This window comes from Carassius auratus, chromosome 20 (genome assembly GCF_003368295.1).
Source record: "Carassius auratus strain Wakin chromosome 20, ASM336829v1, whole genome shotgun sequence".
Taxonomy (NCBI): domain Eukaryota; kingdom Metazoa; phylum Chordata; class Actinopteri; order Cypriniformes; family Cyprinidae; genus Carassius; species Carassius auratus.
Window position 1 is genome coordinate 9,339,045 of NC_039262.1, and position 144,179 is coordinate 9,483,223.

The 144,179-nt window shown below is 35.3% G+C and overlaps 8 protein-coding genes and 1 long non-coding RNA gene across 9 annotated transcripts in view; 8 read left to right on the forward strand and 1 right to left on the reverse strand.

The window, feature by feature from the left end:
• The first annotated feature begins 11,733 nt into the window (after positions 1 to 11,733).
• On the forward strand, positions 11,734 to 13,255 carry LOC113037911 (putative uncharacterized protein DDB_G0282133). The gene is made up of 3 exons (XM_026195232.1): positions 11,734 to 11,821; positions 11,924 to 11,956; positions 12,601 to 13,255. Exons 2-3 carry the CDS (start codon positions 11,937 to 11,939, stop codon positions 13,253 to 13,255), a joined length of 675 nt encoding a protein of 224 aa, XP_026051017.1. The 5' UTR covers positions 11,734 to 11,821; positions 11,924 to 11,936.
• Positions 13,256 to 13,624: 369 nt separating this feature from the next.
• Positions 13,625 to 19,953, forward strand: LOC113120820 (adhesion G protein-coupled receptor F5-like). The gene is made up of 14 exons (XM_026290890.1): positions 13,625 to 13,644; positions 13,846 to 13,949; positions 14,073 to 14,140; positions 14,263 to 14,399; positions 14,494 to 14,685; positions 15,518 to 15,715; positions 15,803 to 15,946; positions 16,216 to 16,403; positions 16,495 to 16,665; positions 16,928 to 18,244; positions 18,397 to 18,438; positions 19,115 to 19,174; positions 19,258 to 19,315; positions 19,492 to 19,953. The coding sequence occupies exons 2-14, from the start codon at positions 13,854 to 13,856 to the stop codon at positions 19,578 to 19,580; spliced, it is 2,760 nt and encodes a 919-aa protein (XP_026146675.1). The 5' UTR covers positions 13,625 to 13,644; positions 13,846 to 13,853; the 3' UTR covers positions 19,581 to 19,953.
• Positions 19,954 to 23,523: 3,570 nt separating this feature from the next.
• LOC113037912 (fibrillin-1-like) lies at positions 23,524 to 34,542 on the forward strand. The gene is made up of 19 exons (XM_026195233.1): positions 23,524 to 23,571; positions 24,143 to 24,245; positions 24,599 to 24,702; positions 24,990 to 25,038; positions 25,206 to 25,355; positions 25,453 to 25,617; positions 28,200 to 28,349; positions 28,436 to 28,609; positions 28,727 to 28,747; positions 28,876 to 29,019; positions 29,113 to 29,277; positions 29,881 to 30,027; positions 30,951 to 31,109; positions 31,685 to 31,831; positions 32,913 to 33,059; positions 33,336 to 33,482; positions 33,697 to 33,849; positions 33,964 to 34,119; positions 34,421 to 34,542. Exons 2-19 carry the CDS (start codon positions 24,233 to 24,235, stop codon positions 34,540 to 34,542), a joined length of 2,313 nt encoding a protein of 770 aa, XP_026051018.1. The 5' UTR covers positions 23,524 to 23,571; positions 24,143 to 24,232.
• On the forward strand, positions 34,489 to 83,820 carry adgrf6 (adhesion G protein-coupled receptor F6). Its single transcript, XM_026290886.1, has 88 exons — positions 34,489 to 34,568; positions 34,670 to 34,828; positions 34,972 to 35,118; positions 35,395 to 35,541; positions 35,848 to 35,994; positions 36,294 to 36,446; positions 36,560 to 36,715; positions 37,014 to 37,160; positions 37,262 to 37,420; positions 37,564 to 37,710; positions 40,589 to 40,735; positions 40,909 to 41,055; positions 41,356 to 41,508; positions 41,622 to 41,777; positions 42,065 to 42,211; positions 42,313 to 42,471; positions 42,615 to 42,761; positions 43,043 to 43,189; positions 43,496 to 43,642; positions 43,942 to 44,094; positions 44,208 to 44,363; positions 44,652 to 44,798; positions 44,900 to 45,058; positions 45,202 to 45,348; positions 45,630 to 45,776; positions 46,084 to 46,230; positions 46,530 to 46,682; positions 46,796 to 46,951; positions 47,300 to 47,446; positions 47,548 to 47,706; positions 47,850 to 47,996; positions 48,244 to 48,390; positions 48,698 to 48,844; positions 49,144 to 49,296; positions 49,410 to 49,565; positions 49,914 to 50,060; positions 50,163 to 50,321; positions 54,185 to 54,331; positions 54,443 to 54,589; positions 54,906 to 55,052; positions 56,068 to 56,220; positions 56,334 to 56,489; positions 56,821 to 56,967; positions 57,069 to 57,227; positions 57,637 to 57,783; positions 58,309 to 58,455; positions 58,685 to 58,831; positions 59,005 to 59,151; positions 59,560 to 59,706; positions 59,839 to 59,985; positions 61,710 to 61,856; positions 62,264 to 62,410; positions 62,568 to 62,714; positions 63,227 to 63,373; positions 63,546 to 63,689; positions 63,787 to 63,933; positions 64,138 to 64,284; positions 64,486 to 64,632; positions 64,744 to 64,890; positions 65,148 to 65,294; positions 65,483 to 65,629; positions 65,766 to 65,912; positions 66,102 to 66,248; positions 66,453 to 66,599; positions 66,771 to 66,917; positions 67,352 to 67,498; positions 67,929 to 68,075; positions 68,255 to 68,401; positions 68,634 to 68,780; positions 68,969 to 69,115; positions 69,326 to 69,472; positions 69,661 to 69,807; positions 70,214 to 70,360; positions 73,689 to 73,835; positions 74,705 to 75,673; positions 77,851 to 77,951; positions 78,206 to 78,270; positions 78,375 to 78,520; positions 78,732 to 78,923; positions 79,909 to 80,109; positions 80,246 to 80,386; positions 80,531 to 80,706; positions 80,800 to 80,970; positions 81,114 to 82,478; positions 82,749 to 82,790; positions 82,914 to 82,976; positions 83,104 to 83,167; positions 83,273 to 83,820. Exons 1-88 carry the CDS (start codon positions 34,559 to 34,561, stop codon positions 83,353 to 83,355), a joined length of 14,691 nt encoding a protein of 4,896 aa, XP_026146671.1. The 5' UTR covers positions 34,489 to 34,558; the 3' UTR covers positions 83,356 to 83,820.
• Positions 83,821 to 95,397: 11,577 nt separating this feature from the next.
• Positions 95,398 to 100,313, forward strand: LOC113120839 (uncharacterized). Its single transcript, XR_003294657.1, has 3 exons — positions 95,398 to 95,506; positions 96,490 to 96,538; positions 100,214 to 100,313. It is a non-coding gene; the product is annotated as an uncharacterized LOC113120839 (long non-coding RNA).
• Positions 100,314 to 100,630: 317 nt separating this feature from the next.
• On the forward strand, positions 100,631 to 111,431 carry LOC113037914 (adhesion G protein-coupled receptor F5-like). The gene is given in 13 exon segments (XM_026195234.1): positions 100,631 to 100,686; positions 100,789 to 100,934; positions 101,134 to 101,325; positions 107,834 to 108,034; positions 108,172 to 108,312; positions 108,468 to 108,643; positions 108,737 to 108,907; positions 109,052 to 110,327; positions 110,330 to 110,415; positions 110,580 to 110,621; positions 110,750 to 110,812; positions 110,914 to 110,968; positions 111,139 to 111,431. Coding segments are annotated over 13 exon segments (2,691 nt in total). The 3' UTR covers positions 111,225 to 111,431.
• A 3,788-nt stretch (positions 111,432 to 115,219) lies between these two features.
• On the forward strand, positions 115,220 to 125,902 carry LOC113120818 (adhesion G-protein coupled receptor F1-like). The gene is made up of 18 exons (XM_026290889.1): positions 115,220 to 115,305; positions 115,755 to 115,815; positions 116,110 to 116,122; positions 116,250 to 116,390; positions 120,172 to 120,327; positions 120,426 to 120,475; positions 121,203 to 121,261; positions 121,417 to 121,553; positions 121,666 to 121,884; positions 121,976 to 122,206; positions 122,639 to 122,785; positions 122,914 to 123,113; positions 123,212 to 123,391; positions 123,603 to 124,919; positions 125,133 to 125,174; positions 125,262 to 125,294; positions 125,415 to 125,484; positions 125,840 to 125,902. Exons 1-17 carry the CDS (start codon positions 115,292 to 115,294, stop codon positions 125,454 to 125,456), a joined length of 3,042 nt encoding a protein of 1,013 aa, XP_026146674.1. The 5' UTR covers positions 115,220 to 115,291; the 3' UTR covers positions 125,457 to 125,484; positions 125,840 to 125,902.
• A 2,203-nt stretch (positions 125,903 to 128,105) lies between these two features.
• pla2g7 (phospholipase A2, group VII (platelet-activating factor acetylhydrolase, plasma)) lies at positions 128,106 to 133,325 on the forward strand. Its single transcript, XM_026290906.1, has 11 exons — positions 128,106 to 128,387; positions 128,851 to 128,996; positions 129,081 to 129,231; positions 129,378 to 129,471; positions 129,567 to 129,635; positions 130,472 to 130,643; positions 130,789 to 130,902; positions 131,001 to 131,092; positions 131,516 to 131,686; positions 131,767 to 131,915; positions 132,468 to 133,325. The coding sequence occupies exons 2-11, from the start codon at positions 128,895 to 128,897 to the stop codon at positions 132,566 to 132,568; spliced, it is 1,215 nt and encodes a 404-aa protein (XP_026146691.1). The 5' UTR covers positions 128,106 to 128,387; positions 128,851 to 128,894; the 3' UTR covers positions 132,569 to 133,325.
• Positions 133,326 to 133,426: 101 nt separating this feature from the next.
• The window catches only part of LOC113120816 (tudor domain-containing protein 6), a 14,944-nt gene continuing 4,191 nt past the window's right edge, over positions 133,427 to 144,179 (reverse strand). Inside the window, exons 2-16 of the mRNA XM_026290887.1 lie at positions 138,846 to 144,179; positions 138,625 to 138,749; positions 138,466 to 138,546; positions 138,365 to 138,395; positions 138,133 to 138,182; positions 137,988 to 138,042; positions 137,766 to 137,818; positions 137,618 to 137,666; positions 137,239 to 137,294; positions 137,093 to 137,156; positions 136,922 to 136,992; positions 136,783 to 136,831; positions 136,624 to 136,691; positions 136,476 to 136,533; positions 133,427 to 134,000 (exon numbers count right to left, since the gene is read on the reverse strand). The exon at positions 138,846 to 144,179 is cut by the window's right edge and continues 99 nt beyond it. Coding sequence (XP_026146672.1) covers positions 133,819 to 134,000; positions 136,476 to 136,533; positions 136,624 to 136,691; positions 136,783 to 136,831; positions 136,922 to 136,992; positions 137,093 to 137,156; positions 137,239 to 137,294; positions 137,618 to 137,666; positions 137,766 to 137,818; positions 137,988 to 138,042; positions 138,133 to 138,182; positions 138,365 to 138,395; positions 138,466 to 138,546; positions 138,625 to 138,749; positions 138,846 to 144,179 — 6,326 coding nt within the window. The 3' untranslated portion in view covers positions 133,427 to 133,818. The remainder of the gene's footprint in view (positions 134,001 to 136,475; positions 136,534 to 136,623; positions 136,692 to 136,782; positions 136,832 to 136,921; positions 136,993 to 137,092; positions 137,157 to 137,238; positions 137,295 to 137,617; positions 137,667 to 137,765; positions 137,819 to 137,987; positions 138,043 to 138,132; positions 138,183 to 138,364; positions 138,396 to 138,465; positions 138,547 to 138,624; positions 138,750 to 138,845) is intronic.

The window sequence follows — 144,179 nt, forward strand, 5'->3', positions numbered from 1 at the left end:
GGCTATTTAATAATCTTTTGAAACTTGGCAAACTAGCTCTTGACTTGTAGTAATGAAGATGAACGCTGAAAAATTTATAAATCTTAATTAATAAAATGTTTAATAATAAGTTAAAAATAAATGTATACCTGTGCGATATTACTGTACCCATACTGGACCAGCAGTTTGGATGCAGAAAATGGAAGGATGTATGATTTAGCTACAGACGCCATCTTCTGGTGAGATGCGGTAATTCATTCCGCACGAAACTCACTGTGCAGCACTATGAATATTCTCTAGCTCAGTGGTTCTCAAACCTATCCTGGAGGACCACTAGCCCTGCACATTTTGTATGACAAGGGGTCCTCCAGGACGGTTTTGAGAACCACTGCTATAGCCGTTGATTGTACATCAGTTGTACACAAGGACTTACTGTAATTAGCTGGATCAGGTGCGCTTAATTAGAGTCGAGTCTTCAAGAGATTTCCACCCCTGGTCTACAGCAGGAGTGTCAAAAAAATCGAATTTCGAATATTCGTTAAAAAAAAAATAAGATAGCTGCGCTATTTTGTTGCTTTGAAGAAACGTGCATAATATTTTACTCTATGCGCCCTCTTGTGGTCTCAAGAGAGAAGCCAAAAGTTTTTTTTCCAATAACTGAAATTATACATTTTAAATTCCAATATAATTCGAATTTGAATAATATTTAAGTAGAAAATTCCAATTTAGATTTTCAGTCATTTTGAAAGCCCTAGTCTATAGCCACTTGCCTGTCCTTTAGACAAATCTTAGCTACTATCATCAGCTACAGAAACCACGTGACAGACACAAAAATTGGCACTGACTCTGTTTCATTGTGTCATTCATAGACACGTACTGTAGGCTATGTAATTCTGGAAGCTTTGGAATGCTGACACAGTAGTTTATCTGCACATCAAAAGCCGCTCCTTGCATAAGATTTCACATAGCGTGAATGAAGCGTTTTCCTGATTCCACTGGAACTTGGTCTGATTCTATTTTGTGTTTTACTGCATTAATGTATTTATGTATGTCCAGTGTCAGCCATCATTTATTAATGTGTATTTAGTTAACAACTATTGGGAGTTAATAAATAATATGTTAGAGAACCCAATAATAATGAAAAAAAAAATGATTAAGGCCATATATAGCACTTCTAAAGTAGGCCTATGGTTCTTTATAGAACTGTATAAATATGGTTAGTGTAGCACCAAGAAGGGCTCTTCTGCTACACACCTGAACCAGCTAATCCACCCTATGCTGTGTTTAATTGCCTCATATACCCTCATTCACTATTCCCTTCATTAATCCATTAATAAAGTCTACTTGAAGGAGTGAATGAAAACAAGTGAGCGAATCTGGAAACGGAAGGGCTGCTGTTTTTGCATATAGTTTGTGCTTGCTGTTTAATGATCATTTGAAACTTAGCAAACTAGCGCTGGTAGTAATGAAGAAATTTAAATTGAACTCTATCATGGAGACTAGCATAGATAAACGTTAATTAAACTTTAATAATCAAATATGATTATATTCTGTGCCCATAATGGGCAAGCTGTTTGGAAATGGATTCAGTTGCAGGCGTCATCTTCTGGCAAGATGCGGGAATTGATTCAGAATGAACTTAACAGTGCATTATAGGCATTCTCTAGCCGTTCAGTGTACTGTCCATTGGGGACCGTTCTTCTGGTTTCTTACTTGTGCATCCTCGTTTCGTTTCCTCGCGTCTAGCTCCACCCCCTAGGATGAGAGGGAAGGCACAGGAAAGGAGGAAGCATGAGAAGCATCCTGGTGTACAATTGTTATTGCAGTGCATTGTGGGATTGATGAGTGATAACGGCCACTATAGTTTTAGACAACACCACAGATGGCTGTCCACAATAGTGCAGTATGATAGGCTATAGGGTACGATTTCAGACACAGCCTCTAGAACTTCTAAGCAGTTGTGTTGGCAATGATTGGAGCTAGGATCTGCAAGACAGTTTGGCCCTCCAGGGGAAGGATTGGACACCTTTCATTTAGAACCATTTAGAACCATGCTTACTCCCTGCTGCATGCTCCAACTCATCCAAATACTAACCAACACACCTGCATTTCATCAATCTGCTCATCAGGACTCTCAGAAGCACTGCGCTCTCCCACAGTCAGGGTCTGGCCATGTTTAAAGATTCAAAGACTCTTGGTGTAATTTATCTGTTTTGTTAGACTACTGTCTCAAGTGTGTAGTCTGGTTTCTCCTGAGGAATTACTTTATTTTACAGTATCTCCAGTATACGATCTGTGAAATCTGTTACTTACCTGCTACTTCTGCGAAAGAACAAAACTTACCACTATCCTGTTACACATGTAACCAAGACATTTGTTATTGTTGATTACCACACAATTGTTTTTTGTCATAATTTGTGGTTTTCATGTGGTGTTCTTACTGTACAAATAATTCATTGTACGTCTTAATTTTTATCTTTGTCCATGAGCTGCACTCATTTTTGAGTGACATAAAAACAGCAAAATATCAGTCAATTTAGTAGCAAATTTTCAACATTAAGAGTAAGTCATTTTTTCTACTCATCTCATGACATATTTTTTGTTTTTTAAGGCACATTTGTCCCCTATCACATAGAAGGAGTAAGCCTATGACCATGATGATGACTGATAGGTGCAAGCCTTGTTGCTGATATGTTGCATGTCCTTTACATTCTTATTTTAATATCTGAAAAAGGCATTTTTTATGTATTTCCCACATGCTTTTTTTTTTCCAAAAAAAAAAGTAAATAAAAATTGGGCTCAAGCTCACAAGTGTGTCCGTTTTTTTTCCCCAAGATATTTTAATTGTTATTCCTAATTACGATGGTTATAAGATACATATTATTACACATAATATAGCTGATATGCTACCCTAAATATATTAATGTAATAAACAGGAAAATAAATAGCTTATAAAAATACCTGCCTGGAGTATCAGATTCTTGAACCTTCACTTTCAACCTTAACAAACCCGAGAAAGAAAGAAAAAAAAACATGCACAGAGGAATATAATCAGTCGAGAACTAAATCACTTGCCCGTTTTCTTCAGTTGTCACTTCTCTTTCTCGTGTTACATTTAAAGTCATCCTCTTATCAAAACACACAAATTTTACAAAGAAACAAACACTCTTACATGCTAAATCCACCCTGCTCAAAACTGCAAGGAATGCATTTATAAAGACACGGAAACCGGCTTATTTCTTTGCATCTTCATCAGACCTTTCAGACATGCACTTCAGCTTGGCCTCAGTGCCAGGCACGAGTCAAATGAGTACATAAAAGGTACAGCAGCAAAAAGAGCTTCAGCAGAACAACACTGAACTGAAGTGTGATGAGATGTTGTTAGGCTGTATGTCTGTAAAACAAACTTTCCTGACCTGTCAACCATCTTACTGTGCTGACAGCTCACACTCCTTGTGTCACTCCTTTGTGTCATAAATAAGCGCACAAGAAACTATGAGCATACAACGTAGTTTTGTCATCAGTTAAGCCATGAAACTACCAAAAATGTGAAAAGCTGCACACTGCATGCATGTATGCATTACATTTCAGAACGTCTCTCAAATGTATTTACTAAAATATATTCTGCAATTCCAGATCACAATATAAGGCGCAAGCTGATATGTATTTTTTCATTAATGTGAAAAGTACAAATGAAAATGAAACCATTTAAAAGCACAAAATAACTCATTTTACATTCTGGTATTTATTTGTTGTTGACTTCCAGCCTTTCTCACATTCTTATCACTATCTGCATGTCTCATCCATGAGTATGCAATGTTGTAGAACAAGCTTTTGGGGGTTTTGAGAACCAGAACCATGCTGACTGAGCAATAAAGCTATAGTGAGCCCCTTTATTTAAATACCTGGAGGTGAGGAATAACACAAAAACACACTCAGTATTACTTGATATAATAATTCACAAATATCTCAATTACAATTAAATAGAAATGAATTGTATGCAGTTGTGTTTTAGTCAATAAAATAGTCTAGTACTTAGTCTAGTATAGTCAAAGACATTTTTATATTGAAATAATTAAGATATGATTAACTGGTTGCTGGCCCCTCCCTCACCACCCCATTTGAAAACATCCTGGCTCCGCCACTGTACTCTCACTCTAAACTTAGCCTAATGTGAATTTGCTAAGGCGAGAGTGACCTACCTTGGTAAATTAGTTGGCCAGGGCCAAGTGAGCCCTGTGCAAGCGAAGGTAGACACTATTGTAGAGTTTCAAAGTCCAAGTAACAAGCAGGAGTTATGCTGTTTTCTGGGGATGTTTGAATACTGTGGGTTTTATAAGAATTTTGATACTGTTGTCACACCCTTGACTGATATTCTTAAAGCAGAAGTTTGTTTGGAATGTTGAGTGTAAAGCTGCATTTAATTCTGCTAAAAATCTGTTATGTCATGCTCCTGTGTTGTCTGCTCCAAATTCTGATGTGCCTTTTAAACTATAGGTGGATGCTAGTGGGGTGGCGGGACAATAGTGCTAGAGGACAACATGGCAATTGAACACCCAGTATGCTTCTTTTCAAAGAAATTCACCAGGTGCCAAATAAACTACAATTTTGAGGTCTACTTGTGTAACGGTAATATGGCCGCTATTAATATATATAGTGACCACAACCATTTCTCTCTCGCATGACAAACCAGAGATTAATGATATGGTCTCTGATTCTACAAGAGTTTATTCTTGATATAAAGTATAAAAAAGGAGTGGACAATGTAGTAGCAGATGCTTTGTTTTATTACAAACTAAGATTTTTTGCAAGTTCATAGTTTGTAACTATGGGTGGGGGTTTTAGATCTAGAGAGGCAGTCCTTATTGTTATGATTTATCAGAAAAGCTGTGTTTTCTTTGATGTGTGTTTGTGCTTTTTCTGTTTCTTCCTGGGTTTCCCCTTTGGCTCCTCCTACTCAGTCTGTCTGGCAGGTAGCTGATGGTCCCCAGCTGCAGCTGCTCACCAGTTAAGAGTGAGCCAGCGTAAAAGCAGAGCAGTAAATACCAAAGTTTGAGGAAATGTTCCCTCAAGTGTTTTCTTTAGAGAGCTGTCTTTGTCCTGCCCAGCCTGCTGCTGCAGTAGTTTATGAACTTCTTGTTGCATTTAACTGCTTAATATCTAACTCTGGTATCATATTATTTTGCTTAGTTTGTTGTGAGTGTCTCTAATATTTATTTTTGCAGTGGGGAGCTCATACTACCCCTTCCCTTCATCAGTCTGGTGGTCTATCTTTTTGGGTTATTGTTGCTTCTGTGAACATCAAGCTTATGATTGTTTGGTTTATTTGTTTTATTTGGAAGTTTAAGGGAGGTGGGTAACATTTTTGTTGAATCCGGTTTTCTCCTGTTTTGAGGCCAGGGAGGGAGTTGGGGTCCGCTTCTACCCCTTGATTCAGACTTACCCATTTATTTAAATTCCCTCACACCCAATTGTTTATTTTTTCACCAGACATTTTTCATGACAAAATAATCAGTTCACAATGTTGTTATAATTACAACATACCACACACACAAACTGGTGACATGAGCTTTGTTTCACATTTGAGGGAGGGCTGTTAAGATCTATTAGCATACAACATACAGTACTTATAGAATTGATAGTTATTATATGTGGAGCCAACACTTAAACGAATAGGGAGGCATGATACTGGACTGTGTGAGGGTTGTCAGGAAGAGGTGTCAGTAGAGCGTGTAGTCTTGAGATGCAATAGGTATGGAGCACAGAGAGAGATGATGAGGACTGATAAGTGAGTAAGGGGTTTAGGATATCACATTAAAAGTATTATTGAGCACATAGCACAGGGCACAGAACAATTTTTTTTAAGAGTTACTGTTTTTATATATAGGAAATGAAGAGTAAAAGGAATAGTGAGGAAGGTTAAAGTATTTATTATTATTATAATTATTATTATTATTATAAAGCAGGGCAGGGATGAGGTGTGTGTGTGTCAGGATGAAGGTGGGAGAACAGGTGATTTAGTCTGTAAACCTATTTTCTGATCCACACTCCGGAGCAGAAGGTGGCGGTAATTCACCAATTCGCTGGATGCCAACTGCAGGAAACATATAAGAAGAAGAAGAAGTAGATGAGGAGCCCAGGACACTTCATCTACTGTTCAATTTAGAAAATTTTGTCTATTTTGTCTTCTTTTGCTCAACTGGAAAGGAAATTTCCAAAATACACATTAAGGTGTTTGTTTTAAGCCTACTACCCTCGTCTGTTTGTTTTGTAGATTTCTTCTAAATTAACCAATACAAATACACATATGTCAACATAATATTTCAGGGGAAAAGACTCTTGATCTAAGTCATTAAATTCACTTTAAATCATTTTTGAGGACAATTTCAATTTCATTACTGCTGGAATAAAATACAAAGATAACAGAACAGATTAAATTGTTATTTTGGCTTCTAAATTAGGAAATGTTCCTTTTTCAGAAATTTGGTCACCTATTCAGAGAATCATGAATATTTGTTTACAAAACAAACTGCCAATTTAAAATACACTTAACCTTTTCTTTTTTCTTTTCTTTTTTGGCAAACCTTCTTGCTCATTTGGGTTGGGCACACATACTTTCCTTGGGGATTTTACTGTAGTGTTTGATGTGTTGTTATGCCAGTCAGTGCAGGCCTGCTTATTTTTGCTCTGCTATCTGGGAAATCCATTTCTTATAATTTTAGGTATTTAAGTTGATTTTAGGACCTTATACCATTTCCCCTTTGTACAGACTGTATAGTCTTTATTTAAGCACCTCACTACTTGAATTAATGCTACTTATATTTGATGATATATTCACAGTTTCCCAGAAAAGCCTGTTGCATTTTAAAACATAGATGCTACTTGGTGTCAGAAGAATATCTGTCAAGCTTTTTTCAGTCCACTGTTATAGAATAATTTTCTATTTTCTTGATATTTCACTGTATGAAAAAGACAATAAATGCTATGCTATTGTGGTCTGCTCTGCATCTGTTAAAATAACAGAGAGCACTGTTCAATTTCTATTAATGATTCAGTTAATGATGGAACATCTTTATTAAATAATATAGACGTAAATGAATTACATTAATAATTAACGTGTAATATTGCTGCTCACACAAACTTTATTGTTATTCATGGTTATTCATGGTCTGTTGATAGCAATTTATTAATGGCTTATGTAATTTGTTATACTTATTGCATTTATAGAGCGAATCTTTAAACTAGTTGGCAGTTGACAGAAGACAACACCTTAATTCGATATACAAAATTATATAATATGTGTGTTAGATATAAATAGTTTTCAGTGAGCTTACGGTAATATGATGAATCATAGGAAACAAATTTTAAACACTCCCATTCCGATTTTGAATAAAAGTTTTTAGGTGTGTTCATACGGTTATGCAATGACAATAATAATCACATGTTGTTATTATTATACTCTGCCCATTAAAGTAGTGCATTTTATAAATATATACAAATGTATAAAATGTATACATTTTTAGCAATTTATATATAAAATGTAATAATATATGATTTGATAATGTGATCCACAGTGTTTCTGATCAAATGCAGCCCTTTTGTCTGTTCACACAAGAGAACATAATAGAGGGAACCAGACTTGTCTAGCAGGTGATCCAAACACAATTGGTGACCTGGATAAAGACAAATCTATTCCAGTAAACTTTAAGAGGTGAATCATTTGACATAGAAACTAAATCTCAGATCATAAAGCTCAGCATCTCTTAACAGTTGTTTCCAGAGACACGGTAAGAGTGTTTATTCCTTTAAATGTGTAACTTCTGTAAACTGCCTTTCTGAGGTATGTACCTTGACTTTGAAATGTGCCATTAAAACATTTATAATAATAATTATATATATATATATATATATATATATATATATATATATATATATATATATATATATATATATATATATATATATATATATATATATATATATATATATATATATATATATATATATATATATATATATATATATATATCCTTATTTTTTTAATACATTTATACATTTAATTATATCATTGTTCTCTGATTCTATATGACTTTGCAATTTTACAGAAGTACTGTGTCTGGATGAATCATATAATTGCCTTTTGCAATCATATAATTGCCTTTTGTTTTGAAGAAATAGATTGAAGTTATTTTGACTGACAGGCATCAGTGAGAAACATGGCCGATCAAGGTATAATAAGCTACAAATAAGCTTTTTTTTTTTTTTTTTTTGGTTTACTGTATCTTCTATCTGACTTTTTTACACCTGTTACCGTACCCTTGTCCTTCAAGTTAACTGTCAAAATATCTACTTACATGGAGGGTGTTTGTCAGAATACTAGTGATAGAAAACTAAAAATATCAGTACTCCTAAAAAGTACTGATTAGTGAACCATTTATCTCTAATCAATAAAGTTAATGCAGATGTTTATGTAAACATACAATGTACAGATGTTACATGGGACCGAATGTTTTGACATTTTAATAAGAATGTTATGCCAACATACTTTTTTCTATCATTTCCAACAGCTATGGCAGTGGGGTAGATAAATGGGTATTGATTATGGTTATCTTAATGTTAATTAGAGCTTTTACCTAAATTACCTGCCAGTAACAGGCAAACTTGGAGATGTCCACATTGAAGCATTTCATGCAATGGACAAAGACAGCCAGTCCAAATTTTTTGCACCATTAGTCACACGCCAAAAAGTTTTCCTGGTTGTTGGCTGTAGATTCAAGTTTAGATATTTGCATTCATGCAGCACTTATGTATACATATGTATTTTCTTTTCTGCGACCCTTAATTTCTGGACAAAATGTTAATGAATTGTTATGATTTGTTTTCCTACTAATAGTATTTCCCCCTGATGTTTCATTTCTCAATTCCTAAGATACAGGACAAATATTAAAGTACTTGATGTTAATCATCATGGCTGTCCTGCTGACCCGTGGATGTGGAATGAGGAATGTATTTGCGAATGCGCATTCTGATTTCCCAGAAACAAGTATCGAGGTACAGGTAGGAGAACTACTATAGGAACAAATACAGGAATTAATACAATTCATCCGATATGAAAAACAACAGATTTCTGTCATTATCCGAACTGTCAATAAGAAATTATGAATTAAATGTTTTGTACACATTAAAAGCACATTTTAAATATTTAACATAAAGATTATAGTAATAAAACATCACAATAAGAGGTTGCATAGTTAACTAATATGATACAATTTTATATGTAAAATAAATGTGTATTTGTGTTAATTAATTCCAGTTTAGCAACACAGATGGGCAACTGCATCATAGAAGACCAAGAAGCACAGGTACTGAATGTGTCACAGTTTGTCGTCTACTCATACACATTATTCTATTAAAGAGGTCATTATGATGCTTTTTTTAAGATAATTATTTTGTGTATTTGGTGTAACAGAATATGTAGACATGCTTCAATGTTCAAAAAACACATTCTTTTTCAAATACTGTCCATTATTGTAAGTCCTCTTTCAAACGTTTTCTACAAAGTCCCTCCTTCCAAGAAGTGCTGTCTGGTCTGATTGGCCAACTGACCCAGAGCCTTATTACTGGCCGATCACTTGTTGGAAATGTAATGCCTCTTTCCATAATCGCGAGCGTCATCTTTCAAAATAAATGTAAAAACAGTTGATAATGTCCTTAGTTTTACCATCAGTTCCACCCAAAAGGTTAACAGAGTGAAGGAACAGAAAGTGATGAAGCTCCTATGTGTTTGCTCTCTCTCTCTCACACACACACACACACACATTCGCGTGGGCAAAACTCAGCATTTGAAAATTCAATAGCAAATATTTAAACTAATAACAAAACATACAGTAGTTGATTCAGAAGCACCAGATTGTGTTAGCAAAGTCAGAATTACCTAATCTCTAAGGTTCATGAAAGGGTCATCCATAAAATGCGTTGCTGTTCTGTTGTAAGTAATCTTAAAGATTCCTAAACACATCTACTTTTGGAAGGCCAAATAAAGTGCTTTTGCTTTCACCTCGATACACACCGCATCTGCCTGACATGGCTGCTTCAACGCTAACTGCGGTTACTGAAACATTTGGGCGGCATTACGCACATATTTCCACATAGTGATGTAGACGTGTGGGGGCGTGTTTAAACGAGGCATTTTAGGGGGGCGTGGCAGAGTCTAAACTTTGATAAAGAACATCTTTGGATTTGAGACTTTAGTCTTTGCAACTTTACAGATCTTCTTCATGCAACAAGAGCTTGTAGCACTACAAAGAAAAAGGAAAACTTGAAATTGCATCATATGACCCCTTTAAAAGAGTGTTGTTATTCATATTAAGAAGATACATTTACATAACATACTTTTACATTTTTGGTGGAAGGATTTTGTCTGTCAGTGGTTTTATTTTGCACTTTACTATCTGTCTGCATAATTATTAAAGTCACATTAATTTTCCTGTATGTATAGATCTATTTGAATACTTTACGGTTGTGGAAATGAATGTATCCCAAGCTGTGGTGATTGAACAGATCAAAACATCATTGGCCTTTATTATGTTGCCTTTTCAAATGGACAACAGCACTGAAATTACTTCTGCAAACATTACAACAGGTGAACCTGTTAAACTGGTAGTTAAAAGCCATTTATGTCATTCTTTCAGCTTAGTTTTCATATATAAGGTTGTGTAAACATTCTATTGTTAACCAGTGTGCTATATTTATGTCAGTGTGTCAACCAAATGAGTCGGAATACCAGTGCGTTTGTGAAGATGGTTATGCATGGTCATACAACAACTGCCAGACATATGAGGCCTGTGGATACATAAAGTTTGGCTCATGTGGATGTATCAATGGTGTTCCCAGTGATGGAGAGATGTGTGTGCTGGAGAGTGGTAAGAAAGATGACCAAACAAGCCAACACCAAATGCACTCAAAAACATGTAAAAGTGTTTGTAGTGTTAAAAGTAATATATTGTTAAAATACTACAGTAAAAAAAAAAAGTTAAATGGATAACTGTAAGTTACCATAAAGTATACAGTAAATTACTGTACAGTATACAGTAAATTTAACAGGTAATTTTATAATCACTTTTTAATATAAAATTATTTTGCATATTTAGAGTGAAAATCTATATTATATTTAACAGCCTTATACTTAAATAAAAACATATTAAACATAATTTGAACATCATTTAATATAAAAATGTATAAAACCTTATATAAACTGACAAATATAGTGAACAATATAGGCTGCTATTTCTTGATGTTTACTTGTTGTTGTTAATATAATGAATTATATAAATTTATATATTGTGGTAGAAAGACATTGTAATTAAACAAAATACAATTGATAACACTGCGTTTACAGTGATTGTAAGCTTGTTGGTGCTGTTCCCAGAATTGCCCTTCACAGACATCTTGTCTGAAATTGAGTTGGAATCCACAAGCATCTCTGTGATCGATGAGATGAGGCGGTATCTGCAGACCATCACCTTTCCACTTCAATTAGATGAGGTGGTTGAAGTTTTAGATGTGAACATCACAACAGGTGAAGAATATCACACTGCCTTCTGAACACAAATACAGTAATGTTAATCTGATAAATATGAGCTTACATTTGCGCTGTATCCTTTCTTAGTCTGCAATTTCAATGACAGTGGAGACAATTGTGTATGTGAGGACCAGTATTTCTGGCCATGTGATAAATGCAAAGAATATGGGAGCTGTGACGGCATCACTAACAACACATGCAGCTGCATCAATGATATTCCAAGTGACAGACAGTTCTGTCAAACAGTCAGCGAGATAACAAGTAAAATCATTTTATACATTTTTTTTTTGTTTATAATCACATAAAAGACCTAAAAGACTGCATACAAATAGTTTTTAATCTATGCTCATCTTTTTTTTCCAGGTAATAACATAACATGTGCAGAACCAGCAACAGGTACATAAACACATCTAACTTAAAAGGATATTTCACCCAAAAATGAATAATCAGTTATCATTTACTCACCCTCAAGTCATTACAATCCTGTATGAATTTCTGTCTTATGTAGGACATAAAGGAAGATATTATGAAGAATGTTGGTAACCAAACCTTCTTGGTTTTCACAGATTTCCACTGCATGGACCAAAAATAAATAAATAAAACATTTATCTGAATATGTCTTATGATCCACAGAATGTCATACAAGTTTGGAATGACATTTGCATAAGTAAATGATAATAGATTTCTTAAAAAATAAAAAATAAAAAGTATAGTTTTTTTGGTAAACTATAATTTTGAATCCTGAAGTCCACATCATCAACAGCAATTTCATAAACTAGTTATTGGTTTGTCAAAATATTGTACTAAAGAAAACATTGTATAATTCTACCTATTGCTTGTGTTTTAGATCATTGTTTCATGAAAGACAAACTGTGTTTGTTGGGTAACAAACTTTGCTAGTGTTATGAAAGAATGACTTGATTTGACATGTGTGAAGTGTTTGATAGTATCTTTATGAAGATTTTATAGGATTTAAAGAGTTTACAGTCACAGAAAGATATGCTGCATTTCTAACACCGTCATGTAATTTTTTCCAACAGTACCACCACCAACACAATCAGTATCAACAGAATCACTTTCAACACCATCAATTACTCCACCAGCAACAGAATCACAATCAACAGCAACTCAATCAATGTCTACACCATCAACAGAATCACCATCATCAGCAATACCATCAACATCAACAGCATCACCATCAATGGTAACATCATCAACAGAATCACCATCATCAGCAATACCATCAACATCAACAGCAGCGCCATCAATGGTAACATCATCAACAGAATCACCATCATCAGCAATACCATCAACATCAACAGCAGCGCCATCAATGGTAACATCATCAACAGAATCACCATCATCAGCAATACCATCAACATCAACAGCAGCGCCATCACCATCAACAGCAGCACCATCATCAGCAATGGTAACATCATCAACAGCAGCGCCATCACCATCAACAGAATCACCATCATCAGCAATGCCATCGCCATCAACAGAATCACCATCATCATCAACAGCAGCACCATCACCATCAATGGTAACATCATCAACAGAATCACCATCATCAGCAATGAAATCTACACCAACAACACCACCAAACTCAACACAATCAAAATATACACCATCATCACCATCAAACTCAAAACCAACAACATCAATACAACCATCAACAACAAGAACAATTATTGAAAATATAGGTATGCCCAGTGAAAAAATAATCGGAGATGAATCATGTGATGATGGTTAAGATTATTATTAGTATAGAGAGCTCTTGCTTAATTCTTGTGTTCTTGCTGCTGGTGTCCATACAGTCGGTAACAATCTGTATTTTGATACTGAGTGAGTTAGTTTATTTTAGATTTTTGGCTTCTAAAAATAAATAAATAGATTCATGAAATAACTGAATGAATAACTGAATGACAAATATAGATCCATAAACTGTTTGTTTTTTAACTTTTCAATTTATTTTTTATTCAATAATAATAATAATAATAAAAATGAAATTGATATTTTGGTTTTACTAATTGTTTTTGTATGGTAATATTCAACAGTCTCCGCGACCACAGCTGCAGATAAAGGTAAGTTTTGTAAAACTAAATTTTAAATATTGCACAAAATATTTCATGTCTAAATTACTGCAAAATGATCTTGGTATTGCATTTTGGGGGGGGGGGGGGGGGGTCATTTCACCTACCTCCAGCAACTAGGTAGTATAAGTATTGAGGATTGTTATTTAAACCTGTTTTTACAATAGACAAAAATGTTCACTCATTTTACAGTTATTGTAATGTCAATGAAAATATCTGATCAGCCATTTGACTTCAGTCTTACCAACCGTACTGGCAAGATCTACAAAGATTTATCTGGACAAATTGAGTCAGCAGTGAGTATTAAATGTTTCATATTTTAAAGAAATATTTTATTTGTTGATTTATGATTATATTGTTTAAATACATCAAAATTTATATTCTATAACATTTTCAAGTACTCATTTTACTTTTTACAGATTGACACAAGTTATTCTAATAAATTAACTGGCTACAGTGTTGGTTCTGCTAAAGTAACTGGTTTCAGGTATGATTTACAAATTTTTTTTTTTTTTTTTGGCAAAACTTTTCTATTTATTCACACTTTTTCAAACCAATATAATGTTTATACAGAGTCTTCACACTGATGTGGTTTGTGTTTCACTCTAGGCCTGGTAGTGTTATAGCAGACTACACAATAAATGCAACATCCAACACACTTGAATTTGAAGCAGCAAACACACAGGTTTTGGAATCTCTAAGAAGCCAAGGATTATCTTTAGCTAATGATGCTTTTACTCTGAGTGGTAAGGGTACTCAGTGCCTAATCAAATGATCAAATTTATTTATCATTTTTTGTTCACTGTTGGGTTATTTGAGCTGTATGGTTTTTATTTACAGATCAAAGGGCCCTGACAACAGATCAGTTATATCCTCTGCAAAAGGTGGATCTGAAATGTGAACAGCCAGGCTTTTTAAATGGACAAATAAAATGGATAGTGAAAAATGATACTGCACTAGACAACACAAGATACTTAGTTTCAAATGACAACAGAACTCTCACTGTAATAAATGCTACTGAAAATGACAGCGGTGAGTGAGTTTATTTTATTTTTTTATTGCCTACTATATTTAAATGTTTAGTGTATCAGTATTGGTATCCTATAGCATACAATATGCACTCTTAAGTTCTAAACAGTCTCATCTTAGGCTTCTCTGGTTTGTAACAATACTGGTCTTGTCATATGTTGTCACCTCTAGTATAGTTTTAGACTTAACAACAACAACATGTTGTGCCATTTGGATACTTTTATCTTTGAATGTCTATTTCCAGTGAAGTATCTGCCCAATACTCCATGATGCCTTCAAATCCATAAATAATAAACAATTAATCATTTAAGATATTATGGGAGGCAGCTATAATAATTTTTAAATGATTGGCTTGCTGGTCTGTTAGGTAATGCTGTCCCATAGCGTAAAGACTTTTTTGATGTAGATGGAGGAATTTGTTTGCAAAATGCATTTCCATCTCCCCTTATTTGCATTAACACTTTTTCACACTAGTCAAAAACCACGTCAAGTGAGCATAAAAACTTCTTTGCAAATTGTTTTTTTTTTTTTTTTTTAATTTTTGTGTAGTTGAGCTCCAGGAATTCAATAGTGAGCTAGAGGTGTAAAAGAGGTGAACCATGAACCATATATGGCATGGTGATGCACCAATCAACCAATGAAAATTAACCTACAACTGTATTATTATACACTGTATTAATATTATTTTGAGAGCAAATATATATATACACAAATAGTAAGTATGAATCTTAATATAAATGTTCCTTAAATTTAAAGTAATGGGTTTGTTTTATAAAATGACAAAAAAAAAAACTTAGACTTTTCTTTTTTTTTTTTTTTTTCCCTCCACATGCAGGTCGATACTCATGCATCATACAAGGCAATGTACCGTATGTTCAATGGCAAAACATTGCTATTAAAAAACGGCCCATTATTAATGTGGGTGAAAAGGACCACTATTTTCTCTGTGATGGCAGCATTTTCCAACTGAAATGTTCTGTTGATGTTGGCTACAATATTGAATGGGTCCAGGGTGAAAAAGTATTAGTGTCAGGTTCGACATATTTTTTTCTGTTCTAGAGTTTATATATATATATATATAAATGTTTTTCATACATTTCTTTTGTTTTACCCCAATCAGGAAATGACAGTATCACATACAACCATAGAATGCAAAATGGAAATTGTTCACAGGAAATCTTTACATGTCGTCTCAGGGATCTGCCACAACTACTGATCTATGGATATAGCCAGAGCAGCGTTACAGTTAGGATAATCACAGCACGTATGCCTTCAGTTTCTTATTCTTTTCCACATCAAAGTGCTTTTATCCAACTCTTGTGCAGTTAGATACTCTCTAATTTGTTTTGTTAATTTTAGTAGACAGTAAAAAAAATGTAAAAAAAAAAAATGTTGGTTTTGAATGAGGTATATGAATTGTGATTGTTATTGAATAGTATTATATTGAATGGATTTATGGATATGAATTTGTTTTTAAATCTATTTTCAAAAAATGATATTTTGAGAGAAATCTAATTTCCTTATTTTAATCAGCTGCTTCGTCAGATGATTTGTGTCAAAATGGTGAACTTGGAGCTGGCACAACAAATGATGTGAGGACAGGAGTCTGTGGAATTGGCCTGAAAGGCACCATAACTTACAAATGTGAATCAGGTTTATGGAAACAAATAGAGGACAACTGTGTAGTAGAAGTTATCAACAAACTTACAAGTAAAGTCGAGGTAATCTATTGATCATGTATATACTTAACAATCGCCTGTGCATTTTAAATGTTTCTAATACCTTCTAACATTTTTGTACTTTGCAATTTAGTCCTTGCTTGTGGAGGAGATTCCAGTGTTTCTGGCTAACCTCAGTGTTGCCACACAACAGCAAAATATTAATATAACCCAGTCTGCTGCTACTGTCCAAGCAATTGTGGATATACTCTCTAAAATCGCTGATTTGTCACAATCAGTTGTTATCAATAAACCAGTAATGGAGGTATGTATTTTAACTTTAAATGGAATTTAACAAGGTGTTATCTTTTTCACAAGTTGTATTGGAATCTGTGACTTGTAACTTGGAGTAATTTTCGCTGTAAGGTATCTGTACTTTTACTCAACAGCCAACAACAGCCATTCTCTCTATTTTCATTATTTACATCTGCTGATTGTAGCATAGTGTAATACTGTATATTATAGTGTAGTATATTCCACATTTTGTGGGACAAATTTCATATTATTTTTTTTTTTTCAACTTTCAGGATTTCCTAAAAACAGTGGATATAATTGTATCAGATAATGCCAATGATACATGGAGCAAACTGATCAAAAACAACACCAGCATTAAACTTCTGCACGCTATTGAGGATATAAGTGACCGTCTCACAGATGATTTTAATATTTCTGAAATATCCATTCAGCTAACAAGAAAAACAGTTAATAATTCCTTCACTTTAAAATCAAGCCTGCCGAACTCAACTACGGAGATTGTGATACCACAGGTTCCTCAGATGACTAGCATAACCATCATAATCTTCACGACTCTTGACAATGTCTTACCTACACATGGTGGTAATGACAGCAGGGATGTGAAAATCAATGGAGATGTGGTTGTTGTTAAGGTTAATAAGATGATTAACAACATTTCTTTTACATTTGACATTACTGATCAGTCTTTGGGAAATCCTCAGTGTGTCTTTTGGAATTTCACTCTCAACAATTGGGATTCCAATGGATGTGAAGTAAAGTGGAACAACAATGGCAACATTGCATGTGAATGCGACCACACAACCTCTTTTTCAATCCTAATGTCACCGTTTTCCATTGATAACCCAGCCTTAGCCTATATAACTTACATTGGTGTAGCTATTTCGCTGGCCAGCTTGATTATATGCCTGATTATTGAGACTATTGTGTGGAAGTCAGTGACAAGAAACGACACATCCTACATGCGACATGTCTCCATAGTCAACATTGCCGTGTCTCTGCTGATAGCAAACGTCTGTTTTATCATTGGAGCCGCAGTCGCAGAAAGTGAGCAGCCAACTTCAGTTGGTCGATGCAGTCCAGTGGTTTTCTTCATGCACTTCTTTTACCTGGCTCTTTTCTTCTGGATGTTAATGTCAGCGCTGTTGCTCTTTTACCGTACCGTCATGGTCTTGTCTCAAATGTCAAGGGCTAAAATGATGGCCATTGCCTTCATAGTTGGTTATGGTGCACCTTTGCTCATAGCGGCCATTACGGTTGCATCAACAGCTGGACCTCAAAATTATGTTTCCAAAAGTAATGCATGCTGGCTGAACTGGTATGAATCAAATGCCCTGCTGGCATTTGTGGTTCCAGCTCTCACTATTGTAGCCATAAACCTTTTGGTTTTGATTGTGGTTCTGTGCAAGATGTTGAGGAGAGGAGTTGGTGCCACAACTCAACCAGATGAGAAACATGCCCTGGTGGTCATTGCCAGATGTGTGGCCATTTTGACTCCTATCTTTGGTCTTACATGGGGATTTGGAATTGGAACCATGGTGTCACAGAAATTAGGCATTCATGTGGTGTTTGCACTCCTCAATTCTCTGCAGGTATTAATAATTTCAATTTTATAGCAAGATAATTGTATTTTATTATTGCAATTTAATTTATATGACATATACATTTTAATGCTGTACATTGATTCATTCTAAATGTCCATGGTCTTACGTATTTCATGTATTTGTAACACTTTCTTTATTAGGGATTCTTTATTTTGGTGTTTGGAACACTTTTAGACAGCAAGGTATGAGTTTACTTCACTTGCTTTGTAAAGAGCTTAAGTAATGCATTTAATGTTGTATTTAACCTAAAGAGCCTGCATTATAGACAAACTGTATTAATGTATATTTCATTAGCCATAAATATTCACATTTGACGTTTATTTAAACTGTTTTTTATTCTGCATTGCTTACCTTACCTTAGACCTTAATTGATATGTTCAAGTCTGTTTGATTAGGGTTGAAGCAGATCTCCAAAAGCAAAATGACCAAAGCTGGCCACCCCTGACCAAAGAAACATCTCCCCTGCAAATATTTCATCAGCTATTTACACTGAAAGCTATGTTCATGTGCATTCAAGTTTAAAATATGACATTTCTTACATGACTTGAACTTGAACCACAGTGGTAATTAAGAGACTTAAAATTGTCTCATAGCTGCAGATTTCCAAGTTGGGTCCTTTCAGTGAGAATACATGTCAGACACAATGGGTGTAGCGAGAAGGAGTAACTAGCAGGAAAGTTTCTAGATACGGGCAGAAGTATCATATAAAGCATTGCCAAGGACGACTGAATATTAGAAAATATCTGACCGCTGGGTGGCAAGATTGAAAAATCTGAATCAACTGTTGTGTATAATAGACAGACATTTAAGAGACTGTAAACAAATTTCTATAAGTTAACTAGAGATTTTTAATTGCAGGTTCGTGAGTCACTACCAGGAAAGATGTTGCTACAGAAACTCACTTCTAATCGTACCAATGTAAATGGCATTTTATAACATAACATAAATGTTTACTATACTTTGGCTCTTTGTGATGTACTTTGACTCATATCTCCATGCAGAACACCAGTGCAGGGACATCATCCACATCTGGATTGCCTTTCCTGCGGTGGCGGAGGAGTACGTAAATAACTTCAATAATAAGTAGTAAAAACTACAAAAAAAATGAATATATTATATTATTCTCAATATGAATATAGTTATTATTCAAAAGCTATATCTATAATTTGGTTAAACATTTGTTAAATTAAAACAGTAGACAGTTCTGTCAGTAATATACATTTAACTCTTTGCAGAGGTGTACAATGTGTCAGAAGCCAACCCTTCCTCGGCACTTCCATCTTCAGACAGCTCCAGTGGCTCATATGCTGTTTTGAACGACTAAAAGACACCCACAAAGTGTTTTCCCCAATGCAGTTTATTTGTTATTTTTTTGAGGAAATGTTTCTTCTCTCTCAGACATTAAGGTACAAAACTGTCACTGGGGCAGTACCCTTTCAAAATGTACTAAAATGTATTTTTAAAGTAGTAATGTATCACGTGGGTAAATAAGAATGGCCAAAATATGTCTCTCTTAGCTTTTGTACCTTAGGCTACCACAGCTTTGTACATTTTGTTTTTTGAGAGTGTTTACTGATAGGATTAGGCTAAAAATAAGGCTACTTGTTTTATTGTGTAGCCTTTATATGTTGTGAATGCAGGGTGTGGACTTTGTATTTGTATGCCTACTTTTCCAGTAATACAACTCATGAAGTGTTTTCTGTTTCACTTTTGTTTTATGTCAGACATTTACATAAGTTTTTTTTCCCCTTGTCTTTATTCTAAATGTTTCCAAAATTTCTAAATGTTACTGCATCACCAATAATTAAATACCAAATTATATTACATTTACTCAAGTACCGTATTTTCCGGACTATAAGTCGCACTTTTTTCATAGTTTGGCTGGTCCTGCGACTTATAGGCAGGTGCGACTTATTTATCAAAATTAATTTGACATGAACCAAGAGAAAACATTACCGTGTGCAGCCGCCAGAGGGCGCTCTAGGCTGCTCAGTGCTCCAAGAGGACCAACACTGAGCAGCATAGCATTGTAAAATAACCTCATTCAAAAATTAATGACTGTACAGATTTAAAATATTTGTCAAATGTTCAGCCGAGTAACTACAGGGAAAAAAGTACAGGATGTAAAATCACAGGTGTTGTGAATGAGTATTTAGTTGTTGGATCAGGATATCATATCATACGTTCACTGTTACGTAGCTCTGAGTGGACAGAAAGGGGGCAGCTACACCCTCATGTCATGCCATTCTGATTCATTTTCCTTTAGAGGTAGTTTGGGCTTAAATGTGTTGTTGATTAAGAAGAAAAAACTGTGGAACACACAGGTCTCATAAAGCTAATGCTGACGACTGCCTGCGAGTCTTCTTTTATAATGGCCTGCATCGAAGAACAGTTGAAATGCTGAACAAAGCAGAGTAGGCTTGAATTCACAGCAGACAGGGTTTCACAGAGCTGCCGCTAGAGATAAATCAGATCAGGTTTCCTTTCCAGTGTTATTTGAATATCTTTTGTCAAAAGTTGGCATTGTCATAACACTTAACGAAATACATTTTCTGTATTGTTGACTGATAGCTGTCTCCAATATAATATAATGTATCTTGCAAGTTTAGCTTACGAATTGTGTTCCGTTTTGTTTGGCTTTGTAAAGTGTTTGCTTGTGAGTTGGGTGTAATCCAAATTGTGTGCTGTTATCTGATCAGATTTGTTATTATTTAACATCATCTGTGTAATATATGAATATAACAATTGTGCATCCTAACCATAGGTAACATGCAAAATCCATGCCAGTTTAAACCAAAACCAACACACAAAAAACATCATTAAAAAAAAAATTGTAGTATTTTTATCTAGGTAAAATAGTTTTGAAATAAGAATGCTGTCAGTCAGTAGATTTTTCATTGTTACCGCTTACAGATAGCACAGATAGTTTATCTCTCCAAGGCTTCATCCCTGATAAAACACACCATAAGAATTTAATAAAGTCTACAGGATTAATTTACTTTTTGATGTGTAGACCTCATCCTCCTCTGACTTTAGTTTGACCCTCTCAGCACAGAGACAATGTTCCCGGGTCCTAGATTGTTAAGACATACCCGTATTGTTCTGACTATAAGTCGCACCTGAGTATAAGTTGCATCAGTCCAAAAATACGTCATGACGAGGAAAAAAAACATATAAGTCGCAGGACCAGCAAAACTATGAAAAAAGTGTGACTTATAGTCCGGAAAATACGGGAAATGATGTTTTCACTGAGAAAAAATAAATAAATCTGATGAATCCTGCATTACAACTCTTAAATGCTCCCTTTCACAGAGATTGTTAGGAGTGTACATAGAATTATGCAATGACGCTAATGATAGTAACTTAGCAAACTGCATTACAGACCAGAAGGCCTGCCCCAGACACGCACTGTTTACTCTTCTCCCATCTGCGAAACGTCATAGGAGTCTTTGCTGTCAAGCCAGCACTCAGGAACAGTTTCTTTCCCACAGCGTTCAGCCTGCTAAACTCTTAATTTAAACTCTAAACACTTTATACTCTCCCCATCTAATACTATTTACAATAAAGCTGAATCTAATCAATACGTTTTATAGGTGCAGGAGACTTTCTTTCCTTTTGTTTATTTGTTTCATTTTAAATCCCTTCACCAATCCTTCCTTCTACTCAGTCTACTTAAAATGATTACATGAAAATGCTAATGAAAGTGAACTAACAGGTATCTCAGGTATCATTTGAAACATCTCCATGCTACTGGTACAATGATCTCAGTATCACAAAAGTAGAGACCATTGTACCACCTAAGAGTTAAGAGATATTTAGCTTACTGTAATGGGAGTGCCCTTTCCCAGGGTTTCCCATGTAAAGAACCTACTGTTCCCGCTGAGGTGTAAACTACCCCCGGTCTGGGACTTGGATTAATGCAAATTCCAATTGTTGTACATGCCTCCACTCGGGGGATGTTTTATTTTGGTTTTGGTCAGCAAAAGGGTCGGGGCCAGAATGAGTAGCCAGAATGAGCCTGTGTTCACACACTTCATTCTATGTATTTTTCTAAAGGTAAGGTATGTATCTTACTCTTAGACTCATTTTTGAGAATTTGATGTCTTGTATTGATTTGATATCTTTGAACTGGCTATGTAATTGGCATGATACATATTTACTGATAATAATGTAAATGTAGTTTGATTTTATTCTTTTTTACTCTGTACTTATTAACTCCAGTAGATTACGCTGTATCCTTGTTACTGCATTTCCTGCGTCAGGTTAGTAACAGACTAAAATTCAGTTGAGATGGAGCATAGGGTACACCAATGGTATCTTTAGAGATCCGGCTAACACTTGGTATTAGTTCAAGTGTACTTAGATTGTAAGGGCTTGTAGGATATTTCCGTTTAGGTCAGCTGGATGTAGTTCGACCAACCTAAATAGGATGAGCCTAACCTCTGTTTATCGTAGTATTACTCTAGCTAAGTGTACATGGGAAACCATGGCATGACCATACCAAAACTTCTATCAGGGAAAGTGATGTTGGTCGGCTTATATCTATAGTAGTGGTCATGATCTCTGACTAAAAATAATGTTGCTTTATTCAAGTGTGTATTTACTCAAACCTATGTGGGTTAATTAAATACTTTTAAAATAAACAAGCATAGGAGCGGCGGTCTAAAGTAGTAGCCAATTACCTCTGTCTAATAACCAAGACTGACGAGAATGTGACCCGCAAGATATGCTTAGGGCAAAAGCAATATCTTTGAGCAACATGAACACACCCAAATGAGTATGAGCGAGTACAATAATTTTAAAGAATAAATAGAATAATCAAATGTCAGAATAGTAATGATTAGATACATACAAACAACCAATTTGCCTTTAAACCCAAATGCAAGGTCATAATAAAATGGTGTCAGATTAGAATTGACTTTAAATTAAAGAGCTTTGCGCACTGAAAAGTCTGGACACGTAAGAAACCTGCGGTCAGCACTGGATACCTCCGTTAGGCCAAGTGCGCAGACCTTACATATGTAATTTACTTTTTATAATGAAGCCCACAATGCCTTAAACTGTTTCTTTTGAAATGCTGCCAGAGAATTCTGCTCTGTTGTGTTCACTCAATAGAACAAGGAAGTAATAGAGAGAAATCAAACTTGTCTAGCAGGTGACCCACGCAGGCACATTATTGTGGTGACCTGCACAAAGGCATGCTAATTCCAGGAAGATTTTGTAGGCGGATCATTTGACAAAAAAAAAAAAAAAAAAAAAAAAAAAATCAGACCCTGAGGAACAAGTTCGGCATCAAGGTTGTTTCCAGAAGCAAGGTAAGACTGACAAATCAGCCTGTTTATTCTTTAAAACATAAAACTGCTGTAAACTGCCTATCCGGATTACATTTATTGAAGGAGATGCTTACCTTATTATTGAAATGTGCTGTTCAGTGCTGAATGTTTTAAAGTTGTATGTGCTTGAAAACGACAAGAGCTTGACCTAAATTCAGGTGAGCGATTGCAGTTGACTGGAGTGCAACCTATAATTATTTATGCTTGCAGTTTCTGTCATTGTCATTTATTATTAAATAATCCTCAGTAAACTGTCTGATTGGTTACAATGGTCTTCCATAAAAGATTCAGCCCTTATGTAAATATCTGCTGTAAAAACAATAGACACTTTGTTTAAACATATAGTGCTTCAGATGTTTTAAGGTGTTGTATTTTGTGAGTCAGTGGAAAATAGATTTTTATGAATTTCTGCTAATTTATGACAAACACCTTGAAAGTATGATTATTTTGAGGAGAGGTCATTACAAAAGACTTTAAACATCTTAAATCAAAATGTAATCTTGTTGATCAATTGAACTCTGATATGCATATGACAGAATTTCCAATTTTACAGATGTAAAGTGTCTGGATGAGCCATATAAATGCCTTTTGTTTTGAAGAAATAGATTGAAGTGATTTTCACGGACGTACATCAGTGAGAAACATGGCCGGTCAAGGTATAATAAACAAATTATCTTTAATTCAATATAAATACTTTTGTCCCAAAAATTCTATAATGCAAGACACTGTACTTATTCATCTCAAAACACTTGAGTCTTGAAATGGTTTTAGTTATTATATAATGACAAATATTTGGTGGCTTGATTTACAACATCTTACTGAAATGGATCACATTTGGTTTTCTTGTCCTTCAAAAATGGTCACTGTCAGTTTAGTTGTTGTTGTTTTTTGCATTGAATAAGACAGAATTCCTTTTCCAAGACCTATAATTTCCAGATTAAGTGCTATTAATGTTTAATTTTATTTGTTCATATCATGTCTGTTTAAACTTTCATTTTCTCAAATACAGGACAAATATTAAAGTACTGCATAGGAATTGTTATGGCTGTCCTGCTGACCCATGAATGTGTTGTGGAAACACTTGATTTACCAGAAACAAGTATAGATTTAGAGGTAGGTAAAGGTTTATTTACATTGTAGGAACAGAAAAACAAACGATGAAAAACAAGATTCCTGTCTTTTTAGATGAACTTTCCACTGATATATTAATTTCAGTAAGAATTAAATATTTTGTATCCATTGAAAGCACATTTAAAATGTTCATCATTAGATTTATAGAAATATAACACAAATTTATGGTATGGAACCATGAATAGATTAACAACCCACATGATTAATGTTTATATGTAAATACATTTGTTTGTGTGTGTGTGTGTGTGTGTGTGTATTTTTAATTTCAGTTAAGCTACATAGATGGGCAACTGCGTCACAGAATACCAAGAAGCGCAGGTCTGATTCACAGTTACACACTTTCCTAATAAAAGTTTAATGTTATGGATATATAAATAAAGATTAATTAATATAATATTCTTTATTGTTTTTTTTTTCTTTCTGATTTTGTCTGTCAAAAGTTCAATCAGTTAAGTCTGCTTAAAATCTCATCCTTTTCCCCAAAGATTCGGAGCTGTTGGAGTTCATTGTGGTTATTGAGGTGAATGCATCTCAAGCTGTGGTGATTGAACAGATCAGAGCGTCGTTGGCCTCCATCACGTTTCCTCTTCAACTGGACAACAGCACTGAAGTTACTGCTGCAAACATTACAACAGGTGAGCCTGTTGAACTGGTGTTCAGAATTCAAATATGTCATTCTTACTTGTTAATTTTCTTAAATGTTGTGTCAATATTGTGTTGTGTTTACAAAAGTGTGCCAACCAAATGAGTCTGAATACCAGTGCGTTTGTGAAGATGGATATGCATGGTCATACAACAACTGCCAGACATATGTGCCCTGTGGTGACATCCGTTTTGGCTCATGTGGATGTATCAATGGTGTTCCCAGTGATGGAGAGATGTGTGTGCTGGAGAGTGGTAAGAAAGATGACCAAACAAGGCAACACCAAATGCACACACACACACACAAAAAAACTTTGTAGAAAAGTTTGTAATGATTGAAAAAGTTTAAAAAGCTGCAGTAGGGTCTATAAATAAATACATACCCTAATTAAATAAATACACTTTAATTTGTTAACTGTAAGTTACCTTATACTCATAGCTAAAGTAAAAAGTATATTTATTTGCAGTTATAAAATGGTTAGTTCAGGTCCTTGATTCTGATTGGTCAACAAAATGTTGTATGCTTGATACAGCACAACTATGTTTCACCCAAAGGTTCATCATTGCAACACTATTAGCAACCATCCTTCGCAACATAAACAATCAATACAGGGTTAAAACTATTCCATTTATTACGTATTTCAGCAAAATTCACTGTTTAATATTTAATGAATTAGACTGAAAAAAAACCTGCATACTGGATTATTGAAAATGCACATTCATTCTCTGCCAGTAGGAGGTGTTTTTGGAACGTCAGAAATACTGTATAGTGGTTTCTCTGTAATGAGAAAAGAGTGAAAAAATATAGCCTATATTGATGAAGAAAAAAACACTAAGTAACCAGCATAAGCCTACATTTAATTTTAGTCATTTTAACTTCGGGCTGTCTATCAATTAAAATATATAATCGCAATTTATCGCATGATTATCATGAGTAAACTTGTGAATAATCGCAATTTAATCACAGATCTTTATCTGTTCTAAATGTACCTTAAATTAATACTTTGCCCCCCCCCCCCCCTTTTCACAGACAAGCTTTAAGCTAGTTCAAGACTAAAATGCATGTTTGAGCTGTCTCAACTGAAACTATCTTGCTCTGACATCTCTTAAAATATGTCAGTGTCATTGTTCTGGGTCAAGATACACACCTTTAACATTTTTTGTAAAAATTGTTTAAATATCTTAATTTAATGAAGGCCTAGACCTGGCTTAAAATAAGAACCGTTTGTGAAACCAGGCCTTCAAGTTTTTAAACTAATCAACATGGACAAATGTGGAAGCTTTATTTAATACATTTTAATTAGTAGTGAAACCATAATAGCATGAAGGGTAGACGTTTCATAGGTCATAGATGTTTTTCAAAGAACTTGTTCATGTCTCTTAGACACATAAAAATGTGGACTTGCCTATAAGGTGACATGTCCGGTTCACTTAGTTTTGTTGTGGCCATGACATAATAACTTATGAGAACGTGATATTACAAGATCATTTTATCGGGGTAAATACATCCTTATCATGCCGTGACCTCGCAAGAACTTATGTTGAGGGACGAGTTTAATGCATAAACAAACCTGCGTGACCATAGCAACCCAGGATTGTCAGAGATGGATTCATTAATATTTTATTTTAATTAAGAAATTATAATATTATTTATTATAGAAATTCTCACATTATTTTATTATTATATTAACCATAGGCATTGGCTACTGGGCTGTATTGCATGCGAAAGTCAGCATTCAAAGGAAGTTTACCATGAATCGATGTTACATAAAGTGCATAATATTAAATATGCTTACAATAAAACACATTTTTCCATCCTACAGTCTTTTAAGTCCATTAACTGATCACCTTTTTCCAGTAATATTGTTATATTATTATAATTATCATTAGCCTATTATTATTGGTTATATTTTAATATTAATTTATGTAATTTTTCCCCCTTAATTTCAATCTATTTACTTAATGTTCTGATTACTTTTGTAAATAATTGCCTGCTTGACATACAAATCAAGCTTTGATTATGCTGACTGGATTTTTTGCTGGAATGCAGTTTAAATTTAACATATATTATAATTTCATTTTATTTTAATGTAATAATAATAATAATAATAATAATATACAAATATTAAATTAAATACTTAAATGTTAATAAAAATGTCTATCTAATCTATTTTTGTTAATCCCAGGTTGCTTTGGTCATGCGCAGGTTTGGTTACGCATTAAACCAGTCGCCAAGAGAAAAATATGTAATTCCCTCAACTTAGCATCTAGACATGATATTACGTTCACACAAGTTAATATGACATTCCTTCAAATTATTATCTCGTGGCCACAGCATATTATCATGTTCCCACTAGTTATTATGTTGTGGCCATGACAAAACTAAGTGAACCAGACATGTCACCCTATGGGCACCGTACAAAAAGCACACAATGAATGCTGATTTTCTATGAATGAAGCCAGTCTCATAAAATATACAAATGAGCGCAGGCGCTCTTACAGAAAAAGATGAATACTAAAATATAAATGGGCATCAAAATTCCTCTCATAATGTCTTTAAATGTTGGCAGTTAAATCCTAGCAACAACAGTCACCAGTTTTGCACAGCAAAGTTTTTTATTATTCGCATATATTTTAACATCTGACTGACATACTAATGAGCAGTGTTTGTGATACGCATGCTTACCTTAGTTCTCATGTATTTACACATTATTGTTAGCATAATTAATTATAAACATATTTATTGTGACAAAAAATGCAGTATTGTAAATGTACACTCTAATATCAAATGCAATGAAAATACCAAGCTGATGATGTGCTTGTTGATTCTGTCCCAGAACTGCCCTTCACAGACTTCTTGTTTGAAATTGAGTTGGAATCCACAAGCATCTCTGTGATCGATGAGATGAGGCGATTTCTGCAGAATATCAACCTTCCACTTCAATTAGATGAGGTGGTTGAAGTTTTAGATGTGGACATCACGACAGGTGAAGAATGACCACCTTCTGAACACAAATACATTAGTGCTGATCTGATAAATATGAGCTTACATTTGTGCTGTATCCTTTCTTAGTCTGCAATTTCAATGACAGTGGATACAAGTGTGTATGTGAGGACCAGTATCTCTGGCCATGTGAAAAATGCAAAGAATATGGGAGCTGTGACGGCATCACTAACAACACATGCAGCTGCATCAATGATATTCCAAGTGACAGACAGTTCTGTCAAACAGTCAGCGAGATAACAAGTAAAACATTTTCATATTTCCTGTTTTTAATCATACAGAAGATCTCTCAGTCAGTGACTATAACATGAACTGATTTGTTCTAATAAATTCTCTTCCTTTTCCTGGAATTTAACACAGACTGCGGGCAACAACCATCAGGTAGATAAAACAACTTACTTCAATCTCAGTGTCAAGACCACTACATTATTTCCTGCATTAAAAAAAGAAAGAAAAGAAAAAAGCAGTGAATATTCCTAACTCTTTTCATCTTTCCACATTGACTCCAGTTCCTGTCGAATATCTAACTGAAATTCAGATAGATGCAGAGAATCCTGCAATCATTGATCTGTTGAGGCAACGTCTGATGTTTTTCAGTTTGCCCTACACAATCAGTGACAGCACTAACATTACAGAAATCAACATAACTACTGGTATGATCTCAGGCTCTGCGTTGTAATGTTGTACTTTATACCTGATAAATACTACCATGAACAGTTTATGATTTTGTTGATTCTGTTTTTCAGTGTGTTCTCTGAATGAAACTCAGTATCAGTGTAAGTGTGAGGGTCTGTTTGTTTGGCCGAATGACACGTGTCACTCATACGAGGCCTGTGATGTCATCACTGATGGTTCATGTACATGTATCAATGCTCTTCCAATCGACGGACAGTTCTGCCAGTTAAAAGAAGGTAAGTGATAACATTCATAAATATAAAAAATAACAACTTCATTAAATCATTAAATCCAATAAATTATTTATATTTCATATTTGATATGTAGCACCCCAGTGCTCTATGCAAATACAAATCCATGCAAATTAATTTTTTAAGTTCTTAGCTTTCTTTTTGAAAGCTCATTGGTTGTAATGAGCACTGAGCAATTAGGCATAGCAACCGGCCAAAACAAATATGAAAATTAATTTCAAACCATTTAGATTGCAGAACTTTAATGAAAACTACAATTAGTTATCTTTTTATTATAACTTAAATAGTCATAATGGAGTTAATCATTTTACTGTTGTAGTCTGATGATCATTCAGTTTTTGTGTCAAATCCATATAATTGAAACTGGTTCAGCATATCAGTAATTGGACATTTGAATATAAAAATAATCTGAATAAGTATCAGCCGATCTCTGTTGCAGAGTAAGAGCTTTCATAAAAATCCAGCAACATATCAACATTCCAGAAAAAGACAAAAAGGCATTGGCACCAAGAAAAACCAGTTTTTAACTATGAGGGTACATAGTTTTACTTTTGTTCTTACCTGAACGGCTTCTGTTTGTTCTTGCAGTGCAACCTTCTGACTACGTGATTGACCTTGATGTGAGATTCTTTGACTTGTTCCTGATAAGCAACTTACGAAATCTCTTCACAAACATCAGCCTTCCTCTCACTTTGAGCAACAGCATAAATATCACAGATATCGACGTGACTACTGGTGAGATCAGAAAGTGTCCGTGTTTGGTTATGAGTAAAAATTTGAATGAGATTATCTTCACATTTTGGGGGAAGTCGTGGCCAAGTGGTTAGAGAGTTTAACTGCTAACTCTGAGTTTGTGGGTTCAAGTCTCGGGCCGGCAATACCACAACCGAGGTGCCCTTGAGCAAGGCACCAAACCCCCAATTGCTCCCCAGGTGCTGCAGCATAAATGGCTGCCACTGTGCATGTGTGTGTTCACTGCTGTGTGTGTGTGCACACTGCTGTGTGTGTGTACTTTGGATGGGTTAAATGCAGAACACAAATTCTGAGTATCCCTTACGAAAGGAAAATATATTTACCAATATATTTTTTTTAATATATTGTGATATATTGTAATACAGTATATTATTTTCCCTTTTTATATTCTAATATTTTATATATTTGAATACATTTAATAATATATTGATGATACATATATAATATAATATATTGCAAAATATACAAATGATTGTCGCTTTCAATATATTGCAATATATTGGAAAAAATAAATATATATATAAGAATATATGCCTAATATATTGCATCATGATATTTTCCAATATACTGCAATATATTTTTGTTTCATAAGGGATGGGTCACTATACTTTGTTGTATGTAATATTGCTTTGTTTTTTTATTATTTATTCCATATTGCTTATCTTCTAAGTTGTAAGATTTCATTCAGTCATCAATTTTGGGGTCTTGGTCACACAAGAAGTGTAGTCTGCCTTCTTTGTATTAACATGCAGATAAACACAAAGTTGCTCCTATAATAATTTTTTACAAACAGATGTAATGTTTAAAAAATACTTTCTTAATTTTCCACATAATATGAGTAATTTAAGTGACTTTTATTGATTCTTTGAATATACGTTAGCCTAAAAGTCTGCTTTTTGTTATAGTGTGTGGGTTAAATGGAACAGAATATGAGTGCAACTGTGAGCAGAATCATGTTTGGCCCAGTGACACCTGCAGGGCCTATCAGGTGTGTGATAGCATTGTGGGAGGCACTTGTGGATGTATTCAAGCTCTTCCTTCAGAGGGGCCACTTTGCCAAAGAGGTGAGAAATCATATTGTTGAAACACAGCAAGCACAAAATAAAAGTATTGAATTTAATTCATGTTAATTCACATACTTGATTCACTGTCAATTAATTAATTGTTCATTTTAAATTTTAATTATTATGTTATTGTTTATTATACTCCATGCAGTTCCATGTTTTATTGTATTTGGGCAACATGATTATGAGGAGCTGTCAATCAAACGAGTATGCAGAATTTATGACTTCATTAGCATATCGTTTTGAAAATGCTGTGTTGAACCTATTGCTTGCGAAACAGAACAACGTTATCTTCTGATTAGGCCTAAAATAGTTTTATTCAAGATAGAGTTGTAAGTATCTTTGATATTTTAAGTGTCTTATTAAGTGTTGCATGAGGGCAAAAAGCAAAAGCCAAACAAAGCTACATGAACTAATTAGAAAAGTCAGGACGTCTCCCCCTAGTGGACAAAACCGGTAAAGCCTAGAAATCTGACGCACTTTGACCAAACTTGTGGTTTTGAAAACCTTTAAAAAAAAAAAAAAAAAAAAAATTAACATTAATATAATAATATATCGCTCTTTTTTTTCCACAGACATCAATGAATGTGAAGATGCAGTGTCAGTGTGTGGTCAATACTCCGATTGTATTAACATCATTGGGAGTCACATGTGTTCATGCTGGAGTGGATTTAATACCTTCAATAAAGACAGTCCTGTGAGCCGCAACAACTCATGTCAAGGTAAGTGTTATTCATTTTTTTTTGGGGGGGGGGGGGGGGGGGATTATTATCTTATGAACCTGAATGTACAAAGCTGATGTGTATTGAATATTATTGTGAGCTGTTGTTGTTCCTGCTTGTGGTGTAATATCACCAACATTTTTTTTTTTTTTTTTTTTGTCTTTTCGCCTTTTTGGAATAATTATTGTTGTTGTCTTAAGATATTTGCCAAAATTTAAAACCATAAAATAAAATTAGCATTTCATATATTATTTTAAAATGTCCTAATTTCGTGTTGGAGTCCACTACAACAGGTTTAATTGCATCTAAGGTCAGAAAACAATAATTGTCTCAGAATATACATTGAATTAAGAGTCATTTGCCAATGATTTCGAAACGATTCGTTCAAAGCAACTTCGGAGCAAGCCCCTCCCTTCCATAATTGTACTCTGCTATGATTGGTCGGCTGGCATAATCAACACATTCTTAGAAAATAGTGGGTTCACACAGTTAATTATGAAATCTACTTCAGTAAGACAGTAATATTGTGCTTTACTTGGAAAGCACTACGTATACATCACATATTAGCACCAAATGTTTTTTTTTTTTTTTGAGCACTCAAACACGCAGCATCATAACCTGCAACTCTCTGTCGCACAGTAGAAATTACCGTATGGACAGGAGGAGAAGTCTATGAGGCAATCGGGGGATGATTAATTTTAAATACTATGCAAAATGACAAAATAATTAATCAGAATATTTACCAAAATTTGCTCCTTTTCACGCTCGCCTTCTCTGCAAGGTTCGGTTGCTCACGTGACATCTACGTCATCAAGCTCAGTTTGAGTCTGCGCAGGCAGTTCGCTCGACCTCCCAGGAAGTTCGTGCTTTTAATTGACTTCACTTGTCTCCATGAATCCAATGGGGTCGCTGTGTCCATTACTTTTACTGTCTATCTATGGTAACAGGCAAAATATTTGAAAATAAGGCGATTCAGATTCGGAACGACTCTCTCTTTTGAGGGACAATATTTTTATTTATCATGCACTGTTTTGATTAACAACTTTGCAGATTGTTTCATTTAAAGATATTTTTTTCATAGATATCAATGAATGTCTGTTCAGTCCATCTGTATGTGGTCCAAATTCAATCTGCACAAATCAGCTGGGAAGTTACAATTGCTCATGTCTGGATGGATTCACTGCAACAGTTTCAAGTTTCCCCATCAGCAACGATAACACATGTACAGGTAAATCATACAATCATTTATATTGTAAATACAACCATTTTCTTAAATAAAAAGTCCCTGCTTATTTATACATGTAGTTTGCTTGTGCATTTTTCCCCATCACATTATATTTCACACAATTTATTGAAAAATCAACAATTAAACAGTACAAAAATCCTCCGTTTTAAATTTTAGCAGCCAAAGAGTAAGTAAAACTAGATTCAACTTATTGTGACTTCCATACTTGAGTGTTCCTAATAGTAACCATATGCATATTTTTATATCTTCTTAATAAAGATGTGCATGAATGTCTTAATACATTGGAGGTCTGTGGTCCAAACTCTTATTGCACGAACTCAATTGGGGGTTACAACTGTTCCTGCTTGAGTGGATTTACTGTAACAGAAAGCAGTGAACCAGTCAGCACCAGTAACCCATGCAATGGTGAGCATGTAGAAGATATATTTCATCATATTTAAAAAAAAATAATAGAAGTATTAAAATACTGTATTCATCTGTTGAAATCAATATGAATTGCAGTATGCTTCAGATACTGACTGAAGCATAATTTCCTTCTATGAACCTGGATTATTTTTACTTTGCTGGTATAGAGGCATAGTCATCATTTCTGGATGTTTTTCTCCACTTTTTTCTACAGTGACTCTCCCTTTGACTGAGTATCTGATTGAAATCCAGATCAATAGCATGGACAGTAGCATCACTGATCAGCTGAGGAACCTTCTGATGTTTTTCAGTTTGCCCTACACAATCAGTGACAGCACTAACATTACAGAAATCAACATAACTACTGGTATGATCTCAGGCTCTGCGTTGTAATGTATAGCTAAGAGAAACATGTATACATCATTAATAATGCCAGAAATTATGAGATTTGGATTTGTTTTTCTCTTCCTCTGTTTTTCAGTGTGTTCTCTGAATGAAACTCAGTATCAGTGTAAGTGTGAGGGTCTGTTTGTTTGGCCGAATGACACGTGTCACTCATACGAGGCCTGTGATGACATCACTGATGGTTCATGTACATGTATCAATGCTCTTCCAATCGACGGACAGTTCTGCCAAGGTGAGACACTGACATCATTCTGTGACAACATCAGTTTTCTCGATTTAATTGTTTTAATCTGTTTTCCTTTGATTTTACTGCTGGGTTTGACAAACCGATCATATGCAGGTTTTTTTTTTTTTTTTGTTACATGCTCTATTACAGTATATTGAGTTTTGTCATTAAAGTATTTACAACACAGTAATGTTCTTTTAATATAAAGCTCAGTCTTTGAAGACAGTTATATAAGATACCTACAATTTTGTCATTATGCGGATCATACTGATTGTTCTGCTAAACCTGCTTCTGTTCGTTCTTTCAGTTCTACCTTCTAAGTACGTGATTGACATTGATGTGAGATTCTTTGACTCGTTCCTGGTGGGACTACTTACAGAATATCGTCAGAAATATCAACCTGCCTTTGACTCTGAGAAACAGCATTAATATCACAGATATCGACATGACTACTGGTGAGATCAGAATATTTCATCATGTCACACGCTAAGATTAGTTCAGAATTAGGAGAAACTGACAGTTTGAACACAAATAAATGAATCCCATTCTTTTTCAGTGTGTGGGTTAAATGGAACAGAATATAAGTGCAACTGTGAGCAGAATCATGTTTGGCCCAGTGACACCTGCAGGGCCTATCAGGTGTGTGATAGCATTGTGGGAGGCACTTGTGGATGTATTCAAGCTCTTCCTTCAGAGGGGCCACTTTGCCAGAGAGGTGAGAAATCACTTGAGATCACGAATGTACTGATTGTAATTGTAGTAACATGACCAGTATTCATTTATTTGGTTGAAACTACATATTATTTGGAAACATTTAACTGTAACATTTATGCAACATCTTCTCAATCTTGTTTTCAGACATCAATGAATGTAAAGATGCAGTGTCAGTGTGTGGTCAGTATTCCGATTGTATTAACATCATTGGGAGTCACATGTGTTCATGCTGGAGTGGATTTAATACCTTCAATAAAGACAGTCCTGTGAGCCGCAACAACTCATGTCAAGGTAAGTGTTATTAACTTTTTTTTATCTTATGAATCTGAGTGTAAAGAGCTGATTTGTCTTTACAATTTCAATACTATTGTTAGCTATAGCTGTTCCTGCTTGAGGTGTTATATAACCCAACAATTTCTTTTTTTTTAAATCTTTTTGGCATCCTATAATAATGATTCTGGTTGAATGTCTTTAGATACCAGAGGTCTTTGATGTCTTTAGGTGTTTTCCTAATTTAAAACTGTAAAATCTAATATTTGTTTTTTGTTTTGTTTTGTTTTTTATTAGATATAGATGAATGTCTGTTCAGTCCATCTGTATGTGGTCCAAATTCCATCTGCACAAATCAGCTGGGAAGTTACAATTGCTCATGTCTGGATGGATTCACTGCAACAGTTTCAAGTTTCCCCATCAGCAATGATAACACATGTACAGGTAAATCCTACAATCATTTATATTGTAAATACAATCATTTTCTTAAATAACCCAGCTTGTGTTTTATATGCATTTTACTTTTGTATTTTTTGCCATCTCATCATATTGAACACAATGTATTGCAAAACCAACTATTAATAAGAAACAAAAAAAGTTTCTTCCTGCTGTCTACATAATTTTTTTCATCCTCCAATAAAAATTTAGCAGCCAAAGAGTAATAAAAACTAGATTCAACTTATTGTGACTTCCATACTTGAGTGTTCCTAATAGTAACAATACGCATATTTTTATATCTTCTTAATAAAGATGTGCATGAATGTCTTAATACATTGGAGGTCTGTGGTCCAAACTCTTATTGCACGAACTCAATTGGGGGTTACAACTGTTCCTGCTTGAGTGGATTTACTGTAACAGATAGCAGTGAACCAGTCAGCACCAGTAACCCATGCAATGGTGAGCATGTAGAAGATATATTTCATCATTTTAAAATAAAAAAAAATTGAACAGGAATTTTAAATACCATAATCATCTGCCATATGAATTGGTGTATGCTATCTTTCATCTTTCATCTATGACCGAAGCTGGTTAAATTGATACTGGAGTGGTTAAAATAACTGTTCTATTAAATCTTACAGACTGAAACATCACAATCCATTCATAATTTCCCTTCTGTGAACCTGGATAATGTTTATTTTGCTGGTAAAAGGCATAGGCATCATTTCTGGATGTTTTTCTCCACTCTTTTTCTACAGTGACTCTCCCTTTGACTGAGTATCTGATTGAAATCCAGATCAATAGCATGGACAGTAGCATCACTGATCAGCTGAGGAACCTTCTGATGTTTTTCAGTTTGCCCTACACAATCAGTGACAGCACTAACATTACAGAAATCAACATAACTACTGGTATGATCTCAGGCTCTGCGTTGTAATGTATAGCTAAGAGAAAATGTATACATCATTAATAATGCCAGAAATTATGAGATTTGGATTTGTTTTTCTCTTCCTCTGTTTTTCAGTGTGTTCTCTGAATGAAACTCAATATCAGTGTAAGTGTGAGGGTCTGTTTGTTTGGCCGAATGACACGTGTCACTCATACGAGGCCTGTGATGTCATCACTGATGGTTCATGTACATGTATCAATGCTCTTCCAATCGACGGACAGTTCTGCCAAGGTGAGACACTGACATCATTCTGTGACAACATCAGTTTTCTCGATTTAATTGTTTTAATCTGTTTTCCATTGATTTTACTGCTGGGCTTGACAGACCGATCATATGCTGTTTTTTTTTGTTACATGCTCTATTACAGTATATTGAGTTTTGTCATTAAAGTATTTACAACACAGTAATGTTCTTTTAATATAAAGCTCATTCATTGAAGACAATTCTATAAAATACCTAAATTTTTATCATTATGAGGATATAATCATACTGATTGTTCTGCTAAACCTGCTTCTGTTCGTTCTTTCAGTTCTACCTTCTAACTACGTGATTGACATTGATGTGAGATTCTTTGACTCGTTCCTGGTGGGCGACTTACGGAATATCGTCAGAAATATCAACCTGCCTTTGACTCTGAGAAACAGCATTAATATCACAGATATCGACATAACTACTGGTGAGATCAGAATATTTCATCATGTCACACATTAAGATTAATTCAGAATTAGGAGAAACTGACAGTTTGAACACAAATAAATGAATCCCATTCTTTTTCAGTGTGTGGGTTAAATGGAACAGAATATAAGTGCAACTGTGAGCAGAATCATGTTTGGCCCAGTGACACCTGCAGGGCCTATCAGGTGTGTGATAGCATTGTGGGAGGCACTTGTGGATGTATTCAAGCTCTTCCTTCAGAGGGGCCACTTTGCCAGAGAGGTGAGAAATCACTTGAGATCACGAATGTACTGATTGTAATTGTAGTAACATGACCAGTATTCATTTATTTGGTTGAAACTACATATTATTTGGAAACCTTTAATTGTAACATTTATGCAACATCTTCTCAATCTTGTTTTCAGACATCAATGAATGTAAAGATGCAGTGTCAGTGTGTGGTCAGTATTCCGATTGTATTAACATCATTGGGAGTCACATGTGTTCATGCTGGAGTGGATTTAATACCTTCAATAAAGACAGTCCTGTGAGCCGCAACAACTCATGTCAGGGTAAGTGTTATTAACTTTTTTTTTATCTTATGAATCTTAGTGTAAAGAGCTGCTTTGTCTTTACAATTTCAATACTACTGTTAGTAGGGCTGTAAAGATATCCACGAACCTGTATCGAGATGTGAGAAGGCAGAATCGCGACACACCCCTCCTAGAGTTATCCTTCCTGTCCAGATCCAATGCTACCACATTTTTAAATTACTATAAGTATTATTTGAAGTTAACATTATAAAATACGTTTGAAAGAGTCGATTAAAGCGGATACAGGTTATGAGTCATTTTCTCCTGATAACCCCGAAAAGAACTTAAATTACACATTCAGTTTTAATCGTACAGATAAGAGCAATAAGATTCATCCATCAAATCTGTTAAAGGGTCAACTTTAATAACAACAAAACTTTGTGCACTTATAAAATAAAGATAACAAACAAGGTGTGCTGTCTGCAGCCTTTGTCTCCGCTGATCGTCATGTACAAACACGTCATTAAAATGAACTGTAACTCCGTGAATACTCAACGAAGAGACATGAGAGAGATATCTATAGAAAGCTTGACATGTCTACTTTTAAACTTAACACGTGCTTCCGAAAACAAATATTCTGTGATAAAGTAATCCATATGAAAACTAGGCGATGTCCGTTTTTCAAGTCTCCCTTCATTGTATCTAATGTGACCACGCCCCCACACTGAACACGCTATTCAGATTCAAACTGAAGCTTGCGGATTGAATACGCCCATAACACAAGAAAAAGCAGCGAGACTGTTCTTCAAGTTCTTTTATTTTACTGTTTGCTTCGCGATGAGAGGAATAAGACATAAATCACCCCAAAAAGATGCAATGTGGTTGAGGATTTGAGAAATGGATTTCCTTAAGAAAAAAAAGAATGAAGTCCTCTATTCAGCAGAGATCATAAACATAAGTCTATTTATATTTATTTATATACTTGTACTAGTTTTCACATAACGTGTAAATATTTTACTAGTTAGACTTTTCAAACTATACTTCCTGACTAAATGTATAATTAAGTGAAATATTATGACGTTTCAATAACAATATGCAATACTATATCATTCAAAAGCTTGATGTAAATAATATAATTGTAACAAATAAATGTAACTGTAACAAATATAACAAAAAATTGTGTTCTTTTAATTTATCCCCCCTAAAAAACCTGAAAAATATTCTCAGCTCTTTTCAACATTAATAATAATAACAATAAGAAGAAGAATGATAATTATGATAATAATAAGAATGTAAGGGTTACATTCTTTCTTGTAACCCTTCCCTCTCAGTGACAGCTGACTGAAAGGCTCATTATGCAGCTCATTATGCAGCTCATTCTGCGGGCTTTTGTCTTCTCAGGTGTAAATCACAATGATATTCATGATAGTTGACGCCTACTCGCATATGACTTTTACCAACAAAAAGTATCTTAGAAAATTTTAATCAATATATTGTTTTCTGTGAGTGAGTAAACAAGATGATTTTCACATAATTTAGAAAGAAAAATTCTAGGCTACAAGCTCCAGCTCTCAAAAATCCCAGGAACCATTGTTCTTTATGTGTTTTTTTTTTTTTTTTTTTTTTTTTGTCTTATTCAAGTGTTTTAACATTTTTAGTTTTTCACTAACCACGCATAACATTTTTTTTCTCAAAAACACAATCATTTCCAATTAATACTTTCCATTCATATATACTATTGGTATAGTTGATTATACTTGTTTCTCCTTTTCTTTTTTCTCTCTCTTTTTTATTATATGCATCTTATAAGTATAATTGTATACAAATACTGTTTGTCTTATATTTTCTAATCCTCCTGGGGGTTCTTAGGGTGGGGGGTGGCTATGTCTATTTATTTATTTTTATTATTCTCCTTGTCTCTTTCCTCATTTAGTTATATGTGGGAAAGAAATGTGCAAAAAGGAAAAAAGTGCAGACAATGTTTTCTCTTTTATGATTGTTTGTTTTTCATTTTGTCTGTATAATAAAAATTGGGGTAAAAAAAAAAAAAAAAAAAAAAAGTAATCACAGGGCTAGTCTTAAAACATATCACTAGATGGTGCTAGAAGTCTTCACAGGTCCAAATATTTGTGCCCGAACCCGAAAGAGACCCATAGTGTACTACACAGAACCGACCCTGAGCCGTCTATTATTTCAAAAGCTGGACCCGGACCCATGTAGATCCGAGAAATGCCTACCTGGACCGGACCCGGACCCGTATATTATTTGAAAGCTGGACCCAAACCCGCCGGGACGACACAGACCCGATTGGACCCAATTGTCACATATTCCACCTTAAATTGCTATTAAGTCAATAAACCGGTTGCAAAAAAAAAAAAAAAAAAAAAAACACAATCATGTACATACATGCATTTCACATATTATTATTATAGCCCAAATTGTGCTGATTAGAGTAAGATTAGACTTTACCCATTTAGATATTTATAAGAAACTGAAAAAATCACAAATGTCAGGGCATGACAAAACTTCTCCAGGCCCCAAAAATACCCCTAGACTCCAGAGGGTTAATAAAAATATATATTTTTTCCTCAAAATATCTTTTGAATTGTCTTGTCAAAGCCCCCCCCCCCCCATATCGAGGTTTGTATCGTACCGTGGGTCAAAAATCGTGATACGAACCGAATCGTGGGTTTGGTGTATCGTTACAGCCCTAACTGTTAGCTAAAGCTGTTCCTGCTTGAGGTGTTATATAACCCAACAAATTATTTTATTTTTTTTACCTTTTTGGCATCCTATAATAATGATTCTGGTTGAATGTCTTTAGATACCAGAGGTCTTTGATGTCTTTATGTGTCTTCCTAATTTAAAACTGTAAAATCTAATATTTGTTGTTTTTATTTTTTATTTTTTTTATTAGATATAGATGAATGTCTGTTCAGTCCATCTGTATGTGGTCCAAATTCAATCTGCACAAATCAGCTGGGAAGTTACAATTGCTCATGTCTGGATGGATTCACTGCAACAGTTTCAAGTTTCCCCATCAGCAACGATAACACATGTACAGGTAAATCCTACAATCATTTATATTGTAAATACAATCATTTTCTTAAATAACCCAGCTTATGTTTTATATGCATTTTACTTTTGTATTTTTTGCCATCTTATCATATTGTGACTTCCATAATTGAGTGTTCCTAATAGTAACAATACGCATATTTTTATATCTTCTTAATAAAGATGTGCATGAATGTCTTAATACATTGGAGGTCTGTGGTCCAAACTCTTATTGCACGAACTCAATTGGGGGTTACAACTGTTCCTGCTTGAGTGGATTTACTGTAACAGATAGCAGTGAACCAGTCAGCACCAGTAACCCATGCAATGGTGAGCATGTAGAAGATATATTTCATCATTTTAAAATAAAAAAAAATTGAACAGAAATATTTAAATACCATAATCATCTGCCATATGAATTGGTGTATGCTATCTTTCATCTTTCATCTATGACCGAAGCTGGTTAAATTGATACTGGAGTGGTTAAAATAACTGTTCTATTAAATCTTACAGACTGAAACATCACAATCCATTCATAATTTCCCTTTGTGAACCTGGATTATGTTTATTTTGCTGGTAAAAGGCATAGTCTTTATTTCAGAATGTTATTTTTCCACTCTTTTTCTACAGTGACTCTCCCTTTGACTGAGTATCTGATTGAAATCCAGATCAATAGCATGGACAGTAGCATCACTGATCAGCTGAGGAACCTTCTGATGTTTTTCAGTTTGCCCTACACAATCAGTGACAGCACTAACATTACAGAAATCAACATAACTACTGGTATGATCTCAGGCTCTGCGTTGTAATGTATAGCTAAGAGAAAATGTATACATCATTAATAATGCCAGAAATTATGAGATTTGGATTTGTTTTTCTCTTCCTCTGTTTTTCAGTGTGTTCTCTGAATGAAACTCAATATCAGTGTAAGTGTGAGGGTCTGTTTGTTTGGCCGAATGACACGTGTCACTCATACGAGGCCTGTGATGTCATCACTGATGGTTCATGTACATGTATCAATGCTCTTCCAATCGACGGACAGTTCTGCCAAGGTGAGACACTGACATCATTCTGTGACAACATCAGTTTTCTCGATTTGTCTTAATATGTTTTCCATTGATTTTACTGCTGGGTTTGACAGACTGATCATATGCAGATTTTTTTGTTACATGCTCTATTAAAGAATATTGAGTTTTGTCATTAAAGTATTTAAAACACAGTAATGTTCTTTTAATATAAAGCTCAGTCTTTGAAGACAGTTATATAAGATACCTACAATTTGTCATTATGCGGATCATACTGAATGTTCTGCTAAACCTGTTTCTGTTTGTTCTTTCAGTTCTACCTTCTAAGTACGTGATTGACATTGATGTGAGATTCTTTGACTCGTTCTTGGTGGGCTACTTACAGAATATCGTCAGAAATATCAACCTGCCTTTGACTCTGAGAAACAGCATTAATATCACAGATATCGACATGACTACTGGTGAGATCAGAATATTTCATCATGTCATACGCTAAGATTAGTTCAGAATTAGGAGAAACTGACAGTTTGAACACAAATAAATGAATCCCATTCTTTTTCAGTGTGTGGGTTAAATGGAACAGAATATAAGTGCAACTGTGAGCAGAATCATGTTTGGCCCAGTGACACCTGCAGGGCCTATCAGGTGTGTGATAGCATTGTGGGAGGCACTTGTGGATGTATTCAAGCTCTTCCTTCAGAGGGGCCACTTTGCCAGAGAGGTGAGAAATCACTTGAGATCACAGATGTACTGATTGTAATTGTATTAACATGACCAGTATTCATTTATTTGGTTGAAACTACATATTATTTGGAAACCTTTAATTGTAACATTTATGCAACATCTTCTCAATCTTGTTTTCAGACATCAATGAATGTAAAGATGCAGTGTCAGTGTGTGGTCAGTATTCAGATTGTATTAACATCATTGGGAGTCACATGTGTTCATGCTGGAGTGGATTTAATACCTTCAATAAAGACAGTCCTGTGAGCCACAACAACTCATGTCAAGGTAAGTGTTATTAACTTTTTTTAATCTTATGAATCTGAGTGTAAAGAGCTGCTTTGTCTTTACAATTTCAGTACTACTGTTAGCTATAGCTGTTCCTGCTTGAGGTGTTATATAACCCAACAAATTAATTATTTTTTAATCTTTTTGGCATCCTATAATAATGATTGTGGTTGAATGTCTTTAGATACCAGAGGTCTTTGATGTCTTTAGGTGTCTTCCTAATTTAAAACTGTAAAATCTAATATTTGTTGTCTTTTTTTTTTTTTTTTTTTTTTGATTAGATATAGATGAATGTCTGTTCAGTCCATCTGTATGTGGTCCAAATTCCATCTGCACAAATCAGCTGGGAAGTTACAATTGCTCGTGTCTGGATGGATTCACTGCAACAGTTTCAAGTTTCCCCATTAGCAATGATAACACATGTACAGGTAAATCCTACAATCATTTATATTGTAAATACAATCATTTTCTTAAATAACCCAGCTCATTTTTTATATGCATTTTACTTTTGTATTTTTTGCCATCTCATCATATTGAACACAATGTATTGCAAAACCAACTATTAATAAGAAACAAAATAAATTTAATCCTGCTGCCTACATCATTTTTTCATCCTCCATTTAAAATTTTAGCAGCCAAAGAGTAAGAAAAACTAGATTCAACTTATTGTGACTTCCATACTTGAGTGTTCCTAATAGTAACAATACGCATATTTTTATATCTTCTTAATAAAGATGTGCATGAATGTCTTAATACATTGGAGGTCTGTGGTCCAAACTCTTATTGCACGAACTCAATTGGGGGTTACAACTGTTCCTGCTTGAGTGGATTTACTGTAACAGATAGCAGTGAACCAGTCAGCACCAGTAACCCATGCAATGGTGAGCATGTAGAAGATATATTTCATCATTTTAAAATAAAAAAAAATTGAACAGAAATATTTAAATACCATAATCATCTGCCATATGAATTGGTGTATGCTATCTTTCATCTTTCATCTATGACCGAAGCTGGTTAAATTGATACTGGAGTGGTTAAAATAACTGTTCTATTAAATCTTACAGACTGAAACATCACAATCCATTCATAATTTCCTTCTGTGAACCTGGATAATGTTTATTTTGCTGGTAAAAGGCATTGGCATCATTTCTGGATGTTTTTCTCCACTCTTTTTCTACAGTGACTCCCCCTTTGACTGAGTATCTGATTGAAATCCAGATCAATAGCATGGACAGTAGCATCACTGATCAGCTGAGGAACCTTCTGATGTTTTTCAGTTTGCCCTACACAATCAGTGACAGCACTAACATTACAGAAATCAACATAACTACTGGTATGATCTCAGGCTCTGCGTTGTAATGTATAGCTAAGAGAAAATGTATACATCATTAATAATGCCAGAAATTATGAGATTTGGATTTGTTTTTCTCTTCCTCTGTTTTTCAGTGTGTTCTCTGAATGAAACTCAGTATCAGTGTAAGTGTGAGGGTCTGTTTGTTTGGCCGAATGACACGTGTCACTCATACGAGGCCTGTGATGTCATCACTGATGGTTCATGTACATGTATCAATGCTCTTCCAATCGACGGACAGTTCTGCCAAGGTGAGACACTGACATCATTCTGTGACAACATCAGTTTTCTCGATTTGTCTTAATATGTTTTCCATTGATTTTACTGCTGGGTTTGACAGACTGATCATATGCAGATTTTTTTGTTACATGCTCTATTAAAGAATATTGAGTTTTGTCATTAAAGTATTTACAACACAGTAATGTTCTTTTAATATAAAGCTCAGTCTTTGAAGACAGTTATATAAGATACCTACAATTATGTCATTATGCGGATCATACTGAATGTTCTGCTAAACCTGTTTCTGTTCGTTCTTTCAGTTCTACCTTCTAACTACGTGATTGACATTGATGTGAGATTCTTTGACTCGTTCCTGGTGGGCTACTTACAGAATATCGTCAGAAATATCAACCTGCCTTTGACTCTGAGAAACAGCATTAATATCACAGATATCGACATGACTACTGGTAAGATCAGAATATTTCATCATGTCACACGCTAAGATTAGTTCAGAATTAGGAGAAACTGACAGTTTGAACACAAATAAATGAATCCCATTCTTTTTCAGTGTGTGGGTTAAATGGAACAGAATATAAGTGCAACTGTGAGCAGAATCATGTTTGGCCCAGTGACACCTGCAGGGCCTATCAGGTGTGTGATAGCATTGTGGGAGGCACTTGTGGATGTATTCAAGCTCTTCCTTCAGAGGGGTCACTTTGCCAGAGAGGTGAGAAATCACTTGAGATCACGAATGTACTGATTGTAATTGTAGTAACATGACCAGTATTCATTTATTTGGTTGAAACTACATATTATTTGGAAACCTTTAATTGTAACATTTATGCAACATCTTCTCAATCTTGTTTTCAGACATCAATGAATGTAAAGATGCAGTGTCAGTGTGTGGTCAGTATTCAGATTGTATTAACATCATTGGGAGTCACATGTGTTCATGCTGGAGTGGATTTAATACCTTCAATAAAGACAGTCCTGTGAGCCACAACAACTCATGTCAAGGTAAGTGTTATTAACTTTTTTTAATCTTATGAATCTGAGTGTAAAGAGCTGCTTTGTCTTTACAATTTCAATACTACTGTTAGCTATAGCTGTTCCTGCTTGAGGTGTTATATAACCCAACAAATTAATTATTTTTTAATCTTTTTGGCATCCTATAATAATGATTGTGGTTGAATGTCTTTAGATACCAGAGGTCTTTGATGTCTTTAGGTGTCTTCCTAATTTAAAACTGTAAAATCTAATATTTGTTGTCTTTTTTTTTATTTTATTTTTTTTATTAGATATAGATGAATGTCTGTTCAGTCCATCTGTATGTGGTCCAAATTCCATCTGCACAAATCAGCTGGGAAGTTACAATTGCTCATGTCTGGATGGATTCACTGCAACAGTTTCAAGTTTCCCCATCAGCAACGATAACACATGTACAGGTAAATCCTACAATCATTTATATTGTAAATACAATCATTTTCTTAAATAACCCAGCTCATTTTTTATATGCATTTTACTTTTGTATTTTTTGCCATCTCATCATATTGAACACAATGTATTGCAAAACCAACTATTAATAAGAAACAAAATAAATTTAATCCTGCTGCCTACATCATTTTTTCATCCTCCATTTTAAAATTTTAGCAGCCAAAGAGTAAGAAAAACTAGATTCAACTTATTGTGACTTCCATACTTGAGTGTTCCTAATAGTAACAATATGCATATTTTTATATCTTCTTAATAAAGATGTGCATGAATGTCTTAATACATTGGAGGTCTGTGGTCCAAACTCTTATTGCACGAACTCAATTGGGGGTTACAACTGTTCCTGCTTGAGTGGATTTACTGTAACAAATAGCAGTGAACCAGTCAGCACCAGTAACCCATGCAATGGTGAGCATGTAGAAGATATATTTCATCATTTTAAAATGAAAAAATTGAACAGAAATATTTAAATACCATAATCATCTGCCATATGAATTGGTGTATGCTGTCTTTCATCTTTCATCTATGACCGAAGCTGGTTAAATTGATACTGGAGTGGTTAAAATAACTGTTCTATTAAATCTTACAGACTGAAACATCACAATCCATTCATAATTTCCTTCTGTGAACCTGGATTATGTTTATTTTGCTGGTAAAAGGCATAGGCATCATTTCTGGATGTTTTTTTCTTCACTCTTTTTCTACAGTGACTCTCCCTTTGACTGAGTATCTGATTGAAATCCAGATCAATAGCATGGACAGTAGCATCACTGATCAGCTGAGGAACCTTCTGATGTTTTTCAGTTTGCCCTACACAATCAGTGACAGCACTAACATTACAGAAATCAACATAACTACTGGTATGATCTCAGGCTCTGCGTTGTAATGTATAGCTAAGAGAAAATGTATACATCATTAATAATGCCAGAAATTATGAGATTTGGATTTGTTTTTCTCTTCCTCTGTTTTTCAGTGTGTTCTCTGAATGAAACTCAGTATCAGTGTAAGTGTGAGGGTCTGTTTGTTTGGCCGAATGACACGTGTCACTCATACGAGGCCTGTGATGTCATCACTGATGGTTCATGTACATGTATCAATGCTCTTCCAATCGACGGACAGTTCTGCCAAGGTGAGACACTAACATCATTCTGTGATGACATCAATTATCTCCCTTCACTTATTTTCTGTTTTTTGTTGATTTTACTGCATATTACTTCTAGGTTTGACAGACTGATTATGTTGTTGTTTTTTGTTTGTAAATAACTCTATATAAGGCACATGGTCTATATGACGTTTTGTTGAAATGTTAACAACTCAATACGATACTTTCTACATTAACTTTAGGCTTTTTTGTATATTATATCTGAGAAAGAAAATATTTCATATTTGAAATGAATGAAAATAGTAACTTTTTATCATTATGAGGATATAATCATACTGATTGTTCTGCTAAACCTGCTTCTGTTCGTTCTTTCAGTTCTACCTTCTAACTACGTGATTGACATTGATGTGAGATTCTTTGACTCGTTCCTGGTGGACTACTTACGGAATATCGTCAGAAATATCAACCTGCCTTTGACTCTGAGAAACAGCATTAATATCACAGATATCGACATGACTACTGGTGAGATCAGAATATTTCATCATGTCACACGCTAAGATTAGTTCAGAATTAGGAGAAACTGACAGTTTGAACACAAATAAATGAATCCCATTCTTTTTCAGTGTGTGGGTTAAATGGAACAGAATATAAGTGCAACTGTGAGCAGAATCATGTTTGGCCCAGTGACACCTGCAGGGCCTATCAGGTGTGTGATAGCATTGTGGGAGGCACTTGTGGATGTATTCAAGCTCTTCCTTCAGAGGGGCCACTTTGCCAGAGAGGTGAGAAATCACTTGAGATCACGAATGTACTGATTGTAATTGTAGTAACATGACCAGTATTCATTTATTTGGTTGAAACTACATATTATTTGGAAACCTTTAATTGTAATATTTATGCAACATCTTCTCAATCTTGTTTTCAGACATCAATGAATGTAAAGATGCAGTGTCAGTGTGTGGTCAGTATTCAGATTGTATTAACATCATTGGGAGTCACATGTGTTCATGCTGGAGTGGATTTAGTACCTTCAATAAAGACAGTCCTGTGAGCTGCAACAACTCATGTCAAGGTAAGTGTTATTAACTTTTTTTTATCTTATGAATCTGAGTCTGTTAGCTATAGCTGTTCCTGCTTGAGGTGTTATATAACCCAACAAATTAATAATTTTTTAATCTTTTTGGCATCCTATAATAATGATTGTGGTTGAATGTCTTTAGATACCAGAGGTCTTTGATGTCTTTAGGTGTCTTCCTAATTTAAAACTGTAAAATCTAATATTTGTTGTCTTTTTTTTTTTATTTTATTTTTTTTATTAGATATAGATGAATGTCTGTTCAGTCCATCTGTATGTGGTCCAAATTCCATCTGCACAAATCAGCTGGGAAGTTACAATTGCTCATGTCTGGATGGATTCACTGCAACAGTTTCAAGTTTCCCCATCAGCAACGATAACACATGTACAGGTAAATCCTACAATCATTTATATTGTAAATACAATCATTTTCTTAAATAACCCAGCTCATTTTTTATATGCATTTTACTTTTGTATTTTTTGCCATCTCATCATATTGAACACAATGTATTGCAAAACCAACTATTAATAAGAAACAAAATAAATTTAATCCTGCTGCCTACATCATTTTTTCATCCTCCATTTTAAAATTTTAGCAGCCAAAGAGTAAGAAAAACTAGATTCAACTTATTGTGACTTCCATACTTGAGTGTTCCTAATAGTAACAATATGCATATTTTTATATCTTCTTAATAAAGATGTGCATGAATGTCTTAATACATTGGAGGTCTGTGGTCCAAACTCTTATTGCACGAACTCAATTGGGGGTTACAACTGTTCCTGCTTGAGTGGATTTACTGTAACAAATAGCAGTGAACCAGTCAGCACCAGTAACCCATGCAATGGTGAGCATGTAGAAGATATATTTCATCATTTTAAAATGAAAAAATTGAACAGAAATATTTAAATACCATAATCATCTGCCATATGAATTGGTGTATGCTGTCTTTCATCTTTCATCTATGACCGAAGCTGGTTAAATTGATACTGGAGTGGTTAAAATAACTGTTCTATTAAATCTTACAGACTGAAACATCACAATCCATTCATAATTTCCTTCTGTGAACCTGGATAATGTTTATTTTGCTGGTAAAAGGCATAGGCATCATTTCTGGATGTTTTTTTCTTCACTCTTTTTCTACAGTGACTCTCCCTTTGACTGAGTATCTGATTGAAATCCAGATCAATAGCATGGACAGTAGCATCACTGATCAGCTGAGGAACCTTCTGATGTTTTTCAGTTTGCCCTACACAATCAGTGACAGCACTAACATTACAGAAATCAACATAACTACTGGTATGATCTCAGGCTCTGCGTTGTAATGTATAGCTAAGAGAAAATGTATACATCATTAATAATGCCAGAAATTATGAGATTTGGATTTGTTTTTCTCTTCCTCTGTTTTTCAGTGTGTTCTCTGAATGAAACTCAGTATCAGTGTAAGTGTGAGGGTCTGTTTGTTTGGCCGAATGACACGTGTCACTCATACGAGGCCTGTGATGTCATCACTGATGGTTCATGTACATGTATCAATGCTCTTCCAATCGACGGACAGTTCTGCCAAGGTGAGACACTAACATCATTCTGTGATGACATCAATTATCTCCCTTCACTTATTTTCTGTTTTTTGTTGATTTTACTGCATATTACTTCTAGGTTTGACAGACTGATTATGTTGTTGTTTTTTGTTTGTAAATAACTCTATATAAGGCACATGGTCTATATGACGTTTTGTTGAAATGTTAACAACTCAATACGATACTTTCTACATTAACTTTAGGCTTTTTTGTATATTATATCTGAGAAAGAAAATATTTCATATTTGAAATGAATGAAAATAGTAACTTTTTATCATTATGAGGATATAATCATACTGATTGTTCTGCTAAACCTGCTTCTGTTCGTTCTTTCAGTTCTACCTTCTAAGTACGTGATTGACATTGATGTGAGATTCTTTGACTCGTTCCTGGTGGACTACTTACGGAATATCGTCAGAAATATCAACCTGCCTTTGACTCTGAGAAACAGCATTAATATCACAGATATCGACATGACTACTGGTGAGATCAGAATATTTCATCATGTCACACGCTAAGATTAGTTCAGAATTAGGAGAAACTGACAGTTTGAAACACAAATAAATGAATCCCATTCTTTTTCAGTGTGTGGGTTAAATGGAACAGAATATAAGTGCAACTGTGAGCAGAATCATGTTTGGCCCAGTGACACCTGCAGGGCCTATCAGGTGTGTGATAGCATTGTGGGAGGCACTTGTGGATGTATTCAAGCTCTTCCTTCAGAGGGGCCACTTTGCCAGAGAGGTGAGAAATCACTTGAGATCACGAATGTACTGATTGTAATTGTAGTAACATGACCAGTATTCATTTATTTGGTTGAAACTACATATTATTTGGAAACCTTTAATTGTAATATTTATGCAACATCTTCTCAATCTTGTTTTCAGACATCAATGAATGTAAAGATGTAGTGTCAGTGTGGTGGTCAGTATTCAGATTGTATTAACATCATTGGGAGTCACATGTGTTCATGCTGGAGTGGATTTAATACCTTCAATAAAGACAGTCCTGTGAGCTGCAACAACTCATGTCAAGGTAAGTGTTATTAACTTTTTTTTATCTTATGAATCTGAGTCTGTTAGCTATAGCTGTTCCTGCTTGAGGTGTTATATAACCCAACAATTGTTTTTTTTAATCCTTTTGGCATCCTAAATAATGATTGTGGTTGAATGTCTTTAGATACCAGAGGTCTTTGATGTCTTTAGGTGTTTTCCTAATTTAAAACTGTAAAATCTAATATTTGTCGTTTTTATTATTTTTTTATTATTTATTAGATATAGATGAATGTCTGTTCAGTCCATCTGTATGTGGTCCAAATTCCATCTGCACAAATCAGCTGGGAAGTTACAATTGCTCATGTCTGGATGGATTCACTGCAACAGTTTCAAGTTTCCCCATCAGCAACGATAACACATGTACAGGTAAATCATACTATCATTTATATTGTAAATACAATCATTTTCTTAAATAACCCAGCTTATTTTTTATATGCATTTTACTTTTGTATTTTTTGCCATCTCATCATATTGAACACAATGTATTGCAAAACCAACTATTAATAAGAAACAAAATAAATTTAATCCTGCTGCCTACATCATTTTTTCATCCTCCATTTAAAATGTTAGCAGCCAAAGAGTAAGAAAAACTAGATTCAACTTATTGTGACTTCCATACTTGAGTGTTCCTAATAGTAACAATATGCATATTTTTATATCTTCTTCAATAAAGATGTGCATGAATGTCTTAATACATTGGAGGTCTGTGGTCCAAACTCTTATTGCACGAACTCAATTGGGGGTTACAACTGTTCCTGCTTGAGTGGATTTACTGTAACAGATAGCAGTGAACCAGTCAGCACCAGTAACCCATGCAATGGTGAGCATGTAGAAGATATATTTCTTCATGATATATTTAATTTATGTTGCATGTTAATGTAAGAAAAATATCAATTAAATGTACTCTCATGGCTTGTTGCATGTTTGCTTAAAGGGATGTTTTTTTTCTAGGATTGATTGTGTTCATGGCATGCAGTTTAACAAGTGTTAATGTTTCATTTTAAAAAAAAACACTGCATTATTTTTCACATAATTTACTTTTATTTTACACCGCTCTATCCCTTCTCCTATAAACGCCATGAAGATTTCCTATTTTAATGAAGCCGCTGCCTCAGAAATAAGCAGTGGGCTCAGATTGGTTAGCTGGCCCAGTGGGATACGATTAGTTAAACCGCCGGGTGCGCGTCTAAACATCACACCCCTCAGCTCAGTGGCATGTGCTCTGGTTGTATTGTAAACAATAGCGTCGTCAATATTGCTTATCAATTTGAGCCCGAATGAGACTCAGAGTATATTAGTGAAGAGGATTGCACAGAACCTTTGTAAGCACTCAGTCTCTTGACGATATGTTTTTTGTTTGTTGTTCTCTCATACTTTTAGATATGCTGTTATTTGTATATGCTTCTGCTTATGTTAGTTTTTAATATTTGATTTTATCCTGATTAAAGCTTTAATACAGCACAGCAGCCGAATGCTTTTGTTTAAAGCGCCATGTTTAACGTTTCTCATAGCTATGTGAAAAATGTCTGTCTATCTATACCATAAAGTGTATAATTGGAACACAGTTTATTGGAGCTGATGATCTGAATGAGAGACAGAGATGCAGAGCATAGGGACATGAGGAACTGGATTAAGAACCGCTGATTTAGGAATTTGTGATCCATTAGAATTGTTAGAAGTCAGAATCGCGATTCATATATGAATAATTTTTTGATCACCCCTAGTTTTGATGGCATGGCTACAACTCTTCCTCTTCTCTAAAGCAGTGCAGCATGGCCTCGTCCTCTTTGTTGCATGTTCCTGGGGATGGAGTTTATCAGATTTGTAACTGTTACTAACCCGTGAAGTAACTTGTTTTAGCCTCTACCAACTGTTTTTGTAGGCGTTAAACTGCCATCATTTTAATAGACATTATCTCCATTTGCATTGAACTTTCAGTATCATAACTTTGCCGATACTGTTTCTGCTCAAACAGCAACATTACACACTAACTTACATTAAGTGAAATCACAATCAACCACCCCTTTAACTTCTGTTTTCAGCTATGATAAAAGCTGTTTAAATATATGCTGGAGTTAAAAAAAAAAAACAGTTGCATTATATCCTGTAGGCCAAAAAAAAAACACACAAAAAACAGTCATTATTTATTAGAAATGTTCTTTATCATATTTGTATATAAAAAGCATAGGCATCATTTCTGGATGTTTTTCTCCACTCTTTTTCTACAGTGACTCTCCCTTTGACTGAGTATCTGATTGAAATCCAGATCAATAGCATGGACAGTAGCATCACTGATCAGCTGAGGAACCTTCTGATGTTTTTCAGTTTGCCCTACACAATCAGTGACAGCACTAACATTACAGAAATCAACATAACTACTGGTATGATCTCAGGCTCTGCGTTGTAATGTATAGCTAAGAGAACATGTATACATCATTAATAATGCCAGAAATTATGAGATTTGGATTTGTTTTTCTCTTCCTCTGTTTTTCAGTGTGTTCTCTGAATGAAACTCAGTATCAGTGTAAGTGTGAGGGTCTGTTTGTTTGGCCGAATGACACGTGTCACTCATACGAGGCCTGTGATGTCATCACTGATGGTTCATGTACATGTATCAATGCTCTTCCAATCGACGGACAGTTCTGCCAAGGTGAGACACTGACATCATTCTGTGACGACATCAATTCTCTCCCTTCAATTATTTTCTGTTTTTTTTTTTATTTTACTGCATATTACTTCTAGGTTTGACAGACTGATTATGTTGTTGTTGTTTTTTATTTCTAAATAACTCTATATAAGGCACATGGTCTATATGACATTTTGTTGAAATGTTAACAACTCAGTTAGATACTTTCAACATTAACTTTAGGCTTTTTTGTATATTATATCTGAGAAAGAAAATATTTCATATTTGAAATGAATGGAAACAGTAACTTTCAATCATTATGAGGATATAATCATACTGATTGTTCTGCTAAACCTGCTTCTGTTCGTTCTTTCAGTTCTACCTTCTAACTACGTGATTGACATTGATGTGAGATTCTTTGACTCGTTCCTGGTGGGCTACTTACAGAATATCGTCAGAAATATCAACCTGCCTTTGACTCTGAGAAACAGCATTAATATCACAGATATCGACATGACTACTGGTGAGATCAGAATATTTCATCATGTCACACGCTAAGATTAGTTCAGAATTAGGAGAAACTGACAGTTTGAACACAAATAAATGAATCCCATTCTTTTTCAGTGTGTGGGTTAAATGGAACAGAATATAAGTGCAACTGTGAGCAGAATCATGTTTGGCCCAGTGACACCTGCAGGGCCTATCAGGTGTGTGATAGCATTGTGGGAGGCACTTGTGGATGTATTCAAGCTCTTCCTTCAGAGGGACCACTTTGCCAGAGAGGTGAGAAATCACTTGAGATCACGAATGTACTGATTGTAATTGTAGTAACATGACCAGTATTCATTTATTTGGTTGAAACTACATATTATTTGGAAACCTTTAATTGTAACATTTATGCAACATCTTCTCAATCTTGTTTTCAGACATCAATGAATGTAAAGATGCAGTGTCAGTGTGTGGTCAGTATTCAGATTGTATTAGCATCATTGGGAGTCACATGTGTTCATGCTGGAGTGGATTTAGTACCTTCAATAAAGACAGTCCTGTGAGCCGCAACAACTCATGTCAAGGTAAGTGTTATTAACTAATTTTGTTTTCTATTTTTATCACATTAAATTGAGTGTACAGAACTGCTTTGTCTTCACAGTATTTTTATTATGTTTCTTTTGTTTCTTTCATAGATATCAATGAATGTCTGTTCAGTCCATCTATATGTGGTTCAGATTCAGTCTGCACAAATCAGCTGGGAAGTTACAATTGCTCATGTCTGGATGGATTCACTGCAACAAACTCACGTCTCCCTATCAGCATCAATAACACATGTAGAGGTAAATCCTTCTATCAGATGTATATATATCCAAATTTTGGAAAATAACCAAATATTTTGTTTGTCACTTTTATCTCTCTTCTTTTTTTTTTTTTTTTGCTATCAAATAAGTTTTTTTACCATATTTTAATTATTTGATTAAATATTAAAAAACAATTAGTGTTTTCCTCTTCATATAAAATTTTCTTTGTTTTCTATTGTTTAAGTTTGGTGGACAAAACATTAGTAAAATTAGATTTGATTTACAATTACTTTCATGTTTGAATGTTCCTTCTAGTCACATTAATTATGTTTTTTAATCTCTTCCTGTAATAAAGATGTGGATGAATGTCTAGAGACACCAGAGGTCTGTGGTCCAAACTCTCGTTGTAAAAACTCAACCGGGAGTTTCAACTGTTCCTGCTTGAGTGGATTTACTGTAACAAATAGCGGTGAACCAGTCAGCGCCAGTAACCCATGCAATGGTGAGCATGTAGAAGATATATTTCTTCATGATATATTTAATTTAAATTGCATGTTAATGTAAGAAAAATATTAATTGAATGTACTCAATTGAATTGCTTAAAGGGATGTTTTTTTTCTAGGCTTTATTGTGTTTATGGCATGCAGTCTAAGAAGTGTTAATGCTTTGTTTAAAAAACACTGCATTATTTTTCACATAATTTACTTTTATTTTACATACAGTATCATTACATTATTTTACACCGCTCTATCCCTTCTCCTATAAACGCCATGAAGATTTCCTATTTTAATGAAGCCCCTGCCTCAGAAATAAGCAGTGGGCTCAGATTGGTTAGCTGGCCCAGTGGGATACGATTAGTTAAACCGCCGGGTGCGCGTCTAAACATCACACCCCTCAGCTCAGTGGCATGTGCTCTGGTTGTATTGTAAACAATAGCGTCATCAATATTGCTTATCAATTTGAGCCCGAATGAGACTCAGAGTATATTAGTGAAGAGGATTGCACAGAACCTTTGTAAGCACTCAGTCTCTTGACGATATGTTTTTTGTTTGTTGTTCTCTCATACTTTTAGATATGATGTTATTTCCAGGGGACGGGGTTTATCTGTTTAACTGTTACTAACCTGTGAAGTAACTTGTTTTAGCCTCTACCAGCTGTTTTTGTAGGCGTTAAACTGCCATCATTTTAATAGACATTATCTCCATTTGCATTGAACTTTCAGTATCATAACTTTGCCGATACTGTTTCTGCCCAAACAGCAACATTACACACTAACTTACATTAAAAAGTGAAATCACAATCAACCACCCCTTTAACTTCTGTTTTCAGCTATGATAAAAGCTGTTTAAATATATGCTGGAGTTAAAAAAAAAAAACAGTTGCATTATATCCTGTAGGCCAAAAAAAAAACACACACAAAAAACAGTCATTGTTTATTAGAAATGTTGTTTATCATATTTGTATATAAAAAGCATAGGCATCATTTCTGGATGTTTTTCTTCACTCTTTTTCTACAGTGACTCTCCCTTTGACTGAGTATCTGATTGAAATCCAGATCAATAGCATGGACAGTAGCATCACTGATCAGCTGAGGAACCTTCTGATGTTTTTCAGTTTGCCCTACACAATCAGTGACAGCACTAACATTACAGAAATCAACATAACTACTGGTATGATCTCAGGCTCTGCGTTGTAATGTATAGCTAAGAGAAAATGTATACATCATTAATAATGCCAGAAATTATGAGATTTGGATTTGTTTTTCTCTTCCTCTGTTTTTCAGTGTGTTCTCTGAATGAAACTCAGTATCAGTGTAAGTGTGAGGGTCTGTTTGTTTGGCCGAATGACACGTGTCACTCATACGAGGCCTGTGATGTCATCACTGATGGTTCATGTACATGTATCAATGCTCTTCCAATCGACGGACAGTTCTGCCAAGGTGAGACACTGACATCATTCTGTGACAACATCGATTCTCTCCCTTCAATTATTTTCTGTTTTTTGTTGATTTTACTGCATATTACTTCTAGGTTTGACAGACTGATTATGTTGTTGTTTTTTTATAAAGCACATGGTCTATATGACGTTTTGTTGAAATGTTTACAACTCAGTTAGATATTTTCAACATTAACTTTAGGCTTTTTGGTATATTATATCTGAGAAAGAAAATATTTCATATTTGAAATGAATGGAAATAGTAACTTTTTATCATTATGAGGATATAATCATACTGATTGTTCTGCTAAACCTGCTTCTGTTCGTTCTTTCAGTTCTACCTTCTAACTACGTGATTGACATTGATGTGAGATTCTTTGACTCGTTCCTGGTGGACTACTTACGGAATATCGTCAGAAATATCAACCTGCCTTTGACTCTGAGAAACAGCATTAATATCACAGATATCGACATAACTACTGGTGAGATCAGAATATTTCATCATGTCACGCACTAAGATTAGTTCAGAATTAGGAGAAACTGACAGTTTGAACACAAATAAATGAATCCCATTCTTTTACAGTGTGTGGGTTAAATGGAACAGAATATAAGTGCAACTGTGAGCAGAATCATGTTTGGCCCAGTGACACCTGCAGGGCCTATCAGGTGTGTGATAGCATTGTGGGAGGCACTTGTGGATGTATTCAAGCTCTTCCTTCAGAGGGGCCACTTTGCCAGAGAGGTGAGAAATCACTTGAGATCACGAATGTTCTGATTGTAATTGTTGTAACCAGTATGAGTTTACTCATTGCAACACTTGAAACGTTTAGTTGTTTGGAATTTACTATAAACTATAAACTATATTTTTAACTTTTTTCAGACATCAATGAATGTGAAGATGCATTCTCAAGTTGTTTACTAATTTTGTTTTCTAATTTCATCTCATTAGATTGAGTGTACAGAGTTTCTATGTCTTTGCATCTGGTGTAACTTTCCCAACAAATTAATCATTTTTGTAATTTTGTGTATTCTGTAATATTTTGTTTGTGCATGTCTTTAGATACCAGATGAATTTCTTTTAAGATCTTTGCCTAATTTTTAATCCGTAAAAACTAAATATGCTTCTATTTTTTCATTTTTTCCTTCCATAGATATAAATGAATGTCTGTTCAGTCCATCTGTATGTGGTCCAAATGCCAACTGCACAAATGAAAAGGGAAGTTACAATTGCTCATGTCTGGATGGATTCACTGCAACCATTATAAATCTTACTATCAGCATCAATAACACATGTAGAGGTAAATTCTTAATTCAGATCATTATGTTTATTAACCTTGAATTAGATATTAAATGTTTTGGAAGGTTTAAATTTTTTCTAACTTTTTCATACATTTTAAAATAAAAATTAGTTGTCAAACTCTTCACATTTATTGTTTTTTCAAATCTAATTTACTACTACTACAATCATTCATTTTTCTTGATTTACCTTACTTGAAATTTCTGCCATATCAAACCTATGATCTTTACCAAAACTAGCTGGTATCATCTCCAAAAAGAACTCTAGAGTCACTTATTACATTTCTAGTCTTCGACATAGTTCTTTAGAAAAACTATGAAATTTGTTTGTGGTGGCGTCATGCAGGAATGGTTTTCTTTGCAATGGTTTAGCGTACTTTGCATGCATTTTTTGTTTATTTCTTATTTGAATATTTTTCCTTTAATTGTAATGTCCATAGTTTCAGTATTTCATCATTTGGAATTTTTTTTTTAGCTTCACATATGATTCAAACTTCTCTTTTGCCTCTAACTTCCTTTTAATCTAGATGTGGATGAATGTGTTGAGATACCAGACGTCTGTGGTCCAAACTCAATCTGTAACAACACTGTTGGGAGTCACAATTGTTCGTGCATGAGGGGATATAATGTAACAGATCCAAACCTCCCTATAAACAGCAATAACACATGTGAAGGTATGATTGACAGCTGAAGCTGTGAACAGTTTGTTAGTGTTTTTACTGCCTGAATCTTCCTTCAACTGTAAACTTTCACTTTATTACTTATTTTATTTCAGATATTTATGACTCACCGTTGGTGTTTAATCCAAACCATGTTACAATTAAACTTAAAACGAATTTTAATTGCATAAAAATAAACTTATTTTTAAATAAATTCTTATTTCAATAATATTTTCCCCCATAGATATAGATGAATGTCTGTTCAGTCCATCTGTATGTGGTCAAAATGCCAACTGCACAAATGAAAAGGGAAGTTACAATTGCTCATGTCTGGATGGATTCACTGAAACAAATTTAAGTTTCCCCATCAGCAACGATAACACATGTAGAGGTACAGTCTTGTAATCATTTATTTTTCCTTGAATAATTTAGCTTGCATTTATACTTTGAATTTTGGATATTTGTAAAATGAAGTATTCTATTGTAAAGATGTCAAAGATTGAGTTGACCTTAAGATTGAGTGATCCAAACTGTTTTTTTCCCCGTAACTTCCTTTTAATGCAGATGTGGATGAATGTGTTGAGAAACCAGACATCTGTGGTCCAAACTCAATCTGTAACAACACTGTTGGGAGTCACAATTGTTCGTGCATGAATGGATATAATGTACCAGATCCAAACCTCCCTATAAACAGCAGTAACATATGCACAGGTATGTTTGACAGATAATTAATGAGAGGCTCATCATGAATTATTTTTCATCTCAGTGCAAGAAATCATGGAGAAGCTATGCCTGTTTTTATGTGCATTCTCTAGAATTCTTGTTTAAAGCTAGGTCATTTTCATTTAAAAGATTTTAAACGCATATACAACTATTTTGTGTTTTAACACATACAAATTATTATTATTTTGATGTGCAATTTGTACTTTTTATAGACTTATTTTTTCTTCGGGACATTTTTTCAAATTGTATTTATCTTTAAATGTTGAAATTGTACTTTCTCAGTTCTTATTAATTTTGTATAGATGTAGATGAATGCAAAAGATACCAGATGTCTTTCATGTTTTAGGTGATTAAATTTGTACTTATTCATTAAAATATTTTTTTTTTCTCCTCTAGATATAAATGAATGTCTGTTCAGTCCATCTGTATGTGGTCCAAATGCCAACTGCACAAATGAAATGGGAAGTTACAATTGCTCATGTCTGTATGGATTCACTGTAACAAATTTAAGTTTCCCCATCAGCAACGATAACACATGTAGAGGTACATTCTTGTATTCAATTACTCTTTTTCTTGAATAATTTAGCTAGAGTTTATACTTTGGATTGAGTTGACCTCCACATATGTATGATTGACCCAAACTCCTCTTTTGCCTTTAACTTCCTTTTAATCTAGATGTTGATGAATGTGTTGAGATACCAGACATCTGTGGTCCAAACTCAATCTGTAACAACACTGTTGGGAGTCACAATTGTTCATGCATGAGTGGATATAATGTAACAGATCCAAACCTACCTATAAACAGCAATAACACATGTGAAGGTATGATACACTGTTTTTCTGACATTTTTTTAATTTAATTTAATTTTTTCTTCTGTTTTTAAAAATGTTGATATTGTACATACTAATTTCTTATTGTCCTTGTAGATTATATAGATGAATGAAAATAGATACCAGGGGGCTGTTTCATAAAAGACACTAAGAAAAGCGGGGATTAAAGTTCAAAACCTGACTTTAAATAACCTAACAAATCAATCGGGACTAAAGTGATTTCATAAACAACAATTTAAGTTAATGCAATCTCAAAGTACAGCTGTCATAAAACCATAGAGAAAGGCTGCATGGCTAGAAACTGATGGTCAACTGAATGCGCATGTAGCAGCATATTAAAAGGGTTTCAAATATCTTAAATTCCACATGAAATCAAAATTGACTTTATTTACTTTACCAGCGCACATTGTTAGTCTTGAAGTAAACAATTAATCTGTGCAAATTAATCTGATGAAAAAAAATTGTCAACCATTAGATTGCAGTGAGTGACCGACAGAGAGGAGGAGCGCAAACATAAAACATGCCCTCTAGTCAATAGTCAGTTTCAGATGGAAATATGTCATTACACTGAAATAAAGTTGGCAGCAACTTCTGGTTCACGCAGACTTTAAAACAAAGTCATTGTTGAGCTCAGTTTAGCCTGACAGTTAATCTGCTCTGGACCAGGGCCGTGTTTCCCTGCATAAATTGCCAGAGTGATTGAGCTTGAGCTATGGTAATTTTGCTTTATGGAACCAAATCAAGTGAAAATAAGTCAGACTAACCTAAAAAGCCTGGCTTATTTAGTAAACTTGTTTTATGAAAAAGCCCCCAGATGTCTTTTGTGTTTATATTTTAGTTTTCCTTCAGGAAAATGTTTCAAAATCTTATTTTTCTTTAGTGTTTTAAAATGTTATTACTTTGTCAGACATTATTTTCTCTCTATCCACCTTTTTCCTCAATGCGGAAGTAAGCCTATGGTTGAGACTTCCGTTTCATTAGCCGCTATAGGTAAATAATGAGGAAAATAACAAGGTGCAGTAAATGGTAAAACTGTTTGCAGTACAAACCAGTGTGTTCTTATGATAACCGATTAAAATAATATGGTAGGACACACCAATTGTCAGTATCAAGCAGCAAAACAAACTGTTTTTTACAGCTTAAAATACAGTAGTTGGATGCAAATGAGACCAGAAGCTAGACCCATAGAATTTACAAATGGTGGCACCCATTTTATGTCAGGAAAAAAGTGGATAGATGTAGATGAATATAAAGAGGTACCAGATTTATTTTATGTTTTTAATTGGTGTATATTTGTGTGTATACATTACCATCAGCATCAATTACACATGTAGATGAATATTTGATAACCAGAATTGTTATAACTTTTTTATTAAATTGTAATACATTTTTTAAGACCACTACCATCATATATTTTCCAAGGTTAACCTTAGTCCTTTCTGCCATTTTCAGTGGATCTGAATAGTTTTCAAACTAAACTATCTGTAAGTTTATGTAGTCTTAAACAAAACTGGCTCTCAACATCTTGAATCAAACGGTATAAACTCACTCACTAGATTTCAGTGTTGGCATTATTCTCCAGGATAATTGTAAGAAATTTGCTGATAAAAACACCATACAGGAAGTTAGTCTTTATCAAGGCAACAGTTTTGCTCAAGGAATTATATAACCTCCAGATATGTATCTAGATGTATGATTGTTTTTCTTTAATGCAGATGTGGATGAATGTGTTGAGATACCAGACATCTGTGGTCCAAACTCAATCTGTAACAACACTGTTGGGAGTCACAATTGTTCGTGCATGAGTGGATATAATGTAATAGATCCAAACCTCCCTATAAACAGCAGTAACATATGCACAGGTATGATTGACAGTTGATTAATGAGAGGCTCATCATTAATAATTTTTCATCTCAGTGCAAGAAATCATGGAGAAGCTATGCAGGTTTTATATGTGCATTCTCTAGAATTCTTGTTTAAAGCTAGGTCATTTTCATTAAAAAGATTTTAGACGCATATACAACTATTTTGTGTTTTAACACATACAAATTATTATTATTTTGATGTGCAATTTGGAAATTTTATAGACTTATTTTTTTCTTCAGGAAAATTGTATTTATCTTTAGTGTTTAAAAATGTTGAAATTGTACCTTCTCCGTTCTTATTCATTTTGTATAGATGTAGATGAATGCAAAAGATACCAGATGTCTTTCATGTTTTAGGTGATTAAATTTGTACTTATTCATTAAAAGATTTTTTTCTCCTCTAGATATAAATGAATGTCTGTTTAGTCCATCTGTATGTGGTCCAGATGCCAACTGCACAAATGAAATGGGAAGTTACAATTGCTCATGTCTGGATGGATTCACTGAAACAAATTTAAGTTTCCCCATCAGCAACGATAACACATGTAGAGGTACAGTCTTGTATTCAGTTATTCTTTCATTTAATAATTAACTAGAGTTTATACTTTGGATTTGATTATTGTAAATTAATCATTCTCTTGAGTTGACCTTCACATATGTATGAGCGACTCTTTTCCTCTTTTTCCTGTAACTTTCTTTTAAATCTAGATGTGGATGAATGTGTTGAGATACCAGACATCTGTGGTCCAAACTCAATCTGTAACAACACTGTTGGGAGTCACAATTGTTCGTGCATGAGTGGATATAATGTAACAGATCCAAACCTCCCTATAAACAGCAATAACACATGTGAAGGTATGATTGACAGCTGAAGCCCTGAACAGTTTGTTACTCTTGGTTCCATACACTGTAGATATAAATAGATGCCCTATTAGACTACTCCAGATACGTTGCCATGTCCAGCATTTTAGAAACGGTCAACATGACGTCATTCACCATAATAATCAATGACTATTCAAAGATATACAAGCGCATAACTTAATGTTGTAGACGCACACAGTCAATGCGCTCAAAACTTCGCAGACCGTTCAAAAATGCCTGTTGGCTCACACATTGTGTGTCCTATAGAAACAGTCGTTAATGAGGCATCTACGTATATATCTATGGTCGGTACTGTCAGAATTCTCTTTCTACTATAACATCACTTTATCAGTTATATTATTTGAGATATCCATGAGTATCTTAATTCACTCTGTGTGAGTTGAACTCTCGATTACAATGGAAACTTCAATTGCTGTTGTAATTGTAATTGCATGAATTGAAACATTAATAAAACTGACAATTTCAAAACTGTACTTTTCTCATAGATATAAATGAATGTCTGTTCAGTGCATCTGTATGTGGTCCAAATGCGAACTGCACAAATGAAAAGGGAAGTTACAATTGCTCATGTTTGAATGGATTCACTGCAACAAACTCAAGTCTATCCATCAGTATTAATAACACATGTAGAGGTACGTTTTTATATTTAGATTTGTTTTTACTCTAACCATGAATAATAACCTAGAGTTTATCCATGTAATCTTTGTTTTGGTTGTCATTTTTGTAAATCAAGCATTAATATTCTCAGTATTCACATTTATTTACATATGTATGAGTCACCCAAACTGTTCTTTTCCCCATAAGATGTGGATGAATGTGAGACACCAGACATCTGTGGTCCAAACTCAATCTGCTACAACACTGTTGGGAGTTACAATTGTTCATGCATGAGTGGATATAATGTAACAGACCCAAACCTCCCTATAAACAGCAATAACACATGCAAAGGTATTATTGACAGCTAAGTTTTTGAACGGTAACTGTTTATACTGCATTAATACTCTGTCAACTGTAATCTGACCCCTTATCAATTATTTTACTTCAGATATTTATGAATGTCTTGACTCAGTATCAGTGTGTGGACTGAACTCTTACTGTTACAATTACAACGGAAGCTTCTCGTGCTTTTGTTGGGAAGGATATAATGTTTCAGATGTAAATAAAGAAGTTTCCAAAAGTAACCCATGCATTGGTAAGTTTTCTCTGCTTAATGTTCTCGGTCATAATCTTCAAGTACTATTTATTGGAAACTGCTCTAAAAGATGAGCAGTTGTGCTTTAAATATATTCCTTTTTATTGTTGACTGCTGTAAGATAACAAATGTCTTTCATGTATTAAGGTGTTTGTTAATGAAAACTGTTGATGACTAAAAAATTAACTTAACTTTTTTTCATAGATATAAATGAATGTCTGTTCAGTCCATCTGTATGTGGTCCAAATGCCAACTGCACGAATGAAATAGGAAGTTACAATTGCTCATGTTTGGATGGATTCACTGCAACAAATTCAAGTCTCTCCATCAGCATCAATAACACTTGTAGAGGTATGTTCAGCTAAATAAATAAAAAACTATGTTTGTACATGCCATTAGTCCAATCAGTATGAAGTTTGAGTGTTTATTTTCCTACTTTGGACATAATATTCTAAATGGAACATTGGATTATAGGAATACTCAAAGTACATGTTGACCATCTTATATGAATGTGTGACCCTGTTTTTTTACCTGTAATGTCTTTTAATCTAGATGTGGATGAATGTGTTGAGATATCAGATGTCTGTGGTCCAAACTCAATCTGTAACAACACTGTTGGGAGTCACAATTGCTCGTGCATGAATGGATATAATGTAACAGATCCAAACCTTCCTATAAACAGCTATAACCCATGCAAAGGTATGAGTGACAACTAATAATTAAAACAATTAATAAATTGTTATTATTTGTTCTGCACAAATCTCCCTTCAGCTATAACCTGTTAGTTTATCAAATTGAATTTTATTTCAGATATTTATGAATGTCTTGATTCAGTATCAGTGTGTGGGCCAAACTCTTACTGCTACAATTACAACGGAAGCTTCTCGTGCTTTTGTTGGGATGGATATAATGTCAGTGATGGAAATACAACAATTAGTGAAGACAACCCATGCACTGGTAAGTTTTTCATTATATGATATTCTGCATCACAGTTTGAAAGTCATTTTCAAGTTTTGGTTATTAAATAATTTACAAATTTCTTTCATCATTATTTTGATAATTTCTGAAGATTCTCATTAAGGATATAACATTTCAGGATCCAGCTATTATTATTGGAAATGCTGACATTTCAACCTAATTTATGTACTACTTCTATAGAGATATTTTTTGATTTTATAAGTAATCACTTTTTCAAACATATATATTTTTCGTAGATATAAATGAATGTCTGTTCAGTCCATCTGTATGTGGTCCAAATGCCAACTGCACAAATGAAAAGGGAAGTTACAATTGCTCATGTCTGGATGGATTCACTGCAACAAACTCAAGTCTCTCCATCAGCAATGATAACACATGTAGAGGTACATTTTACAGTTAGATCTGTGTGTACTTTCACCATGAATAATTAGCTAGACTTTATTTTTGTGATTTTTACTTTGCGTTTCAATTTTGTGACTAAAGCATTCTATTGTCAAGATTTTAAAGAATGAGCTGCTCTTATATGGGTGACACATACTGTTATTTTTCCTCTAACTTCATTTTAATCTAGATGTGGATGAATGTGTTGAGATACCAGACATCTGTGGTCCAAACTCAATCTGTAACAACACTGTTGGGAGTCACAATTGTTCGTGCATGAGTGGATATAATGTAACAGATCCAAACCTCCCTATAAACAGCAATAACACATGTGAAGGTATGATTGACAACTGAAGCAATGAACAGTTTAACCATCAGTGTGTGGGCCAAACTCTCAATGTTAAAATTACAATGGAAGCATCCTGTGCTGTTATAATTAAAACATTTTTTTTTTATTGATCACTTTTCAATAGATGTAAATGAATGTCAGTTCAGTCCATCTGTATGTGGTCCAAATGCCAACTGCACAAATGAAAAGGGAAGTTACAATTGCTCATGTCTGGATGGATTCACTGCAACAAACTCAAGTCTCCGAATCAACATCAATAACACTTGTAGAGGTATGTTCCATATTTAGATATGTGTTTACTTTAAATAATTAGCTATAGTTTATCAAATTGATTTTTACTTTGTATTTTTTTTTTTTGTAAATGAAACATTCTGTTGTAAAGAATTATTTGACCTTTTTAAATTATGTATGTATGAGCAACCCAAACTCTTATTTCCCTCATAACTTTCTTTTAATCTAGATGTGGATGAATGTGTTGAGATACCAGACATCTGTGGTCCAAACTCAATCTGTAACAACACTGTTGGGAGTCACAATTGTTCGTGCATGAGTGGATATAATATAACAGATCCAAACCTCCCTATAAACAGCAATAACATATGTGAAGGTATGATTGACAGCTTAATCTCTGAAGCTCTTACTGTTTTACTGTTTGATTTACCTTAATCATCTGTCAACTGTAACTGTTCACTATAAATTATTTTATAATAGATATTAATTTATGTTTTGATTCACCATTAGTCTGCAGGCATAAATTTTATTGTTTTTAAATAATTGCTTATCTTTAAAAATATTGTGTTCTTCCATACAGATATAATTGAATGTCTGTTCAGTCCATCTGTATGTGGTCCAAATGCCAACTGCACAAATGAAAAGGGAAGTTACAATTGCTCATGTTTGGATGGATTCACTGCAACAAACTCAAGTCTCCGAATCAACATCAATAACACTTGTAGAGGTATGTTCCATATTTAGATATGTGTTTACTTTAAATAATTAGCTATAGTTTATCAAAAAAAATTTTTTGTAAATGAAACATTCTGTTGTAAAGAATTATTTGACCTTTTTAAATTATGTATGTATGAGCGACCCAAACTCTTATTTCCCTCATAACTTTCTTTTAATCTAGATGTGGATGAATGTGTTGAGATACCAGACATCTGTGGTCCAAACTCAATCTGTAACAACACTGTTGGGAGTCACAATTGTTCGTGCATGAATGGATATAATGTAACAGATCTTAACCTCCCTATAAACAGCAATAACACATGCAAAGGTAAGACTGACAGCTATTGCTCATAGTACAAATACGGGACAAAGATAGTGAGGAATGAGAGGCAAAAACATGTATTTCTTGTTAAATCCAAAATCTTGGATTTTTTGTCTTTTGCGTTAAAAAAAGTTGATCTTTCTTAGTTCCAATTTGTTGTCGCTATATATTCCAATGATATTGCTACTGATGACGTATGAATGATTTTCACTCACTTCCATGACAAGCTTAAGTGATGCACTGTAAGCAGGTAGATTTTGATTCTGATTTGTGCGTACTTTAAACATTAATAATTAACTTGAGCTTGTTGTTGTGATTTTTACTTTGGATTTCATTTTTGTAAATGACGTATACTATTGTAAAGATGTCAAAGAATGACTTGACCTTCACATATGAGTGACACTGACTGTTCTTTTCTCTGTAACTTTCTTTTAATGCAGATGTGAATGAATGTGTTGAGATACCAGACATCTGTGGTCCAAACTCAGTCTGTAACAACACTGTTGGGAGTCACAATTGTTCGTGCATGAGGGGATATAATGTAACAGATCCAAACCTCCCTATAAACAGCAATAACACATGTGAAGGTATGATTGGCAGCTGAATCTCTGAAGCTCTTACTGTTTTACTATTACTGTTTGAATAATAAGATAATTCCCTCCATGTTCATGTTTTATTAGATTGTGCTGGTTTTTACTTTGTGAGATAATTTTTAGTAAGTTAATTATTTTGAATGGATATTTAACAGAGTTAAACCAAATACAGTTTTTAGCACAAATAAATGGTAAAATAATGATCAAATTCATCCATATATTTTCTCGCCATAAAAGTAGCCAAAGAAGCTGACATGGCAGTAAACACAAACAATCATCTAACTTATTTTATGTATTGCCTTAAACTTCTGTCAACTGAGACTCACCATCAGTGTGTGTTGGCCAGAGTCCTTCTGTTATAATTCCATGAAATTAAACTATTTTTAAATAATTTATTGTAAAAGTATTGTGTTCTTCCTTACAGATATAGATGAATGTCTGTTCAGTCCATCTGTATGCGGTCCAAATGCCAACTGCACAAATGAAAAGGGAAGTTACAATTGCTCATGTCTGGATGGATTCACTGCAACAAACTCAAGCCTCAAAATCAGCATCAATAACACTTGTAGAGGTACATTTTACAGTTAGATCTGTGTGTACTTTCACCATAAATAATTAGCTAGACTTTTATTGATGTGATTTTTATTTTGGTAAATGAAGCATTCTGTTGAAAGATATCAAAGAATGAGTTGACCTTTACATATGAGTGTCACAAACTGTTTTTTTTCCTGTAACGTCCTTTTAATCTAGACGTTGATGAATGTGTTGAGATATCCAACATCTGTGGTCCAAACTCAATCTGTAACAACACTGTTGGGAGTCACAATTGTTCGTGCATGAGTGGATATAATGTAACAGATCCAAACCTCCCTATAAACAGCAGTAACATATGCAAAGGTATGATTGACAGCTGAAGTTTTGAAGCTCTTACTGTTTTACTGTCATTGTTTGTGTTCCCTTAATCTTCTGTCAACTAACCATTCACTATCAATTATTTTATAAAAGATATTCGTAAATGTTTTGATTCACCATCAGTCTGCAGGCCGGAGTCCTCTGGTTATAATTCCCAGAATGTTTAACTGTTTTTAAATAATTACCTATTGTAAAAATATTGTGTTCTTCCATACAGATATAATTGAATGTCTGTTCAGTCCATCTGTATGTGGTCCAAATGCAAACTGCACAAATGAAAAGGGAAGTTATAATTGCTCATGTCTGGATGGATTCACTGCAACAAACTCAAGTCTATCCATCAGTATTAATAACACATGTAGAGGTACATTTTACATTTAGATTTGTGTGTACTTTAACCATGAATAATTAGCTAGACTTTATTGTTGTGATTTTTACTTTGTTTTTCAATTTTGTGACTAAAGCATTCTATTGTCAAGATTTTAAAGAATGAGCTGATCTTATATGGGTGACACATACTGTTCTTTTCCCTGTAACTTTCTTTTAATGCAGATGTGAATGAATGTGTTGAAATACCAGACATCTGTGGTCCAAACTCAATCTGTAACAACACTGTTGGGAGTCACAATTGTTCGTGCATGAGTGGATATAATGTAACAGATCCAAACCTCCCTATAAACAGCAATAACACATGTGAAGGTATGAGTGACAGCTGAATCTCTGAAGCTCTCACTGTTTTACTATTACTGTTTGATTTGCCTTAATCCTCCGTCAACTGTAACCGTTCATTATCAATTATTTTATAATAGATATTAATTTATGTTTTAATTCACCACTAGTCTGCAGGCATAAATTATACTGTTTTAAAATAATTGCTTAACTTTAAAAATATTGTGTTCTTCCATACAGATATAATTGAATGTCTGTTCAGTCCATCTGTATGTGGTCCAAATGCAAACTGCACAAATGAAAAGGGAAGTTACAATTGCTCATGTCTGGATGGATTCACTGCAACAAACTCAAGTCTATCCATCAGCATCAAAAATCTATGTAGAGGTACATTTTACATTTAGATCTGTGTGTACTTTCACCATGAATAATTAGCTAGACTTTATTGTTGTGATTTTTACTTTGTTTTTCAATTTTGTGACTAAAGCATACTATTGTCAAGATTTTAAAGAATGAGTTGATCTTATATGGGTGACACATACTGTTATTTTTCCTGTAACTTCCTTTTAATCTAGATGTGGATGAATGTTTTGAGATACCAGACATCTGTGGTCCAAACTCAATCTGTAACAACACTGTTGGGAGTCACAATTGTTCATGCATGAGTGGATATAATGTAACAGATCCAAACCTCCCTATAAATCGCAGTAACATATGCAAAGGTAAGACTGATAGCTATTGCTCATAGTACAAATACGTGACAAAGAAGTGAGGAATGAGAAGCAAAACATGTATTTCTTGTTAAATCCAAAATCTTGGATTTCTAGTCTTTTGCGTTAAAAAAAGTTGATCGATCTTAGTTCCAATTTGTTGTTGCTTGACATATGAATGATTTTCACTCACTTCCATGGCAAGCTTAAGTGATGCACTGTAAGCAGGTAGATTTTGATTCTGATTTGTGCGTACTTTAAACATTAATACTTAATTAGAGCTTGTTGTTGTGATTTTTACTTTGGATTTCATTTTTGTAAATGACGTATACTATTGTAAAGATGTCAAAGAATGACTTGACCTACACATATGAGTGACACTGACTGTTCTTTTCTCTGTAACTTTCTTTTAATGCAGACGTTGATGAATGTGTTGAGATACCAGACATCTGTGGTCCAAACTCAATCTGTAACAACACTGTTGGGAGTCACAATTGTTCATGCAAGAGTGGATATAATGTAACAGATCCAAACCTCCCTATAAACAGCAATAACACATGTAAAGGTATGATTGACAGCTGAAGCAATAAACAGGGTGTTACTGTGTGTAATGCCTTGGGGGCCATTCACATATCACGCCTAAAAACGCACACTAAAAATCACTTAGCAGTAGCTCTGCTACTAAATTAATTGGTAACACTTTAGAATACTGTTTCTTACTTACTACATAACTTATAAGGAATTATTGAAGAACTAACAGGTGATTATTCATTAACACTTAACTCCCTACTGTTAACTAATAAGTAAGATGTGTTAATTAATCAGTATGTAATATAATTTTATGATTATGTTAAGTAACAGTTAGCTAATCAATAACTAATGTATTCTGTCATACCTCCTGAAGAACTACTATTGATTATCTACTAGTTAGGGTTTAAGAAAAATAACTATGAAGTAACTACTAATGAACAGTTTTACATAATTACATTGAATTGTGACCCTTTCATATAAATGCTTTTAGCAATAATAGTAGTAGTATGAAAATGCAATATTAATAGGTTTTGCCTATGTAGTAAATTGTTTTGTGAGTGTGTTTTGTAAGAGATCACCTTCCAGTAGGAACCCCACTCCAGTGCCTTGTGATAACTTACCTTAGTTTTTATATTTTATATACAGTACTGTATGTGTGCCTCCTCAGCATATACCACATTATATATATATATATATATATATATATATATATATATATATATATATATATATATATATATATATATATATATATATATACCAGGAAAAGTGAAAATACAGGTACCCAATTTGTAATTAATAAAGAATTATGCAGGACTTATTTTGAACCTGAAACATTAGGCCTATTCTACAGTGAAAATATTGGGAACCCATTAGTAATTAATAAAGAATTATCAGATAATTCCTGAAGAATTACTTAGAATCTGAAACAGTATTCTAAAGTGAAAACATAGGCAACCCATTATTAATTAATAATTAATTATCAAATAATTCTGCAGGACTTATTTTGAACCTGAAACATTAAACCTATTCTAAAGTAGAAATGTTGGGAACCCATTAGTAATTAATAAATAATTATTAGATAATTCCTCAATAATTACTTAGAATCTGAAACAGTATTCTAAAGTGAAAACATAGGGAACCCATTAGTAATTAATAATTAATGATCAAATAATTTTGAATGACTTATTTTGAACCTGAAACATTTTGCAATATTTTGCTGTGCGATTTTCTCCTATCCAATGAGTAGCATTACAACCATAGATACACAAAAGCACAGCATAAAATTACAAATCACATCCATTTTATTTGTTTGCTGTACTCCATATCTTTAGAATCCAGATGTTTGCAAGGAACATATCCAAATTCAGCCCTTTATCAATCGATCTTCATCTTCATTCTCAGTAACATCGACCGTCACTTAGTCAAAGCCCGCACTCGTTATGATATGATTTGAATGTGAAAATAGCGCCAGTGCGCCACCCTTGAGAAACGTTACGACACTGTTTACGGCACTGATATCGAACTCTCATTGGTTCTCACCTAATTCGTCACAGATTGCGACATGCCGTGTTTCAGTTGATAGATATTTGAAATCAGTAATGCGCCAGTGCGCCTTCACGGAAAGAAGAAAGATTCATAATTTCACGGATTAATAAATTAAATTCTGCTCTGTACTTTATAAAAACTATTACCTCCAGAGAGGACTGCGACTGGAACTCATTATCATTTGAACTACTTTTGGTACCACTTAGTAGTTTTAAGAAATGGTTATTGGTAGGTTTAGGAGTAGGTGTAGAATTAACATTAGTGGCTCAAAATAACGTTTTAATGTTATATTTTTACTAAAATTGTGTTTTATTATGTTTTATTCTTTTAACATTCTGTATAAATTGGGTAGGTTTAGGTTCGGGTGGGTTTAGGCATTTTTCTATGGATAACTGACTGGTCAGAGAACACGTTCTATCTGTATGTATTTTAGGTTGTTTTTATGTAAATTTAGTAACGTATCGAAACTGTAATTACGTCCAGATAATACGTAAACAACACTGTAAATACGTAAAGGCACATACGTATTGGAGAGTTTTAATTTACGTCTAAATATTATTAGATAATTCCTGAAGAATTACTTCGAATCTGAAACAGTATTCTAAAGTGAAAACATAGGGAACCCATTAGTAATTAATAATTAATTATCAAATAATTCCTGAAGAATTTCTTAGAATCTGAAACAGTATTCTAAAGTGAAAACATAGGGAACCTATTAGTAATTAATAAAGAATTATCAGATAATTTTGCAGGACTTACAGAATTCTAAAGTGAACCTAGTAAATAATAAACTACATCATTTTGACTAAGAACAACCTATAAAAGTAATCATAAACTTTGTAAAAAAAACTCTCATCTGTTTATTTCAGATGAGAAAATTTTTAATACAGCATATTTTAATCCATTTTAGCATGTATACTGCCCACATTTTAACTAATTTAACAAAAATGTCATAATCAAAAGTTAAACATTTAGAAGCAAACAAAATCCATATTTCATTTCCATTATAGGCTAATAATTTGGCTGTAACAAAGTTGCTACTGTAATAGTACTTTGTACTTGTCCTTTTACTCAAGTAATTTTGAAAATTAACAAGCCTACTTATAATTTTACTGGAGTAATATTTTATTGGGGTATCTGTACTTTTACTCAAGTACTTGATTTGTGGGACACATCCTGATTATTATAGTGTTTTTTGCGTATAACTGTTCAGAAGTAGTTATTTCATAGTTAACACATCTTTCTTAGTAGTTAACAGTAGTGAATTAAGTGTTAGTGAATAATCACCTGTTAGTTCTTCAATAATTCCTAATTAGTTATGTAGTAAGTAAGAAACAGTATTCTAAAGTGTTACCAATTAATTTAAAATGCCCATCCTTATACAGCTATGACCAGCTGTTCCTTCATCTTGGCGGAGCTTTCAACGTTGTTACGGGAAAGGATGAAGCGGATTGTTTGGATCTTCTCACATGTCCTGCGATGCGCTTGCGGCATTCTGAAAAGTCGAGATGTTTTTACGCCGATGCAGCCTGGAAAAAAACGACCGCGTTGCACGTCGTGCGCGTCGCTTCCATTCCATACCGCAGGCGACCACATTTGAAATAACGAACTTGAGCGTGCAAAAGACACGATATGTGAATGGCCCCTTAGTCTTCTGTCAGCTCTTACCTTTCACTATCAATTATTTTATATTAGATATTCATAAAGGTTTTGACTCACCATCAGTCTGCGGGCAGGAGTCCTACTGTTATAATTTCATTAAATTAGACCGTCGCTTATTGTAAAAATCTTGTTCTTGTTGTTCTTCCCTATAGATATAATTGAATGTCTGTTCAGTGCATCTGTATGTGGTCCAAATGCCAACTGCACAAATGAAAAGGGAAGTTACAATTGCTCATGTTTGGATGGATTCACTGCATCAAACTCAAGTCTCCCCATCAGCAACAATAACACATGTACAGGTAGATATTTTATTCAGAATTGTGTTTACTGTGTGTTCAATGTGATTGTGGATTTTGTTTTTGTAAATGAAGCACTTTATTGTAAAAATGAAATGCAAAGAATGAGTTAAAGCTAATGCTTATAGGAGCCAAGCCTTGACAAAGAAATAGTAGCATGAGAGGTTTGTTTTTGCTTTTGGTTAATTCAGTTTCAGCAATAACATTAACAATATGTGTTTTCAAAAAAAGTTCTGAAGTGTTGCTCAAAACTATAAATGTTAGTATTAAGTCTATTAAGGTTTGATGCTTAAAGATGCAAATTATTTTCAAAATTTTGCATTTTTCCATTAATTGTTTTTAATTTAAGCGTTGTATCATGAAAAAGCTTTACAAGTGTTTATTTTTATGTAGAGCCAAATAAAATACTAATGACCAGTAACCATTAAAAACAGGGTTGGTTACATTCTCCTTTTTGACCATCTTTGCATTGGTTTTTAAACCAGTCAGAGAAATACTTGTGTAACGTAATGTAATATGTAATAACATTTATGTTATAAATGTAATAAAAATTGCAATTATGTAATACATTTAACAGTGAGCATCATACACTTCAAGTATTTATAATAGATACAACTATGACACTCTTTTTCTGCCTGTGTCTTATATAAAATAATGTTGAGAAATATGAGATATCTTTTTATTTTGAGTGTTTCCATACATCAAAAATAAATAAACAAAGTTTTTTTTTTTTTTTATCATTTGGATTTTCTGCTAGATGAATGTCTGTTCATCCATCTGCCATTGTGATACTAATGTTAAGTGTTCATATGAAACAATATTCTTTTCTTGTTTGTTTTGATTGATTTGATCGTTTTTGTTTTCATTGCCAGCAGAACCACCAACACCAACTACCACAACCACTACGGCTGCAACACCTAATGCAACAATCATTACATCTGCGACACCTAATACAACAATCATTACATCTGCAACACCTAATGCAACAAACACTACATCTGCAGCACCTAATACAACAATCATTACATCTGCAACACCTAATGCAACAAACACTACATCTGCAGCACCTAATACAACAATCATTACATCTGCAACACCTAATGCAACAAACACTACATCTGCAGCACCTAATACAACAATCATTACATCTGCAACACCTAATTCAACAATCATTACATCTGCAACACCTAATGCAACAAGCATTACATCTGCAACACCTAATGCAACAATCATTACAGCTGCAACACCTACTACAACAAACACTACATCTGCAACACCTACTACAACAACCACTACAGCTGTAACACCTAATACAACAAACACTACATCTGCAGCACCTAATACAACAAGCATTACAGCTGCAACACCTAATACAACAAACACTACATCTGCAGCACCTAATACAACAAGCATTACAGCTGCAACACCTAATACAACAAACACTACATCTGCAACACCTAATACAACAAGCATTACAGCTGCAACACCTAATGCAACAAGCATTACAGCTGCAACACCTAATGCAACAAGCATTACAGCTGCAACACCTAATGCAACAAGCATTACAGCTGCAACACCTAATGCAACAAGCATTACAGCTGCAACACCTAATGCAACAAGCATTACAGCTGCAACACCTAATGCAACAAGCATTACAGCTGCAACACCTAATGCAACAAGCATTACAGCTGCAACACCTAATGCAACAATCATTACAGCTGCAACACCTAATGCAACAATCATTACAGCTGCAACACCTACTACAACAACCACTACTGCTGCAACACCTACTACAACAACCACTACTGCTGCAACACCTACTACTACTCCAAAAACTACAGGTATGTACTGTTAAAAAATGATATACCACAAAATGTATTTATTTAGGAGGACAATACAGTGCACAGCAAAAATGAGTACACCTCCTCTGATTAAATATAAAAGATGTATTTTCTTAATGATCGCTAATATAATTAATAGAATAAATGTTAAAATATAAATTTATTAGACCTATTCATAATAAAAACAGAGAAATATATGCCATTAATATCTGTTAAACAAGTAATTTAGTCAATTTTGTTTAAATGAGCGATTGCAGAAATGAGTACAGATTTAATTAAACAAATTGTAATATTCTAGTACATGTCCTCCATAACTCTGTACACTGCTCTTTACACTTAAATAAAAAATAAATAAAAAAATGATTTGCTACAGCATTTTGCTGCAAATTTGCCACAGGCCTTTATTCTCCTCCTGGAGCCATGTGAGACACATTTTAATATGGATTGGAAGCACTTTATTTGACTGCACTTGGACTTTTGAACAAAAACACCCACTCATGTCTATATGGTTAATTTTCATTTTTGGGCGAACTATCCCTTTAAAGTGAAGACCTAATTATTTCAAGGGCCTTTTCAGAAGACCATTGTTTTTTTTTTTTTTATATATGTTACTTTTGCTATATTTTAACACCTTAAACAATAATTTGGTATTCCTCTTGTACCATTGTCCTCTTTTATAAATCTCCTGACAGTTCTCTCTCAAATTAAGTCTGAATATGATTTAGTGGGCTATATAACACTTTTAATTGTAAAGAAATTACTATCTTTAACAGTTTTGGTTCAACATACTGTACTTCTCTGTTGATCAAAACTTGCCCTACCTTTACACCAGAAATGTTTATTAAGTAACTTTCAGGAGGCAGTAGTCATTTGTGCACCCGCCAAAGCCTGGAGCTCTAAGAGTGAAGGTCTCAGCATAATGACTCTCTAAACTGAGAGGAGACCTAGCTACACTCAATGGCAGAGGCAGTTACCAAGGCTCAAAATAAAATAAAAGAACCTTCACTCCTTTTACTGTCTAGGCGGAGCTCTGGGGAGCGGAGGCTTCAGCAGAATAACCCTCTTAATAAGAGGAAGCCTAACAATGCTCAGTCCTTGTAGTGGTTTATCAAGGCGGCCTCGAGAGGCCGAACACTTGATTACACTATCTAGCTAGCGCTGATGAGCGGAGGCCTCAAGAATGACTCTCTCAAGTGAGAGGAGGCCAAAACTACTCAACAAGAATGTCAATCAAGTTGGCCCCACAGAGGGCCGAACACTTGATTACAAGTTTACAGTAGCTAGAGCTCAGGTGAGCGAAAGCCTCAGCAGAATGACTCTCTTAAATGAGAGGAAACTTACACACTAAATCCTAGTTTGAGCTCTTAAGAGTGGAGGCCTTATCATAACGACTCTCTAAACCAAGAGGAGGCCTGACAACACTCAGCGCCAAAGGCAGTTAGCGAGGGTCACAAAGAGGAGCCTATATACCAATAGTAGCTCTGGGAATCTCCGGTGTCATGCTCCTAATTGTCGTAGTCAGCATGAAGGCCCTCAGGTGAGGGGAGTTACTCGCCTCCAGGAGGCCCACAAGAGCCCAACAACCTAGTAGGCACAGAGCTCAGTTGAAAGAATTAGGAACTGTGATCTCAGCACAGCAACCCCAACGGAGGGGAGCAACAGGCTCAAGAACAGCTGAGAGGATGAGGAGTCTCAGAGGAGGCTCATACAAGAGCCTAACAATTGTATTTTAAAAACTTTTCTGTTCAGCCTGCTCTATTAAAACACTTATAATTTTATAATTTATAAAAGTCATAGTTAAGAAGTAATATAAGGTTTATAATTTATTTATTTATTTTATTTTGCTGAATTATTAAAGACTTGCAACACCAAGTATGTACAGCAAGTCTTAAATATTTTATATTGAGTTATTATTAATATGCTGTATTATTATAAATTGTTCTATAAAACCATTACATTCATATGACTTTTCCATACATTCTTTTCCATTCCGACATATTTATGAAAATAAGCAAAGCAAAATAATGGCAGTGAATTCAGTAATACAAACATAAATGCAAAAAAAAAAAAAATCATATCTACCTTGCACCACTTGTTGCTCATAAATTATTTATTAAAAAAATTAATAAATGTACTTGTTTTGTTTGTTTGTTTCATGGGGTGGGGGGGATTTACAGTTCTTCTAATCTCAATGAAAATCGATGCCGTTTTTGATACCAGTCTCAACAACCAAAATAATGAGAAGTTCAAAATCCTTGCCAGACAAATTGAGTCAGCAGTAAGTACTGTCATATTTTGTTAATGAAAAGTACTGATTGTTTATGCTTAACTTAAAAAAATACTGTTCAAATGATAAATATGTTTTTTAATACCGATTGTACCTTTTCAGTATTTATTTATTTATTTTTTGGAAAATGTGTTTATTTTACTGAAAATTACTTCAGTATATTTGGTTCTTGCCATAGAGTCTTGAAAATGAAATGTTGGTAAAGTATGATAAACTTCCTAATTTATATTTGGTACTTTGTACAGATTGAACAAATTTACAAAAATGTGCTTGCCTACAAAAAAGGTTCAATAAAAGTATTTCGTTTCAGGTAAGGTCTACAATATAAATATTCACTCCAAAGGTCCATTTTGATTTTTCTCATGTGTTCAAACAGTGTGAACTCATTTTTGTGGTTTTTGTGTTGCTCCATAGGCCTGGTAGCATTATAGCAGACTATCAGATTGAATCAACAGACAGCAGCCCCAACAGCCCTGCATTTGCAGAAGCAAACACACAGCTCATCAGCGTTCTCAAAGATCAAGGAATCACTGTAGCTCCGAATGCTTTTGCTCAGAGTGGTAAGAGTAGTCAGTATCTAATCATAAAAACATTTGACCTTAATTTTATTATTATTATTATTATTATTATTATTATTATTATTAATGATTGATTACAGTCTGTTGCTTAAAAAATACTGGTTTGTATTTCTTGTAAAAAATGTTGAAAGGACCAGCAAAGCCATGTTAAATATAAAAAAGGTACAATAAGGTTTGTGAACTTCACTTTCAGAACAAAAGAACTTGTCCACAGCAAAAAACTGGTATCCAGAGCAAAATATGGTGCTGAAATGCGAACGCCTAGACTCAGGTACAATGAGATGGACAGTGAATGACCAAGATCCTGCACAAAACAAAGTTAAATACGTCATTTCAGATGACAGTACCACTCTCACTGTGAACAACGTCAATGAGAATGACAAAGGTGAGCAACAAAGTTATTTGGTAAATACGCAAAGCTATGTGTCGACCTTATTCATATTCATTGTCTATTGTATATATAATTAGTATTACTTCATATTTGATTAAATCTGTTTGGTTACTCAGTGTAATGTTGATTAGTTTATTTCTTTATTTGTTATTCCTTTTTTGGGGGGGGGTAGATAGATAGATAGATAGATAGATAGATAGATAGATAGATAGATAGATAGATAGATAGATAGATAGATAGATAGATAGAAAGAACTGTGCAGATTTCGCTCAGATTGTGTGATGCTTATAGGGGTACAATAATCTGTTGTGGCTATAATGGATAATATTTGCGTAGGCAGAACTGAGCAAAAACAGACAATTAGAGTCTAAATATAACAGAATATTAAGTTCTGTTAACTGTTGTATTTAATCAGTGCATTAATTGCTAAAAAAATATATAATAATTTTTTTCCATTAACTAATTAATTACAATGACATGTTAAATCGACAGCCCTAAAAATATGATATATACAGTATATAAATAGAGAGAGAAATTTTACAATTAAAATATACAATTATTTTAAATATTATTTTAAATTATATAAAAATATTAAACAAAATTATATTTTATATTAAATATGACCCAAAGGTGTGATTGAAATAAAAAGAGAAAAGAGATAAGGAAATTTTGTTGCATGAAATAAATTAAGCTTTGTGTGATGAGCAGAAGAAAATGTAAGGACTTCAATTAAATGAGATCAGCACTGGGTAGGAATTTTAGAATATAGTACATTGGTCATTGGGACTACTTTGATTAAAATGTAATAGTCTCTATTGTGACATTTTGGATTACATTCACTTTCTTTTTATGGAAAAGTGTGGCCTGGCCAGTAATTTTTTATTTTTTTTGTATGTTTGCTATTATTAAGCTATAGCATTACTGCGTATGTGTACATAAACTTGTGTATGCTTTTTTTTTTCTTTTTTTTTTCTTGCAGCTCGATATGCATGTATCATAGACAGGACAATACCTTACATTCAATGGCAAGATATAGTTATTGAAACACTTCCCAATATCATAGTGGGTGAAAATGTAAGAAAGTTTCAGTGTGTTGACCAGACTGTTTCACTGAAATGCTGTGAAGAGAAGTACAGTGTGGAGTGGACCCAGATAACCTCTGATGATGTAGTGACTTCAGGTTGTACAAACTGACTGGCAATACATTCTTACAAAATTTACTCACTGGAGTTTTCACTTGCAATGAATTGCAATGAATTTTCACCATGTTTTAATATGTTTTTAATGATTTGTATTTACTTGTTTCATGCAATCAGAGGACAAATGCATCACATTAAGACATACAATCAAAACTGGAAATTGTGGGAGTAAAACCTTTACATGTCGACTCAAGGACCCGTTGCTTCAAGGTTTCACCTACAGCAGTAAAAGTGTTATTGTTAATAAAGTGAACGCAGGTAAATCTTTTTTTTTTTTTTTTTTTATCCTTTGATGTAGCCACGTGTGTGTTTTTGTTGTTGTTGTTGTTGTTGTTGTTTTCGTCTGTCTAAAATAGAACAGTTTTTCTATTTTTCTGAAACTCAATCAAATATTTACTCTAGTGTTCAGCTGTAAAGATGCAACATTTGGGGATGGACAGGAAGGTGATACTTTGACAGGACCCTGTGAAAAAGGCAAGGAAGGCACAATAAAATATAGATGTAGTTCAGGTAGATGGGTGCCTCAGGAGACAAACTGTATACTTCAAGTTATCAAAGGCCTTGAAAAGGATGCTGCGGTAATTGCCATCATCTGTTTATAAAAATAAATAATCATCTGTCTGTTTAAAATATTCCTGATATTCACATTTCTTCTCTACTTTGTATTTTAGGTCTTGGTGGTGCAGGACATACCAGTATTTGTTGCTCAGCTGAGTACTGCTACAGAGAATAATACACAAGTGATAACACAGTCTGCTGTGACTGTCCAAACCATTGTTGGAATACTTGTGAAAGTTTCTGGTGTTTCACAAAACATTATCATCAATCAGCCGGTGATGGAGGTATGTACAATACAGTGTATGTCTATATGCATAGTTAAATTGTGGCTTATCAAAACTTTATCAAGATACAATATTTGTACATTATCTTTTCCCATCTGATGAAAATAGTTTCTGCTAAACATTATGTTCTGTGTCATTTCCAGGATTTCCTTAAAACAGTGGATATCATTGTTTCGACATCTGCCATTGAAACCTGGAATAAATTAAACAATAACAACAAGACAGATAACACCAGCACAGCACTTCTGAAAGCTATTGAGGATATAAGTAACCGTCTCACAAATGCCAATTTTAGGATTAATGCAACATCTATTGAGTTGAATAGAACTATAACAAACACCACCTTTTATAGTGGAATATCGAATCTGCCAAACTCAACTACTGAGATCCAGATACCAGAGATTTCTTTATCCACTGCTATAACCATCATAGTCTTCACAACTCTTGACAGCATCCTACCTACTCGAGATACTAGAAGTAACGGCAGTAGCAAATCAGATATGCGCATCAATGGAGATGTGGTTGTGGTAAAAGTTGACAACAAAACGATTAACAACATATCTTTTGCGTTTGACATTACTAATAAGTCTTTGGGAAATCCTCAGTGTGTCTTTTGGAACTTTTATCTCGATGCATGGGATTCCACTGGATGTAAATCAAAGTCCTATAAAAGTGAAGGGAACAGAACTGGCAAGATTACATGTGAATGCAACCATACAACCTCTTTTTCAATCCTAATGTCACCGTTTTCCATTGATAACATTGCCTTAGCCTATATAACTTACATTGGCGTAGCCATTTCGATGGCCAGCTTGATTATATGCCTGATTATTGAGACTATTGTGTGGAGGTCAATGACAAGAAACGACACATCCTACATGCGACATGTCTCCATAGTCAACATTGCCGTGTCTCTGCTGATAGCAAATGTCTGTTTTATCATTGGAGCCGCAGTCGCAGAAAGTGAGCAGCCAACTTCAGTTGGTCGCTGCAGTCCAGTGGTTTTCTTCATGCACTTCTTTTACCTGGCTCTTTTCTTCTGGATGTTAATGTCAGCGCTGTTGCTCTTTTACCGTACCGTCATGGTCTTGTCTCAAATGTCAAGGGCTAAAATGATGGCCATTGCCTTCATAGTTGGTTATGGTGCACCTTTGCTCATAGCGGCCATTACGGTTGCATCAACAGCTGGACCTCAAAATTATGTTTCCAAAAGAAATGCATGCTGGCTGAACTGGTTAGAATCAAAGGCCCTGCTGGCATTTGTGGTTCCAGCTCTCACTATTGTAGCCATAAACCTTTTGGTTTTGATTGTGGTTCTGTACAAGATGTTGAGGAGAGGAGTTGGTGCCACAACTCAACCAGATGAGAAACATGCCCTGGTGGTCATTGCCAGATGTGTGGCCATTTTGACTCCTATCTTTGGTCTTACATGGGGATTTGGAATTGGAACCATGGTGTCACAGGAATTAGGCATTCATGTGGTGTTTGCACTCCTCAATTCACTGCAGGTACTACTTTACTTTACTTTACTTACTACTTCACTTTTTATTTTGACTTTGTCATGTTTTTATTTTGTGTGCTTTATTTAAGTGCAGTAATTGTAATGCAAATAATGCAATAATTATGATAGAATAACTATCATTGTAACAATACATTATAAAACCTTACAACATATTATCATGCACAATAAGTTACTTCCTTTGTTGTTATTAAAAGTTGAACACCAACTAGTATTTTAACCATAACATTTTCCTCATGTATGTATTTCATTTGTGCAGGGGTTCTTTATTTTGGTGTTTGGAACACTTTTAGACAGCAAGGTATACATTTATTTTTGTCCTCTTATATCATGAAAACAATTGTCAGAATAATTTTATTAATAGATTTAGAGTCATTCAGCACTTCTTCAGTGCTTTAACTCATTTTGTCATACATGGTTACAGATCCGTGAGGCTCTGGCAGGAAGACTGTCACTAAGGAACCTTACCAGCTCCAACCGAACCAGGGTAAGTGACAGCAAAACAATGCATATGATCCATGAGATCTTACATGTGGCTTTTACTCTTTCAGTTATGTTACCAGATGATAGATGTCCTCAGTTTACAGCTGATATCTTAAATCTTTAAATTACAGAGTACTAGTGCAGGACCGTCATCTTCAGGCATACAGAGTTTATTTCAAAGGATGCGGAGAAGAAGTAAGCCTTCCTATTTAAATGATTACAATTGCTTACATATTTTGATGTACAGCATTTTTGATAAAAGACCAATATTTTAAATAATGTGCGAATATCTATTTGCAGATGTGTACAACGTTTCTGAAGCTTTCTCAGCAGCTACATCTTCACACAATTCCAGTGGCACAGATACTTTTGTGAATGCATAATCAGCTAACTTCATTAAAACTATAGTCTACTTTATTAAATGTTAAACAGCCTTTTCCAAACAAGTTTTCTACCTTGCTAGTATATGTAAACCGTATTATCAGTTACTGATTTCTGGGAAGAAGTATTTCTATGTTCTGACATATTAATAACAATTTCTTACAATCAACAGATCTAATATTTAATCAAGAATATGTTTAATATGATGGTGCAGTAGGCATGATTGCATAAATTTCTGAAAAAAAATATATATATATACATTTGCCTTTTGTCATACTGTTCTGTACTGATTATTTAAATAAATAAATATAAAAATAGTTTTACAGCTTCACCGAAAATGAAAAGCATTTTTATTTTACATTTATTTGATAGTAGTAATCATATCCAACTACAGAGAGTGGATCTCCCATCCAATGTTTTAATGCAAATATAATTGACTTTACATTTATATATGGCCAGATATTGAGTAAGCAAGCCCAGTCCATGTTTCACTGCCTGAAAGTCCATTTATTTCTGTAAACTGAATTGATTCATTTGCTTCTCTTGCTTCTTTAAAGAGCCACACAGATGGGAAATCAAAAATTACCTGTATTACAGTGTATGATGTAGCTGTCCATCAGTGTAAACAATGTGCAAACTAATTAAACCAAAAAGGACACGATTTATAAAGTTATTGGCTTCTAAAGTAAGGAGTTGACTCTGAATCGCTGAAACGAGTCGTTATAGATTTCAAATCTTTTGCCCATCTCTATGTATGTCACTAGAACACTTTGCATAATAATCTCCGCCTACCGTCTTGGGAGAAACAAAACTCTGACCTGCCCCACCCCTCCACACAGATGGTGGTGTGATAGCATCTACAACAAATCCCTTTTGTTGTGTTCACAACATTTCACTGATGACTGCTTTTCTAATCTCGGTGAGTTCAAGGCAGGATTTTCAGAGCGTGTGGCCATAAAAGAGGGTTCATTACCAACTTTATTTGGACCAACAAGCATCTCCGAATCACAACCTGTAAGTTGTTTTCTCCTGAGCGTCTTATCAGTATGTGTGCTGTCTGCAGCCTTTGTCTGTGCTGATCTTCATTTACAAACACGTCATTAAAATGAAGTGTAACTCCGTGAATACTCAACTAAGAGACATGAGAGAGATATCTATAGAAAGCTTGACATGTCTACTTTAAAACAACAAGTGCTGACGAAAATATCACAGATATTCTGTGATAAAGTAATCCATCTGAAAACAATGCAATGTCCGTTTTTTCAAGTCTGCCTTCATTATATCTAATGTGACCACGCCCCCGCGCTAAACGCGCTATTCAAAATTCAAACTGAAGCGTGCGGCTTGAATACGACCACACAGAAGAAAAAGCTGCGAGACTGTTCAAGTTTTTTATTTTACTGTTTGCTTCGCGATGAGAGGAATAAGACATAATTCACCCCAAAAAGATGCTAATGCATTGTTTACCGTGAAGTGGTGTGCGAAACCACCAATGAAAACTGACTATGTCAGTTGACCAATCAGAACACAGTATGCTACCGAAAGGTGGGGTTTAAGGAAACTGAATCTTTTGAACAACTTCACGTGAACCGTTTGGGGATCTCTGAGAATTGAGGTAATTTTAAAATGATATTTTGACAAAATGACAATGTTTTTTAACCTTGTATGGATTTAAACCTGTTGTACAGGACTTATAAACAGTGATAGGAAGCTTAGAATTTTCATCTTACTGGCTCTTTGACTTTGAGTAGTCTATATAAATATCAGATTTCTTGGCAAATCTATTTCTCGTTAATATGTGTTTTTGTGTGTTCTGTCACAACTAGTGTCTTTCGTGAACGAATTGTTCTTTTTGAACATTTGTTCTCGTTCACGTAATCCACTGACTCATTTCTCATTCACTGAAATTCCTCTCTCCACAGAAGTGCGGAGCTACAAGCAGCGCATGCGCAGCTCGGTGAACCGGGTATCTGAAATGTTTCAACCTGTCAAAGCATTACTCAACCTCGTGCCAATAGCCTTCGAGTATGAGATGTGATGGAGCATGTGATTTTTTTTAATGTAGTGAATGAATACGCCCTTCACTGAATGCATTCATACGAGTCTGAACAAGATCTAGAGATCTTGTCGTTCATGAACGAAATGACTGAACTGGTACACATGTCGTTTGAGTTGAATGAAATGACACATGTCGTTTGTGAATGAAATGACTGATCTGATACCCATGTCATTCGTGAACAAGCTGAATGATTTAGTAAATCTTGTTCGTGAATGAAATGACTGAACTGGTACACATGTCGTTTGTGAATTAAATGAACTGGTACATATCTCGTTCGAGAGCGAAATGAATGAGAGTAAACTGGGTCAGTTGGCAAATTAGCATGTCAGTCTCTCAAAATGCAGAGCACAGTTATAGGTACTGTCAGGGGCGCAGGACTGGGGGTAAAACCAGTACTGATTACCAGGGCCCCAAAGGAAGAGAGGGCCCTTGAAAAGTCTGGAATATATATTTTCAGGGGGGGTGGGGGGCATTAGGACTTAGGATCTTGTGCAGCGCCCCTGGGTACTGTGCACAAACGCTTGTTTTCATATTTAGCATACAGAACATAACTAAACGTTTAATCCCCGATTTATGAATGTGAATATATAATATACGAACTGTCTGACCAAACAATTAAAATGCTAATTATGCAAGAAAACCTCCTGCTTTGTTCATCTGAACAACTTAATTAGACTTTATATAATGAATGCGATTATGCACACATTTTAATAAAGCCAAATCAGTTTTTGTCACAAGTGATAATGTTCGTTGACTTAAGACATAACACATAAGCCATACGAATCTGAACGAATCATTTTGGTGAACGAACTGACAATTAACTAATCTCTTGTAAGAATCATAATTTCCACCACTAGTCGAAAACCAGTGCTGCCACTCAGTGGCTGGAGCCGCAGTCACTCCAGCTCACGGTGACGTTGCGTGCTGGAGCACATTCCAAGGTGAGGAGACTGGCATTTCTGCACGTGCACTAGGCAGTTTAGTGAATCACAACACAGTGGGCCAGCTAACTAATCTGAACCAATTACGTATTTCTAATGGAGGGCTTCATAAAAACAGGAAAACTGCAGAGAGTTTATCGGAGAAGGGACAGAGTGGTGTAGATTTGAGGTCTTTACGGGTCCAAAAATTTGTGCCGAACCCGAAAGAGACCCGTAATGTACTACACCGAACCGACCCGGACCTGTCTAATATTTCAAAAGCTGGACCCGGACCTGTGTAGATCCGAGAAATGCCTACCAGGACCCGACCCAGACCTGTATATTATTTGAAATCTGGACCCGAACCCGCTGGGAAGACACAGACCCGACTGGACCCGACATTCACATATTCCACCTTAAATTGCTATTACAAGTCAATAAACCTGTTGTGAAAAATAAAGCTTTTTGTCTTACTTAACATAGAGCATAGGCCGTAATTTTTATATATTTTTGAGATGGAAAAATGCAGTTATACAAATGCTAGAAATGTGGCTTTCTAAGGAAAGATTGCGATCAAATAGCACACCTAGGTTCCTAACTGATAACGAAGAATTGACAGAGCAACCATCAAGTCTAAGACAGTGTTCTAGGTTATTACAAGCAGAGTTTTTAGGTCCTATAATTAACACCTCTGTTTTTTTTTTCAGAATTTAGCAATAAGAAATTACTCGTCATCCAGTTTTTTATATCGACTATGCATTCCATTAGTTTTTCAAATTGGTGTGTTTCACCGGGCCGTGAATAAATATAGAGCTGAGTATCATCAGCATATCATCTTCATTCACTGCTACGAACTGATAGTGGTCATATAAGTATGATTTAAACCATGAAACCAAAAGAATGTTGTGGTCAATTGTGTCAAACGCAGCACTAAGACCCAATAAAACTAATAGAGAAATACACCCACGATCAGATGATGAGTAGATAATTTCTAACTCTAAGGAGAGCAGTCTCAGTACTATGATATGGTCTAAATCCTGACTGGAAATCCTCACATATACCATTTTTCTCTAAAAAGGAATATAATTGTGAGGATACCACCTTTTCTAGTATCTTGGACAGAAAAGGGAGATTCGAGATTGGTCTATAATTAACTAGTTCTTCGGGGTCAAGTTGTGTTTTTTTCATGAGAGGCTTAATAACAGCCAGTTTGAAGGTTTTGGGGATATATCCTAATGACAATGAAGAATTAATAATAGTCAGAAGAGGATCTATGACTTCAGGAAACACCTCTTTCAGGAGCTTAGATGGTATAGGCTCTAACATACATGTTGTTGGTTTAGATGATTTAACAAGTTTATACAATTCTTCCTCTCCCATAGTAGAGAATGAGTGGAACTGTTCCTCATGGGGTCTATAGTGCACTGTCTGATGCAATACTGTAGCTGATGGTTGAATGGTTACAATTTTATCTCTAATAGTATTGATTTTAGAAGTAAAGTAGTTCATAAAGTCATATTACTGCTGTGGTGTTGGGAAATGTCAACACTTGTTGAAGCTTTATTTTTCGTTAATTTAGCCACTGTATTGAATAAATACCTGGGGTTATGTTTGTTTTCCTTAACCTTCCTTAAGCATAGAGGAGCAACTGTATTTAAAGTGCTAGAAAAGAGATAGTCCATAGTTTCTGTTACATCATCAAGTTGTTCTGAGGTTTTGGATATGCTAAGGAATTTGGATACATCAGGAAGATAACTTAATAAGCAGTCTTTTGTGGTAGAAGTGATGGTTCTTCCATACTTGTGACAAGAAGTAGAATTTACAATTTTGGCTATATGAAGTTTGCACAAAACAAAATTTAACAATCTTACTGTATTTACGTTTAGCATTAGCCAGCACTTTTAAATTTGCCAAGATGTCAGGCGCTCTGACTCCCGGTAAACATTTGACTATGGTGGCTGGTGTCTCTATATTCACGTTCCATACAATAGAATCACCAATAACTAGAGCATTTTCATCTGGTTTCTCAGTGGGTGCATCACTGAGTGGGGAGAACCTGTTTAATGTTTTGATCGGAACAGAAGAGCGGTGTTTTGACCCACGACTACGCTGCCTCACTGTCACCCAGTTGCCCTGCTGCAGGGGTTCTGTTGCCGGAACCGAACGATGTACAGGAATCCCTGAGCTAGACGCATCCAAAGCCGTATCTAGAGCCCTAACATTCTTACTGTCCTCAATTAGAGTTTGAATGCGTGTCTCTAATTCTGAAATCTTCTCTGTCAGCCTAACTATTTCCCTGCACTTATCACATGTGAATCCCTCATCTGCGACAGAGATGGATAAACTGTACATGTGGCAAGAGCTGCAAATAACAATAGCAGGAGAAGCCATTACTCGCCGTGCTTGATGAAATATTTTTACTGCGGTTGTTTGATGAACTTGTGAAAAACTGGAGCGAGAGAGAGGAGAGGAGAAAAGAAAAGAAAACAGCAATAGGTTCGAATGAAAACGCTAATGACAAGCTAACAAGTGTTAACGCATTGCAGGTGTACTGCACTCACTGATATAAAATAAAAGTGAACAATCAAAATTAATTTGATAAGACTGATCGATAATATCAGAAATATGGTGTGAATTAAGTTATATTTTATCACTTTAAAAAACAGAGAGTGATAGTAAGATAAAGATTCTAGAGAAAAAATAAAAACAGCTACAATTAGCTACAGAAGGCCAACGGGAAGTATAGAAAACACTGTCCAACAGTGACACCCGCAGTCAGGGAGTGACAAAAAAATGTCATTGACAAAAAAATGTCAAAATGTCCAATGGGACCTGACTGGACTCTGGAAAGTCAACAGGGATCTGATCAACGGGGACCTGACTTGACTCTGGAGCATCCACTGGGACCTGACTTGACTCTTGAAAGTCAACGGGGACCTGATCAACTCGCGCTGTCGATGAATTTTACCACACCAGACTGCGTTTACTAGTTTGGTTGCTTGGATCCATTTAATAATGAGGAATTACGTGAGTCATTTATCTAACTACGAGAAGTTAGATATATAATTTTTTATTCTTGATATGAATCTTACCATGTTAGACCGTGTATGCTTGTCTGCTTGTTTACCTGCATTTAATTCTGAGGAATTAAATTCAGTATTAATCGGAATATGAGAAGTTAGGTTTATCACTTCGATATGAATTGTATCACAAGTCAGACCGTGTTTACTCATCTGATTGTTTGATGGCATTTCATTCTGAGGAATATAATGACACTTATCTCACTTTGAAAAGTCAGATATACAAGAGCTCATGGGATGTAAAATTTAAATAAGAGCACGTGTTTACCTCTCTTCCACTAAGGAGGTTGAGGCAGTCAGCAGGGGCTACTGGGCGGAGCAGTCCAAACCATATCATGTTCCAGCTCCTCATTCTGGGGGTATCACTTCTCGTACTCTGCCGCAGAGTCTAGAGTCAGAGTGGCGCTCCCAGCCCAAAGGCTTCAAGCGGTTCTGACCCTGCATCCTGCCAAGTGTGCTTCATTGGGTCCTGCCCCTGAGCAGGCTCTGGTCAATCAAGTTTTCCTTGCAGTTGACATCGGTCTGAGGACCATCGTTTTTAATAGGAGACTTTAGCTTTGAGAGTCCTGATACTGTGGCTCAGGACCTCGGAGGGCAGGCCCCTCTGGGGAAGAGCGGGGCACACCACATTAACCTGTTATACTGTATTATGACCACTTTTGAAAACAAAATTTCAATACCGTGATAATACCGTATACCGTGATAAAAGCATTATCAATTAACCGCAACAGGAAAATTTGATACCGGCATATCCCTAGTCCCAGGTTACGTATGTAAACATGGTTCCCCAAAGGGAACGAGACACTGCGTCTCAAAGCCATACTTCCGGCATCCCTGCCAGAGTTCGCTTCATTCCTAGAAGCTTACGCTCATTCCACCTCACATGCTTTTTTTTATAGCTTCCTGGTTGCTACATCACCCGCCTATGATGTCACGCCCATTCATTAGACTGATTTCACATATTAATCAGAGCTTGTCACGCTGAAGGGCGTTCCCATAGCGTTTTCAGACGCAGTGTCTCGTTCCCTTCGGGGAACCATGGTTACATACGTAACCTGGGACGTTTTCACTGGTATAGGTACCAAATACTGAAACTTTGGTACCATGAAAACACTTTGCAAAACCAAGCTCCACTGCAGCACATATTTACCACAGTAAATAAACCAGTTTCCTAGACAAGATGTTCCTTTCTTTCTTTCTTCAGTCAAAAATAAATTACTGTATTTTCCACACTATAATGCGCACCGTATTATAAGGCGCACCTTCAATGAATGGCCTATTTTAGAACTATATCTCACCGGATTATAAGGTGCATAGAATAGAAGATACTGCAGTCAAACATTTGACTGGGTTCGTGTTATTCATCCACTAGATGGAGCTGTGCTAAAGGGAATGTCTACAAAACCTTCATATCCATATATAAGGTGCTCCGGATTATAGGGCGCACTGTTGTTTTTTGAGAAAATTAAAGGCTTTTAAGTGTGCCTTAAAGTGCGGAAAATACGGTAATACATTTTTCCATATAGTAGACTTCAATGGTGGCCAATGGGTTGGAAGACCAAATTACAGTTTCAGTGCTGCTTCAAAGGGCTCTATACGATCCCAGCCAAGGAAAAGGGGTCTTATCTAGTGTAAAAATTGGTTATTTAAAAAAATAAATATATATATATTATATATTATTTTTAACCCTTACATAATCATGCAGGTGGATGTACAAACCCAGTCTTACAAAGCAAAAGTGCAAAGTGCTTTTAAAAACTAAAGATAAAACAATGTTGTGTGACAATTTTGAAGTTGGAGGAGAAACTTAGATTGAAGTTTTTCGGCCTACCCTACCTTTTTGAACACAAAGAACTAACCACGCTATTTTTTAATGACCGACCATTTCACTAGATAAGACCCTTGGATTCCTCGGCTGGGATCGTGTAGTCTTTTGAAATTGCACTGAAACTGCAGTTTGAACCTTCCACCTGTTGGCCACCATTGCAGTCCACTATGGAGTAAAAGCCTGGAATCCTTTCCTCAAAAAAAACTTGATTTCCTTCCAACTGAAGAAAGAAATGCATGAAGATATTAAATGACATGGGGGGTAAATTATAGAAACTACTCCTTTAAGATTCTGTATTTCTTTATATACATGTTGTGTGACTGCATCACTTGATTATCAAAAGCAATTTTAATTCTGTTTCTTCATTTATAACAGAATTTTCTGCTGCATATAAAAAGTACTTGCCTCTTTTTAGCAGTACTTTTTATGGATATTTCTGAAGTCATTGCACCTTTAGCATAGCAGATTATGACGCAGCAACCACCTTAAATCATGCTCGAATTGATTTGTTTTGACACAATATTTACTGAAGCTGGCAGGCAGCTATGGTAAGGGGCATGACATTTCTCGAGTGTTGCCAATCATAACACACACTAGCCCAATTAACCAATAACAGCACATTTCGTATTTTAGATGGCGGGCAATTCATTTGATACAGGAACTATTCAAGCCAAGTGTGGGATTAATAAAGTATCAAATCAAAACCATATATAAGGAGAGGTATTGTAATAATGTAAAATATGAGAAAAATAAACTGTAATGAGAGTATGTTCTAGTAAACCCCCAAAACAAAATCAAGACTTTGTTAAAAGCCATAATAATAGGACCCCTTTACAAGTTTGACTGAATTTACTAGGATGTCTTTCCTTGAAAATTAATCACTCCATATTTTTGCATAGCATTTGACTGAGATCAATTTTTCTTGCTGTAAACCAATAGATATTCTCCAGTTGTACTGCCTTTTTATTTAACAAACAAACTACCCTTTCCATTAAATTCTGAATCTGCCTTCTGCATTGAAGCAATATCAAAGTGTGCTTCTATAAACACGTTATAGTAAATGTTTTACTGTAAACATTAGTGCCACCTAAACAAGTGTGTCGAAGTGTGTCCAAAGTAACTAAAACAAATCATGACTTTGAGGGTCTAAGACCAAGACCAGAACAGCATTTCTCAGATTTAATTGAAGGGAAATCTTGATAAAATAATAATGTCATTTACACTGCAATTACAATTGCATAAACTACGTTATGAGATTAATGTTTTAAATGTAAAATTTTTAACAAAGATATATGATGGAGAAAAAATATACAAATAAAATAAAACTTTCAAATATGAAACTAAAACCACCAGTAGGTGGTGGCAAAGAGAATGAGCGAGTCCCAGAACCACTTAAACAAGCAATTATACATGCAAAAGGAAGCAGCTATGCTGCTCATGAATGCAGAACAGTTCTTATATGGAATCGTGTTGAAAAGTATGTGTAAAATGTAAGTAACTTATTATCAAGTGTTATTCTGTATTGCTAATACATTGTAACTTATTAATTTGACCCAATTTCCCAAACCATTCATTCAGTTATTAAAAAAGACTTTTTTTCAAAACTTTGACTTCATTTTTATCTGTTTTCACACAGTCCAACTTTCAGAAAACCAAGTAGCCTACACAAATAATTACCTCAAGCATCACAATATGAACGCAAATATAACTTATTTATTCATGTGTAAACATTAAGCAACCAAACTGATGACACACTAATCGTTGGATAATATAAACAGGAGCACGGGTGATTATGGACTGTGAAAAATGGATGCTAGTGGTGGGAGACAAAGTGGAAGAGGAGGGGGAAAGAAAAATGAAGAGGAAAGGATCAAAGGACATTAGTTCCTCATGAACTTCAAAGCACTGACCATGATGCATGAAATTACCATAAAGAAAGGTGGCATACATGCTCTTACAGGGTTTCTATAACTTACATACAGTATAATTACAGTAAAGAGTAGCAGTGCTTTGATGAGAGCACTTTTATTACTTTATGTACATTAAATACTGGCACACATATTGTACACCCTCAAACTCATCAAACCATTGATGAACTTCTGTATTTTTGTAGTACAACTGTCAAGAGGAGGTAGAGAAAGTCTTTTGTCAGAAAACTAAGAAACTGCTATAGTATATGTTTGTAGTTGTGTGGAAATTATTTCATTAACTGTCTGCTAGCAATCAAGAAAATCTGTATTTAATGCATTTTCCTAACATGTAAACAAATACACCCAAAATTGAAAATATGCTGTTAATTTATGCACCCTCAGGCCATCCAAGATGTAGGTAATTTTTTTTTTCCCATGAATACTAAAGATTCAAGATTTCAGCCCCCCTAAAAAAGTCACGTACACCTTTTGAAGCAAATGTTCATTTTTGGTGAACTACTCCTTTTAAATGTATAATTTCTGTGAAGATATAGTACTGTTTTGCTTTTTGCTCTGTATAAATTTCAGAGACAAGTCTGATAATGAGTCTATTATAACAGGCCTGCTCCATATACCAATGAGTGATTTATTTTATCAATATAGCCTATATATAATTTCTAATTTACACTAAGTCCTTACACTATTTCTTTTGAATTACTGTACTGTCATCTTCTCTGTTCTCGTCTTAAAAGTGTACAAGGAAATAATGACGAGAATTAAAACTTGTTTGGCAGGTTAAAGTCACATTATTTTCGTGAACGGAACAAAGACATGTTAATTCCAGGAAGATTTTGTAGGCAGATCATCTGAGAATGAAAACAAAATCTCAGACACTGAAAAACAAGACATCTCTTCATGGTTATTTCCAGAACGGTAAAATAGAAGGTAAAAATGTGTTCATTCTTTTTGAATATGAAACAGTTGCAAAGTAATGTTTGCAGTGAAAATAATAGAAAGAAATTCTTACTTTTTAAATTGAAATGTGCTGTCCAATTTCTATACTTTTAAAGTTGACCTTTCTCGTCATAAATGAAGTGAAAAATGTGCAGGAATTGACCTAAATGGTTGCAGTTGACTAGTGTGCTATTTTTGTTTGTGCTTTCAGTTTGTGGCATTGCAATTTATTATGAAACAATCCCATTTTATTTTCTTGACCCTAATGTTCCCTAATATTTGTTTTTAAAAATGAATGGCTGTAGTGTTCAAACAAATGGATAAAAGATAAATGGATGCATGGATCGATGGAAGGTCTGAACACGTTTCATTTGTGGCAGGCTACTTCAACAGCAACAAAACAGCTAAACAAAAAAAGTTATCAAACAGAATAAACTAACAATTATTAGGCTATGCACAATTGCCTTTGTGTGTGCGTGTTTGTGTGTGTTGACACAAACACACACAATAGTCGAAAACGGGAATATCTGAGTTCAAATGTCATACTTTCGAATCCAGTCAGTTCCAGTAAATCACACGTGATGTTAACACATTGACCACATATTGTCGCCATTTGTGTCAATTATGGCAAAAAGGGGAAGAAAAACAAAAAAGACAACTGCCATTCAATAATTATGGTAAAATTGTTTAAACTTCATGTTTTAAGTTTGACATTAGCTCCACACTATTGCTGCGTTCCAGAAAAACGACCTGATGGCAATTGAATGGACTGCTCCTTTTATTTTATTTTTTGTTGCATGATGCTTTTTTCCTCCTTGTTGACCGACAAGATAATTTGCCTTAATCATCAGCTGTTTATAACAATTCTACAATTTTTCAACAATTTTATCATTGTTTTGAAAGAATTTCATTGTTGTAACATACTGTTTTTCCAGATTTAATGTCTAGAGGAGCCATATAGTTGCCTTTTGTTCTGAAGAAATATGTTGAAGTGATTTTAATTGACATAAATCAGTGAGAAACATGGCTGGTCAAGGTACAATAAAATCACATTTTTCTACTTACTCATTCATCTCAAACCACTTAAACCCTAAAAAAGGTTTTGGTTCTAAAACGGTGACAAATATTTTCTGCATTTGTATACCTAACTTATACCTATAAAATAAATTTGTTTATACTGAGACCTTTAATTTCTATAATAAATGCTAATAGATGTGTGGTTTTCCTGATATCTGTTTATATTATAGTATGTTTATATGTATAGGCCTTTAATCTTTAATTTCTAATCTTCTTAGATACAGGACAAATATTAAGTTTCTGCATAGCAATCATCACGGTTGTCCTGCTGACTGAAAGTGTTGTGGAAACACTTGATTCCCCAGAAACAAGTGTAGATTTACAGGTAGTTGAAGGTTTATTTATACTGAAGGAAGATAATAACAAAAAAAAATACCTGTCTTTTTTTATTTAAGTTCTAATATAGAATATAATGGGCCCTATTTTAACGATCTGAAACGCAAGTGTCAAAGCGCGAAGCGCAAGTAACTTTGTGGGCGGGTCTCGGCGCTGTTGCTATTTTCCCGGCGGGATAAATGGCTCTTGCGCCCGGCGCAAATCTAAAATGGGTTGGTCTGAAGTAGCTTCATTATTCATAGGTGTGGTTTGGGCGTAACGTGAAATAAACCAATCAGAGCGTCATCCAACATTCCCTTTAAAAGCAGGTGCGCAAGTTCCATTATGGATTGCTATTATTGTGGCGTATTTACCAGGCGCACGCCAGGAGCGGTTCACAGCCGAGGAGACTGATGTTCTTGTAAGAGCAGTGAAAGACAGAGAAGTTGTGTTGTATGGGGATGGGAGAAACCCACCCAGAATACACCACAATGATTTCCGTCATCTCATGTGTTAATATTTTTTTTAGTGTAACAATTTATGATATGCAAAAATAACTGTTGCATCTGTGTAGATTACATGAGCAAAGTGTATGCGCGTTGTGCACGCTATACATTATGGTCAAGCATGCGCCCTTAAAATAGCATAATGAACAACGCGCAACGCGCCACTGACTTTAGACTAGGTTTTTTCTGGTCAGTGGCGCAATTGTTTAATGGAACAGCAAAATAGCACCAGGGATTGTTTGCGCCGGAACACGCCTCCTTTTTTGCGCTGAACCCCCCAGGGAGCGCAAGTTCATTCACTAGTTTAGCGACGTGCTTCTGTGGAGGGAAAAGCACGCTTTGCGCAGGTGCAAAATAGGAATGACACATGCGTCGGTGTACAAAGTCAATTGCGCTGGGTGCAAGATAGGGCCCAATGTCGCCTTGATCACATTATCACCTAACATAATAAAATAAATGAATGAATTTTTGTCTTCATTTATTTCAGTTTAGCAACATAAATGTGCACCTGCATCAAAGAAGAAAAACAATCACGGGTAAGAAATGTCACAGTTTTGTCCTCTAACTTTTCAGCTAAATGTCCTAATAATAGTCTGTCACATTAACTTAATATACTTTATTTATTTATATTTTTTTATTGATTTATTTAGGAGGACAATACAGTGCACAGCAAAAATGAGTACACATCCTCTGATAAAAAATTAAAAGATGTATTTTCTTAATGACCACTAATATAATTCATATGGTAAAATTTAAATGTATTAAACATATTCTTAATAAAAACAGAGACATATATGCCAGTAATATTTGTTAAACAAGTAATTTAACTTTAAACTTTGTTTAAATAAAGGATTGCAGAAATTAGTACATATTTAATTAAACAAATCGTCCCCTTGGAATTATAAGGTTCTATCTGACATTTTTTTCTGACATTTTTGTCTAAATTGAGTTATTCCCATATTGTTATTCTGTGACAATTTATTTTTCATTATGTAACATATTCTTTTTTTTATGTTGTATACATTATGGGATTAAAAAAAAAACAATAAGGTGCTATCTACACAGTCGAATCGAATGCAAAAACTTTGAAGCTCAATAGCTCAAAACTACTCGGAATCCAGATAGAACCTTATAATTCCAAGGGGACGAAATTGTATTTTCTTGGCACTCAGTGTACGAGATTGTGACAATTTGTCACATCTGTCCTGTTTAACTCCTGGAGGATGACCTCCTTAAATGCCCTGGTCTTTAGTGTGGAGTGTTGCTCCGCTCATCTCTACAGAATCCCCTACAGCTGCTCAAGAGTGTTAAGATTGGGTTAAATACATGTGCACTGATTTATTTTCACCTTGGGAAAATTAATACCTTAATTTTCATGTATCCATCACACCGTTTTGTATAAATCGATGAAAACATTGATAAAGTGAGAGGCCAAAAATAAAAATTAGTTTATATTATTTACATATTTACATCCCCCGTGTCCCCGCTTAATCTACGCCTAAATTCTGATATCAGTCCCATCTACAGTAATGCAGTGTAGTACTAATTTATGATTTTAGCGGTCTAAAACAGTGTTTTTGTTGTTGTTGTTGTTGTTGTTGTTTTAAGAAATTCTCTGCAAAAACTACATTCGGTATGTACTGTAAAACGTTTCTGTTCAGTGTGCTTTATTAACGCACTTATAACCAGAGCTGCTGACTGTGGTAGATGCTAGTGTGTACCTCAGCTCATTCAGGTTGGTGCAAGGATGCCCATCTTGGTGCCTCTTCTTTGTCTTTCAAGATCTTTGATTGAGTGTTGGTGGTCATATCTATCAAACACTATAACGACAAAGCTGTTACCTTCCTTTCCCATTAATGTTGCGATCTTTTTCCAGACACACTCACCCAGGTCATTAAATGTTTGAAAGGCTGAATCATTGAGACTTTGAAGAAGATCCATGCCATCAATGGTATATACTGATGCTTCTTTAACATTTGGCAGCTGCTGTGTCTCTTCAACAACAGCCTCGAGTTTCTTGGCCAGGTCAGCTTTTGTTGTCTTCTTCATGCTTCCATCATCAAAAAACAAAGAGGGTGGGACAGCTGTGAGTTGGGAGACATCACAGTCTCCATGGACACCTCTCTTTGTTTGGAGACATCCAGTAATCTTCGAAAGAGCATGTCTGAGTCCATGTGGACCTTTCTAGATATGCTGACTCCAACTGATGTTTTCATGTCCTTGAAGGTTGCACACTGGTTTCTTTTCTCTGGCTCCCAGAAGCTCTTTGTTCATTTTTGATTTTGCCAGACGTTGTTCCATAAAGATGGCATTGTGCTTCGCACCATCTTGGAGGAAGCTTGAGAGCTCTTTTGCAACTTTCTCAGATGCAAATTGACCACTTGCAACTTGATATCAAGATCAAAGGGATTCTGCCTCTGCTCCACAGTTTCCATTATCTTCTGTATTAAACATTGTATCGTTAAAGTCGGTATTATATACCTTATATTGCTATCATACAGTATACTGTTGTATACCAACATTAACACAACATTTCCCCAAAATCATGTTTAATCGGAGATACGAGATTTAAGACTTGGGAGCGGGGAGATACGAGGTTACGCTCTCATTGATAAGAATAATACGGACACAGAAGTTGCTGCTGCCAGCAGTGTTCATCAAAGTCTGCGGTCGCGTCAAGACTTTTGACAAGAATTAAGGCTTTAAAGGGTAACTAAACCCCTGGTCAGAGCCTGACTCCACCCACTGGAAATATTTGAAAAATGCTGAAAAGTGGGCAGAGCACAGCGGAGATAGAGGGGATGAACCTAGGGCGGGGCTGAGCGAGTGCGGTGTGAACCTGAGACCCGCAGTGACGGATTAATTGACAGCTGCTGTCAGAGTCGCTATAATGGAGAGTGACTCTAGTGACGCAACAGAGCATTCACTTGACGTAGAGGACTTTTCTTCCCCACCTTCACCTGAAGTGGAGGATGCCGAGGTCTCTGTGGACACAGGGCCTGAGCCATATCAATTCAAGCCACTGGCACAAACTGCGGTCTTAACTCCCGCATTGCGATCGGCATCCGACGATGCTAGAGAAGCAGCCGTGCAAGAGAAAATGGGGCCAGTCTCAGAGTAAGGCACTGCGTTGCTTTTCAGCGTGAGCTGTGTGGAGAAGCCCATTTCCACCTCCATTGCATTGGAGAAGCAATTCCGTGTAAAATGCAGTTTGCACACTCCAGCTCTAGGTGGGAACTCGCAGTCTTTCAGGCCAAGTGAATGCAAACACTGGCGCCTAATTTCCAAGTCTGCTGGAAAACTATACAGTCCATGCTGTTGCAACCAGCACATACCATCCTGACCACTGTAAATAAATCGATGCTAACTTGAAGCTATCCTAACTGACTTTCATTTTGGACACCTCATACATTGAGTGACAGAACACTCCTATTTGTCATATATTTACATATTTGGTATTGCTGGATTCAGCACAACCCCAACAAGCCATCATATGTGTTCCTATGATAATCCCAGGCAAAGCAAGCACAAAGTAAATGAAAACATTCTGCATAGATATTAAATTTGTGCATATCCACTTATTTTAGGTATGTGTTTACATGTCTCTATTTATTCAATACATCAAGATAAACACATCCAGTCTTTTCTAGTAGTTGAATCAACTTCCTTTGAGTACAAACATCTCAAGTTTCAAAGCTCTCAGAGCTTGTGTGATCGATCTGCATTAGTTTACAGTATATGCCTTAACTCCCATACGGACAGGCTATATTTTAGTCCTTTATTGGTTTTGGGGTGTATAACAATATCAGTAAATTTAAAAATCTTAGCAGTAAAATATTTTTAGCCAAGAATCCATTTCATATGGGAGACCTTAGAGATGAGGAAAAACATTGTTGTTATATGGGTTTAGTTCTACCTCCGGTAGGGGTACCTCAAAAACTAAAGCACTTTTTGACTATTTGTCACTAGCCTATAAAGCCATTACAGTAATATGACTTTTCCATACACCCAACATATTTATGAACATAAACAGAGCAAAATAATGGCAGTGAATTCAAAAATACAAAGATGCAAACAAATAATTTCGTATCTACCTTGCACTGATTGTTGCGCATAAATATGGCAGAAGAAGAAAAAAAATTAAACAAATGTATAACTGTACTTGGTTTTTGTTTGGTTGTTTTTTCTTTCATGGGGTTGGGGGGATACAGTTCTTCTAATCTCAATGAAAATCGATGGCGTTTTTGATACCAGTCTCAACAACCCAAATAATGAGAAGTTCAAAATCCTTGCCAGAAAAATTGAGTCAGCAGTAAGTAGTTTCATATTTTGTTAATGAAAAGTACTGATTGTCTATGCTAAACTTAAAAAAATACTGGTCAAATGATAAATACTGTTTTTAAAACCGATTGTACCTTGAATTTTTTATTTAATTTATATATATATATATATATATATATATATATATATATATATATATATATATATATATATATATTTCTTTTTTTGTAAAATGTTTATTTGTAAATTTCTTCTGTTTACTCTTTGGTTCTTGCCATACAGTCTTTTAAAATTACATTTTGGTAAAGTAAACTCCCAATTTATATTTGGTACTACAGATTGAAGAAATGTACAAAAATGTGCTTGCCTACAGAAAAGGTTCAGTAAAAGTCTTTCGTTTCAGGTAAGGTCTACAATCTAAACATTTACTCAAGGTCCATTTTAATTTTCCTCTTGTGTTCAAACAGTGTGAACTCATTGTTGTGGTTTTTGTGTTGCTCCATAGGCCTGGTAGCATTATAGCAGACTATCAGATTGAATCAACAGACAGCAGCCCCAACAGCCCTGCATTTGCAGAAGCAAACACACAGCTCATCAGCGTTCTCAAAGATCAAGGAATCACTGTAGCTCCGAATGCTTTTGCTCAAAGTGGTAAGGGTAGTCAGTATCTAATCATAAAAACATTTGACCTTAATTTTATAATTATAATTATTATTAATATCGATTGATTGATTACAGTCTGTTGCTTACAAAATACTGGTTTTTATTTCTTGTAAAAATGTTGAAAGGACCAGCAAACCCATGCTAAATATAAAAAAGGTACAATAAGGTTTGTGAACTTGACTTTCAGAACAAAAGATATTGTCCACAGCAAAAAATTGGTATCCAGAGCAAAATATGGTGCTGAAATGCGAACGCCTAGACTCAGGTACAATGAGATGGACAGTGAATGACCAAGATCCTGCACAAAACAAAGTTAAATACGTAATTTCAGATGACAGTACCACTCTCACTGTGAACAACGTCAATGAGAATGACAAAGGTGAGCAACAAATATCTTTGTCCTATCAGTGACATCTTACATGTTGACCGTTCATGTAATGTCAAGATTAAAACTGTTTGGTAAAGCTATGTAATATTCTACTTTTGTTTATCCAGCTGGCTGATATTTAATATTAATGTGATGCACATTATCTAGCATTATCATTACTTTATCTTTTTTGATAAGAAATAAGCTTTAAGATCACGTGACCCACCGAAAACAATGGCGGTGTAGTTCGATTGCTTCATGACAATGTATCCTTAATCTTCTTTTTCTCATTAAAACGACCAACATTTAGTTAGTTTTTGACAGTTATTCTAACAGAGCTAAAAATGAAGATGGAAAAACGTCAATTGACACTGGTTTCGACCAAGAAAATGCGAGTTAAAAACCCTAATTATGTTCCAGAAGGGGAACTTCATGCCATCGTTGCCAACGAGTTAAAAATGCACCTTAGCTTCATCAGGGAACTGTTTAAAGAAGAATTCTCAAAATATTAAAGCAGATAAACTTGGAGTTAAAGAGGATGTTCATCTGATAAGAAATAATTTTGACAACATGCAAACAGCTCTTCATCATGCAAATAAAAAAATAAAAATAAAAAAAAAAAACACTGTGGAGGTTAAGCTTGATAGCATTAAAACATTTTATAGTCACTAATCACACTCCTACCTCTAAACCTAAACATTTCTGTACAGTATAAGAAAAGCATGACAGACAGATAACGTTAAATGCAATTAATGTTACAAACATTTATTCACAAAAGTGTGGACTCAGAGGAAGACCGCCAGGGATTAGGGTGCAGTTTGGGACAGGGCCTTTGGAGAAGCTCATAGCCCTATCTGCTTAAAGTCCAGTGTTAAGTTTCCACAGTCTGTGATGATTTGGGGTGCAGTGTCATCTGCTGATGTTGTTTCATTGTGTTTTTTTAAAAAACAAAGTCACTGCACCCGTTTACCAAGAAATTTTGGAGCACAAAAGCTTCCTTATGCTGACCAGCTTTTTAAAGATGCTGAATTCATTTTCCAGCAGGATTTGGCAGGATTCGGAAAGCTGAATTCAGCATACATCATACCAGACAATCCAAATATTTTCATGGAGAAAGCTCTTCTAAGCTATTGGCTTTGAGGTTGAAAGTTGAGTAGAATCTAAGGCTAGTATATCGGCTATAAGACTTGAGTAGTTATAAAGCCCCCCTGAGTTAGATGGGATTCCCCCAGTGTTAATGAAGCTATTATGGGATAAAGAAGCTCCCATGATTCTTAATTCTCTTAACTTTGCATTAGAAAATGGGGCTTTACACAGGGACCAATCCACAGCTTTAATGACTTTGCTGCTGTAGAAAGGGAATGACTCATTTTAATGTTCTAGTTACTGGCCTATTAGCCTTCTATCCACAGACTCTGGGCACAAAGAAATTGGACAGAATCGAGTGGAGATTTTTGTGGTCTGTCCTAGAGCATTTTGGGTATGGCTCTTTTTTCTACAAGCACTCAAAAATATTTATTCTGAATGCCAGAGTGCTCACTGGTTCTTACATCCTTTAATCTTGGAAGGGGAATGCATCAAGGTTGTCCTCTGTCACCCTTGCTTTTTTGGCTCAAGCGATAAGACAATGTCCTGCAGTAGTTCCAATAAGTTTTATGTATGCATCCCAAAAAATGTAACTCTAGGCTGATGACATTTTGTTGTATAAATCAGACATCACAAAGTCAGGAAAAGGAATGCTTAAAATTATTTCAAAAATTTGGTAAACTGTCTGGTTATAAGATTAATTGGAAAAAATCCATACTCGTGCCCCCTAATTTAGCTGCTAAATCAGAAATTCAAACCTTACCCACTATGTCAGCTAAAAGTTTAATTATACAGCAGTATCAAAAATCTTGTAGAATAATAAAGAGCCTAGAATTCGCCTTAAATCTATGCTGAGGCTGAAATCTCATGGTGGCTCATCCCTGCCAGATTTTTGGTCCTATTATTTAGCATACCAGATGAGACACTTAGGACCTGGCTAGACGTTGACCCCCCTGTCCCATAGCAAGCTTCAGAAACGAATAGTATATGCCCATTGCGTCAACAGGATTTATCCTTTACTGGAATATCTAAGAGAGTTCTGCAAAAGTTTGGTTCAATTATATGCCATCCTATCAAATATTGCAAGCAGCAGAAAAGATTATGAGAGCTTCAGATTCTTACAATGACTGTACCCCCATTTGACCAGTGTTGGGAAGGTTACTTTAGAAATGTAATAGGTTACAGATTACAAGTTACCCTACTTAAAATGTAATAGTAGTTTAACTTTTTTAATTACTTTAATAAAGTAATGTAACTAATTACTTTTCTAAATTTCTAATGAATGTTTATTTGCAACTGTTAATCATTTTCAAACAATCATTTTCAAACAATCATTTTCAAACAATCATTTTCAAAAGTCAAGTCACCTTTATTTATATAACGCTTTAAACTAAATACATTGCGTCTTTTGTTGCGTGTGGTCATCTGAGACAAGGCCTTTACAGGGGATCTGTATCTGGGGCTCTAGTTGTCCTGGTCTCTGCTGTCTTTCAGGGCTGTAGAGGTCCTTTCTAGGTGCCGATCCACCATCTGGTCTGGTTACGTACTGAATCCGGGTGACTGCAGTGACCCTCTGTTCTGGATACAGACTAGATCTGGTGGCTACGGTGACCTCGGAATAAGAGAGAAACAGACTAATATTAGCGTAGATGCCACTCTTCTAATGATGTAGCAAGTATATCAGGTGTAATGGGAAGTGAGATGGGTCTGTGAGATGGGTCTTTAATCTAGATTTAAACTGCAAGAGTGTGTCTGCCTCCCGAACAATGTTAGGTAGGTTATTCCAGAGCTTAGGTGCCAAATAGGAAAAGGATCTGCCGCCCGCAGTTGATTGTGATATTCTAGGTTTTACCAAATTGCCTGTTGAGTTTTGAGAACATAGTGGATGTAGAGGATTATAATGTAAAAGGAGCTAATTCCAATACTGAGGTGCTAAACCATTCAGGGCTTTATAAGTAATAAGCAATATTTTAAAATCGATACAATGTTTGATAGGGAGCCAGTGCAGTGTTGACAGGACCGGGCTAATATGGTCATACTTCCTGGTTCTAGTAAGAACTCTTGCTGCTGCATTTTTGACTAGCTGTAGTTTGTAAGTGTGCAGAACAACCACCCAATAAAGCATTACAATAATCTAACCTCGAGGTCATAAATCCATGGATTAACATTTCTGCATTTGACATTGAGAGCATAGGCCGTAATTTAGATATATTTTTGAGATGGAAAAATGCATTTTTACAAATGCTAGAAACATGGATTTCTAATGAAAGATTGCGATCAGATAGCACCTAAATTCCAAACTGATGACAAAGAATTGACAGAGCAGCCATCAACTCTTAGACAGTGTTCTAGGTTAATACATGCAGAGTTTTTAGGTCCTATAATTAACACCTCTGTTTTTTTAGAATTTAGCAGTAAGAAATTACTTGTCATCCAGTTTTTTATATCGATTATACATTCCATTGGTTTTTCTAATTGAAATATTTTTACAAGCCTATTTAAAATAACTGATTTCTATTTGAATATATTTCAAAATGTAATTTATTGAGATTTCAAAGCTGAATTTTTTGCAACATTACCCCACTCACACGATCCTTCAGAAATAATTCTTATTTTCAGATTTGCTGCTCAAAAAAAAAAAAAAAAACTTGATAATGTTGATTTTTTTCTTTTAGAAGTTTCTTTGATGAATAGAAAATTCAGAAGAACAGTATTTATATGAAATAGAAATCCTTTGTAAAATGACGTCTTTATCATTTATCAATTTAAAGAATCCTTGCTAAATAAAAGTACTAATTTCCATGAATTGTTTTTCCAAAAAATTTTAATTATACGGACTCTAAGCTTTTGAATGATATAGTGTATAATGTTGCAAAAGCTTTTTATTTCAAATAAGTGGTGATCTTTGGATCCTTCTATTCATCAAAGAATACAAAAAAAATAATGTACTCATATGTTTTAAATATTGATAATCAGTAAATCAGCATTATCAGAATGATTTCTGAAGGATGGGAAACTGAAGACTGGAGTAATGATACTGAAAATACAGCTTGGATTACAGGAATAAATTACATTTTAAAATATATTCAAATAGAAAACAGTTATTTTAAATAGTAAAAATATTTCACAATATTACTGCTTTTGCTGTATTCTGGATAAAATAAATGCAGGCTTGTTGAGCAGAAGAGACTTCTTTTAAAAACATAAAAAAATCGTACTGTTATAAAACTCTTGAGTGGTAGGCTATAGATTACAGAAATTATATATATGTAATTTCTGCCCCCCTCACTTCTGAAAAGATGGCTACGCCCCTGTCTCTTTGTACATGATATGATGATATAAATAAGTTAAATGGTCATGAAGTGACTCAGAGCAGTTCTAGAGATTATGTTTGTGATCAGGTACTCACATATTGAGGCGGCAGAGGCTGAAAACACTGTGAGCTTCAGTAGGCCTATATGTGTAGTAAATTAAACCGCATGTCTGCGCCATTAATTTCCATGAGGGGCGGACTGGGAAAAAAAAATTGGCTGGGAAATCTCACACTCATACACCCACAACACACTCTGAAACATGGACAACCCTATTTTTTGTATGGACCTGACATGAAAAAAGATTTTTAAATTCTTCGGTTGGGGACATTCTTAACATGCTGCCTCTTACGTTCGACGTTACAAAGGCGCTGTCCCAAGTGAAGGTGCTGAATTAGTTGGCATCGATTGCTCAGGAATCGTGTGGCGAGTGGGGCGGGGCCGAGAGATGTGGGAACGAGTGAGGCCGGTGGAGTGATTGGGAAATGAACGACACCTGCGACCCACTACCGGTCTCGAGTCCCACAGAGGAGATGGAAGGATATAAAACTGGAGCGACGACAGTGAAGGACGAGAGAGGACCAGGCCTGGGCCTTATTTTATGTTTGGCTTTTTATTTGAGCGCATCAGTCGTCCGTGAGGGGCTGATGCGCTGTTTTGTTTGTTTTGTGATTATTAAAGTTTCATTTTTGATTGTGCGCCGGTTCCTGCCTCCTTCTTCCAGATGAATATGGAGTTTATATTATTACAGTGGTGCCAAATTATTCACTTGTATAACTTAAGGGTGAATGGGTAATGTAGTTACTGCTCTCGGTGGGATGAATTAGGAAGCTTGCATTGTGAAGGGCGCTCTGAAAATCGGCAGTGCAGGTAAAAGATTAAAACTTCTATTAAAACAGATGTCCAAATGAGCGTACACTTAAAGCACTGCCTTTCCCGATATGTACACCTGATCAATCACTGATGGATTGGCGATAGGGATGAGTGTGCCATCCACCAGGCCCAAGACTCTGGGGATGCCAGCATTTTTTTTTATATAGCCACCTCAGGCAAAATGTCAAAAGGGCTTAAGTTTTGTCGAGGCCGTCTTTGATTCAATAGAAGGACACGTTGGATCGCTGCCATAGTTGGTCACTTACTGGACACCACCATGCTTACCCATTTAGATCTTAGGCATTTAGAGCAAAATTGTTTGCCAGATTTTAATTATCAAAAATGATTGCCAATTTAAATGCTTTAATGACATTATGAAATGGTCTAGGCTAATTACCACCATATTAGTTCTGATACTACAACTGCGAAAATATTTTATTATTAGTCTTAAAATGTCCATAACATAAAATCATTTTTGAGCCACAATATTGTCAACATAATTTGACTTGTACTGCGCTGGGCTGATTTCTAAAGACTGCTGTACAGTGGCCGCGACTAGCATCTTGAGCTCAAACAACACTAAGAGAGAGCTTACGAATGGTCTAGACCAACCTTATGGAAGTGTGACTTACAGAAGATAAACTTAGCATACGAACATTTCGGAAATCGTGCCATAACGTTAAGAGAGAGGTTAAATGAGGGTTTCTGGAAAAGAGAACTTAACACCGTGATTGATTGGGACAATGTCTGAGAAAATGGTTTTGCTACCTTTAAAAACCCAGCACACCAAATGATTAATTATAAATTAATCAATAAGGCAAATGCCACTCCATGTTTATTAAATAAAATAAAAAGAAAGTCTGACCCTCTGTCAGCTGTGTAATAGATAAAAACAAGTTCTAGGACTGTTACTGAATTGCATTGCTCTGGTCCTTGGTACAGGACTTGTTGTCGGATTTAAAAAAAATATATATTAATATATATATACATATACATTCTTTAAAAGATTACCCTTTTGTGTGCCGTTAGTATGATGCTATAGCACTATAAATACAACAATTGCATACATTGCTTTATCTTTAGTATATTTAAGGAAAATTATTATAAAAGCACTGTCTTGTATTTACTTTAGAAAATAATAATTGCATAATCTTAAATAATAATGCATAAACTTGTGTGTGTATATATATATATATATATATATATATATATATATATATTTATTTTTTATTTTTTTTTTTTTCTTGCAGGTCGATATGCATGTATCATAGACAGGACAATACCTTACATTCAATGGCAAGATATAGTTATTGAAACACTTCCCAATATCATAGTGGGTGAAAATGTAAGAAAGTTTCAGTGTGTTGACCAGACTGTTTCACTGAAATGCTGTGAAGAGAAGTACAGTGTGGAGTGGACCCAGATAACCTCTGATGATGTAGTGACTTCAGGTTGTACAAAATGACTGGCAATATATTCTTACAAAATTTACTCACTGGAGTTTTCACTTGCAATGAATTGCTTTGTTCAGTTCACCATGTTTTAATATGTTTTTAATGATTTGTATTTACTTATTTCATGCAATCAGAGGACAAATGCATCACATTAAGACATACAATCAAAACTGGAAATTGTGGGAGTAAAACCTTTACATGTCGACTCAAGGACCCGGTGCTTCAAGGTTTCACCTACAGCAGTAAAAGTGTTATTGTTAATAAAGTGAACGCAGGTAAATCTTTTTTTTTTTTTTTTTTTTTTTTTTTATCCTTTGATGTAGCCACGTATGTGTTTTTGTTGTTGTTGTTGTTGTTGTTGTTGTTTTCGTCTGTCTAAAATAGAACAGTTTTTCTATTTTTCTAAAACTTAATCAAATATTTACTCTAGTGTTCAGCTGTAAAGATGCAACATTTGGGGATGGACAGGAAGGTGATACTTTGACAGGACCCTGTGAAAAAGGCAAGGAAGGCACAATAAAATATAGATGTAGTTCAGGTAGATGGGTGCCTCAGGAGACAAACTGTATACTTCAAGTTATCAAAGGCCTTGAAAAGGATGCTGCGGTAATTGCCATCATCTGTTTATAAAAATAAATAATCAACCATCCATTTAAAATATTCCTGATATTCACATTTCTTCTCTACTTTGTAATTTAGGTCTTGGTGGTGCAGGACATACCAGTATTTGTGGCTCAGCTGAGTACTGCTACAGAGAATAATACACAAGTGATAACACAGTCTGCTGTGACTGTCCAAACCATTGTTGGAATACTTGTGAAAGTTTCTGGTGTTTCACAAAACATTATCATCAATCAGCCGGTGATGGAGGTATGTTCAATACAGTGTATGTCTATATGCATAGTTAAATTGTGGCTTATCAAAACTTTATCAAGATACAATATTTGTACATTATCTTTTCCCATCTGATGAAAAATAGTTTCTGCTAAACATTATGTTCTGTGTCATTTCCAGGATTTCCTTAAAACAGTGGATATCATTGTTTCGACATCTGCCATTGAAACCTGGAATAAATTAAACAATAACAACAAGACAGATAACACCAGCACAGCACTTCTGAAAGCTATTGAGGATATAAGTAACCGTCTCACAAATGGCAATTTTAGGATTAATGCAACATCTATTGAGTTGAATAGAACTGTAACAAACAGCAACTTTTATAGTGGAATATCGAGTCTGCCAAACTCAACTACTGAGATCCAGATACCAGAGATTCCTTTATCCACTGCTATAACCATCATAGTCTTCACAACTCTTGACAGTATCCTACCTACTCGAGATACTAGAAGTAAAGGCAGTAGCAAATCAGATGTGCGCATCAATGGAGATGTGGTTGTGGTAAAAGTTGACAACAAAACGATTAACAACATATCTTTTGCGTTTGACATTACTAATAAGTCTTTGGGAAATCCTCAGTGTGTCTTTTGGAACTTTTATCTCGATGCATGGGATTCCACTGGATGTAAATCAAAGTCCTATAAAAGTAAAGGGATTGAAACTGGCAAGATTACATGTGAATGCGACCATACAACCTCTTTTTCAATCCTAATGTCTCCGTTTTCTATTTATCAAATGGCATCAGCCTGTATAACTTACATTGGGGTAGCTTTTTCGATGGCCAGCTTGATTATATGCCTGATTATTGAGACTATTGTGTGGAGGTCAATGACAAGAAACGACACATCCTACATGCGACATGTCTCCATAGTCAACATTGCCGTGTCTCTGCTGATAGCAAATGTCTGTTTTATCATTGGAGCCGCAGTCGCAGAAAGTGAGCAGCCAACTTCAGTGGGTCGCTGCAGTCCAGTGGTTTTCTTCATGCACTTCTTTTACCTGGCTCTTTTCTTCTGGATGTTAATGTCAGCGCTGTTGCTCTTTTACCGTACCGTCATGGTCTTTTCTCAAATGTCAAGGGCTAAAATGATGGCCATTGCCTTCATAGTTGGTTATGGTGCACCTTTGCTCATAGCGGCCATTACGGTTGCATCAACAGCTGGACCTCAAAATTATGTTTCCAAAAGAAATGCATGCTGGCTGAACTGGTTAGAATCAAAGGCCCTGCTGGCATTTGTGGTTCCAGCTCTCACTATTGTAGCCATAAACCTTGTGGTTTTGATTGTGGTTCTGTACAAGATTTTGAAGAGAGGAGTTGGTGCTGCAACTCAACCAGATGAGAAAGACGCCCTTGTGGTCATTGCCAGATGTGTGGCCATTTTGACTCCTATTTTTGTCTAACATGGGGATTTGGAATTGGAACCATGGTGTCACAGGAATTAGGCAATCGTGTGGTGTTTGCACTCCTCAATGCACTGCAGGTATCTGTGTATATATGTAATGCATGTATATTTTATAATTCTATAACTATTCTTTACAAAGCCTCAAAACAACATATTGTAATGGAAAATTCCCAATGAAATTCAACAGCATTAGTATTATTTACTAGTAACATTTTCCTCATATATTTGTATTAATTTTTCAGGGATTCTTTATTTTGGTGTTTGGAACCGTTTTAGACAGCCAGGTTTGAATTGATTTTTGTTGCTTGACAAATTGACAAACCATTCTGTCAGAATCATTTTACTGAAACTGTTTTAGATTCATTTAGTACTTCTTCAGTGCTTTAACCCATATTGTCATACATGGTTGTAGATCCGTTTGGCTCTGGCAGGAAGACTGTCACTTAGGAACCTTTTCAGCTCTTACAGAACCAGGGTAATTTACAGCAAAACAATGCATATTATCCTTGAGATCTTCCTTGAGATAGATGTACTGTACATAGTTTACAGCTGATATCTTAAATCTCTAAATTACAGAATACCAATGCACCATCATCTTCAAGTGGACAGGATTTCTTTCTAAGGAGAATTAGTAAGTAGATAAATCATAAACTGGTAAATTATATACAAGTACAATTATACTGTATATAAGAAATATACATTATTAATAATAATGGATAGCATCATTAATACTATTAAACTGGTAATAATATTAAATGTGTGTTTATATATTTTAAGTAATATACAAATAACCATTTGCAGGTGAGGGCAACTTATCTTCAGCCAGCATTTTCACAACTGCATCTTCAAACTACTCCTATTCCTCAGATTCTTTTATGAATGCTTGATCAGCTACTTAAGTCTTCTTTAATAAATGTTAAATGATGTTAGCTTTGCCAAAATAATTTTCTAACCACTTCATAAATGCGGCCTCAGTTTGACCCATGCGTGGGTCCAATATTTTATCATCATTATTATGTTAAAAAAAATCTATAAGCTGTGGAGCACAAAACTAGACATATATGGTATCTTTTTAAAGCTCGTGAACCTCAGCTTTCAGGAAAACCCAATCACCTTTGCTGTTATGTTTCATGAAAGAAGATTATAAGGTCTGAATTTGACAGCCCCCCCCTCCCATTCAATATTCAATTTCATATTTATCACACAAACTCTCCGAACATAGACTTTATTTTATAGAATATGAACTTTACATAAAAAAATATCAAAAGAATCATAACGATGGAAATGACTCCTCTGAACAAGCAAGCACATGAGTCATATTCCTGCACCGATCACTACTTCCATGTGTAGCTTCTAGCCCCAAACTGTATATCAGCTAATTCTTTCAGTTGTTTTCTTCAAAATTATTTTGACTATTTTCACATGTCTGTGAGCATGCATGGCCCAACTACACTGTAATATGTCTCAGATGTGCAGATAAAAAAACATGCAATGCAGCCAAAAACTTGTATTAATCTTATCTTGGATTATCTTTGTTGTTGATGACATCATCATGTGTTGTGTCATACGTCAAGAAAGTTGATCGTAGCTATCACATCAGCTAGACATGTCGATCATGATCATGGTTCCAAATTTGAGGAGGTGTGTACACTAAGCACAAATTCACGTAGCTGTGTTCATCAGTTGCAGTTGCAGTTACTTTTTATGTGTTTATCATGCAATTACAATAAAACATGCAATATAATATATGGAATATTCCACCACTGTTAAAATTCAGAGGGTTTTCTGTAAATTGAGACCATTTTTATTATTTTTCTCCAGTGTATGTAGGTTGGGCACTGTTTTAAATTCAGGTATGCCCAATTCTTTCAGACATCAAAAATGGAGACATAAAGAACGCACCGAGACACCAATACCTCCTTTCAGTAAAATCGAAATACATTTGGTTTAGAAAGATATAAATTTGATTCTTTTTCCTTGGGTTACTGCCACCTAGCGGGATCAAAATAAACTTTGTGCAGGGTCAAAGACCAAACAGAGCCTAAATTACAGATTTTTAAATAATAATATATCTTTTTTATATGATTTTATCATAAAATGTAGAATAAATACAATATAGTATATGCAATATTCCACTACTGTATTACAATTTTGAGGATTTTCTGTAAAATTACATTTTTTTTTTTTATCAATTTACTCCAATGTATGTAGGTAGGACACTCTTTTAAATTCAGATATGCCTAATTCTCCACACACAAGTCAAGTCAAGTCAAGTCAAGTTCATTTATTCGTCTTCCTTTATGAGAAATTTGGTTTAGAGACAGGGTACTGCTGCATAGGCAGACATAAAACATATAGACAACATAAAACATAAAACATCCAACAAAGGAGAGGGTACATAACTGGCAACCAGATGGGGACCAAAGTGCAAGAGGATCAAGCTTCAATACTTGAAGTACATTGCAATTACAATTACACATTTAAAGTGCAATGCACAGTAAAGTTGTTTCACCAATAATGAAATTGTCAGGAGAAACGGGCTGGATTCAGTTGCGGGTTTACACTGAGCTTTATTGAAAGCAGATGAACAAGGCAGATGAGTATCGTTCCACAGTTTAGCTCATTCGACAGCCGAATACCAGAGAAATGAGAGATGGAATCTTCTCGGAGTACTGCATTCGTGAGAACAAGAGACAGAGCAAAACAGCAAAAGGCACTGAAGCCTGAAGACAAAACAACCCTGACAGAACTGCCTCTTTACTTTAAATAACTTGCCCTCTGGTACTTTATTCATTTTCATAGATGCAGAAGACCATAATGGTAAAATAAAGGCTTCAAAATAATTTATTTTTATTTTACTTCCCCTCAGTATGACTCATAATGTCATGGGATATTTTGGCTTGTAACCTAGTTCCCACTGCTAAATGTCAACCTCACTAATATAAAAGACAATTACACATTCCTGGAAGCGTAGATTAATTGTTATATCATTAATACAACTTTGTATAATCAGCTGTAGAACAAAATTCTCTTAAGGTATTAATATATAATTATTTCACCTGAAAAATCTGAATGAATTGTTGTTAATGTCAATTGCTATTAAATTCTATTGATGTTTTTTTATTATTGTTGGTTCTAATTACTTACTTTACAGGAACTCCTATTCCACAGCTGATTTTATTTTGAATTTGAATGGCCACATAGTCAGAATTTTGCATGTATTTGCTGCGTGCCTTTCATCTTGGTGAGAACACTTTTAGATTATCATTACTGGATTAGTCACTGGTTGGACGCCAATTCCTGAATTTACTGTTAAGGATGTAAATTGTGGTGCTGCTGATTTGTTTATATTGTTGCTCTGGTGCAGATCCGGAAAACATTCCAAAATAAAAAAGAAATACATATATAATAATACAAAATAAAAAAATAGAAAACATTTTTTTAAACACTCTCCCTCATGATCTGAGTACTGAAGTTGATTTCTGCACTGTTTCTAATCTTTTTCTTTAACACACAAGCTATTGTTATGCACTAAACACATAATAGGATATAAATAAATAGGAAAGAAGACATTCACATTCAGCTTGCATCACATGTTGAATGCAACCTCACCTTTGAATAATATGAATAGAATAGGATCAAATAATAGGTAATAAACAAATGACAACAAAACACCAGCTCAAATTTTACTTGGTTTCTTGAAAGGAATTATTAACCTTCATGTGCAAGTTTTGTCATTTTGAATGAGCATGCAAAACAGAATCATTTCCATGGATGCTTATTTAACAAACAAATACGTTTGAAGAAAACAAGACACTAATTTGCAAGTGTGTTCCCTAACAATACATCTCTCTTTTTAAAACCTTTCATTTTAGTAAATCTCCTACTAAATGTAAGTTGACAGTAGTGTAAACAGTACTTACAGTAATCATGTTTACATTACATTTTTGATGAGAAGAAAATCTTTTGAATCTATATAGTTGTACTTGGACTAGAATGTGTGAGGTACTGTAAATAATAAAGAAGTTAGATTTAAATGTGTATCGTGTGTGATAAAAACCAAACACTTTAACAGTTATAAAATGTACATGTTATAATCATTATACACTTTTATTTTGTCTTTTCATAACATTACGGTAACATTATGAAACTGTCTATATTCAAGGTCTCCACAACAGTCAAATAAAGAGGCTCAGTGATTTCACCTGATCCTGAATATAAATAGTATGTTACCACATATTTCCATTGTCATATGTGGGTTAGATGAGCTGGATGCAGTAGTGGTCACCATAACAGGGAACCATAAACCACATCACTGGAGGCTTAAAACAACAAATCAAACGAGGTATAGGAAGGTTAATATATGAGAGTGTTATTTCCCCTTTGATCTGAGAACAAATACAGTCTTTGAGATTGGAAGTAAGATTTTACTTCAGTGGGCTGAAATGGGCACCGAAAGTTCATTTGAATTGTGTCTAGCTTTATCTATAACACAGTTTAGAAGCTTGACATTAAACAAATTCGTACACAGGTCACCTAGTATTTGACATTCAAAAATAGCAGAATTCTTAAGTCTAAATGTCTTATTTCTTAAAGTACATCAAGGTTTAAACATGAAAATTATTTATCTAAATCAGCCACAAATTACAATCTAACCAAACATAGTTGGACAAAGCATGCTGCTCTGAGTTACATTTGTTAGCCAAATCTCAATGGAAAGACTGAAGCCATGACTTTTGTGTGTTCACTTATCCAGGTGGCCTATGGACTTGGGGAATGTGAAATGCAAATGTGAGTGAGCGCTTTGTAAATTAGCTTTCGCCCGCCCCACTGCATTTGTCAACTTTCCTTAATTCTCATTCAGCACAACTTTTCACTCTGGAAACTGGTTCACAGGGAACATGTTGTTATGACAGATAACATTCTCTAAAACTTGCCGATCCTCTCTTTTAAAATGCAGATTGTAAGGTATGTATGTTTGTCTCTGGTTAATATATATATGAAGAAAAGTGCTCAAATAAGATAATTAAGGTTCTTATCTAAAAAAAGATTCATCTTAAAATACATATATACTCTTATCTTACAAATGTATAGAATTTTGCGGTTCACAGAATATGTTGATCAAACCATTTTAAAACTCATTGTGAATTTTTATGAATTTATTAGTTTTATATTTGATCTTCAAACAATGTATCACAATTTTGTTTCTTAATATGTGATATCTTTTCTATATTCGGTTTATGGCAATTATTGAAACAAAATAACAGGTTTCCATATGAATTTATTTAGCCAGTGTTTTGAAAGGCAGCATCTAGCTGTGGCAAAGTTTTTTTAGTTTCGTGGTTTGATGAGGTTTAATAAGTGAGAGATTGCACATCTGACATTGTCTTTTTAAAAATTCAATGTGATCTCCTTAGGATCAAGACACAGTCTGGTGCAGGAATGCTGCTTTTTACTGCGCTATTCATTTTTAGCCAAGTAAGTTCATAAGGGCTATATATATATATATATATATATATATATATATATATATATATATCTGAATGCCAAATACTCTTCAACATACTGCTCTGACTGATGATCATGCCATTTAATTCATTTAACACTAGTCATCACCTAATAGCTTCAAATGTTAAATGTTAACATTACAGTATTTAATGTATGTTTTCTAATATATACTGTGAGAATCCCATTCTCTTTGTTAGATAGGATCATTTGTTTATGACTAAAAAACAAAAGTACTGACTGTTTTCTTCTTCTGTTACCTAACAGACTTCATATGTGGGTAAGTCTTTATTTAAACAGACACTGTCCTTTCCGAAATCTAGTTTTAAAATCCACTATATAGAGTTATATCACACACAAATAAAACATGCAGCAAATTTATAATTTTACAATGTATATGTTTTCAGCTTCCGCAGAGGTGACCTATTGGGCAGAGGTCATGATTGAAGGGAATAAAACATTAAATGTTGCAGTCCATCTGCCTGGACTTATTGGGACTGTTGTGGATACAACAGGGGTAACAGTCACAGATGCTGAAATAGCAGCAGGTAAGTTAATTCTACCATGATTCGAGTAATAGGTTATTCTTTCTGATGTTGATTTAATTGTTTTATTTACAATTGATCTATTGGTAAGCCCCGCCCCCCTTAGTTACTGTTGCTCCCTCTGACAAACAAACAGAGTTGCACACTCTCTTTCAATGACAACTGTCAGTGTGAAAACTTTATCCCATGATGTTTTTGCACAATTTTGAACCAGAAGGGCCACCATTCAATTGGGAATTAAATATTCCATGGAGGGATATATAAATTATTTTATAATAAATACGGTGGGTAAATCGAAGTGAGGGTTTACAGATCACAATGCAAGCAAGAGAAGTCTCATATTACGGTCAACATGATCACAGATGATAACACCCCGGATCAACACTGAATTTTCCCGACTTTGTTAACTACATCATAAAATATCATGATTCTTAAATATAAGTAAATACATTTTGCACCTTTATAGATCATGTTAGTTTATCTTTAATGGGCTACGGGAAAAGGAGCCTAATATTAGAATAATTTATTAACTAGGTGAAGTCAGCTAAAATGGGTCATCAGGTAAAATTTGACTAAAAAGGTTGTAGCCTCGTATCTCTTTTAATTGTTACAGCCAATCATAATAACTGAGCTTGCATTGTAGCTTCAACAATTGTTGACATGTAAAAATAATAATAAGTAATAATAAGTTTTTTAAGGTGGGCAGGGCAGAGTGTGAAATGAAGCTTGTCAGAGAAATGTTAAAGGTAAGTGAGCCTGACATAGTAAACTTCATTAATCACTAATGAGGGTACTAAAGCAATTGTAAGTAAGCTTACCAACAAAGCAAGGTTTAATAACAAGGGTTTGACATGCTCTTTCAATAAATAAATAAAAATATATATTTTAAAAAGAGACTTTGTTCTTTAACTGGCCTGACTAGGTGCTATGTTACGACCTAAAGTATAGGAAATATTAAAGTGTTTTTGTGTTTGTTTGTTGTTTTTGTGTGTTTTTTTTTTTTTTTTTTTTGTCAAATATGTCCTAAACTTTAACAAAATGTTCGACAAGTATTTGACAAGCATACACACATACATACACACAAAAGGCAGCAATGCACTGTAACACACATCTATACAACATGATCAGTGCATTTTTAATTGCATTGTTTAATGAAATATTGGTTCAACTTTCTTTTTAATAAAATACATTTATGGTGTTGTTTCAATGGCACACTAAAGACAATAGTGTCAATTTACTATGAAAAAAAAAATAGTTTTAACTGGATATACTTGTCGAATACTTGTCGAACATTTACCTGGCCCATTTTAACCGAATGTTGTACCTATAGGCTCAAGAAGTTACCTTCTGATAGTCTAACTCAGAATTTTTTAAGAATTACACTTTTTCACATTTTAAATATATATATGCCTATAGAGACCCATATATATATATATATATATATATATATATATATATATATATATATATATATATATATATACACACACACACTGTATATCATTACATCTTATGCATAGCGTATTTGATGGTATTATAAGTAATTAACCAAAACGTGGCCCATTTTATTTGACTTCACCCTAGCCTATGAATAAAACCCATCTTTTAACTTATACTATAGTGTTGGGGAAAGTTACTTTTAAAAGTAATGCATTACAATATTGCGTTACTCCCTAAAAAAGTTACTAATTATGTTAGTTACTTTTTATGGAAATTAATGTATTTTGTAATTTTTTTAGTTACTGTTTTATGAGTTACTGCTTAAATATGAGCAGGGCTTGATTGTTTTTAATTTATAGCAAATGTAAAAGCTATAAAATCTAAAATTGTAATGAATAAACCTCAGGCTGAAGGAAGTTTTACTTATTAGTATGGTTGAACTTGATCATCAAATGTCAGCAGCACAGACATTAGTTAATAAAATGGGATGAGATATATATGTTTTTTAACATTTAAATATTGCAGGTTTGCGTCAAATTCTGAGTTTGTATTTCACTGTTTTAATTCATTTTGATAATTTTTTTTTTTTTTTGAGGGTGGGATAATTAATGCACATTCACATTCAGTCTAGAACTACATCATGTTCACACAGCACACACAACGCCTTTTTTTGTACTTCCAATTTCTCCCAATATGGGGACAGTAAACTTGTCTGTCAATGAATGGAAAACAAAGTAACGTCTTGGTATGGTAACCCTCATTCCCTGAAGGAGGGAACAGAGACGTCACGTCGGTGACCAACTAGTTGGGATTTCGCTTCGATAGAGCAATCTACTTCGATTGTAAACTAAACAAGCCAATGCACATTGGCATACAATTATTGCGTCCAGTTGTCGCTGATCACAGCGTGAGTATAATAAGGCTGCAGGTGACATGTATGCCTGATTCTCGCTGAGGAGCTGAGCCAGTGGCTCAGCGGTGGTACAGCAACCGTGGCAACGGAACATGACGTCTCCATTCCCTCCTTCAGGGAACGAGGGTTACCATACGTAACCAAGACGTTCCCTTTCAGTTGGTCCCTCTCGACATCATGTCAGTGACCAACTAATTGGGATCCCTACCAAAGCACCATGGGTGCTGTCCCTTCCAGTGCCCTTTGTGAACCACCTGCATTAGGTGTAGGCTGGGGCTCAGAACAAGTAGTTTCACTCACCATTGTCAAAGCACTACCTCACTGGATGAGATTGGATAACACTAGGAAAACGTATCCGATCCACTTGAAACAGGGATGCTGTTGAAGCCCCAACCTTCCCGAAGGATTTTTGGGAAAACAAATATACATATAGCATCCACATATGTGTATATAAGTGTATATGGAGAAATTTGAGGTGATTAAAACTTAGAGACGGCATTCCCCTTCTGCCAGACTCCATAACAGACAAAGAGCTGGTATGAGATCCTGAAGCTTTGTGTCCAGTCTACATAGCATCTCAATGCTCCGACGGGACAGAGCAAAGCAGTGTGGGCTGGGGCAGGCGAGTTGCGACATGCGACAGGAGTGCAGACCACTTTGTTGGTTGATGCATGCAACAGTCGCTGTGTTTCCGTTCGTACCAGCACGTGCTTGCCTCATGAGCAACCTCTGAGGTTCAGAGCAAGGCATACCGGTAACAACTCTAGGCAATTAGGCAAATTTATGTACATTTAACCAGTTTAATATGTAGAGGCACTGAAATGTAGACCTTCATTTATGTGTTTTTGACCTACACTGTACATGATGTGAGAACAGTTTGCTATTTATGTTTGTAATAGCATGGACTCTTTAACGTTAGCTAGTTTTATCCAGACACTTTCCTGAAGCACAAGAGGGCATTAATGTTCTGCTTGAGCAGATGAAAATAATACTTAATTAGTGTATGACAACCAGAAAATAAAAGTCTTCATTGAGATTGGGGTTGAATACTTAAGGACATTTTGCTCTGTTTTGTGTGGGTTTAGGTAATGTAATGAAATAAATTATATTGTCCATCCTCTCGGGATACCTGGAATCAGTGTTACAAGTACCACAGGCACATAGCTTTCCTTTTTATAGCATAAACACCCTCAAACTCTTGAGCACTTTGGATCTTCCAATGTTTCTCTATGGCTCTGAAACAAAACGATGTTCAAGTTCTGCTCCCTGTGCAACTAATACTCGACTGCCATTGGCTTACCAATAGATCAATTCTATATGTATATTAAAAAAAAATAGTTTTGACATTAATAAACATTAAAAATAATGCCAGATTACATTTTAAAACAGCATAAATATGATAAATCAATATGATTATGTATGTTATTATAGAGTGTGAGATAATTGGCCAAAATTCAACATGCTGGTGTGGACCAGACTATGTTTGGAGCAATCTTGTGTGTGACACTGTAAATAAATGCTGCAATGTGGACAAATGTGTGGCAAATATTTCATACTACACTCCTCTGTGTCTGCCAAAAGTGAACGGTAAGTTGTCAAAATATAGCAAATTGAAGTAAAAGTCAGACATCACATGTGCAATTCTGGACAACATTTATGATTGTTTCCCTCTGTGAACCTTATAGTTTCACTCATTGGTGTACTCACTGGGAGCCCCTCAACAGTCCAGACACTGGTAGGTGTGCATCTCCTTATTTGGTAAATGATTACTTGTTCTAAAATGTAGTAGATTATCTTTAAGCAGCTGCAGAATTCATAGTATAATATTAACTTTATACGGGATAATGTACAGTCAGTCTGTGATTATAGCCAAATAAACCCCATTTTGCGATAAAGACTGACACACTAACTGTACGTTATAACACTTATTGCATGGCCACTCACAAAATAAATAAATACATATAAATTAAATGTTGATTTGTGATTAAGTAAGTTTATAATTCAAACTGTTTCTTGAAGTCACAAAACATTTACAAATATTTTATTTAGAATCAGTGGTTCGGAGTTTGTAGCATCACGTGATTTCAGCAAAAGAGGATTGGCTGCGTCATACAGTTTTGAACTGAGACGTATATATATTTAACCCGGTCTTGATAAGCCTTCTCTTTTAGATAGAATATATCCTTTATTGGGAGACTTTGAACTTTGTAACTTTGTGCAGATCATATTTATACAGGCACAAATAGCTACATAACACACTAAAGAAAAGAAAAAACAGAAAATCACATCATATGACACCTTTAAGTAATGAGCAGACCTCTAGGAGGCGCTATTAACTAAACCGAATCACTTATTCGAGAGAGCCATGCTAAGAAAGAAATATGTAACTAAAATTACAGAGCAGTTATTTACTCAGTTATAACAAAACTCTTACTCACCATCTTAACACGTTTGCTTTTCAGCTGCTGAATTCTTTTAATGTGCTGAATGCCTTCAACTCATTGACAATGGAAGGCAGCCTGTAAGATATTCTTCTCATCATTTTTGTCTTACATTTTTATTTGATGATATGAATATAAATAAAGTAATTATAACGACTTCAAATACTCTTTCATTGTTTATTAATTTGGTAAGATCTAACCAAGACCTTTGTGTTTCTTCTCTTTTGTCACACAGATATACAGGCTTAAATACGTACGCTCACAATTTCACAGTCTCTCTTAGTTCTATATTTGCCACCCCAAAAGTTCAAGGCATAATTTCTAAGCTGTTGACAGATCGCACCATTTACAGTCTCAGTCTTAAGTCACTAGGTAAAACACTGCAACCACACCAATATTTTTGATCACTTGTTTGATCTATCTAGCCATTCCTACCCATCTTTTAATTAACAGTACTTTAAAAGTATTTTATTTTCATTTGTAGGCATGGTATACATGGAGGCACCTACAGGAAAAGTGTGTTACAATTCAAGACAACAGCTGAACTGTACCAGTATAGAGCCTATGAACAAGTGTGTGTGGCAGATGTCCAGAGATTATGAAGCAACATTGACTCTAGGACCAGGGAGTGAAGTACAGCTGTCAGATACTTGTACAGATCTCTCTACAGTCACACTTCTAAAGACAAATGGATACTGGTCAGGTGTGTTGAATGCAATCATATGAGTGAAGTGGAATGCCATTTATAATACTGTGACCTTTTGTTCTCAATTCTCATTTTCTTGATATGCCAGGAACATACATCTGCCTTTTTGTTAGTGGGAACATAGCTCACATGGCCATGGCTCCTATTCAGATTGCACTTCTGCCAGAGGTCATTAATGTGACAAGCAATCCACAAACTGCAGATTGTTCTGCATCATCATCCACCACAGTTAGCCTCTTATGTTCCATCGAAAACAGCACTGAAACCTACAAAGCCACGCTAAAACTCGGAGCTACTGAAATTGTACCTCCTAAAGACGGTAGGCTAATCTCTTCTACATCTCTTTCAATGGAACATGAAGCTGACGTTTTATCATCTTTATAAAGCAAATAATCAATTGAGTCTGCAAGTCACACAGCGTTTAAACTATTTTTAGATAAACTTCAAAAATCTGGCTTGCAGTGGCCCCAAAAAGGATTTAGATATATTTCAAACTTAAAATAAATGCCATTTCTTTTCAAACAAAAAGACATTGGTTTTAAAATATACAAGATAGATAGATAGATAGATAGATAGATAGATAGATAGATAGATAGATAGATAGATAGATAGATAGATAGATAGATAGATAGATAGATAGATAGATAGATTGTAAGTACTTGGACACTTGATGGATATGGTCTAATTTTATGAGCTCTATACATTTCCATTATTTTTTATTTTTTTCCCTTCTTTTTTTTTTTTTTTGCAGAGAACAATGGAATAATCAAGTATAAAGCAGATTTCCCTGTTGATTGTCTGGCACCAGGCAAACCAAGTTCACTTGAGGCCAGCTGCACTATAGAGAACTCTTTGAATCAGCTGCGAAATCGCACAATAAGAGTACCAATCATTTACCGTAAGTACTGAAAATCATGCTCTACTAATGCAAAAGACTGTCATTGTACATAAGCCCTGGGTGACTGGTTAAGTGAAAAAAGAATGTTTGGATGATTAATTTGTTTGTTTGTTTGCTTGTTTTTATAGCCAGTGACCTGTTTTGTGCAGCGCAAGAAATTGATGGGAGAAAATGGCCAAAAACAAAGAATAATGAAACAGCCATTATAGATTGTACTGCATCAGGGAGACAGGGCTTAATGAAACGCAAATGCAACGGGAAAACATGGGGGGAAGAAATCTCTCTCTGTGTTAAAGCAGTCCTGAATAATGTAGCTTTGACAGCACAGGTGACTGACGCTGAGTGTCTTAAAAACTTGAAGACCTAACTATTGGTATCTGAACTGTGCCTTTAATGTGGAAATGTCTCATTTTTATCTCTCCCAAGGATTTTGAAAAAGGACTTGGAGCAACACAAGATGGTGCTCGGTTTATCTTTCAGAGCTTGAAAAATAACACATCTGAAGATAATGACAACAGTTTTGGTGACATTAAGACTGCTGTTTCTGTTTTCAAAACTATGAACAAAGCATCATCGAACATGGCACTTGGCGAGGACCTTCTTGAAGTAAACATATTAACCATTTCACATACTATATATATATATATATATATATATATATATATATATATATATATATATATATATGTATATGCACACAATATATAATATAATATAATTTCACTATGTACCTCAGGCTCTAACATTGTCAAAATGGCCATATGCTTTAGCATATTTGCACTAATCAGTTACAGGAAAAAAATCTGTTCTCTTATAGGATTTCATCGACTCAGCTAGCAGCATGTTGAACACATCCTGGGAAGTGGGAGACAAAGAAGAGACCAGTACACTGGCTTCACAATATTTGTCTTCCGTAGAAGGCCTTATGAAAAGCATCCGTATAAATGCTAGTCAGGGCTACAACTCCACAAACATTCAGCTTCAGATCTGCCGAAATGGCAGCTCTTGCAACAGAACCGTTTTCAACGTGGACGTTGAGCTGAATGCCACAGCAGATATGGTGAAAACAGTAGGATTGCAGAGCTTGGCCAACCGCCTGCCAAATCAGGGCTACGAGGGTGCAACGTTTCCTAGCATAGTTGTATCCAGCACAGTTGAGAACAACACTCAGTCGTCTGTGAACATCAGACTGGCTTTTCCAAATGAAGTGAACAGCAAGGCCACGATGACCTGTGTTTTTTGGAACGTCACTGAGCAAAGATGGTCAGATGATGGCTGCGAATTCGTTACAGGCCCCGGCAACCTCGCCTACTGCGAATGCAACCATCTTACCTCCTTCTCCATGCTCATGTCTAAGCATGCAGTAAGCATGCCTTTACTAGATGAGCTCACGTATATCGGATTGGGAATCTCCATATGCTCTCTCATCGTATACATCATCATCGAGTGTTTGGTCTGGAAAGCCGTAGTCAAATCCAGCCTCTCCCATTTCCGGCACACTGCTCTCCTCAACATCTCTCTGTGTCTGCTTTTGGCCGACTGCAGCTTCTTAGCTTCCTCCTTCCCATCAATCCTAAATGAAACCACATGCCTTGTTTTGGTGGTGGCGAAGCATTACTTCTACCTTGCAATGTTCTTTTGGATGTTGTGTCTGAGCGTCATGTTGGTCCACCAGCTCATTTTCGTCTTCAGCCACATTGGGAAAAAGGTGTACATGATCCTCGGATTCACCATTGGTTACGTCTGTCCGACAGTGACTGTGGCTGTTACATATGTGTACTACGACCTAGCAAGTGACATTCCATACTACAGCGCCAAAACGTGCTGGCTCACCTATCAGTCAGCAATGAAGGGATCCATCCACGCATTTCTCTTCCCAGTCGGGACCATCATTCTGGTGAACATGTTTTCCATGGGAGTGGTCATTGCAACTGTTTTAAAGCCATCTGGAGCTGAGAGCAACAAAAAGGGAGACAAAGAAGCTATGAAGAGCATCATCAAAGTGGTTATCTTTCTCACGCCTGTTTTTGGTGGGACTTGGATTCTGGGGCTTTTTGTGTTTCTGATGGATGACTTTACACAGTTTCTTACATACGTAGTGCACTACTCGTTCACCATTGTCAACTCCCTGCAGGTATTAACCAGTCTCTCCATTCAAGTCATAACACTTCAAATAAATTACAATTAAATTAAATTACATTTATGCATTTAGAAGGCGCTTTTATCCAAAGCGACTTACCGTGCAGTTAATAGTTTTACCTAACATGTGCGCCCTGTAAGTAGATAAATAGTACAATAGATATATTTAATCATTTATACCTGATTCCTATATCATCTATACTTCCAGGGCTTCTTCATCTTGTTGACAGGATGTTTTGCAGAAAAAAGGGTATACACTGATATTGATATAGTGATATATTTTTTTATTATTAGTACCACAGGACACTGACATGTTTTTTGTTTGTTTTTTCTTCAGGTCCGAGATGAAATATTGAGAATAGTTCTTGGGGTAAGTTCTGGAAAACACCTACAATTCTTGATTTCAAAATATGTTAAAATTATTTGAATGAATCTAAATAAATAAATAAAACCTTTAAAATATATATATATAATGATTTCCTTCCACCAGAAATCTGGAAAAGATCAAGGAACAGTAACAACCACAAAATAAATTATCCATATAAATAAATGCACACAAGGTACGTGTTTGGATATACCTTAATTTAATTTATTTTCTTTTTTTTCTTTTTCTTTTTTTGTCTAGACACATTTATTTATATAGTGCATGATATAATTCAGGTTGTTTTCAAAACAGCTACACGGTAATAAACAGGGGGAAAAGCAGTTCCATTCCACCTGTATCACAGCTCTACAAGAGGCGACAGTGTCATTATTTTGCCCAGTTTAGTTCAAATGTTGATACAGTTCAGTTCAATATTCACTTCCATAACAGAGTCAGTGTTCATTAAACAACTTCAAATGCAGCTCTACAGAAGACAATACATTTTTTTAACATTTCTTTAATACATTTTCTGTTTCCAATGTGTATTGCAGAAGGAGCATGTAAAAACAATATAGGACATTGATCCACCTCTGAACCCACAGCAGCAAAAAAAACAAAAAAATACGAGAGCGAGCACAACTGTTTGGTGAAGACCTGAAAGTACTTCTTGTACATTAGAAGACTTAACACCTTTGGAAAATGTGTAGGCTGTGGTCATCCCTTTTTATTTACTGCATAAAATTAGGAACAAACAGCGAGAAACAGATACAAAAAATATTATAGATGTTCATGTTTGTTTTTTTAAAAGAACAATATAAGTGCTGCTGTATACATATGTAGCGATTATCTGTAGTTTTCTACCCTGATTGTTGTTCTCTTTTATTTACACTGTTCTACATGTCTGATAAAGATGTATCTCTGCATGCAATATAAAAAAGTGGTCACCTACCTTGCAAGTAAGCTGATTAGTTTTAGCTCTGCTTCTGTTTTGCAAAACATCAAAAAAACTATGACATCCACTTCTATGTACTATTTAGTAGTTCTGACAAAATATCTTAAAATATCTGAAGAACCAAAGTTAATTTAACATGTTAAGCACTCTTCTTGAGATTGACAAATATACATTTTTGTGTTGTTTTTATTTTATTTTATTTTATTTTTTTATTCTTGATAGACCTATTTCCTTGTTTCTTTTAAAGGCATATGTAAAATAGAGAGATAAGATTGTTAATAAAGATGTTTATTGTAAGATGATTAATTAATAAAATATTTTGCTTTTCAAAGAGTGATGTTATTCAGATGTTGAATATGATGGTTTAGTTCTGCCTGTAGATCACACCTATAATGACAACAGTAAGAGCTATATTTCCCGCAGCACACCGATCAGAACTCTCACAATTCCTCCATCAGTGTGCTGTTTCTCACGGGTGTCTCCTGTGTACACAATGGCCTGTCCAAAGGTACACCTGCAGAAGGCATAAACTGTCACCATATAAGCCACACAAACAGGGTTAAAGGTCCAGCAATGCGCGTCCACAGCTTCAAACATTATATTGTCATGCTGGCAAGATCATGACTCATGTGTGACGTAGGCAGAAGTACCTACCCAATGTTTTCAAAGTGAATGTGCAAACGCCCTTTTCAAAAAAAGGCAACACAATGAAGAAGTTGGAGGATAAAATCCAATACTATTTCTGCCTACTTTACATGTGAAGTCATGGATGTGCATCACAGAGTGAGTGCAAGATGAGCATTTATGGTTAATAAGTATGTACATTTTCTTTCTTTTTTTCCTTTTTTTTTTTTTTTACATTAACAATCATTTAGCTAGAAAAAAAAAACCCTTTTCCTCAGCTTGGGTCGTGTAGAGCTCTTTAAAGCTGCATTAAAACTGCAATTTGGACCTTCAACCCATTGGTCCCTGTTAAAGTCCACTATTTTGAGAAGAAATCCTGTTTTTCTTTTCCTCAAAAACCTTAATTTCTTTTAGACTGAAGAAAGAAAGACATGAACGTATTGCATGATATTTTTATTCTGGAAGTGAACTAATCCTTTAAGTGCTCCAAAAGTAAAAGTGCAATGGACAGATTGATGAACAGATATTAGAAAAGTTGTGTCTTTATTTTGTCCATAACCATTTTAGTAACTTGCTGATTCACTGCAGGCCATTCTAACACTGCATCATGTTAGAGGTGAAATGTGAACCAAACAAACTCTTTGGATGAGTTTATCCTGCCATTTGGTTCATATCAGTTTTGTTCAAATTCAGTTAAAAGAATCAAGATTCATTCAGATTTGTTCACTAGCCCTGATTGGCTCAACTGAATCATTACAAAACAAAGAGATCGTTCACAGCCGAAATGTAATATATATATTTATACACACACACACACAGACACACATGCATATATAAAATACATAAATATATATACATATCTATCTATCTGTCTATCTATACATACATACATACATACATATATATATATATATATATATATATATATATATATATATATATATATATATATATATATATATATATATATATTAGGAAAACATGTGACATAATGGATAAGTGGATAGAATATATATATCTGTCATTCATCTTCTGCCTGGACCTGGATCTCACTCCATCACGTTTGTTTGTTTAGTTAATTCCACAGATTGCATAAAAACAGCTTAATTCATTGACCAAGATTCGTAACTCCTGAACCGTACTCATTTGTTTATTGAAGGAGGCGTGTTCGTTCAGAAAGTCCAACAAATGAAATGCTGCTTCACAGCCCGCACTCGAATGCTATTGGCTCGTGCTACAGTCCGTCATTACACGCAGGAAAGCAGGGATGTGTTTTCGGTACGAATCGTTCTTTCGACTTATCGTTCACTTAGAAGATTTGTTTCACAAAGAGACTTTCACAAAAAGACGGCACATTTTCCACACCGATCCAAATTGAGCAGGATCTGTGACAGTGACACATGGATCGATTCGCGGTCAGGATGAGGCTCCGCCTGCTTAGCGGGGACTTTAGCTGCCACTTTATGTAACGTTAGTGCTGCTAACGTTGATGTACTCGTTCAGCTGACCCTGGACAACGTCGGGTAAGTCGTTAAATCGTAATTAGTTTTTAAAAAGTTGTTCGAAGCCTTGCCATGGCAGTGGCTAGTCTGCTAATTGTAAACAAGTTGGTCGTTGTCACCGGTTTCGCTATTGACAGTGGCTTTCTATCTCATCACTTATTTTCATAACGATTTTGCATATTTTGCGAACTGTCAGACCATTAATTTAAATGCCTTTGTGATATATTTATGTAAACCATAACAGTGTGGGCAGCTATTATTATTACACTTAGCAGCACGATGAGCTCACTTGACCTTCTACTTCTCTAATAAGCTGTATTCATATGACATATTAACCAAAATGTGGCTATTATTAACAAGCACCGAGATAATTAAAAGGCACCAAGAACTGTGCCAGCTGAAAGAGTCAACAAACTTATTTGAAAATTTCATGACGTGTATGATATGATCTCTGATATGATAATGTGTATATCTTGTTTTTCAGGTTTGAAGTATATTCCTAATTGGAACTGGCTGGCTGTTTTCACAATGGGAAATTCAAGCGGGCACAACAACACTATGAGTATCCCACCAGGAAAAGGACCCCACCAGGTGGGATGCACAGACCTGATGGTGGGCCACACAGTCCATGTAAGTGTGCATTTGAATTGCGTGTACTCAATTTTTTTTGTGTGTCATCAGCAGATATAAAAAATGTATTTCTATTTCTTCAAGGGTACGTTCTTGAGACTCTACTATCCGTGCCAAGCATCCAAGAATCATCAGCTGCCAGACTGGGTCCCATGCAGGGAGTATTTTAATGGCCTCGCAGACTTTATGAAGATAAACAGAGCACTCAGTGAAAGAATTTTTAACTACCTCTTTGGTAAGTTATTTTGGTTACTGTGCACTGAGCTCTTTGAGTATGTCAACCAACCATGCCACTTCCTCAGCATTTCACTCATTTCGAGATGTGGTTAAAACATTGGTTTTGACATGCTATGGAAATGTATCTATGTTTGTTTGCATTAGGGTCTTGTAAAATCCCAGCAGCCTGGAATGCGTCGTTTAAACCGGATGGCAAGTATCCTGTTATTATTTTCTCTCATGGACTGGGAGCTTTCAGGTGTGTTTGATTTGAAGTTTCAGTTGTAAATGTGATCTCAATCCTTGATTCAGTGTTTTACAAAGCCACTGTGTTTTTGTGTGTTGTGTTTTCAGGACATTGTATTCGGCCATATGTGTTGAATTGGCATCACAGGGCTTCATTGTTGCAGCAGTGGAGCACAGGTGCTTGCTTTCAGTTGGAATTTATTTGCTGGAAAAAGCTTTTTTTTTTTTCTTTGCAACTGGACCAGTACATTGAGATAAGAGACAAGCCACAAACCGCTGTTCAGTAACTCTCCTTGCCCTACACCAGTGAAAGGTTTTGTATGTTGTAATAGTCAAAGTGTGTGAGAAGAATGCAAACAATAGTATGAACTAGGTCATCACATTCTTAACAGTGTTTACCGGTGGACTGACATATAACACAGGACTGCAGGATTGGTGAAACACTGCTTTTCAGATTATAAAGCTAGGATCTCAGTTCAACTGGCGTTAAAATGAATTCAAAATGCAACTTTGGAAATACTTTTTAAGTTTATTAGTAATAAGGTAACTTTTTTTATAACTACAGGTATATACTAGTTATTTCTATGGGACCATTTCATATTTCCGGGGTTCTCAGAAGCGCAAGTTGTCATAGTTAAGTTCAGTACGTGGTAAACGTAAACTACAAATATATTTTTTGGAATCTCATTTGTCCCAATAAAATGTCAAATTTGCATTGACTCCCTCAGTCTTTGTATTTGAAACACTTGTATCAGTGTTAACTTTAACTAGTTCCATGTAAGTATAGCATAGTGTTATAAATGTACATATACTGTATTTTTTTTTTAATATATATATATATATATATATAAACCTTGTCTGTGAAAGTTGTCTATTAACTAAAAATGCGATTTTTTTTGCATCTATAAAACATTATACATTCTCACTCTTGTTAAAAATCTCAAGATCACTTATGTTTATGTGTTGCGTTTTGTCTTGTGTATTCTTTCACTAAAATATATTTTTAATTTCAGGGATGAATCTTCTTCTGCAACTTTTTACTTCAGAGAGCATGCTGAGCCAGGAACAAGAAAGCATCCATCATGTGACATAGCCAAGCCTGTGTCTGATAATCTGGAGGAGGTTTGGATGTACTACAGGCCGTTGAAACCAGGCGAGAATGAGTTTCCTCTAAGAAACAAGCAAGTGAGAAAATCACCTTACTTGTTACTCATCTGATATCCAAAACATAGTCATTCCCAGGACCTTTTCTGATATTTAAATCTTGGCAAATGCACCATTGAAGGAACTGTCTGTGGTCCATGCAAACCAATATCATTTTATGTTTCAGGTAAAGCAAAGAGCAGACGAATGCATCAGAGCCTTAGATATTCTATTTGACATCAATTCAGGAAAGTCTGTGGAGAACGTCTTACAGTGTGACTTTGATTTGTCAACAATGGAGGTGAATATAACAATAAGTTAAACTCAATCAGTTTAGTTAAAATTGAGAACTGCTCAATCGTGTTCTGTGGAATGACAATGAGCCTTCCTGCGTTTCAGAACTCCATGGACTTGTGTAGGATAGCCATTATGGGACATTCCTTTGGAGGCGCAACGGTGATCGAATGTTTGTGCAAGGACGTCAAATTCAAGTATGTTTTGAGCTGATTAGGATCCCCTGTACATATCATGACAACTATGAGTTAGGAGATCTTGTGGTTAGATAAAAAATTATCAAGCTGTCTGAGAAACAATGTTCTCAGAGCGGTTGGACTTTACTTTATCCTTCACACTGGTGTCTGTGAAAACCTCTGCATATTTCCTGTTTTTTAGATGCATTTTCATACATACTGGCATGCTACTTGAAATCTTATCATGCACTCTAAATAGTCATCGGGAGAATAGTTTAAGGAAAACATGATTTTTTTTAGCATGATTTTTCAGGAACAAATTAAACTAGCCAAGTCACAGTCACTTGGTAAACTAATTACAGTAGCATGTTTGTAGCAACATGTAGTCTGCACAAAGTGATTAATAAACAAAATAATCATCCTGGCATCATTGTTGCTTCCTAGGTGTGGTGTGGCACTGGACACCTGGATGTTTCCTCTGGACGAGGAGATCTTCCCAGGAGTGAAGCAGCCAATCTTTTTTATAAACTCTGAAAAATTCCAGTGGATTGGGAATATCATCCGCATGAAGAAGCTGGACTCTGCTATCTTTCCTAGAAAAATGATAACCATCAAGTCAGTTTTTTTTAAAGTGGTAATTCAATCTTTAAAAAAAAATGTGTTTCATTTAATTGTGCTGTACTCATTTTTGGCAGAGGGACGGTCCATCAGAGCTTCCCAGATTTCACATTTCTTACTGGGAACTGGATTGGAAGGCTCATGAAGCTAAAAGGAGATATAGATCCACACATAGCCTTGGATCTTTCCAACAAAGCAACTTTGGCTTTCCTTCAGCGCCACTTAAGTTAGTTATTTATCTTTTGGGGTTTGTGTGCTCCAGATGACTTTGTTTATTTATTTATTAAAAACACTTAAAAGGTTTGGGGTCAACAAGTTTTATTACATTTGTTCAGCAAGGATGAATCTAATTAATCAAACATTAAAGACAGTTATATTACGGAAAAATTTATAAGCAAATGCTGATCTTTTGAACTTCTTAGAAAAAATTAATCAGTTTCCACAAAAATATTAGGCAGCTGAACGTTGAATTGAACATTTTTAACACTGACAATAAGAAATGTTTCCTGAGCACGGAATCAGCATTCTAGAATGATTTCTGAAGGATCATGTGACACTGAAGACTGGAGTAATGGCTACTGAAAATTTAGCTTGACATTTTCAGCTTGATAAATGACATTTTGAAATATTTGAAAATAGAAGTTAATCAAATCAATAAAGCCTTGCTAAACTTAAGAACCCCCCCCCCCCCCCCCCCCAAAAAGTCAGTAGTGTACGTAACATTGCAAACTTGTTTTTCTTGTTTTTGCAATAGCTAACTTATCTCTTTGTTTTCTAGATATGGACAGAGACTTTAATCAGTGGGATCCATTAATTGATGGAAAAGATGACAATTTGATTCCAGGAACCAACATTAATATACCACAGTCATCTATTTAATTGAGCAACATAAAATGTGTATCTGTACAATGATTTTGTAATATTGCAAATGCGCATGTAACAAATAGTCAGAAGGTTATATATTTGAGAAAGGTCCAATCTATCATCATGCAAAATCTTTTTATTTCATTTAAAAACAAAAGTTTTTATGACTGCCGTGTATGAATAGGATTTAATTTGTACGATGGATTAGACTGTGATCTGATGTAAATTACACTTAGTATTTTTGCAAAACTACAATTTATACAGGATGACCTATAAAAGGTACTACTTGTTAACAGTCACATAGTTGCGAACCAGACAGTGCCATAGACTTTAACTTTTTTTTTTTTTTACACTTCACCATCCTTTGTCATGCCTTAATGTTTTTAGAATTATATTAAGTGGATTTTGATATCAATGCAATGTCTTCAATAAATCTGTGAATGATGTTACAAGGGGACAGTTGGTAGACAACCATTAGGAAATATGAAATACCATACTGTGAAATATCCATCATATCCTGCTTGTTTCAGCCTAACAGTTTTAACATCTGAAAAAGTAGAAAGATACCTCAGTTTTCTCTGAATCTGTAACTAAAACCTGTAATTCCCTGATTTGTAAGTCAATAGAATCAGTTTTTACACTACTAATTTTTGGTCAGTGAAAAAAAATAAACTCTGTATTGAAATTTCAGTATCTCTATGGTTTCCAGTAAAGTCACAAAATGCATTTTTATGTATATGGGATTTTTTTTTTTATTAAACAGAAAATGTCATGGTATTTGTTTTATTCCCACCATACATAAAGTCTGATTAACACAATGTTCATACAAGTGCTACACACAAAAGTTGCATATTTATTAAAGAAAATTTCAACAAGTTAGCACAAAATGTAGCAAATTGCTTTTTCACCAGAATGTAAATGTTTAAGAGCATTTGAACAAGCAACAAAATCCCTGGATAATGTACAATTTAGAAACATTGTTTCAAAATCCAATAAGGAATACAACTAAAGGCTGAGTAATAACTGAAAACACAAAACAGCCTTCATCTGTAAAGAGAAATCAATGAACAGTAATGTAAGGAGAAAACAAAACTACAGCTCTACTCTATGAACAAGCAGAAGTGCTTATTGTTGCTATTATGCGGTTTATGATATTAGACAAAAACGCTTAATACATCAAGCTATTGGCAATATAAATGTGATTAACCAAAACAAACACAAAAAAAAACATTACATAAAGTAACTAGCCTCCTAAGAGGTTTACATTAGTCAATCTTCTGTTTTTCATTTTCACTCTCTGGCTCAAATACTTCTGCCTGGGATTCTTGCAAAACAGCAACAAAAATGACATCATCGTCAGATGCATCCTCAACCTTCAGGATCAGATGAGTTACACCTGAATCCTCAGCGCTGGTGCAATCAGATGCATCTGACTTTTCTTGTAAACCTGTGAAGCACACTGCCATCAGTTCTCACTTCAACCAGAGATTAAGATTTCAAATAAAAACAGTGGGAATGTTAATGATTTTCCCATTTATAGACGGTTTCATCGGGCGCACGTGCCTGGACCTAAGTTAACTTCCGGTCTGTGTTGTATCGGTCTGGCTGCAGTGCCTTCTACAAACGCAGTTAAAGCCAAGGTGATGAGTAAACTGAAGTTGGGCTCAGGTGGTTGTGCTGCGGGATGTGTTTCCCATACATTTATTTATTTTTGGAGACTCGCCACAATTTTAAATCTGATCGATTTTCAAAAAGGCTTCGTTAAATAAACATGAGTACAGGGCTCTCAAGTCTCACGCATTGGGCATGAGACCCACACATTTCAACCAGTTCACACGCTCACACGCCACACCTTGTATTTCTCACGCAGAGACATTACTAGGATAACGCCCACCAACTTGCGGCGCTATTATTTAAACAGTGAAACAGGTAGAGGAATCAAGTGAGTTCCCCGACGGCCCTGACAAGCACCGGCTAATCGAATAAAAAAAAAATATCGCTACCGATCAGCCAATCAGAAAATAGCATTGCTGTATCTGGGTAAGATTTTAACAGGCTCGTGCACAACACAGATTCAGACGCTCGATGAAGTAGGTAACGTAACGGTTACAAAAGAGGACAGCGGCTGTCACATTTTAAATTATTTACATCTCGCCGAAAAAAATTCTACAGACTGATCGGAGAAGAACATCCTATGAGTAGAGTAAGTCATCTCACCATTGCTGGGGAATACATGTGTCCAGACATAATACATGTGTCCAGACATATATGTGCCCCCCTGCCCCCCAGTTTTTGTCCAACTCCATTGACTTGCCAAGACAATGACGACCTCGATTTTGACTATGATTTTTTTTTTTTTTTTCAATATGAATTTTACATTTTTTCAAAACAGTCTAAGATATGTTTAGGTCTGATGTTTATTATGACCCCGACACGCATGCAATTTTGGCCATCGTATGTGGTCGGCCTTAGCCTTTGTGCCTATCATTAGCCCCCTATTATTTTTTTTATAGCCAACTTCACAGGTTGAAGAGGATGCGGGGCTACTCTGACAGTTTCACATAAGACACTTCTATAATAGGTCTATCCATAATACTTGTAAGGCAGCACCCATAATAGTTTGAATTATTATTTTTATTTTTTTTCCTTTTATTTTTACTGCACAACATCCTGGTCCCCATTTCGAAAACGTTCTGCCTAGGCGATTTCATTATATTTTATCCAATGTATAATATTGATTATTGCATTCGTCTATTTCAAAGATGTCAGGGAAGAGGCAAATGAGCAGCTCCCTAAAAAGGTGGCTAGGTCAGAGGAGGAGACTGTGGAGAAGACAGTGGAGGAGGCAGTAAGGTTGCCAGTGGGTCCATAGAAGAGATTGTGGAGGACACCATAGAGGAAACATTGGAGAACCCACTGGAAACAGAGGAAAAGAGAGGGTTAAGTAGAGCAGCCACCTATAGGTTTTCCTTTAAGAAGGAGTGGTCAACCCGATAGCCATTCATCACCAGCTCTTTTTACTGGTGCTTAGTCTGCAGACAAGAGAACTCCTGTGTCCATCAAGGTGTTGAGGGACATAAGCAGGGAGGTTTTCTAAAATAGCTGCATTGGTGTTAGTGCTCCCTCATTCAAATGCCTATGCTGAGAGGGTTTTCTCCATGGTGGGATTAAACAAGACCAAAACCAGGAACAGTTTAGCACTTGATGGAACCTTGTCATCCATCATGATAGTAAACATGGCTGGCCTGGAACCACAGTGCTTCAAATGGGAGCCACCAACCCCTGGCCTCCAAACCAGCTACCAACACCTACAATAATCAACACTGACCATTTTCTCTCTCTCTCTCTCTATCTCTCTCTCCCTCTCTCTCTCACACACACACAAATAAATGTTTAATTAAATAAATATTAATTTATTTGTAAGAATGTGTGTCATTTATGAGATCAGACACCTGTCCCCATCAAACCCCTGCCGCCATCGCGGTCACCACCAAAATCTCACTCTGAACTCAGTTCAAAACTTGAGAGCCCTAGGCACAGTTTTTTTTATATCGCTGTATTTCTGAAGGAGGACTTGCATGTTATATGCCTGATAAAGCAGCGTGTGAGCGTACCAGCTCTGCTTTGTTTACAGCTGTTACTGGGGAAACCTCTATTTCTGGCGCTTTATGTCTATGATTTAAAACATCTCCTGCTGGCAAAGAATGAATTTGCATTTTCATTAAGTCCGCCTGATCCACGCAGCAAACATATTTTGTTTGTTATAAAAAAATATCTACTCTAGAGGGACTTGACTGTTGTTATTGATTCTATTTGGAGTCTACCGGAAGTTAAGTTAGGTCCACAAAAGCGCTCACGCGCATTAACGTTTGTTTATGTTGATGCTGTTGAAACCGTCTATATTTGCACTCAGATGACTTACATGAAGATTCTTCAGCATCAGCATGGATCATTTCTGGAGTAAGTGGATCTCCCTGAAGCTTTAAAAGTTTTCAAAGTAAGGAATATCAATAAACACTTCACATTTGTGGTTAATGAATGAGATAGTTTAACAAGCAAACTTGTAATACCGTGCCATCGGATGCAGTGTCGGACTCCGTTCCATCACTGGTAAGTACAATAAGATCTTCAGTAACATCTATAAAAACAAAACGACAGATGCTAAAGGTTGACACTATATTTGTTAAAATTTGAAGACTTATCAAATATGGAAGGCAAAAATAACGTACTATTAAACTCCTCAAGCAAGTCTGTGTCAAACTCAGTCTCGCACACCTCCTGTGTTTTCAAAACCATGACATGAAAGAAATATTTTTAGCCACTAGGTGGTGTAGGTCTTTAAGATTAATGAAAGAAAAAACAAAACACCTTTTCATGGGGAGTCACATCAAGGAAATCCATCAGCAAATCCACTCCAGTGCTCATGTTGGCAGGTTCTTCTAAACAGTTAAATTTTACAAATTACAATTAAAAGAAAATAAGTAACCTACTACTATATGTTTATTGGAGATTTTATCTCCATGAAGTATGAAGTGTAACCTCTTTGCTCCCCAGCTGAAGTACTTAAATCCTCTTGTGGATCCTTGCTTTCTACTCGTTCAGGCTAAAGTACAAATAAGTTAAGGAGTGGGTTAATAAGATTAAGTAGTTGTAAACCTCAACTCAACAGTCTTGTGTATACTTACATTCAGTACTTGAACAAGATCGTGCACTTGTTCACCTTCCCCCAGCGAATCTAAGACTAAAAAAAAATAATACAGCCCTGTCATTTGCAAAGAATTCGAACATGAAGCAGGAAAAAAAAATTTTTAATAACCCTGATGGATTACAAACTTCAGTTTTTGTTTGAAAATAAATCCAGCACACATTATGTATGCAAAATTTGCCACATGGACTTGATATTTCATTCTGTATTTATGCAAATGCAGATTCAATAGAACAAGATAATTCTCACAGACATTATATGGTACATTCATAGAATAAGGGCACTACGCACCATTAATAAATGAGGTCCCAATACTTTTTTTTTTTTGTAAAGTAGGTAAATGAATGAAGCTCGCTCACCCTCAGAGTCTTCAACAGCAGAGCAGGACACAAACCCTGTGACTTCAGGCTGCAAGTAAACACGTGTTGAGACACTGGTCTACGCTATTACTATCAGTCAACTGAAATTGTATTTGTGTTTGATTGGTATAACAGCATCAAGGTGTACCTGGTCTGCATGTTCATCACCTGGATCCATTTGTTCAATTTGTTTCTCGTCACCTTTACATATTAAAAATGCAAATTTGAACATTTTTACACTTAGAATTAATACTACTGTGCCACCAATTAATAACACCATATGTTTTAATGAGTATAAGGTGTATAGATTTTGTCGTCTACCTTGGCAGTAGGTGATGCAGTAATTTTCTAAATGTATACATACACTTACCCTTTGGTTCTTCTGATTCTGAGGTGACTACAGGTTCATATTCTGTATCTTCTGCCTGATGTGATCAGAGATAGAATTGGTTGTTACATGCTCTATTCTCAACAGCTGAAAACATTCTTCGTACCACAGTTAAACATCCATTTACCTTTGAAGTACTATTATTCGATTCAGTCTGTATCTCCTGGGTTACTTCATCTACAGAACACATTTTACATGTTTAAGGATCTTAAATGGTTATTTCAGGTGAAAAGTGTGATCAGAAATAAAATAAGAAAAAATAGCTTTGGCATTCTAAGGCATGGGTGGAGTAAAACAACAAGTAGGACTGCATCACTGATATTTTCATTTAAAATATTACAACAAAATATAATACTTACCACTTTGAACTACAGCTTCACTGCATGATGTCTGGAATTAAAACACTGGATGAGTAAAAAAAAATGCTTTCTTATTATAAACACAAAAATTGATTCCACACCTGCAATGGCTCGTCTGGCAGAATTTCAAAGATGTTGAAAGGATCTACTACCACCTCAGAATCATATTCTACAATCAACACCTGAAAAAAAAGATGGAGATGATCTTTACCAGAGAGCAAAAGAAAGTGTGTATGAGAAGAGATATAATAAATACTCACCAATGCAGCATCTTCAGAACTTTTTAAAATTTGTGCTCTGCACCATTTTCTTCTTACATGAGACCAGATCACACATTCTGACCCAGCAGGCTTTTTCTCAGTTGCTCGCCTTAAACAGCCCAAGTCTTTAAAATTAAAGGAAAAAAAAGGGAGACCCCTTGTATATAGTTAACACTGCATTTCTAAAAGTTGTACTACAAAATGTCCAAATTTAGGCTTACCTGATTGAATGATCTCAAATGAAGGTGACTCTGGTGCCTCAGCGCATAACTGAGAATCGGTGTTATTAATCAAAAAGCTATCTTCATTCTCTGAGGAAATACTAGGTGTAGCTCCCTCGGAGTGCTGTGGCAAAACTACAGGAGAAGGAATTGGGTCTGTCTCTTTAGCAAAAGCAAGCTGGTTTGTTGCATCTGATGGACAAGTGAAAGCTGAAGCACCTTCCATGATGCATATGGTTTCAAGGTCCTCTTGTGCATCAGAGGCCACTATACTCGCTGCATCAAGTGAAGAAACATCAGTAACCATCTTGATTGGCTTATCCTGAGCTTCAGTTCCAACTTTTGAACTTGTCAGTAAATCAAGCTGCTCTTGTTCAGAATGCTGTATTTCGAGAAGTGAGGTGCATGTCTCATTGTCAGCATGGTTAGTGTCTGAATCATGGATAACTACAGAGTCAATATTAACTTCAGCATCCACAGAGGCATCGATGGAGACCACATTTGCTCCACTCAAGAGTTCAACAGATGAAGTTTCAGGACTTTGACTTTTCCAGTAGCTTCTCATGGTATCATTGATGACAACACCATTATAATCCAGCTTGATGAAGTATGGCATTTCAGAGTTACCCATTTTCTCAACAGTGATATTTAAAAGCTTGTCATTAACAAGCTCAAAGAATGCATCATCTGCCTCTTCAGCCCAGAAACCCTTGGAAAGATCGAAACCTTCAAGCTGGCAGTCGAAGGCCTGAGGGGGCACGTCTGATAGCTCGGGTGGAAGGGCTTTAACATCACTGATATTGACTTTTGCTTCATTTCCATAGTCTACAAAGGTAATGGAGAGTGTGTCAAGGTCCCTAGATGTAACTTTAGCTCGATACCACAGATTATCTTCAGTGAAAAGAGCAATGCAAGCACTTCCAATTGGCAGAGATTCCTCACTCAAAGTATTTTCTGATGCATTACCAGCATTCTGTAAAACATCTGAAATATCTTGGAGTTTCTCTGTTGTTGCATATTGGCACCAGAAGAGATGAGGACCCTTGATCAGTGAGGTGTATCCAGTGATCATTTGACCAGCTGATACGTCAGGGTTCTTGTAACGGGTACAGACTATGATTTCAGATGTCTGCTTGTTACCTGGGGTCGTAAGCTCAGCTGCTGGCGCAGCATCATCCCTGCAGGTAGATCCCAACACTACACCATTAACATCAAGTTTCACTTCCCAAATGGAGCCTGACATTTTCACAAATGTGCACATGACCTTTTCAATGTTTTGTTCAATTACCTGTTTAAAGTTGGGTGAAAGTTCCTGGTCTCCACTGTCAACATTCAGTTTATGTACAGAGCAGTGGATACTGTACTTAGGAAATGAAGCAAAGGATTGATCAAGACGGCAAATTTTTGAGGCAGAAATTGTAGCAGTGTTTCCAAAGTCAACAAATTCAACGTTGATTGTGTCGCCATGGTTTTTTCTTACTGCTGCACGGTACCAGGAGTTATCTTCAGGAAACATTGCACAAACCATGTCTCCCTCATGAATATCACTAGGATCAAAGTTGGCGCACCTTGACTGGTCGGCATTCAATTTCTCCACAAGCGAATAAATGTCATCCTCATCAGTTGCAAACTGAACAAAGAAGCTACAAGGGCTGTTGCAATGAGAGATGAATACCTCAGCTTCTAGACCTGGTTTTATTACTTTCACTGGGAGTGCCGATTCGTTAAGAAGAGCCGGAGTCTTGAGCTTACCACCATCGATTTTGTCAGATGTACAAGGGGGATGCACATCAGCTCTATCACTGGACTTTCTTTGTGGTTCAAGCTTTTTCTGAGAATTATGCACTGTCCCAAAATCTCTTGTTGGTTCTAATCCACCATTTGTATGGAATCCACATTTGCTCCGTGGCTGTTTTGACTCAACATAACCTTGCTGCATTTCATAACTTTCACGGGACTGTGGAATTTGATCCACGAAATCTCGCTTTAGACCACTGGAACTTTCTTTCATATGGGTTGACCCACTTTGTGCACTTCTGTTCTTTGAACTATGTCCTTTGAATGGGCTCGTTTCATTTCTAGGGATTTCATTGCGAAACTTCTGTCTTATCAGTGCATTCACTTGAGTTTTTCCCTCATAAAGTTCCACCAAAAGCTTTCCTCCTGGGTCTTTTGCGACGATCAAAGCAGTGAAACAATGACTGTCCGCAAATTTCTGAAACCAATTTCCCACTTCACATGGCACATCTTCAGGCATATCTGAGAGCCCACATTCAATTGCCTGCACTGGGACAGACATAATCTCTCCTGCTTCAATTGGAACTGGAAGCAAGCCTGACTTGTCAACTTCCAATGAGTCACCATAATCCACAAAATTGACCAGAACTGATGGTTTTGTAGACTTTATTTGGCCTCTGTACCAAAGTCCATCCGTGTATTTTGCAAAGCAAACTGTTCCAAAAGTCTGAGGACACTTGGTTACCTCTAGCTGACGGCATAGGGAGTTGACCTTGTTTGAAAGTTTCTCAATTTCCTCTGAATTCCTGGCAAGATGGCAAAAGAACTGAGTGACACTTTTCACACAGGTGACACTCACTTCCTCTTCACATCCAGTCTTGACTCCATGTGTGGAGTAATAGTAGGTGTCCAGGCGAAAGGGTGGAAGAGGAGCCTTCTTAGAGGGTGCACGATCAGCTAAACGTCTTTGGACAAGGAGATTGCAAATGCTTTGGAATGGGGTCTCCAAGTCTACCACATTGAACACAACTTTCTGGGAGTCATACATTACAGCAAATATGGTGCATTTTAATGGCACATTCATGGACGCTGCTGTGTCAACAAACTCTTGAAACTGCAATGTGGCTTCAGGGCTCCAGTCTAAAGCGGAGTGAGATACTGGATGGATCAGGTTATACAAACTGCATCGAAAGGCTTGTCCTTTCATCTTCAAAAATGCTGGCGTGATCTTTCGAAGATCTTCAACAGCAACCTTCTTTGTCTGTCCATAGTCAATGAACAAGACATCAACATGAGGTGTTTGGTGCTTTTGAATCACCAAGGCTCTGTACCATATCCCAGTTTCAGGATGACGGGCAACACAAGCAGCTTCCAAAGGTGGCTGAAATTCACTATGAGCATAGAAACGCTGAATGTCTTGCATTAGCACTTCTAAACATGCTGCATTTCTGGCTTTTTGACACCAGAAGTCATTTGGACTCTCAATGTAGGATACAGTTACCTCCAGTGAGCTTCCAATGGGAAACAAGTATTCCTTGAAAGCAGATGTACTGTCCGTTATGGCAGAAGAACTGGAAGACGTTTGAGGCCGAGCTCCGGTCAAGTATACTCCAGAGGTGTTTGTGGTTTTTAAACCAAAGGCTCTTGTGGCAGAATTATCCACAAAGCTCTTTTCACTGTCTGCAAAATCTGAGTTGCACAACAACTTGCTCACATCATTTTCTCCATCTAAACTCGGATCCACTAACTGAACCATGTGAGTGTCTTGATGCTTTTCTTTTACATGCAAATCAAGTACTCGGTCTTCCACGAGTTTCAAAAAGAACAATGTTGCCGTCTCATCCCAATGATTCAGTCTGGATTTAATGCCATAGAGGGAGCACTTTATTGCAACAGCAGGCAGCTGCTGAAATCTCAAAGGCAACTGTCGGAGATCAAAACAATCAACAAGTTCAGTGTTGCCATAGTCGAGGAAGTAAACTTCTGCTTTCTTGTCAACTACCTTATAGATGGCTGCTCTATAGAACACACCATCTTGGGATTTAGCTGCACAGAGGAGACCAACAACAGGCTTTCTTATCAATCCGTCAGTGCTTGTTGGATCACTGAACAGATTTCTGAGGTCATTCATTAGCTGATTGAATTCATCGGCGTATTGCTGGGTTTGAATCCAAAACTTTCCAGGGCTCTCAACATGCTGTACAACAGCCACATGCGACGTGTTAGGTGCAAGACTTTCTGTGAAAAAGACTGGTTTGTTCCCTTTAAGGTCAGAGTAGGTTTCATCAATGTGTGCAGCAACGGTTGTCTCCAAAATCTTGCTCTTTTGAGGCAATGGGCTCTTCTGAACAGCAAAATCTGAAAGGGTCATATCAGAATCCAATGAACATTTCTGTTTCAGTTCAAATAGTTTGTTGATGTTTGTGTTCTCCTCTCCGTAAAGCGTGACATAGTGGACACCTTCAGAAAGGCTCTGATACTGAAACTTGGCGATCACTGTGCGACTGAGCAGGAGAGATTTAAGATAATCAATCTGTGAAGCTGTCCAACCAATACCTCTGTCGGATATTCCATGAAGGGAGCACACATATGTTATGACAGGCATCCTGAAGAATTCTGGGGCAAGTGGTCTGACGTTCTCAACTTGAACAAACAGTTTCTTCCCATAATCAACCTGCAAAATTTCAACCACATTGTTGGCAGACATGACCTGTTGCAGCACAGAACGATACCACTTGCCATCACTTCCTCTTGATGCACATGGGCTGCCTAAATTCTCAGGTCTTGCAAAATTACATCCAACTCTTCCCTCATAATGATGAGTTATCTGTTCAGTTAACTTTTTCAGCTCCTGAGAGAAAACCTTAAGCTGACAGAATATTCTGAAAGGACTTGTAACTTCTGTGACCACAACCGTTTCAACAGTATCAGTTTGCAGCTCGGGGTACATGTAGGCCTGCTGCTTCTCCATTTGCTCAATGATCTCAATTGGTTTGGTCCTAATGGGAGAAATTCTCTGAGGTTCTTCTGTTCCATTGTTGGTCTGCAAAGATCTGGCAACAAACTCCTCAAACCGATCACTGTACAACTTCTTGGCAAAGCCCATTTCAAACATCTGTCTAGACAGGCAAGGAATGTCAAGTAGGAATGTTCGATGGGGCACAAGAACATCCTGGACAGTGGCATTGACTCTCCGACCACAGAAAGTTTTCATGAACTCTAAGGCCATTGCTGACCATTTGTTTTCAGGAGACAGTGGCAGGACATTGGCAAGAACACAGAATTCAACTTCAGGGGGAAGATAGAAAAAGTCACTTTTGCCCCATGCTAAAGTGTTTACAGTGGCATGCAGTGTTCTGCCTTCATCGATTAAAAATACGCTGTACTCTTCAGTATCTCTGGACACTATACGGGCTCTGTACCATGTTTCATACACTCGTACGAGGCACAAGTCACCAGGGTTTCCTTCCAATTCACAAAAACCTTCTCTGGGGTATTGAATCTCCTTTTTCAGCTGCTGATAAGCAAATTTTCGGTCTTGATCAAAATTCCCCCAAAACTCTACCAGAACACATGCTGGGTTCAGATTTACTCTGG

Excerpts from the sequence above, each read along its gene's own strand:
- adgrf6 (XM_026290886.1), top strand. Across the intron at positions 66,249-66,452 it reads CAGCAATAACATATGTGAAG|ATATAATTGAATGTCTGTTC; the intron begins GTATGATTGACA and ends TCTTCCATACAG. Across the intron at positions 82,791-82,913 it reads GAACACTTTTAGACAGCAAG|ATCCGTGAGGCTCTGGCAGG; the intron begins GTATACATTTAT and ends ACATGGTTACAG.
- pla2g7 (XM_026290906.1), top strand. The coding sequence starts at position 128,895 with ATGGGAAATTCAAGCGGGCACAACAACACTATGAGTATCCCACCAGGA. Across the intron at positions 129,472-129,566 it reads CATGGACTGGGAGCTTTCAG|GACATTGTATTCGGCCATAT; the intron begins GTGTGTTTGATT and ends TTGTGTTTTCAG. Across the intron at positions 130,644-130,788 it reads TTCCTCTAAGAAACAAGCAA|GTAAAGCAAAGAGCAGACGA; the intron begins GTGAGAAAATCA and ends TTTATGTTTCAG.
- LOC113120820 (XM_026290890.1), top strand. The coding sequence starts at position 13,854 with ATGTCAATGAAAATATCTGATCAGCCATTTGACTTCAGTCTTACCAAC. Across the intron at positions 14,686-15,517 it reads TGCTACTGAAAATGACAGCG|GTCGATACTCATGCATCATA; the intron begins GTGAGTGAGTTT and ends CTCCACATGCAG. Across the intron at positions 18,439-19,114 it reads GAACACTTTTAGACAGCAAG|GTTCGTGAGTCACTACCAGG; the intron begins GTATGAGTTTAC and ends TTTTAATTGCAG.
- LOC113037912 (XM_026195233.1), top strand. Across the intron at positions 24,703-24,989 it reads AAACAAGTATAGATTTAGAG|TTAAGCTACATAGATGGGCA; the intron begins GTAGGTAAAGGT and ends TTTTAATTTCAG. Across the intron at positions 30,028-30,950 it reads AGATATCGACGTGACTACTG|TGTGTGGGTTAAATGGAACA; the intron begins GTGAGATCAGAA and ends TTTTTGTTATAG.
- LOC113120818 (XM_026290889.1), top strand. Across the intron at positions 124,920-125,132 it reads CCATTGTCAACTCCCTGCAG|GGCTTCTTCATCTTGTTGAC; the intron begins GTATTAACCAGT and ends CTATACTTCCAG. Across the intron at positions 125,295-125,414 it reads TATTGAGAATAGTTCTTGGG|AAATCTGGAAAAGATCAAGG; the intron begins GTAAGTTCTGGA and ends TCCTTCCACCAG.
- LOC113037911 (XM_026195232.1), top strand. The coding sequence starts at position 11,937 with ATGTGCAGAACCAGCAACAG. Across the intron at positions 11,957-12,600 it reads ATGTGCAGAACCAGCAACAG|TACCACCACCAACACAATCA; the intron begins GTACATAAACAC and ends TTTTTCCAACAG.